The 143,573-nt window shown below is 41.9% G+C and overlaps 3 protein-coding genes and 1 long non-coding RNA gene across 4 annotated transcripts; 3 read left to right on the forward strand and 1 right to left on the reverse strand.

The window, feature by feature from the left end:
* The first annotated feature begins 6,297 nt into the window (after positions 1–6,297).
* Positions 6,298–22,473, forward strand: PDIA6 (protein disulfide isomerase family A member 6). The gene is made up of 13 exons (XM_072858607.1): positions 6,298–6,378; positions 9,231–9,372; positions 10,587–10,644; positions 11,410–11,536; positions 12,591–12,697; positions 14,146–14,279; positions 14,700–14,814; positions 15,761–15,901; positions 17,108–17,192; positions 17,286–17,358; positions 18,445–18,603; positions 20,606–20,702; positions 21,444–22,473. The coding sequence occupies exons 1-13, from the start codon at positions 6,345–6,347 to the stop codon at positions 21,510–21,512; spliced, it is 1,341 nt and encodes a 446-aa protein (XP_072714708.1). The 5' UTR covers positions 6,298–6,344; the 3' UTR covers positions 21,513–22,473.
* Positions 22,474–23,294: 821 nt separating this feature from the next.
* On the reverse strand, positions 23,295–49,681 carry ATP6V1C2 (ATPase H+ transporting V1 subunit C2). The gene is made up of 13 exons (XM_072858609.1): positions 48,900–49,681; positions 42,901–43,059; positions 41,260–41,327; positions 35,908–35,993; positions 31,045–31,139; positions 30,244–30,335; positions 27,856–27,954; positions 26,690–26,758; positions 25,652–25,744; positions 25,128–25,221; positions 24,721–24,818; positions 24,220–24,349; positions 23,295–23,390 (listed from the first exon to the last, which is right to left on the reverse strand). The coding sequence occupies exons 2-13, from the start codon at positions 43,027–43,029 to the stop codon at positions 23,295–23,297; spliced, it is 1,149 nt and encodes a 382-aa protein (XP_072714710.1). The 5' UTR covers positions 43,030–43,059; positions 48,900–49,681.
* Positions 49,682–105,553, forward strand: NOL10 (nucleolar protein 10). Its single transcript, XM_072858608.1, has 21 exons — positions 49,682–49,831; positions 50,366–50,411; positions 51,198–51,296; positions 52,084–52,161; positions 54,016–54,053; positions 57,951–58,087; positions 58,848–58,913; positions 60,358–60,418; positions 60,934–61,019; positions 61,377–61,455; positions 62,723–62,872; positions 65,210–65,276; positions 70,671–70,723; positions 88,284–88,410; positions 90,082–90,161; positions 90,333–90,431; positions 91,088–91,177; positions 92,935–93,108; positions 93,524–93,771; positions 99,067–99,169; positions 102,543–105,553. The coding sequence occupies exons 1-21, from the start codon at positions 49,766–49,768 to the stop codon at positions 102,660–102,662; spliced, it is 2,067 nt and encodes a 688-aa protein (XP_072714709.1). The 5' UTR covers positions 49,682–49,765; the 3' UTR covers positions 102,663–105,553.
* Positions 105,554–110,194: 4,641 nt separating this feature from the next.
* Positions 110,195–114,558, forward strand: LOC140650387 (uncharacterized). The gene is made up of 3 exons (XR_012041963.1): positions 110,195–110,529; positions 111,923–112,093; positions 113,675–114,558. It is a non-coding gene; the product is annotated as an uncharacterized lncRNA (long non-coding RNA).
* The last annotated feature ends 29,015 nt before the right edge of the window (positions 114,559–143,573 follow it).

A 143,573-nucleotide genomic window follows, 5' to 3' on the forward strand; every position in this document is an offset into this window, starting at 1 on the left:
GTGTTTGCAAGTAGCTTGGTCAAGCTGAAGAAAACAGAGAAGAAGTGGACCCAGAAGCACCTCCAATTTTTTTCTGCAAAACAAGAATTCAGTTTTTTCCATTCCTTTCCTACTCCCTGTTTGGAACTGTGGGCACAGGAAGCATTGTCATCATGCACTCTTCTGGACAAATTTTGGAAACTCTCTCTCTTATGTATTAAATAACTGAATTTGAAAATCTTTCATGCCTCTGATATTCCAAACTGGATGCTCATCTTCTATAATCCTCTTCCTCCCATAAGGAGTTTGCGATAGAGAAGGGTTGCACCCTCTCTGGTCTCCCGGTACCTGGTCTGAGAGATCTCCTCCTGCATCATCCGCTCCCTTGCCGCTTACAAATTTCCAATGAGCACCCTCAAGAGGCATCCTCAAGAATCTAGATCCTTATTACCAGTTTTCCTTTAGCTGCTGAAACCTGAGGCTTCAGTCTATAGCATCTTAAGCTACTAAAAGTCAGGACCGTTGGGGTCCTGCCAGACTCTGCCTCTGAATTGGTACCTTCCCTTGTGCAATCCGCTCAGGGAATTGAGATAGATGAAAATGAACACTGCCAGAAGTAAAGCCGTTAGCTTTCAGCTGGGTGTCCCCACATCCCTGTCGTCACTGCTTCCAGAGGCAGCAGAATAAATGGGACCACACCAGTAACTCTGCTTCCATCAGCACTGGCCACACCTCCCAACCTTCTTCATGGGCAATAGTAACGCTGGTCTAGCAGCTATTAAGGGTATAAGTACTAAGAAAATAGAATCTCCTAAACCAGCAAGTTTTTTGTTGTTTTGAAGGGGTGGGTGTGTCCTCAGACATCTGGGTAACAGAGGCTTCACAGCTCACGGGAGGGACCTCTAACACTGCAGCAAACATGAATGTGGAGAAAGCCACTGGAAATCCTTCTGAAGCATATTGCAATCATGCTGCCCCTCACATGGCCCAGTTGAATGGCAGGTGACTTTCTACAGCAGTGTGTGTCATTTGCTATCCAGCTCATCTGTCATCAGGATATAACCTAAGAAAGGAAACATCTGGCACTGGAAAATACGATCCTTTCCGCTGTTATGCATAAAGAATAAACGTTGTATTGGTGCACCACGGGATGTGGTGACAGGAAGCTACATGATCAGGTCAGACTAAGTACATCTAAAACTACTGGTTTTTCAATGCCATTTTGAGAGTCCAGAAGTGATTATAAAATGGCCATGTAACAGGCTAATCCCAAGTAAGCTATGATACAGAAAAGGGGAATGACAGGTCCTGTTGGGGACCTGAATGACCATGACAGTAAAGACTTGGGAGAGAAAGGCCTGGATCTGAATAAGTGAATGCTCCATTTAAATAAAGAGAAGGGGAAAGGTGGCTGATTCCAGCTGTGGTGGGGATAAGGCTAAACCAATCATATCTGTATTAGGATAACCTTGAAGCCTGGTAACTGAGTTCCCATCAAAAAGGTGAGATGCATACTGAAGAGGTTACTCCTTCTTGTGATGGCCTGTCCTGGTTTCGGCTGGGACAGAGTTAATTTTCTTCCTAGCAGCTGGTATAGTGCTGTGGATTTTAGTATGAGAACAATGTTGATAACACACTGATGTTTTAGTTGTTGCTAAGTAGTGCGTACACCAGTCAAGGACTTTTCAGCTTCCCATGCTCTGCCAGGTGCACAAGAAGCTGGGAGGGGGCACAGCCAAACTGGCCAAAGGGCTATTCCATACCATAGGACATCATGCTCAGTATATAAACTGGGGGGAGTTGGCCGGGGGACAGTGATCGCTGCTTGGGGACAGGCTGGGAATCGGTCGGCGGGTGGTGAGCAGTTGTATCACTTGTTTTTTCCTGTGTTCTGTTCCTCTCTCGCTCTCTTGTTGTTTTCCTTCTCATTACAATTTTGTGTGTGTGTGTTCCAATTATTAAACTGTTCTTATCTCAACCCACAAGTTTTCTTACTTTTGCTCTTTTGATTCTCTCTCCCATCCCACCGGGGGGCGGGGGGGGGGGGTGAGCAAGCAGCTGTGTGGTACTTCATTGCCGACTGGGGCTAAAGCACAACATGGCCTCACCTTGATCAAGGCAAATGGGCTCCAAACCTGATGATGTCAATGGAAAGGCTCCTGAGCCACATCTACACCTCTGCTGGGTAGCCTCCAGCAGCCACCCCACAGAGACCACTGGTACTCTGTGCCAGCTGCTGGCACATCCCTGCTGCAGGCTCTTGGCGTGACACAGGGAACGTGGCCTGGAAGCACACTCTGGGGAGATGCCCTGCAAGGGACCCTGAGCCTACAAGACCTGGCTGAAGCCCTGGCAAGGCCTTTGAAGGTCTTGACCCACGTCTTGTTCATTAAACCCAGGAAAGCAACCATGATATGCTGGCCCAATCCACACTGCTCACAGCTGTTTCTGATGTGAACTCAGGTGAGGCCAGCCAGAGTCTGAGCTAGAAACAAGACCTCTGTATGGGTTGTGTGGGGTCACTGCCATCTGCAGGCATCACAGCTCAAAAGGACAGCCAGGCAGGAGAGCTGGGCACAGCAGGCTCTCCAAAGGATGTTTGTATTAGGCTTTTACAAGGTTATGTGCAGGGTTTAGCGCTTGTTCAAAAATCTGACAGATGACTGGGCTCAAGTGGTTATATTGGCTTCATCTTGCTCCTGAGAGACAAGTGGGAGTGTAAGACTCCCCAAGAGGGAGTGGACATGTCCTATAAAATAGATGTGTGTGGCACTTGTCAGGTGTATGTCTTGTGCAATGCGGCCCCCCAGGCCCGCTGTAACCGATCAGCGTTACTGGCTGCCAGGCTGATCTGCGGGTTACTGAAGTCCCCCACCTCAACTCTCAGTCTGTAAGAGCATATCCCAAGTCATTTCTGGAGCTGTTATGGTGGTGTATCCAGGCAGGTCTCCCCACGTCGCTGTGGGAGGTTCTAGTGCTTAGCACCCCTTCCCAAATAAATCTCTGATGGGATTCCCTTCTGGCACAGGGCAGGTTTGTAAGAGCTAGGCAGACTGGCCGAGCCATCCCTCAATTTGTAAGTGACAAAGTGAGCTCATGTCCTGAGTACTTAGTCCTGGGAACTGAGAAAAAGGACTGGGGATGAACCTCCTGTATAATATCCCTCATAACATGATAGGAGGCTTAGGGTGACTAGAGAAACATGCTGTCATGTTAATTACAGTCATTGATAACAATGTCAGTTAGTAAAAGGCACTGAATTTGTCAGTGCTCATCTTTGTCCTGTTGCATCTCTGAACAGCAGATGCTGGAGCCTGCAGTATTTGTAGGGCTACACCTGCCAGTTAGTGAAGGCCTCTCAAAATTTTTGCTGCCTCCATCTTCCTCCTCCTTCTTCATAATTAGTTTTGGTTATGTCTATCAAATTAGCAAGCAAAAGGCTTTCTTACTGCTTCCAAACCTTCACCCCAGTCACATTCTAAACAGTTAATAAGCCTCATTAAACAGAGAATAGTTTGTCTTAAGCTCCATCCATCCATCCTTCTGAGATTGCGCAGCAGCTGGCTCCCCTCTGCTAGAAACAAAGCCCCTTGTTCTGGGGAGCAATCCTTATCCCCATCTCTTTTTGTGAGCTCTAAGCCTTTCCCTGTTTTTTCTGACTCCAGTAAAAGCTTCTGTCCGCTGCCTTCTGGTAATTACAGGCCACTAAGATTAAATGCATGTTAATAACACAAATGAACAATGCTCCTTCAGGCAAAGTTTGCTTTACTGTGAACTGCATTCCAGGAACACTCAACCATGTCTCAGTTTCGGAGTTATAAGTACCCAGACCTTATAAAGCCAGAATCCCTGTATGTTATACTCCTCCTACTCATCTGCCAGGGCAGGAACCAGGCAAGATCCCTGGAATACAAGAATATTCCTCACATTTGTAACATTAATCTTCTTGTTGTCTGTTCTGTACAAGTGTTCTTCAAACACTGTATTTCCTTTCTCCAGTAACTGATTTCAGGTTTTGTATCAGATGGTTCCCCTGCACACATCCATGAGGTCTCACAGACTCGTATATGGAACAATGTTTGCTGTATCAGTGTGCTGACCTTGGAAACCTGCAAAGTCCCTTCTAATCCTGTCCTGCAATCACCTATACATTTTTAAATATAGGCTAAATAACTTGTCTCATGAACCTCTGCAGACAAAGTATCTTTCCATTATTCTCCTTTCTATGTAGCCATGAGTCACATGAGGTTTTTTGCCAGCAATATCACAGAAGTTCATGCTGCAACGGAGAAACAGTATCTAAATCTCTTTCAGAGACTCCATTCAAGTACTGTCTTCACTGAGACAGTAAAGCCCCATGCGAACTCATTAAAATCCTTACTGCATTTTGTCTGAATGCAGCTCATTTATCAAATACCCCGTATCATTGCCCTGTTTTCATCATTATTTATCACTCTACTAATATTTGTGTTGGTGCAGGTTTTATCAGCACTATCTTATGTGTATTTCCAGAACACACATAAAAATGTTGAATAGCTCCCAGTGTAGAATCATTTCCTGTAGAAACTTGCTAGGAATTTACGAGTCAGTAAAGATCTGTGTTAAAAGCTTCTTATTCAGCAATAAGTACTTTAACACATGCTTCTTGGTGTTACAGAAATAGTAAAACAGCCATTCAATTTACTATTGCATGGCACTGATGAAAAATAAAATACACTACCTCTATGCAGTTCCTTCTATTAGCCAACCCTCCCCCCCCAATTATCAATTTTATCTGCCAATTTACTTGCCATAAATCTACCCTTTAATTGTTTCTGGTTTTAAGGATTTCACCTAAAGCTAATGTCATGCTAACTGCTCAACAGTGCTGCAAGATGTCATGTTTACTTTCTTCATCATACTGGTGGACCATAAGAGAAACTTAAGAGAAATACTCGTTCCCTTGGGAAGGATCGTCTGCAAAGCAGCTCCTGTTTGCTTTAGGAGTCAGTAAAATTAGAGGTGAGGTATGTTTTATCTTCAGAAGTAGGAATCACCACAAACTTGAACCTGGCTGCTCAGCAGGCTGCCGTTTTATGGATGGAAATGCCAAGATGTCAATATTTTGTAGCCATTCTGATTAAAACTTTTGTTTCATGCATCCCTGTTCCTCCATTTCTGAAACAACCTGAGTGTGAAAATGGCTGCCTGTTCTCACTACCGTGCTAACCATTTCATACTCTTAAAAAGCAGGACTTAATAGTATTGAAAAGTGCTACTTGTGAGCATGAAGTAATGGGTGTGTGGATGGGGGTAAAATTTAAACCACTTCAGATCCAACTGCTGAAAATCTCTATTTCAATGGTACATCAAGTCCAGCTACTACTACTACACTAAAAATTCACAGCTCACTTAATCATTGAATCCTAGCTCTGCAAAAGCCTGTCTGGATCTATGCCCACCAACAACAGAGCCCCAAGCTCTAGCACCCTCCTGCAACGTGCAGTTGTTGGGGGGGTGGGGAACAATCAGCTTTTTGAATCAGTTGTTTCCAGAGCTTTTGAACTGGGATGCTGATTTTTCATACCAAATAGCCATATACATGTTGTGCTGCTGGACCCAAACTTTCCAAGTCTCTGTTGGATACAAGCAGCCTATCCAGGTTTTAATAGCACTTGTACGAGCATGCACCAGGCCTCCTCTCCCCTACTTTTATTTCCTTGGCCTACAGCTGATCTAGATGCCAGTCCCACTTTTCACAGTGACACCATTTAGACTGTAGATCTTTGAAACTTAGTTTGCACTTCGAATCAGTACAAAAGCTCGGGCACCAAACAGGACAAAATACTGGCCTGCCGCCTTCTCCTTGAAGGCCTGCGTGGGCTTCAGCCCAGGCCCAGGCAGCCCCCAGCGCTGTGAGGCAGGGAGTGGCTGAGGGCACTCCGGTTTCCCTGGGAAGCTGCTAGAAGCAGGCTGAGAGCGTGTTTTCCGGGGGGCAGCCCATTGACAACGCTCACCAGGTACACCTCCGCCACCCTCCTGCCCTCGGCAACTCCAGCTCCAGCCCAGGACACCGCTTCGGCTTCGGCTTCGGCTTCGGCTTCGGCTTCGGCTTCGGCTTCGGCCCCGGCCCCGGCCCCGGCCCCGGCCCCGGCCCGCCGGGCCAGGCCTGGCCCCGCCACCCTCCTCCTTCTCCGCCCCTCAGAGCCTCCTCCGGCCACCCGCGCCCCGCAGCGACTGACGCGGCCGCCCCCCATTGGCTATGCCAGTGCGCGAGCGCCGGCGCCGCCAATGGGCGGCGGCCACGGCGGGGAACGCGCGGCGCGTGGGCAGGGGGCGGGGCGGGCGGGCTGTAGTAGCGGCGGCCGAGGGAGCGGGGCGCAGCCATGGGGGCGCGTGCTGCGGGCCGTCTCTGGTGGGGTAGGCGCCGCGGGCGGCGGGGCGGCCGCGGAGGGGACGGGGGCCCGGGCAGTGCGCGGCCGGCGGGTCACGGCTTCCCCCTTTCCGGGCCCTGCGGGGGTGTGGGTCCGCCGGGGCGGGGGCGGGGGGCTGGGCGCCGGGCTGAGCGAGCGGCCGCTGGGGACGGGCTCGGAGCCGCCGTGCGCCCGTCTCCCGGTCGGGGAGGGGCGAGGGCTCTAGGCCGCGCGGGCTGCTCTCCGGGGTGGCCGGCGGCGGGGAGGGTGGCTCGTGGAGTGGGGGGAGCGCCCGCAGTCGCGTTTCGGCCATTGCCGGTCCGAGCCGCTGTGCCGCCTGGGCGGGGGGGGGACGCCCCCCGCGCCGCCCCCCATTGCTCGGTGCGTTACCGGGGCGCAGGTAGACGGCCTAAAGATCGCAGCAACAAAAAGATTAAAGAAAATGGGGCTGTCTCTCACCCTAATGAAAAAAAAACCACCCGCTTCGGTTTCTAGTAAGCGGTGATATTTTACTTGCCTGGCTCCCTGCCCTGGGATCTAGTGCTGTAAGGGCAGTAAGAAAGTGATGACTGAAGACAAAAGGAGGAGTCCGTGGGGAATTGTACTTCCTCTTCCCCTCCCACTGCTGCTGCGTCTTCTGTGCTGAATAAACGATAAAGCTGCTAAGTAGTCCCGCTCGGACCCCTGTGTAGAGATACCGGGGGCGCAGCTAACGCTGCGAGGCTCTGGCTCCCCGAGCGCACACGTGCAGGGCTGCGTGAGCTTCAGCACACCGAGCTCCGCTGCAGGAGGTGCGGGTGTTTTAAGGAGGAAGTTTACAGAATCATTATCCCGTAGCAAAAGCTTTTCTTCACAGCTCTTCAGAATTACAACTTTGTTTTTTCGATGAGGACTAGTAATACCAGCATGGAGCTGCCTTAGTTGGTTTAACAATGCTCCTGTCTATGTAATACACTTAAGTTAGAAAACAACTTCTGAAATCAGATTATCTGAGATTTTTTTTTTTTCCTTAATATCAAGGACAGATTTGCATTTTCCTGGCTTAGGTGCTTGTAGGAAAATGATCTTTTTATTTGCTAAAGATGAATTAAACCTTGAATATTTCACTATAGAAAGGAAAATTATGCCACCAGTTCATGAGTCATAGTTTAAAAAAAAAAATGCAGTGATATGTGACTAGGTAAATTTCACCATCTGCTTTGTGAGTTTGCTTTAGCAGGTGTTTTTGCATAGGCTAGAACTTCTCTATTTGAAGTGACAGAAATGGCTGAGTGAACTCTGTTCAGCTTCTGAATATATTCTGCCACAGATATCTTTAGGTGATGCCAAAATATGCTGATTTCAATTTAATGGTCTCATTCCATCTAGAGAAGGGTTTCTCTCTTGAGAGTGGCTGTAACATTCAAGTAGCTTTTTGCATCCTTGTTTTCTTACTCTACCCCAGCGGCAGCTGGTACTGTAGGTCACTGTAACATGCTGTGACAGCCACGGATTGCCTTGGAAGTCAGTTGATCAGTGCTGATGAATGTTGCTTGTGTGTGGGCATACTGTAGGGAGAGCACCAATCTAGTGTGTAAATCTGGTGGTGGAAACCAACTAGGATCACCCCAAAAGAAAGGGGTTGGGTCCTAGGGCTAGGAGAAGCCGTTAGGAGGGGGAGTGGTGCGATGGATAGGGTGCTGGGTTGCGGTGTGGCAATTCAGTCCTGACCTCTGGTTGAGTAACCTGGAAGATGTTGTTTCTGTCAGCTTCTCTCACCTGCAGAATAGGTGTAATGAAACTGGCCTTTTTTGAGCGGGACTGATAAAGCGTAGGTGATGCCGTGCAGTCTGTGTACCATGTGCTGTAGAGTTTCTGCATCACTGAACTGTATCTTCCTCTCGCATTCAGTCTTAAGAGAGAATGTGCAGCTTCCTAGTCAAGTTATTAATCACTCGCAGCAAAGCTAACTATTTTTTGCTTAGTTCTGACTTCAGTGTCTGAGCTCTTACTTCCCTCTGTATTTGGTGGATTAAGAAAAGTCTCTTGCTATGTGGATTTTGTTACAGAGATGCTTGTCATCTTTCATCAAGTCATCTCGTAATCTCCTGACTAGGTAGGAGGAGGGATTATGAGGTTTTACGTGCAAAGTCTCAAGCAATAATAACATCCAGAAGTGACCAGAAGCATGATGTCTTTCCTAAGAGAAAGCAATTTCCTTGTACCTTCTAATATTTTTTTTAGCTTTCTAAGAGTGCTTGAGTTGTTAACCAGAGAGATTTAGCTGTTGTTCTTCAGTCTGTTGCTAGAGAGACAAATCAATGGTAGATTAAGATCCTCATGAGCAAGCATGAAGGAGCTCCTTACACTACCAGTGCATCAAGTGCTGGTCCTAAAGGCAGTGTAACTGTACTAAGACTAGTTGGGACAGTCCTGCACTATGTGATTCTGTGAAAGATATGTTTGAGTACCTGCTGTGCAAGAGGTATGGGCAACTGGCTTAGGAGTTCCTATGAGAAAGAACTGAAAGAAAATGTAGCTGATGGTGGGGCTCCCCTGTGGAAGTTCTGCTGGTCTGGTACCAGTTGTAGTTAGGATTGCAGCTTTGACAAAATGCTCTCTGGAGAGCCATAGCATGAGTGGCATAACTCCAGCTAGCTTTAGGCACAGAAAATATATTACATGATCCTGTAGAACCGTGATTTAAGTGGGGAGGGAATACATATATGTTGCCTTAACTTCCTTTTTCTCTCATCAAGCCGGAATCCTTTTCTCTTTTTTCCTGATGATTTGTGGTGGGAAGGGAGATGACTTAGCCATGGCAACAGGAGAGCCATAAATGTTCTGCAGGAGTGCTGATTACTTTGCTTTTTGTTCTAGGCACAGTGAGCTGCACATTATTCCTGGCAGTTAACAGTTTGTATTCAGCCAGTGATGATGTGATAGAGCTAACACCAACTAACTTCAACAAGGAGGTCATTCAGAGTGAGAGCCTGTGGCTTGTGGAGTTCTACGCCCCATGGTAAGAACTACAGCTGTGTACAGGTTTGCTCTTATCTTGCAGGAGCAGCATAGGAATCTGCTACTGATCAGTCCAGGGTTTCATTCAGTTGTTGGCAGTACAGCTGTCAGTTTGATAGCCTCATGACTAGCAAAACAGCTGCAGTTGGGATTCCGATTTTAAATATCCTCACTGGGGAAAAAGGCAGGAATTGCTTTCAAGTTGGCAAATAGGGTCTAACAACAAAACCTTATATACCATTTTACTACTTCAATTTTTCTACTGAAATCAGTATTAAAAATGACTAATCAAAGTACAATAGATAAGTGAGAAGGCCCCTCACTTGTCTTTCAGAACCTGATTCTGATGTGAAAGCATAAATCTGAATTCACACTTAGAATTTCCAGTTTCCATTGAAAAATACTAGCTTTGTGCATCTTAATTTTGCACCTCTATCTCCTGTCCTGCTCATGTCCAGAGCATGGGGTCTATTTCATCTTCCACATAAACTCTGGTGATGTATATTCCATCTTTGCACAAATCCTCTGTGCTGTTGCCATCCAAAGCTCCGTGTTCTGGAGAAGGGGGCCTTTCATTGCAACAGCCTGACTGTCTGGACTGAGAGGTTTAGGGGAAAGCTTGCTATGCCTCTTCTAGTGTTGTTGCAGCTTTACAAGCAACAGGCAGGTTTATTGAACAATGGCAATAAAGTGTAGAACAGGTATAATTGGCAGCTCCTCTTCCCCTACAGACTTGTGATGCTGTGTTTATACACTAGTTGCCACTCAACTGTTGGTTTTCTCCTGCAGACACCTCCAGGAGATGTTGTGCCACAAATTCTTGCTAGCTAAGAAGTTACCTCTAGAACAATTTTTTCAGGCCTCATCACAGGTCCATTTTAGCTTGCAACAAGCAGACTAGTGTGCAAATCTGGGTTTTGGTGCTCATGTTTGCCTCTGTTAGGAAAGCCAGGTAGCTTTTGAGGTGTGTGTGTATATATATGTGTGGGTGTGTGTGCACTTATATAATACATGTGGAGGTTTTTCTTCTGAAGTCTGAGTGATGATGTGATGTTGTGGCATAGCCTCTTCCCCTTTCCATGAGTAGACCTTAAGTCTCACACAGTTTGCTGCAAGCAGCTGTTCTGTAATTGCAAACCCAAAAAGGGCACTCTGTACTTCGAAACAGTTGTTAGATCTGAATGACAGTTACTGTGTTGGTTGTTTTTCTAAAAGGTGTGGTCATTGTCAAAGACTAACCCCTGAGTGGAAGAAAGCAGCAACAGCATTAAAAGTAAGTTTAACCTTTCAAATGTGCTTGTGGTAGTGGATTGAGGACAGTTTGTCATTTGGCTTGGGAACATGGAGGTGGGGTTTGGTCCCCAAAACCATATCACTTTAGTCATATTTGTCCAGCCAGAGAAGTGGCCAGAGACACTTAAAGTCAGGATTTTTGTGGGTTTTTTCTTTTTTTAAAAGAAGTTATTGAATTGTAGAGGAAGCAAGTCAATTCTGTCCCTATGAATTCCCATTACTGTTTTCCAGGGCTGCTTTTAACAGCACCAGAAGACATTAGAATCCAGCCATCCCCCAAAATAGCATGTTTCTCTTTTCTTCCTCACCATCCTGTCACCTGCCTCTGAAGTACAGGAACAGCGTGAACTGAATATATGAACACAGCTTTGTAAGCTGTTGGTGATGAGTATTTCTTTAATTACAGAAAATTTGGTCATGTAGTGATTTGCTGAATTCTTGCCTATGTAAAAGATATTCCCTTTCTTAAGAAAAAAACAAACAAAAAACAAGCTAACAAACAAAAAACTCAACCAAAAAAAACCAACCCCCAAACAATTTAAAACTTAGTTTCTCAGGATGAAGAAAGAAATGGACATATATGGTGTTCTGTAGTTTAATGCTTTTCAGGGGATAACGCCTCTCTTCTGCTGACTGTTTTCTTACCCTCCTAATGACTTCCTCCCCTCCCCCCATATGCACAGAGTATACAATGTGTTAAATCACTGTAGAGGTCTTGTCTTAGTTTTTGTTTTTATTTCCACAGGGTGTAGTGAAAGTAGGTGCAGTAGATGCAGATAAGCATCAGTCCTTGGGTGGACAGTATGGAGTCAGAGGGTTTCCAACTATCAAGATATTTGGAGCCAACAAAAACAAAGCAGAGGATTATCAGGGTAAATGTGATGCTCTTTCACGTGTTGCACATCTAAAAACTTCCCTGAATACAGTAATTATGGTAGCTGTTAATGCTGTCTTGTGTGCTGTTTCCTTCCTATCTAGTGCTTGTAGTAACTGAGACACAGATGCGTGGGACTTGTTTGACCAAATTGTGCATGTCTTAGTGTGGGCTAACAGTCCCACCTGCAGTTTGTAGTTTGTGGAGGTTGATAGGTAGTTCCAAAGAATTGTTCCTTTCTTCCTGTTTACTGGGAGCTTGCCACAGTCACCTCATCAAATAAGGCGGTTAGTTAAAAAGTGAAGTCAATCCTGCTGTTTGTATTTAAGTCAGTGATGTCCCACCACTAGTACCATATCACTCATAGCCCAGCCCTGCTTTTCCTGAAAAATCCTTAGGGTGAGGGAGTATTAAGTTTGTAATTGTTGTGGTTTAGCCCCAGTTGGCAATTAAGTATTACACAGTTGCTTGCTCACCCTCCCCCCCGGTGGGATGGGGGAGAGAATTGGAAGGGCAAAAGTAAGAAAACTCATGGGTTGAGATAAGAACAGTTGAATAATTGGAACACACACACAAAATTGTAATGAGAAGGAAAACAACAAGAGCGAGAGAGGAACAAAACCCAAGGGGGGGAAAATACAGCCGCTCACCACCTGCCGACTGATGCCCAGCCAGTCCCTGAGCAGCAACCTCTACCCCCCGGCCAACTCCCCCCAGTTTATATACTGAGCATGATGTCATACGGTATGGAATAGCCGTTTGGTCAGTTTGGATCAACTGTCCTGGCTGTGCCCCCTCCCAGCTTCTTGTGCACCTGGCAGAGCATGGGAAGCTGAAAAGTCCTTGACCAGTGTAAACACCACTTAGCAACAGCCAAACCATCAGCATATTATGAACATTGTTCTCATACTAAAATCCAAACCACAGCACTATACCAGCTACTAGGAAGAAAATTAACTCTGTCCCAGCCAAAACCAGGACAGTAATTAAGTCAGGGGCCTACCTTAAATTAGCCTTTTGATGCTTTAAACACTCATTTTGCTGCATTGCAGGTGGCAGGACAAGTGATGCCATTGTTGATGCTGCTCTAAGTGCTCTTCGGTCCCTGGTGAAAGACCGTCTTAGTGGCAGAAGTGGAGGATATAGTTCTGGGAAACAGGTATCTGAGGGAACGTGTGGGTTTGTTTTCAACTGGAGACTGTCCTGTACAGGAGATCACAGCTTGTGCTCCTGACTGTTCACAGAATAGTTGAGGTTGTAAGGGACCTCTGGAGGCTGGCTAGTCCAGCCCCCTGCCCAGTGCAGGGTCAACCAGGACAGATTGCTCAGGGCTATGTCCCATCAAGTTGTGAGTATCTCCAAGGACTGAGGCTCCATGCAGACTGTGCTCTTTGGGTAACCTCTTCCAGTGTTTGACCACTCTTACAATAGAAAAGTTTTCTGTTATGTTTAAATGAAATGTATTTCAACTTAGGCCCTTACTTTTTGTCCTGCCACTGGGCATTGCAGAGAAGAGTCTGCCCTTGTTTTCTTTACTCCCCTCCACTCAGGTATTTATATATGTGGATAGGATCCACACTGAGCCTTCTCTTTTTCCAGCTGAGCAATCCCAGCTTTCACAACCTCTCATTGTATGTCAGATGCTCAAAGCCCTTAATTGGCTTTGACCCTTGGCTGGACTTGCTCCAGTGTGTGTGTCTCTTATAGCTGGGGAGCCCAGAACTGGACGCAGCACTCCAGATGTTTCACACAGTGCTGAGCAGAGGGAAAGATCACCTCCCCAGACCTGCTGGCAACGCAGCCTAAAGCAGCTCAGGAGGCTGTTGGCTGCCTTTGCCACAGCGGTGCATTGCTGGCTCATGTTCAACTTGTCCACCAGGACCCTCTCTGAAAAGCTGCTTTCCAGCTCGTCAGTCCCCAACATGTACTGATCCATGGGGTTATTCTTCCTCAGGTGCAAGACTTTGCCTTTCCCTTTGAACTTTGAGGTCCCTGTTAGCCACATTCTCCAACTGGTTGAGGTACCATTTGCCTAGTCCTAGTCTAAGCTAGATGGATGAGGTATTTTTAATTTGGTAGTGTTCTTAAGTTGGCTTGCTGGATTTCTCCCTGAAGGTAAGGGAAAAGCTTCTGGCTCCTACTACTGTTTCTCAATCATGGAGCAAGTACACTCTGACATCCTCAGGTTGGCCAGATAGAAGACCTGGGTGGACTGTACCCTGTAGTGTGTATTGCGCTCACACGTTTGTTTTGCCTGAAAACCAGGGCACAGCAGGGTGGGGGGGTTGGAGAGTGCTTTGTTCTCAGACAGATCAGAGCATGAAGAGCTGGGGAAGTATTTCCACATCTTCTTGTTAGTCAGTTTGACCTGATTTTTCTTTTTCTTCTTTTTTTTAAGAGAAGGTTCACTTGCTGTTTCTTGAAAGTGCTGTGGGAGTAGGCTGTGTGTATTGTCAGTTCTAAAATGGGAAAGTTGTATGACCTAACACTGCCTGTTTTGTATCTCATTCAAATAAAGACCATTTGGTACAACATGACACACAGGCGATGGCTTGTGTGGGAAACCAATTTTGGTTACTTATGCGAGGGTCTGTTTGTTTCTTACAGAGCCGAGAGAGCGGAGGTGGAGATAAGAAGGATGTGATTGAGCTGACTGATGACAGCTTTGATAAGAACGTCATAAATAGTGACGATGTGTGGATGGTGGAGTTTTATGCCCCATGGTGTGGGCACTGCAAAAAGTAAATGAGGCTTTTCTTTGACAATTCAGTTCCTGTTAGTGCTCGTTTTTGTGCAATACCCTTAATCCCCTAAAAGGGACCTTGCATCTCTGGTCTATTAGAAGTGGGGTTTTCCATGAGGTGTTTTAACAAAACTGTGTGGGCTTCTCCTGCTCAGAGGACCTTGGTGCTGCTCTGGCTGCACTCTTCCTTAGCAGTAAAATTCCCAGTTACCAGTGTGAATAAGATCCAGAAGTTATATTAACCTTTCCATTCCTTCAGATGCAGGACTTCAGTCTCATTTGGAATAACCCTTATAGCTGTCATTCTCTGCAGAGACTTTTTTTTTTCCTGAGTGGAGTATGCTACATAATGTTGGAATGTGGTATACTTTTGCTAGCTCTAAGAGAGCTTAGAGCACTCATACTCCTTGTTTTTCAGCCTGGAGCCAGAATGGGCAGCTGCTGCCACTGAGGTGAAGGAACAAACAAAGGGAAAAGTAAAGCTGGCTGCAGTAGATGCAACAGTCAATCAGATGCTGGCAAGCCGATATGGGGTGAGTGTGCTTTGCAGTGGTCACAATTTCCTTTCCATCTATAGTAAGTCAAATTTCCCTTTAATGCTTACTGAACTGTTCCTTAATCTGGTACCGCTTAGATGTTTGTGCTAAAAGTAATGTTAAGTGACCCATACCAGTTTTCCACAAATAATTCATTCCTGAATGTCAGTAACAATATAAATAAATGGGGTGAGAGGAAAGGGATAAATCTGGATGTTGCTGATGAAAACGGATGTTTATTTCCATAAGGTCTTGTATAGCTTTATCATCTGAAGTGAGAGGTCTCTCCTTTCAGACTGTTTGTATGCTGGCTGGGCATCTCCAGAACACACATGTACCTGTACATCTTGGAGCCAGTTATCAGGGATCACTCTGACAATATTAGCTGCCCAGATCAGCTATGCTGTGGGCCCAAAGTGGACTGATATTCTTTAATTTTTAATACAGTACAGGGAACTTAGTGTGCTAGTTTGTTTCCCTGTAAGCGCACATGGCTGGCAGTCAGCAGGAAGACTGAGCTAATTTTACTGGAAGGGTAGCAGAGGAAGCTTAAGATCCATTTGTTGCCATGTAGGCACAGTGCTGTCTCCCCACAGACAAATTGGGAAACTAATGGCTAAGAAATACAAAAAGTTAAGATAGTCCTCCTGGTACTGAAACCTGCAGTGCTTGGTGCATCTAAACTGAGATGAAACTATTGCTGATTCATCAGGCCTAAAACTTGAAACAGTGTTTCAGCATATGTGAGCTTTGTTTTGAATTGTTGCAGGAGTAGGGAGCTACAAAATTGTTCCAGTTCAGTCATAAGGTGCTGTGAGACTTCATTCACGTAGATGTTAAATCTCTTCCCTTTCTCTTAATCTAGAACACATCAGAGTAGCAGGTAACTTCCACCATAAATACTCAGAATTATTTGAGCTGATGGCTTAAACTTGTCTTGCAGATTCGTGGATTTCCCACAATTAAAATCTTCCAGAAAGGAGAAGACCCTGTTGATTATGATGGTGGCAGAACTAGGTCTGATATCGTTGCTCATGCTCTGGATCTGTTTTCTGATAATGCCCCACCACCTGAGCTCCTGGAGGTACTTCTACATAATTTTCTCAAGTTGCTTTTCCATCATATCCTTTGCAGCAGTTTTTACGGGACTATATTAACTGTAAATAAAACAGCTGAAGTGTGCTGCTTGCACACTGTTCTGCAGCAGAATGCCAAGGATGACAAGTCTGATCATTCAGCTTTCTGTTACTTAATTTTTACTGTGAATTTGTTGTTGACTGAAAGATTACCAGAACTGATACAGTGAAGGCACTGACAGGATTGCACCGGGCTGCCTGAATCTTCTTTTGAGGAACTAGTGAAAAGGTTGGGTTCTGTGCCCCATCTTTTTTCTTACAACAAGAGGGCAGGGTTTTGTCATTTGTAAGCCATCCATTAGAAGTTGCATGATGACCAGTCTTGCTTGTAGTCCAAAAAGCCCTCCACTCTGTATGGTGACATCTGGTTTCAGCTTTATGTCCGTAGATTTGAAATGGTGAGCAGTTGTCTCTAAAGTGGAGTGCATGCAAGACAATCCATTGGGGTGCAGGAAGAAAAAAAATTTGTACCATTAATAAATTTAAAAAAGATATTTTAAAATTGTGGTTTTAATGTCATCCTTTTAAAATGTCTATTTTCTGTATGCCTTATAATGTACATAATGTGAGTACAGTAGTACATGTATATAATTAATATACATATATTGGGGCTGTGTACATAGAAATTTTTTTACTGGTAGTGGTGCACAATCAAAGTTTGGAGACCACTCATAGAGAAATGGATTGATTCCTTTTTAAGGTAGATCACACAACTGGTACTGCTCTGTTTAATGTCAATTAAATAGCCTTATCTTCAGCAAATGCTGCACCCTGCTGGCTCTCCTTATGCTAGCAGTAGCATGAATGAAATGTACAGGCATATGCATAGGTCTGGGTGTGCCGTTTCCAGCCCTGGTCCAAGGACGGTGATTTTGACCAAGAAGTGACATCTTACTGTGTGCTCTCTGTAAGCCTTATTTGGTACTGCTTACTTTCCTGTTGCTGCAAGTCCCAACAGAAGACTTTGTGAACTCTTTGTAATTGGTCTTGTGTTGGGGGACCGGTGAAGTAGGAGAGGCTTGTAAGCTTTTGCGTCAAGTTGTTTCAATGCCTGTTACCTTGTAGGATGGAGTTGATAGGCTGCTGGAGGGAAGTGCAGTCATAGCTGGGTAACCAAGTCTTACTCTCATTGACAGTCTGCCACTTTCTTCTAGATAATTAGTGAAGATGTTCTGAAGAGTACCTGTGATGCTCATCAGCTCTGCATCATTTCTGTCCTGCCTCATATTCTTGACACAGGTAGACATGCAAGCAAGCAGACTTCTGTATGAATTTGTCACTTAACGCATGTAGTTGTGTGTTTTAACTTGTCCAATTCTGTCTAACAAACAGGAGCTTCAGGGAGGAATTCTTACCTGGATGTCATGTTAAAAATGGCTGAAAAATACAAAAAGAAAATGTGGGGGTAAGTGTCATTGTAGACTGGTCTTCTTGGAAAAGATGTGAGCGTTTTTGGAGGCAATTGGATAGAATTTGTATGATAGTGATTTATCTGCAGATAAGAGTTGTTCCTTGTTCAAGATAGTATATCTTGGTATTTCACTAACTGTACTGCGGGAGGGCATGCTGTGCCTTTAGAATAAACTGCTGATTTTTTTTGCTCTTCATCCACCTCTCAAATCCTGCATTTACAAGTGATATCCGAGCATTAATGAGATCAGATTAAGCATATCTTACTTTTGTCCTGAATGCTAAAATATTTTAGGGCAGTATTTATCCAGTTTCTTTTAGAGTCTTTTGCTGGTGGGTGAGTCTGCCAGTACGACTATTGAATTCTCAAAAAAACGTAAATTGCAGTTTATTAACAAATTTCCTGTTCTCAAAGAAGCAGGCCAGCTGGCTTTGCCTTTTCTCCTCCTCTCAAGGGGAGGTTAGGATCTCTGGGACTTCTCTGGGAAGTGAGAGTTGTTCTGACACATTGACTGCTGTGAAAAGGGAGCAAAATGGCATGAAAGCTTGGGGGGAAATGCTGAGAATGGCTGATTCCAGAGGTTCCTCAGGGGACTTGCTAAGATCTAGAGGAACCAAGACCTGACTAGTGAGGAACTAATACTGAGTGAAATATTGGTCTTGCAGTCTTTGGCCAGAAATCCTCTACAGCGGGATTTGGGCAGTACTCTGTCATATTTAGATCTGTGACTTGAGCCATTTTAAACCTTGCTTAATATAGGCCGAAGTGCAGCAATTTGTTCGGATTGATAACATAGTTCTTTCCCTGGACTGTCTTTCACAGCTGTTCTTCTGATCCAGCTTTCAGTGGCTGTGAGCATGGGGCTGGCCTAGAGGTGCTGTTCAGGAGGGGCTTTCTTCTGTTACATGGTTCAAGACTGGGCCCCTGCTATTCCCTGCTGACTTCAATAACAGTTGACGCTGTCAAGGGCAGTTCAGAGCCCAGCTTGAACACTCTGCAGGGTTGCAGGATCTGTGTGACTTCAAAATGATTGTAGTGCCTATCCTAATTATTCATTTTCTATTTCACCTTTTCCTCAAGGTGGCTGTGGACAGAAGCAGGTGCTCAGTCAGATCTTGAGAGCTCTTTGGGGATTGGAGGCTTTGGGTATCCAGCAATGGCAGCTGTTAATGCTCGGAAGATGAAATTTGCCCTTCTGAAAGGATCATTCAGTGAGCAAGGGATTAATGAGTTTCTCAGGTATGAAATCTTTAAGTGACTTAAGTCTTTCTGTAACTGGGGCTGTGAGTCTTTAGACCAAAATCAGGCTCTCTGGGATCAGACAAGACTTGCACATTAAGAGAATTAAGACAACGAGCATTCACTGGAGTATGGGAATGATTTTGGTGAGGATTGCAACTAATAAAGCAGTCTCCACCTTTTTGTGGTGGACAGAATTAAGAAATTGGACATTTAGACTTAAATGGTAGTTTTAGCACAACTTTTGAAAATGGTTTGAAAACAGAGGTGAGCTTTGATCTTGAAAAATTCTAGTTCTCTGGTAGCCCAAGAAATTAATGGGATTTGGTAATCAATAGTATTTAATTCAAATGGTGCATTCTGACTGGTAATTGGGAAGTTCTTGGTTTGGGAATCTAAATGGGTGCTGCTGAGGTTCTTGAGGTTCTGTATGTTGCTGTTTATCTTTCTGGTTCGGTCCGGTCCTGTCTTCCCCCTCCCACCCTCCCATTCCCCTGGCATCTGAAACTAATTGGGGGAGCTGAAGCAATCCATCCAAAAAGTCCATAGCGCCCTGCTCAGCTCAGGGTCCCTGAAACTGCCTCTTGCGTAGCTGGGCAAGAGCCAGTGCTGAGAAACTGAATGGGGAACGGAAATGGGGGGAGGACAGAAGGCAGTAGCAGCACTGAAACAGAGCAGCTAAACTTAAACTGTTACTTAAGCATGGTCAAAATGAGGTGAGAACTCTGCTTCTCAGTAAAATGTCAGCTGCCATAAGGTGTGTAAGAGCCTTTGACAGCTTACATTAGTCATGTTATTTCCATGTCCTTGCTTGGAGAATGGCAAAGGACAGTCAGAATTGCAAAAGGAAATAAATAGTCTCTCCCCACCTTGCCATTAATTGAACCCTGTTCCTGCTGGATTAATGGAAACAGTGCTATATTCTCTTACCTGTGTAAGTGATCAGACTTTCTTCTCAATGCCAAAAAGGGAAGGTTCTCACTGCATCAAGTAAAATATAGGATTCAGATACAAGAAGAGTAATAGCAGTCTGTAGTAATGCATGTGAGAGAAATGTCTGCCTTTCTCAAACATGGCAAATTCTCTTAGTCTATAAAATCCATCTTAGTGAAGCCTCTCCTCGTGAGGGTGGATGGTGCTTCTGGGACACAACAGCCAATTTAACAGCTTATATTGCATTAGATAATTGGTTTGGTATTGTCTTACTACAGAGCAATACTTGCTGGAATAATCTCTTACTTGACACTTCAGCTCAGCTGTGCTGCCTAGAGGAAGCAGTACAATCACAGTTGGTGTAGCTGGTTGTTAACTTGGCTCGCTGCGTGCAGCTTTTGTAATCTAATAGGCAGTCTCAACAGTGTTGACCAAAAGTAAGGAAACAAGCACTGAGAAGAGCATAAAAATTGTAGACTCCACCTAGGGAGAAATGCTTATTCAGTCTTATTTGCCTCTGAAAGAATGCAAAGGGATTAGCTCTTCTGGATTTTAATGTTAGGCTTTTTGAGCAAGCTTAACTAGCAAGTGCAAGATGGGGTGTCTCAAAGCCAGAAGCTGGTTACCTTGTACCCATTGCAACCTGTGGAGGCTTAGAGTTCACTGAAAAAAAAGATTGCTAGGGAGTTCAAGTAACAGTTGCAGGTGACTTCCAAAACTAGAATTATAGACTCCTCTTGGAGTTGCCTCAAGTGATACACAACATGCTGTTAAAGGGGCTGTGTTTGTTCATGAGTGTTACAAGGAGCACTGCTGAAATACGAAACAGTGCAGCTCACATAATTTGTCTCTTTCGATCCAATTGTAAATTCACAATGCTGCTTTAAGGGCTCTTTCATTTTCTGCTTCTCAAATTGAAAAGCTTTTGCTTCCAGACAGTTTAGACTTGCTTCAAAAGATGCAAGCAGATTTCAAAGTTAACTTCCTTTTATCTGAAGCAGGCACTGTTCCAGGTGGATGGAGACTAGAGAAATTTCTTAAATTTAACTTTTACTTGGTTTTTTCTCAGGGAACTGTCTGTTGGTCGTGGCTCTACAGCACCAGTGGGTGGTGGAGCTTTCCCTAAAATTCATTCAGTTGAACCTTGGGATGGCAAAGATGGTGAGGTAAGAGGTGCTCCATCTCTAAGAGTACTGGTGATTTGCTAGGTTCAGAAGTGACTGGATAGAGTATCTAAGAACTGGCAATGTGAAAAGTCTTGTTCTTCAAAGATTGTGGCAAGTTGTGTTTGTTTTCCCATTACCTAAATCCTGCTACCAGACCAAACGCCAGATTCATCATCTGACATTGTGGACAGATACTCCTGCCTAGCTGTTAGGATGTAATCTGAAAGCTGAATCCCTTGAGGCTGAAACCTGTTACTACCCATGCTGAGTAAGGGAGGTGGTAGTGTATGCATTCAAGACCTGAACATTTGTGGAGACTTTGGTTCTGCAATAGGCTGACCTCACCATCAAAGTCTTAATGTCAGAAAGTTTGTAAGGTAAAGCCATGTAATAACACAGTGATTGAGTATGTTCTTAAGGTTCAACATTGCTGTAAAAAACAAAGTTACTACAATCCTTTGATCTACTTCAGATGGAATTAAAATATAGAATATGGTAGTAGCTTTGTTACATAGTTTATCTGTATTTGCCTCTATCTGGAGTATTTATTAGTAGAAAACAACCTTCTAGTCTAAACTCTGATCACTTGTCCTGTGCTTAATACACTTTGAGTTTTTATGAATGAAAGAGATGACGGGTGGGAACTTTACTCTCAGGATGAAGTAAGCATCTTTCAAAGTCAGTGATGTCCCAGTGTTAAGCACTTCTAAACATGTGCTCAAAACCTTCCCTTTTTCACAGCTTCCTGTTGAAGATGATATTGATCTCAGTGATGTGGATCTGGATGACTGGGATAAAGATGAGCTGTGAGATCTTCAGGAAACTTCTTTTCTTGGGAGTGTTTGCGCAGCAGTTTGCAACCTGGTTCACAATCAGATGATATTCCAGTGGCCTTTTTATGGAGAAATAGCATGTGACACACTGTGCTATTTGATGCACTGCAGCAGTGAACTGTACGCATCTCAAGAAAACATTGCAGAAATTCTATGAATTGTCATAACCAGTAAACTTGATTGTATTCTGTGTAACAAATATTTTGGGGACAACATGGATATTTCTTTGGAACATCTTGGTTTTTATTTTGATGATAGTGTGCTGTTTGAGTGTTACTGGAGGCTGTTAGTGTAACCAATTTTAAATGTGATTTTTTTTTTCATGGAGGTGGAACCTGGTCAGCTTCTGTTTCAATTAAATAATAAAACAAAATATTTTTGACACACAGTGTTAGTCTTGTGTAGAGTAACAAAGGTGCACATGATAAAAGCTATCCCATTTTGGATGACTCTTGAAGAATGAACTGTAGAATAGAGAGGCTGGTGCAGAGGGGAGTCCTAAACCACCCCCTTGCTGTGAACGATCTTGACAGTTTGGCCTAAAGCCTGATTAGATGGACAATCTTAGTTTAAATGCTCTTCAGTCTTCCTTTTCCTAGTCCTTCTCAGGGGCTTTCTCTTTCTTTGTGCCAGACTTTGTAAGATCATTAATAAAATGGAAGTGAGGTTGCTGCTGCAGTGGGAGACACTAGGAGCTGTTGGTCTTTTCCCCAGGATTAGCAGTGAAGCTAATCCCCATTTTAGGGCATGAGGATTTCCAGGTGCTAACAGAAAAACACCATGGTGCTGTCTCCAGCAAATTGGATCTACTATTTCTTCACTTCCCATCTGGCATTGTTTTGATTTGAAATTGCTATTTCCTTGGAAGGGGAATCAGGAATGGGGATGGTTGCTGCTGCTTTTTTAATAAAAGTACTATTATATTTTGTTGCTCTCCATGTCTTGTGTATCGGTGTCTAGTGAAGTGACCCTCACGTGATCAGCTTGTTTATAAGTAAGGAATGAAAGAATGGAAAGTTTCCCCTCCTTTCAAAGAAATAACTCAATATGGATATTTGTCATCTAGTGTCTGTAAGAAGAGATCGCCTGTAGCTCATCCCTATGACAGGCAGTGTAAGAACACTGGTAGCCAACAGTAACATGACTGCTGATTTGGTGCAGGAAATGTGCTCCAACTCCAAGTCATCCCAGCAGATGAGATCTTATGGAACTGTTCTAACTAAAGTGTCTTGGCAAAACCTAAACTTATGAGTACTTGGGACTGTAAGTCATACTACAATAAGCTCCACAGCAATTTTGAGGCTCTTTCTTACTAAGCTTTTCTTTTTTTAAATTAAAAAAAAAACCCTTGGGTTTTGCTCTGATGCTTTCTACTTTTTCTGGTTTGTTGTTTTTTTTTTTTAAGTTTGCTTTGTTAGAAAAACAGGACTGTGCACACCTAGTAGATCCATTAGCCACCACACTTTTTAAATTGTTTTATTTCAAGTCCAATAGATATTCCATCTTTGTAACTTACCAAAAAAAATAAATACTACTATAGTACCTCCTGCCTCTGAAATATGTTTTTGTAAAACTATGAACAAAAGATATATATATATATATTGAAGTCACTGTAAAAATTACTGGAAGTGGTAGGAAGATCTTAAGCAATTATTCTGCTACAGCATCTGCATTTTAATTTGACTTTTACCAGGTAAAGATTGTTTTACTGTAATATTAGAGTCTTGAAAATGGAAGATGAAGCTTGAGCAATTTTTCTTTAACTGCAGTCAAGAAGACTGAGGTCAATCTTGAAATAGACATAAGGATAGTATTCTTGATTACTCAGTTGTAAACCAGGGATGTCCATGCCAGGCTGCAAAAGGAAACAGTGTGACTTTAGTACCAGTAAACAAACTGTTGCCCAGTTCCAAGCTACAGTGGATTGCTTTTGTGCTCCTCTTCACAGGTGGAATGGGGTTGTGTATTTGCTGTGCTTAAGATGAGGAACTCACCACCAAGAATCTGGTGTTTGCTTGGTCTTTTCAGGCTGCCTAATGCAGTTAGTATTGAGAATTCATGCTTGGTTTCAACTTTATGAATGTGTATTGTAGCATTTTTGTGTGCTTCAGCTCTAGAGCAACTCATTTCTTTCTCCTCCCTTCATGCACTGGGAATCTTATGCTTGCTGGTTTTAGGCTGTTTTAATGCTTATTGGTTTATCCTAAATTGTTTGTGCACTAAAGATATGGGGAGGGAGAAAGTGAGTACTGCTGCTTGCTGAAGTCCTAGGTTGAGGTAGGTAGTCAATGACAGCCTTATACAGGGGACGGAGCTGTCACAGTCCTAGCATTTAGTTCTGAATTCATTTTTCTTGCTTGTGTTGATCTGAATATTTATAGAAGACTTGAAGCTTTTTACCTAGAGGAACTGACATAATTGAGCAGACCTGTTTCAGTCTGGTAGCTGTAAACATCAGATGCTTCAACAGAAAATGTAAGCAATCTCTGCGCATCTCCATCATAATCTGAGCCTACCTGTTACCCTAATCCAATCTGTAACCTCCAGGGATTAGAGCTGCATCCAGCGATCCTAGCATTGCAAGGTGTGAGGAGCTGCTTGCTCTAACCCCTGGGCTGTGAAAGTGTTCATTTGGCTAAACTGAGACAAGCTACAGCATGTGCAGCCATAGTCCAAATACATACATCCATTATACTTGCTGCTGCGACTTCATCCAGGTGTTTGAAGACCACGTTTAGGACATCTCTCAGGCGTTTTACAGACTTCCTATTTGGCTGCAGCAGCATTGCTTGGAAATTCACTGGGAGGCCATACCTTGAAACACATCAACATACACGATCATCTGCTGGGAAGGGGCACAGCTTTCCACTCCTGCCCTTCTCCCTCTTCAGTGTCCTGGCATGCTAGCTGATTGTACCCTGCAGCGCGCGATCTCAGTGGCGGTGCGCTGCCTCCTTATTGGAAAGCATTTTTTTGAAGCAGAAAGTCAACTAAACAGTGTCTTTCTGTTTTTCGTCAACTTTGTACGTTACCTTTTTTGTGGTCATCCATATTGTCTCCTGTGAGCTTCTGGAGCGTGATGCGTAAGGGTTGTTCCCTCCCATGAAGGAACTGCCCCAGGAAGAGAGCTGTACATTTGGGCTTCTACAGGAATCTCTGCTGGCACTGCATGTTTACCCACTCACCTCAGGACAGATTCAACAAAAACTCTCAAGGCTTTCACATGAATCCAAGCCACAAATGCTTCACTGAAGTTCACTTTCAGCCAGCGCAGTAACGGGCCCTATGAGAACAGACACAACAGCATCGTGATCCCCTCGCTGCATGAAGAGGCCCCGTATCTACCACCACTGAAGCCATCATGGGCTGCTGAGATACTTCTCAGGCAGCCTGTTTAGTGGCTCCCAGTTTATCAGAAACTCGAGCGACGTTGGGCAAATTGTGTAATCTATCCTGTGCCTCAGTTTTCTGGCTACATGGAACTCACAGGAGTCTGTTGGAACCATAAAGCCATTTCTGAGTGAGAGGTGCTTAGGCACGCCGGTAGCAAAGGCTGTTATTGTGTGGGCCATCAACTTGATGTGCTACTTACATATTGCTGTTTCTTATCGGAAGCTAATTTCATCAGCTCTTCCTTTTCACATGTCAGTTCCTTCTCATCAAAATAAAATTCTCGAACCATGAACCTACAATTCAATGACATTTGCTCTCACAAGCCGTAGTCCAAGAAGTATGCACACTCATTTCTTTTGCCTCTGGAGAAGCATGTATGGGATGTTTCAAAGTTGCTAGCCATTTAACCAGTTAAAGTTATGCGGAGAGTCGGAGCTGAAGCCACCCCCAGAAAGCAAGCTTCCTGCTGTCAGTAGCGTGACAGCAGGAAGGACAACTCCAGGATCTGTAGTTTGGTGCTTAAATAGGATCACTGTATCTGCTGCCACGGGTCCTTCCCACCCTGCCTTCTCAGTGGCTTTAGGGCCAGCAGCAGCCCGAACAGTAAAGAAGTCCTAAAAACCAGTGATGGATTCAGCTGTACTGCACACAGAACAAGCCTCACCTTATCCTCATCATCTGTTTGCTAGCCTGCCCTGCCTGACACGGTTCAGTGCTTCTTACCTGTTCTCCCTGGCTTTAGCCTTGAAGTCATCCATCACTTTTCTAAATAGGGTCACGGTGAAGAGTCCTCCCTCTGCATCCTCAGCAATCATTCTGTGGGAGGGAATTCACTGCTGTGATTTGACATGGCAAATCCCTCACGCTTTCTTTACCTTCCTCTTTTGCAGTTCTTTTTTTCATTTATGATACTGAACAACACCCTGCTTTTCAAGAACTGCTGTGACTGAAATAGGGAACAAAGGCTTTATCAGCGCCAGCCACACTATCTCCAATGTAAAACTCCCACCAGTTAAGTTCCTGAACCCATCGTAGTACACACACATTCTGCCTGCCTGATTTCTCTGTTTCCTCGTAACGTTCCCCCACTCCCCATGCACTTGTGTTTCTGAGACGGGCAGTAGCACACAGCTTGCTTCTTTCTCTGTGCTTTCCGCTTCTTCCATTTCAGATAGTAGCACTGTCACCTCTCTTGCCCTGGATTGGACCTCATGGTCTGCAGGAGCTGAGCAGTGGAATATTTAATTCATAGGAAGAATTTTTTTTACTCCAGGTGAAAAGATAAGTTAATATGGCATTTACTAATGCAAATGACAGTACACTGAATTATCCTATTCTACAGCAGGAAGCCATTAAAGATGCAAAGACAGTGTTTGATCTTTGTAAAAAGTAGCTTCCATAAAGTTGTATGTGATTGCATGTGTCTGAATTATGCTTGGATTACTGTAACAAATTGTTTGTCTGTTTTACACAAAAAGCAAAGGCCCTGGTTGAAAGTAGAGAGAACTAGATTACTGGAAAAGGGAACAAGCAGCTAATTGTAAAAAAAAAAGTGGTGATTTTTTTTTTCTTTCATCTGCACGTCCCTTCAACAGAGTAATTTCTGATTTCAATTGAGAATGAGATTAGGCAAATCTATAGGTTAACATGGAGCCCATGCGTTAGACAAGTGATTCCTTCCAGGATCCAGCAATTTGAGGGGCTGAAATATGGCAGGGATCTCTGAAACAAACAGGGACCTTAATTTGGAATTTCACTTACTTGGTGGAGCGAGGCACTACCATATCGGAGAGGGATTCATAGGTCTTCTGCCACTGTACGTAGCTTGCCCTTTGAGCAACACAAAACAAAGCACAGTAAATAAATACTATATACTAGAAAGCAAATGTGTTGATAAATATGATTAAGCTAATGGCTTAGGGTAGAAGGGTTGGAGCTCTTTGTGCTGGGTTATGTGATTAAGATACATTAAGCCTCTCCCATCCTTTCCTCTCCTAGTCACCAGCTAGGGAGATGTTTCCCTCAACGCTGCACCCTCAATCCTCACTTTGGGTCTTGGCATGAGGAAGGGCCCAGAGCAGGACGCCGATGGTGGGAAGAACGTGGCTTTTGGCACATCCTTCCAGGCTGCCACGCAGTGTCCCATGCTCCAGGACCCCTGCACAAGCTGCCCCTGATCCATGGGTAGGTGTGGTACATCTGCTACGTGCAATCCCAGAGCTGATCTGGTGCTACACTGCAAACATGGCAAGTGCCAGCACTGTGAGAAAGAGGTCAAGGGGATCATAAGAGTTGGCAAAGCGAGAAGTCTCTTTATAGCGGGAATCTGAAAGAACGTGCAGATAATAAACTCAACAAACTTACCTCAGATGATACCTTTTTGTAACATGGTTTCCACAGAGAGAAAAGTGATGGTACTGTATGTGTGTGTGTTGGGACAGGGCTATCTGGAGAGGAAAAGTTTTGGGTAGGCTTCTGAGAAGGACATCGCATAACCTCACAACTGATGGTGATGGCAGTCATCCTACGTGTGGGCACTTACAAATACACGGCCAGCAGAGGCCTTGTGAGTTTGACAGGTCTAATTCCTTTTATAAACTGGCTAAGCTCCAGTAAGAATCTGTTTTTCTCTTTTTTTTAACCAGTACTATTCCTACCAGAAGGCTGTTTGAGAACCCACTCTGTAACCATTAAAAACCTACATCCCGATTCTGTCCTGCTCCAAGTTCGGAGCAGTCTTTGTCTCTTTCTTGTGCACCAGCACCACCCTTGCAGAAACTGTTCTTTCTCTTTGCTAACAGCTCCACCCGTGCCCCAGCCACGGGGCTGATGAGCTGCCCCAACCTGGCCCAGTATCGCCTGGACCCGCTGCTTAGGCCTGAAGCTCGATGCCGCATCGAGCGCGTGCGCACACGCTATTGCCTTACTTTGGCACCACGACGAGCAGCGTGATAAGATACTCGGAATTCAGAACAAAGTCTTCTTTATGCACAATGTCTGCTAGGGTCCGAGTCAGCAGATTTCCCCTACGGTGAACAAGACAAAGAAAAAAAAATAACATTAGCAGGAACCCAGCAGCAGCACACTGGAGGTATTGTGCTGTGGGTATAGTTGCTAATAGTGTATACTGGGGTAGAAGGTGGCCAGGAAGGAGATGGCTAAAGGACACATCTACACTTCTAAAATGGCCATTTAGTTATTTTTACTGCAACTAAAAAGAATTTAAAAAGCAACTAATACTAATGGCAGAATGTTGGTGACTAGCACTAGGCTAGTTTATGCCCTTTATGTGAAATTACACCATTCTGCTGCTATTGTTTCCACAGTAAGGCTGTAGATGCTCGGGAAGCGCACACCTGAAGTTACCACCCTGTTCCCAGTCCTTGCCGCATCTTGCGGGAGGCTCCTGCCTTCTCAAGGCTGCCAGCTGCGCTGCCTGTGTCACCACGAGCAAGCAATGAGTCAGAGCAAGCGGTGTTGGTGTGGACCTAAGCCATCAAAGCAACGCTGGCATACCTGGACTGCCGTGGACAAGCACACAGAGATACCTCCAGCTGAAGGACAGCGGGAGCAGCAGTCTCGCGTGCAGGTGAGATCTGCAGGAGGGGGTCTCATCACAGCCTAAGCCCACTTGACCACGTTAAGTCCCACCAGTGCTGCACACCTAGGAAGTGTAGATGGCTGGGGCTGGCCAGGCATGGCTGGTAGGCACTAGGTGTGTATGGGAAGAGAGCAGCTGCCCTCTCTGTCACTGGGCAGGAGAAGAAGGACCTAAACCAGTAGGTTTTGGTTTGAGGTTCACTGTGCCAGTTTAAACATTAATTAACTGGCCAGCAACATCTTATTAGATGTTTGTTCAACCCAAGCTAGCTGGCACTGGTAGACACCAGCGATGCCAGCATTTAAAGGTGGACGGGACAGTGAGAGGAAGATAGGCCTGGACCGCAAGGTCTCCGCTCTCCCTCATCACCTTGCTGGAGGCCTGGCACTGCTCATGTTCCCCCCACAGAGCTTCTGCCTCTCTCCAGGTGCCTAAAGCTGATGTGGAAGCTGGAGAGATGCTGCAGGAGTGGGCTGGGAATACGAACGGTGCCAAGAAAAGGGAAACGGGAGCTAATGCCCCCTTGTCCCTCCCACTCATGATTATCCACGTGCACGCAGCCCGAGACAAATGTGTCTAAGGCTGTCTATACCAAGCTGGAAGCACAGGGCAGTGGTGCTGGCTGGCGGTGGTGAGGCATGACACAGGAACCCAGCAGAGAGAGGGGGAGATGTAACTGTGATAGGGCTCTGCTGACCCTCGCGGGCACTGCAGTCCCCATGTTGAGCAGGTCTCCATGGGGGATAGCATTTTTTTGACAAATGCATTCTGAACCACCACCTGGAAGTATTTTTTCTGTGGTTTCTGGTTGGGTTCAGTGGAGTTGGTGCGAGGCATGCTCATTTTAGCTCCACATTCAGAACAAAAGTCCGGCCACCCTGGGGTTTGGTTTGAGCCCCTGTGAGAATCTTCCTTGGGTAAAGGCTGGTTTCTAAGCAGGCTGCCAGCCTGGCTGGCTGCAGTGCCAGGAAGGCGAGGACCTACCTGTGTCCTGTGCCCAGAGCAAGGGGCCCGAGCAGGACAGAGGGGCACATATGAGCATGTGTTGGGCAAGGGCTCGCACAGCATCATCTAAGCTGCTTTAAATTTGCTACTTACTGGAATTTACTATTCTCCCCAGTGATACCCTGGGAAAAAAATCCAGCTATCAGCACTGACATAGGTAAAGACCATAAGCAGTTGAAGACAGAAGAGAGAACATTTGGGAAGCCCTGACAGGGCATTACCTGGACCAACAGAATGAAACAAAGAAAAGAAAAATGTAAGTGGGATGCTGGTGAGGTGCAGGACCAGGCAAGACAGAGCTGTTTCCTATGGGAGCTTGGCAAATGGGTGTTCAGAACATAGGAACCAGCTCTGCCTTGCAGAGGAATCCACCGGTTGATCCAGCTCGTCTAATTTCTGACTCCCTGAAATCTCATCAGAACAATACAGTGCATTTGGTTTTGACTCTTTCCAAAACTGTCTGCTCACACTGCCAATAAAATCCTGTTAGGAACTGCAGTCTCCCCGAGCTGATTTTGAGACATGCTGATCACACCAGCTCCCCCCAGCTTTCGCTGGGCCTGTAGATGCTCAGCATGCCCCAAAGCCAGAAAAATTTGTTCCCACCAGAACACACATGGTCCACAGCACAGCAATGGGTGTGAGCATGCACTGTCCTCAGTTCAGCCATGCAGCGTTCCAGGTGCAAACAGGCATGTCCTATACTTACACAGTTTTTTTCTCCAGGCTTTGCAAATTTCCTTTAATGTTGTTGTACGCAGCTGATCGGGTCTTTAGGTCTGTTTCTATTTGAGTCACTTGCTAAAACAAAGTAAAAAAAGTGAGGCAACTCAGTGCTTGGGGTGCTGTCCTCACCCCGCTCCCGCTACCTCTGCACCTTAACGCAAGGACAGGGCTGCCAGCCCCTCGTACAAGCACCTGGCTATGGCCAGGAGGGAGCCGGTGCCAGAGGTCCCCTGGGACAAGGGCTGCGGCAGAAAGTAGCTAAGAGCTAACGTTCAGTTAGCTGTTGCTGTGTGCATTACAGCAGTACCTCAGGGGCAAGTTCATGCTTTCATTTGTTATCTAGATTGAACAACACATCATGCTTTCCTGAATGGACTGACAGTGTAAATAATTCATCCAGCCTGCAATGCGCTTGATTTAATGTCAGGCCAATGATTTTGCAAAAGAACTCCAAAATGGAGAATAATATGGCAGGATATAAAAACAATAAAATACTACAATGAAGGGGATTAAAGTGCAAAAACTATGTCAATATATTCTAGTATGTCTGGTAAAGTGCCATATATTTACAGACTGGATAGGTTTAAATATATGTGTCATTATTATTACAGTAGAAATTAAAATAATATCCATGTTTCAGTGCAGAGTGTGCGCTTCTGAGCTTGCTCCTGCCCAAACCAAAGGCAAAGCTCTCATTGACTCCCATGAGAGGAGGGACCAAAAACTGTCAGAAAGACACGTTTCCCCATGCTGACATCTTCTTAAAATTTGGAGTACGATTTACCTTTGTTAATGCTTCTGATATATTCTTCAGTGGCTGCTTTATGGGATATTTGGCCATGTCCCACTCAAACCGTGTCAGGTAGCTAATTAGGTCAACTGAAAACGCAAAGAGATGCATTAAAGCAGACAGCTTCCCAGATGGCAGGTCAAGGTGTGGGTAGTAGTCCCAGCTATAGCCTAGGTATAATTTTGATTAACATTAGCGATGGGTGTGAACCAGAAGCTCACCTCATAGAAATCCGCATAGAAATTTGATCCAGATCCAACCCGCACAGATCATATGCCCAATCTAATCACATTTCTAAACATCCCCAAACTTAGAAATTGAACCAGAAATCTTTCCTGCATTACACCTAACAGTATAGAACAAGCATTACTGTAAAATTAGCTGTGTCAGCGGGACGCAGCAATGTGCAGCCATTCTTCTTTACAACAGAAACAGCTTCACGTAACCTCAGTCTTGATTATTGCAATATGCCTGAACTTAATCCCGGCAAGAGCTATCAGAAAAATACTTTATGCCCAGGACCAGCAGTAATAGTCAGGGTTGTATTCATCAGAGAGTCTGATGAAAGGTATTAAGAGCATAGCTGATGTCTCTTCTCTGTGATTCAGTCAAGTGCTCACTAGAAATCAAACAAATTCAGGTGCGACGAGGAATCCCTCATTGAGTTTGCACACAGAGCTCCCCTTCTCACACAAAGCTATACAGTATTTCTCTAAATGGATAAATCCAGTCACAGCATCCAACAACAGAAATTCACAGCAAGGCCCTGTGCATGCAACCCCCCAAAACCAGGCACCCCCACACCACGGGGAGCCATGCCTTCTTCCCAGAATCGAGGGGAGATGACACATATGACACTCAGCTCCTAGAACAGGATCATGCTGTTTCACTCTGAAGACCAAGGCTGCTTAACATCAGAAAACATCAAGGCTTGGTACGTTATGGTACCAAATAAAGAATTCTCCTCTAGCAGCTCATGAAATCAGAGAGCTCTTTGCCTCAGCTGAGTCCTGAGAGCCCTTAGGATACCAAGCACGCCCCTACATCGTGTTCTTCAGCAACTTTATGGGATGGGACAAACTCACAACAAGCAGCGGGGCTGGGACCGTCCCCCTGCAGGTTAGGGAGGCTGGAGGAAGGCAGCAGGCAGGGTCTCCATGTCTAGACAAAGCAGCCAGAGGCACTGTCACCTGCAGGGTGGCCGTTCTTCCAGACAGGAGGGTAAACATGTGAATATCTGGGAAGTTGCTCTGGGGAAATGGGGAGCAAAACAAGCTCAAGGTGCCAAGTAAAAGGAGGGGCATGCTGGGGCTGTTCAGTGCTCTTCGCTATGTTGTCCAGAGAATTAATTAATTCCCACAGCGGGGTTTGAGCACAATTTCTTGTGGGCCGGACTTCCAGGGTGTGGGGGAAACTTTATGAACTGAGATGCATGAGAAGCAATGTGAAAAATTGTATAATTGCCATACTACCAGGCTGAGGGTACTACCCTGTCTCATGTGATACCAAATACCCTTGGCAGGAGAGCACTATCCTTTCCACGGGCTTCTCTCACCCCACAACAGAGTCAGTTTACCCTATTAGATTTCCAAAGCATGGAAAGTCTTATGTTAGGAGGAAGCAGGCTTCTTATCAAGGGATAAAATGCCTTGGAGGCAGAGAGCACTGGCATGACCGTGTTCTCCCCGTCTTTCTTTGAAAACCACAGCTGTGCAAACCTCCCCCGCATCCAATGGACAGGAGTCACGAGGCAAGGATCCAACCCTTCCTGCTAAGGTCTGATAGGGAATCAGCAAATTCTCCTGCACAGGGAGCGTGTGGGAAGGGGGCAAAACTGCAGAAGGCAGGGAGAGCTATCACACAGCTCCTGTGTGCGCAGTTCTCCGGCAATGCTTGCTCATGGTCTCTGGGGGGAAGGCAGGGAGGTCAAAAATACTTGAGCAACAAAGTTCATGGAGCATTTTCGGCATGGGGTACGCCACCCAAGGATTTCATCCTGCTGCCTTTCTTCCAAGCTTTCTTGCTTAGGCTTTGCTTAATTCAGTGAGAATGAAACCTGCAAAGAGTATGGTATTACTGGGCTGTGCGGAGGAACAGTGCTCTTTAGAGATACTGACCTATTTACAGCTGAGGAGATATGGAAGTTCCCTGAAGACCTACACATGCCCTTTCTATCCTCGCATTCCTTGAATCTCAGCAGAATTCAGATGTGAGGCAGTTAAGCACAGCATCAGTTCTCAGCCCATTTTACAAGTTCACTCCCGAGCAGTGCTCTGGCACTGGTGCAGTTTAGTTAAGCTGCCTGATCTTAGGGATAGCACAAACTACTGTGAACATACTAGCAGAACTGAGCTTAAAATGCCAAGCAGCCCGAGCACCCTGACGCTCCTGGAATGGCACCCCTCATTTATGGAACCTGCCGAGTCACTTCTGAAAGACTTCACATAGCTGCCCATCCAGGAGAGATGCTTCCTACCTACCCCAACGGGCCCACAGCTGCCAGGAACCCCATCATAACTTTTATTTCCTTTGAATCTCTCGTAACGTTGATTTACTCACCCAGCTCTAAGAGGTAATGATGTTAAATACTTTCCCTTCAGAACACTTAATTCTTCAAAACTGTTATGCTTCCCATTTTGCTTTGTTTTGAGCTCATTATAAAGAATGGAGTTATTCCACCACTTACCAAATGTTAAAATTCATTTGGATTTAACATTACTACAAATGGAAGAGAATTTATTCCGAATCTTTGAAGAAAAGCTTTACTTACATTTCACATTTTTTATTCTGTCATAAGCAAGAAAGCATTTCCTGCTGTTGTGATATACTAAAATTCCCTTCGCTACACACACATTTTCCTTCTATGAGAGGCATCTCTACATGGCTGCTTCTGCCTGTTGCCCACTGGAAAGTAGTGTGTGTGTTCACTTAACTAAAAGCACTGTATTTTCTAGTACTTTGCATTTTTCTTCACACAAATCTAACCAAACAGTTGTTATACACACAGCCACCATCTTCATCAGTTCGTGGCCTAAACTGCTGTCAGGAATATATACAACTGAGATAAAATCAGAAAACTTGTATAGTGTAACTTAAAACAAAATTTTAGTTGGGACGGTCCAAGTCTGAAACAGGACCATGGAGCAAGAAGTCGTGTCTTATAACTTTGTTTCTGATTTCACAACCCCTAGAAGTCTTCAACTTTAGGGTCATTTTGCTAACCAGAAAGCAGAGGAGGAAAAATTCGTACAGCAAAGTTGCTGCTTCTTATGAAGAATAACACTGGAATATATTAGGGGAATCCTCCTCTACTAAAGCTGACTCAATTTTTTAAGATGCAGTCAATAATCTTGGTTAACTAATGTCTTAGTTTAATGTGATTTGTTTGGATGACCAAATCCAGACAGAGGACAGAAATTAGTAACACATACAAGTAATTTCCACATCCTTCCATTACACCACATGCAGAGCTGATAGGAAAGGAAAATGGTGTAAAAAGAGGAAACAAAGGAAATAAGTGAAACCTGTTGTTTGTCAAGTCATAGGGATATCGTGATCAAGCTACGAGGTTGTTACTTGAGAAATCCATCGTAACCTGATCACTGTATCTCTACAACCAGACCAAGACTTGTCTCTAGCAGTAATACACACAAATGCATGCTTGTAACACTGCAATCATCAATCCTCAACATACTTTTGAGACATTTCATTTTATCCTTTAGCCCTGAAACACAATAAGTGGGATTATTGTAGTTGTCAAGGAGTCGCACTTGTCAATGTCAGTGTTATGTCATGCAAGGAGGACATTTCTGAAAGAACTTCCTCCCCATCCTTTACTCACACAGATCTGAGTACAACATTGCAGACAGTCCAAGGGTGCTGGAGTGTGCACTGTTGGTTTATTTAAAAGTGTCGCTCTACAAGCCTGTAATTAGCATGTGTAACACATCCAATTTTGTTGTACTTTTCCAGGATAGCTGGGGAGGAATTTGCTCTGAAACACACTCAGGGTCTAACTAAACATGCAGAGATCTCGGAGCCACCAGTTTCTAAATGTTAATTTTGTCCTTGACAGAGGCTCCCTTCAGGGCCTTGACTATCATACTAGATAATAAAGGGAGGAAAAATGTTCGTGGTTATAAAAACACCATATTGACTACTTAGAGATGCTGCAGGGGAGCATACAGTAAGGTAGTGGGCTCCCACGGCCCTCTGGCATGTCAGAAGTGCCTCTGCCGTCACTGCCTGCTCTTCTCTGCTACACAGCTGCTGCCAGCCAGGGCAGGACACCACTGAAGGGCATCTCCTCCTGACAGGGGTAGCACGTCCACGTCCTTCTGGCCCCTGGCACAACCTTGTGAGGGCAGCCCCGGCTCCATGTTTTGGAGCTGTTGCCTCACATGTCCACCTGTGATGTCAGAAACCCACCGTTAACAATGTGATCTATCCCAGCACTATAGGAGGGAAGGCAAATCACTAAGAGATCACTGACAGATATCATGCAGCCATGCAGAATGACTGCCTGTAAGAGATCAAGGCCATAGAGGGCACAGAAAGGTGCTAGGTCATTTTAGGAGTGAAGAAGGATGTCTCCTGCTTTCCTCTTCACTCCTCAGCTCTGGTGTTAGAAACTAGTTCAGTACTAGATGCTGAACACTGTCCTGGAAGCAAAGCTGGCGCTAGATAAAGCTTCGGCTAACTTTCAGAAAAATGGGAGCAGGCCAGATGTGTTCTTAAAAATATGTTGCTGATGGTTGTCCTTTCTAATGTGGTAGTGTTTCAATTCTACATGTTCATATTCTGAAGCAAACACAGGCAGCATCAATGCATTAAAATATCCACATTGACAGCACCTACCTCCATTGGCCAGAAGATTTTCCTGGACTTTATCTTTTGAGTCCTCCATAACTTCTCCTATGTACTGAGCTATTTTCTTTATTATGCTGAGGTGTAACAAGAGAAGCTTTGTTAGTGAAGAAACAAAATTAATATAAAACAGTTGCCACAATGATCTGATAAACATGGAGATGCCCAAAAAAACCACTTCTGAAGCAAGGCAGGTTAATTTGCAATTCAAATGATGATAAACAACCTATGACATATTGCAGAACTAAATGCCTTATTTCTAAATACACTCATCTCCACAAACACATAGGTAATATCATCTCCCCAGTGCTCTAGACTTCCAGAAGATCAAGATTCAGTCTTCTGTACACTCATGATACTCATAGCAGAAACCAGAAGGCAAGAAACCCATGTTTAAAACTCTAAAGGTGATGGAGGAACAAAAGGCTACATACAGACTAACACTGGCTGAAAATCTGTTCCATGGGATACTAAATAAACCCTTAGGGCTTGCTGAGATAAGGTTCTTACAAAGTACTCAGGGGAAAACAACAACGTTCTCTTCTTTGACAGGAAGAATTTCCTTCTTATTCCTCTTCTTTAGGGGACTCTTTTTCTCTTCTCTTTAGCATGGTGGACAAGACACTCCTTTAAGGCGTGGGAGAACCAGGTTCAAATCCTCCTTCTGCCCAATTCAGAGCAGTGAATTGAACAGAGCCCCTCCTGGAGAACATTGCCTCCACACAGTTACTTATTTTTTGCTTATTTTAAAAAATGGATTAATCAAGTACCTCCAGCAGTAGATTCCCCTGGCCCTAGTCAAAGTACCTATCGCATACAGGCCAAGAGCCTTTCTGGTTGTCCTAGTATCCTTCTGTACTCAGAAGTATTCACAGTATTTGGCCTTCAGTTCCCTAATCGTTCCAGGCTGACTACACCTTGTAAAAAAAAGCAACAGCTAAAAAGTAACTGCCTGATCGTGAAATTGGCAGAGACATGAAGTGGACATAATCCTTGGCGTGGTGACATGGAGTGGAGCATAACGCCAGGCTTCTTCTCGCTTTCGTTCCTTACAGAGGGGAGACTACTGTAGCTGCAGATGGGCTGGAGACTGAAAGGGCACCTGCAGTGTTTGGACAATGTGTCTTGTGACATCCCATGACTTTCAAGAATTCAGGAACGGGACTTCAGGCCAGGTACAGATACCATGAGAGGATCAGAGAAAAGGATTTTCTTTGATGTGCTGCAAAGCAGATATAAGGGCCATTTCAAAGCAGTAATTCATAGAGGTAAAGACTCCCTCTATCTCCATTCCTGTCAAGAAACTCACAGTCTTTGGAAAGGTTTTCCAGTCCTGTGACGGGGAGGAAAAATCTGAGATTGCTGATGCTGCCAAGAATGCAGCAGTCAGAATTCCTGCTGTTTGGGGTCATTCAGCCTGGAGAAGAGAAGACCTTATTGTGCTCTTTCAATATATAAAGGGGACTTATAAGAAAGATGGAGAGAGACTTTTTACCAGGGCCTGTAGTGACAGGACAAGGGGCAACAGTCTTAAACTGAAAGAGGGTAGGTTTTACATTGGACATAGGGAAGAAATTATTTATGATGAGGGTGGTGAGGCACTGGAACAGGTTGCCCAGAGAAGCTGTGGATGCCCCATCCCTGGAAGTGTTCAAGGTCAGGTTGGACGGGGCTCTGAGCAACCTGATCTAGTGGAAGGTGTCCCTGCCCGTGGCAGGGGGGTCGGACTAGATGATCTTTAAAGGTCCTTTCCAATCCAAACCATTCTTCTCATGACCCTGGACAGGCACAGTTCAGAGTGCCTGTAGGAGAAATCTACACCATTGCACTGTAGTTCACAGCCCCCGCAGGGCTGCGCAGCTTTCCACCATCTGGCTGCAGCCACTTAGGGACCTGGTGCCAGCTGAGCGTTGCTGGAGAACACTGCCTGTTGCCCACACTCGGGCTGCGGGGAGGGTGCAGGGATCCACACAGCGGTTCCCCATCAGCTGCGACCTTGCCAAGTACTTCTGCAATTTTCAGCTTGTAGACGCAGCTGGTTTTCAGCTCCTTCACGATGTCCAGGGAGCCCAAAGGAAGTTGGAACAAGACAGGACTCCAGCCCAGTTGGCAAGAAAAGTATAGCAGGAGGCTAAGGGCATAACGGAGAAAGCAGTCAACAGGAAAGTGTATAAACCAGTAGCTTTTCCAAGGGCCTGAGCTGCTTGCGTTATTGTTGAGTGCAGCTGGGGGCTCACCTGATAGCTGGGAGACAGTTAGCTCTGGTCTCTCTCCATAGGTATAGACGGTGGGAGAGGTATGTGCTCTCGTGCACCCGACAGCCCTAGCTGCCCAGGTGAGGCTCAGCTCCCTTCCAGCCCACACGCCCCAAGGTCCCTGCAGGCAGGATGTATACACTGGGCCAGAGCAATGCTCTCCAGTCCCGGCTTAGTCATACTGTGAAATGCAAGCGGGATTCACTCATCCAATACATTCCCCATGCACAGACAGAACACGCACCCTGCATACCACCGATGTCTGAGGCAAGCGAGAGGAATCAGACCCCCAGAGGAGCCCCATTGACTAGAGTGACATCCAACAGCAAGCAGCTTTCACATCCAACCCTTAAACCTCTGCCTTTAGATGAGATGAATCCTATCTTGAGCAAATTTCTTGCTGAAATGATGCATTATAAAAGGAGAGGGTTTCAGCTAAACTGCCTTGAGAAGTAGTAATAAAAACCTGTAAAGAGAATAACTCCATTTAGCCTATTATTATTTCTTGGAAGGCTCTCACATTCCACTTCTGAAATTGCTGCAATGTCATTACTTTCAAAAAAATTTTTTAAAAAGTCTAACACTCTTTAAATGATACTGTGTTTTAAAGGGTGCTAGGCCTCCAAAATACTGCAGGGAACAGAATCCCTGCAATCTGAGGCCACTGCAGAATGCTCCGCCAACTGAGGACCCCTGGGTAAGAGCGACCAAGGGGATCACCAGCTTGAGAGAGCTCCATGCTACCACACGGTGACATGGAAAAACACTCTGCCTCCCTGCGTAAATAAATAATAAAAGTATGTGGAAACAATAGGTCCTGCAAACTCTTGCCCCTTCTCTGCTGTCCTGGCAGGAGGCAGCGCTGACAGGTTTGTGCTGCCTGGCTTTACTGGCAGTTGTGTTTATCTAGCAACAGTTCAGCAGGTAGCTGTTTCAGAGGAGCAGGAACATAAATGCTCAGGTCATTTGAACAGGCTTGTAACCCTCTGGATACCGTTTACTTCAACGAAGTGCAAGTGCTTGGCATTTTAACCCTTGAATCACAACTTAGACTCAAACCCCTGGGCATTTATTTAACGCAAAATGCTTTTGTACGTCCTTGTGGGACTTGATCTGTGTTGATTATTCACTGCTATTACTCCACTTTAATGCATTTTCCTTATTTTTTAACACATTTTTCTTATTTTTATATCTTGTTGATCCTTCTTGATTACCTAGCTGATAGGCAAACAAGACAAATAGGAAGAGTCCTCACCTCACCTCAGTAGCTTACGGTGGAAGGGCCTCACTGACCCCTTTACTCGGTGCCTATAGCACGTCATACGGTAAGTGTCATTACTGGCATTAAAGGGACAATTAGTAGAGTAAAGTGGCATTCAGCTTGAACAAGGAGCGGTACCACGTGGTCAAGTTAAGAAAGACAAAGGTAACAGAAAGAGACAGTGAGCCTAGGAAGCTCATACTGACATTTCACTTACTTAAAATTATCCTCCACGATCTTATATGGATCCTACAGACAGCTTTTCAGAAGTCCTAATTCTCCACAAACCTGGAAATTAGCTAAGCCCTTCTGAAAATCAGTTCTGCATGATATTTGGCAGTCCTCAAACCCAGATTGCACAGTTGCTTGCCTACCTGCTGCCCTGACTAGAGACACCTTCCATTAGAAGAGATAGCAGCTATTGGCACTGTCTCTCCCCAAATTTGACCCCATCCCCACTTCATGAAGAATCTCTGCAGTATGAACCAGAGACCTGAACATGTTTACAAAGAATTTGGGGCAGGTTTTTTGGCAGGGTCATAATGGAGAAGGTTTTCTTGATTAATTAAGTATTAAGTTGCTCTGTCCTGTTAAAAATCCTGAAAAAAGCAATATGGTTTAGTTTTAGGTAGTCCTGTGAGGAGCAGGGAGTTGGACTCGATGATCCTTATGGGTCCCTTCCAACTCAAGATATTCTATGATTCCATGAATCTAAAAAGATCAACGTTGTGTGCAACCCAGAGTGATCAAATGTAATCATCCTAATACAGCCCTGCTGTAGCACCAGTAAAGTAGGAAAAAAATCCTACGGAGAAATGTATTCTTACTTGTAGACTTACTTTTACCCAAAGTGCCTAGCATAGATGTAAACAGTTTATATCAGTGTTTCTGTAAGCTTTTGCAACTGCCAGACATAATCTATGAAAGTATCAAGCATATTTAGACAAGCAAATCCTTATCAGTCCTGGCTGGGGGAAAAAAGGCAAAAAGCCCCAGAGCTAATGCATGCCTCTGTGACCAGGACCACGACTCTATGTGAGGTATGCTTCCAAAGAAAAAAAAAAACAAACACCACCAAAAACAAACCACAAAAAAAAAAAAAACCAGCAGCTTCTACTTTCATTGCCTCAACAACAAAGTCTACTTTGTGCCATGAAGTATCTTACAACCTGGCATTTTCTCAGCTTGCTATACTTACTCTGCTTTGTACATCCAGGTCAGTTTGGCCCAAAAGGCAATCTGGGCAATGAGCAGCAACGAGATCATGTGAGTCTTTGCATGAGTAGGTTTGATACAATGTGAGTCAATATTCTGATTTTCAAGGAGTTTAAAAGTCTGAGAGGGAGAGCTCCAGATTTCATTCAGAAGAATTTATCCCTTAGAACTCCTATATCTGGTTGAAAAAGGGCAGAAGGCTCAAGAGAAATATTCTGGGAAAATAAGATCAGGGAGGGCTTCATATTCTCCAAATGCTGTTTTTATAAATTTAAGTTTCTGGATGGGGCGGGATGATGTTCTTTAAAAAAAAAAAAGAACTTTTTTTAGTAGTTGCCCTTTGAGAAACAGATTCCCTAGCACTGCCACTCAAACAGATTGCTGGGCAGACAAAACTATCACTGACTTAATTCATCCAAAATTAAAAGGAATGGTCCTTTCTTTGTGATGACTCCATGACAATCAACACAAGGGTTAAACAAAGCCTACCCACTTCAGTCCAGTTGTAGTCCGGGCTGAGCCAAGTCAGACCGAGGTGAACACAAGGACATACCGTCCCATAAAAACAATGTCTGTTTTTCATTTGTAGGTAGTAAATAAGATCTATTTTACCTTTCAGCAAAGCTATCAAGTTTTCCCAACTCATCTGACAGACCAACAAGAGCATCCAGTGTCCCCACCTGTGCAAAAGATGAGAAGTAGGTGAAAGATGCACAAGTCTGTCTAAGGCTTCTGTCGGCAGACCCTTAAGGACACCGACCTGCCTTTAGCACTTGTGAATTCAATAGTTTGGCAGAACTTTACTTACTTAGTGGAAAATAGTAGCAATTCCTTTATCTGAGACCTAGGGCATAAAAAGCCTTTTCCAATAAAGGAAAAAACGTATGTGTAGTCTCAAGATTACACATCAGTGTCTTCCTTCCTGTTTTCATTCCCATATCATCAAGTAGCATAGACTGGTCTTTTACCTGATAAAATAGTGACTAGAAATGCACACAATATACATACAAACATATCTGATGTATTGAGCGAACCAAGGGAAGCAGCACTTATTCAAAAAGGTGTCTCTGTTTGCGTTCTTTGCTATTACCAAAACCTAAGGCTCTCACAAAGCCATTTCCTCCAAGACCAACATCTGCTTTTTGTATGACTCTCTCACAGTCATAATCTTAAGTTTATGGTATTGCAATATATTGCCGAACCTTTTCTTGTAACGTTGCCAGCTCAACATTATGAAGAGTCAAGCTGAAGGAGAAGAAACAAATTTGACATTGAACAACTAGCAGAATATTAATGGGCTGGTTGCATCTTCAGATACTGCAAATGCTTTATTTCCTTTGACATTAGGAGACTCACACCAACACCGGCTGGGTAAGGCCCATAGGTGGTAAAAATCGTAATAATCTCAGGTGCACATGCAAAAAGCAATATTCCCAGTCCGAAACATTCATGTGACAATTCAGTAAGTTATTACTTGAGAATAGGCCATGCTCCCCTTTTATTTGCACCCTTATGTAATTGGGATAGCTCAAGTTATAACTGTTAACAATCTTTTTGGATTAAAGCCAGATCCTGGATGCACTAAGAGTAGCTTCATTAAGTGATGGGTGATGGCAGCTCCCCAAGGAACTGACTTCTACATCTGTGGTAACTCCATTGACTTTAATGCAGCATATTTGGATTTTTTCAAAGCCACAAGTGAAATAAAAATAAGGTGCAGATCTTATAAAATAAGGATTAAACAATGCAAAGATATTAAAAAAAATCACATATTAATACTCTTCCTATCTATATGATGATATGAAGCTGGGTAATGTAGTTGAATATACCCATACATCCATTTCCCAAGGAGTAATGTACATTATAGCATTGTTTTCTCTGTCAGCAGTCTTACTGGCACGGTTCGAGATACTTAGCTACTCCCTTTGCATTAGCGATCCAAGATGTACAATGCTGTATGACTTTCATGACTGGCAGCAAAAGGTACATTGAACGCAATAGATCAGTTATTTAACTGGTCATCTTCACTCCTTATACGTATACCCTTCCAATGTGAAGGTCAGCTTCAAGCACAATGACTTCCTTTCTCTCTGACCAATTTTCAGTTGACTGAACACAACTCATCCCCCGACCGCAATCTTCTTCTACTCTCCGCACATTATCCCAAAAGATAAATCCCACATTTATCCCAAATGTCTTTAGCCCTGGCTAATGCTGCTGTATCACCCATACACAAACCCCTTCCTCATTTACCTTTAAGTCTGGAATATGGAATTTGCTGTTGCTGGACAGGTTGGATTTAGACGTCACCGTGTTCATTCTCTCCCATGCCTGCAGATTTGTTTTATCTCCTGGGGCGGAAATTAGCCAGAACTCCGACATGATCTAATGTTTTCCCTTCGCTCCTGGTCACTGTAGAAACACAAAGCAGGTAAAGTTGCTAAAAGAGCTCCGCACAAAACGGGCTCTTCCCTAGGAACAGAAAAAGTTAGATTAATGCTTTTTCTCAGAAACGCAAGGACAGTGAGCCAGTCCTGTGTCTCAGGCTGAAGTGGAACATGACCTTCTCCAGAACGTCACGGAAGAGTGCGGACGTTCCTCCTTTCTCAGGGTTGTTCCATCCAGTTTCTGAATGAAGAAACGAAGCTTTCTCCTCCCCTTTTCCCTCCCAGCTTGTTCCACTCGCCTTGCACTGTAAGCCCAGTCTCCACTAAGGAGTTTGGGGACTTCACTAAACCATCCAAACGTAATGAAAAATTTCGGTTTGATAAATGTCATCTCTCAAGTTTTTGGACACTTGTCAGCAAGGCTGAAAACAAGATGTAAAAAGACCGCTGCTCAACCTATAGGCTGCAAAAGATGCCACTGGTAAGACGGAATATTACTTTCCCCTGTGTTTTTCTGCGCAGGTCGGTAGGAAGGAGCTGGAGGAAGGCAAGTTGCGGCACACAGAGACGACATCTGCGGAACGACATAGATGTAACAGCCGCGAAAATCCACGGGAGACCACGACACTGTGTTAACGGAACAGATCAGGGCGGGACCAGAAGCAGGAACCGCACAGAGCCCTCCCGTTCCCCTCCGACGGCTCTCCCCGCAGCCTCCCCCGCCCGCCACGCCTTTGCTCTCGGGTGCGTGGGACAGGGAAGAGCGGACACTCGCCTCGCACGCACCCCGCGGCGCGGCCCCGCCGCGCCCGCCCGCCCGCCCGCCCGCTGCCCGCGCCGGCCCTTCCCCCGCCGCGGGCGGCCCGAGCCTCGCGGGGGGCGGCGGTGGTGCGGGCGCTGCCCGCGCCCTCGGTTCGGGCCGGGCTGCGCAGCCCCAGCCCTGCCGGCGGGGGGGGGGGCTGCCGGCGGGGGGTGGGGGCTGCCGGCGGGAGGCCCTGCCCGCGCCCCGCCCGCGCCCCGCCCGCCGCCTCACCTGCGCGAGCTGCCGCTCCCTCCCGCCCCGCCCCGCTGCTGCCAGCCCGGCGGCGGCGGCTCCCGGCGGGGCGGGCGCGGACACGCTCGGAGAGGCGGCCGGGGAAGGGGCCGCGGCAGCGGCAGGGACAGGGACAGGGACAGGGACAGGGACAGGGGCAGGGACAGGGACAGGGGCAGGGACAGGGACAGGGGCAGGGGCAGCGGCAGCGGCAGGGGCAGGGGCAGCGGCAGCGGCAGCGGCAGGGGCGGGGCGGGGCGGAGCGGAGCGGGGCGGGGGGAGGCCAGGCAGCGGCGGGCAGGCGGCAGGGCAGGCGCTGGGCCCACGCCGAAGGGGGGACGCGGGTGGGTGCGAGGGGGTAGAGGCTCCCTCTCGGAGCGGGGAGGGCTGTTGCACTGGATGAGACAAGCCCGTAAAAGCCGGTAGCAGCTCTGACTCTTGCAGCTTTTAATCTTTTTAAAAACTGTCTTTTAAACTCGCAAAAACAATGCAGAGGCCATTTAATTACACGCTGACTGCCTTTAGCAAGTCTGGAGGTTTTGGAATCATTAAAGAAACTTTTAGGAAACTCTTGTTTCTGGGACTTCCCTGGGTGCTTTATTTAACAAGTACTCAAGTGGTGTGGGGATCTCAAGTGGGTACTCAAGTGGTGTGGTGAAGGCAGCGATGCTTCCTCCCCTGGTGATGCTTCTTCTTTGGTACAATATAGCTGTGGCTTTTAGTCCTTGCTAAGTCTTGAGCTTGCCTTACGTTGCCTTAAGTTTGCTTAAGATATTGGGAGTGTTCGTAGCTTGTATGGAGTAATGTTCTGCAGACTCCTCTAAACCAGACATGCTCTGAAGGAAACAAAAGTCTAACCACTTTGTACCTGCCTTTGAGTGGCATCTCTGCAAGTGGGAATTTAACCCCCTCATAGAGAGTACCTGGTGCATCCAGTTCTCATTTTCCTAGCCTGATCACTGTACTATCATACAGCACTTAGGCAATCTCTCCTATTACTGGTACTTTATTTTCTTCAAAAGACAGTGCATTTTTTGCTCATGTTTCTGTGTATCAAATGTAAATGAAGCCCCACAAGAAATTAAACAGAAGGATGCTCTTGGTTTTCCACATGATCTGTCCTAAACTGAGAGGGTTTGTGTTGCTGGGGCCAGGCAGGTCTGGTCGTGTGCAGAGGCAGAGCTCCTGACACCTCCAAGAACCTTAGATGAAGACCCCTAACGGGTTTAAGTACCTCCAGCACCAGGTAGAAGCAGCTGACGGAAGACATAGTCTTGGACTTGGACTGTTCCATCTAAATCATGCTTTAGGTAGCTAACGTACAGGTCAAGGTCTTAGACTCTAAATTTATAGACTCTTTAGATTAACCAAGGAATCATCTTCCTTTGCTTCTCTTTAACATTTTTAGTGATGTATAAAAAGCAATACATGTGTGGAGGAGGAGAGTCTCTACTGAAAGCTTTCCAGAAAAAGACTGGAAAGACTATTTCGTAGCTGAAATAACCACTCTATGGGGTTTTTTGCTTGCTTGTTTTGGTTTATGCATTTTCCTTTCTAGGCTAATTAAACATTCAGTGTTCATAACTGCAATTATTCTAGTTCTTCTCAATCACGGTGTCCCCTAGGGCACAACAAAGGACTTTCCAGAAGTTATGTAAAAAACCTAACATATTGATGTGTGTGATGGCATTCATAGAAATAGTGATTATTGTCTAATCTTCCATTCTTTTGTTTCTTTAGACTATACATTTTAATAATGAAAACAGAATTAGCTGATGTTTGAGTATGTATATCATACATTTCTACCTACAGAGTAGTGGTCTGAAAGGCACAGTAAACCTCATCACCTAGATAAGGCAGTTCTTTCTCAGCTCAAACCAAGTACAGTTTTCACTGGGTCCTTGCTGCAGTCTCAAGCCATGGAAATGCTTTGCATGATTAATTTTAGAAAGGTAATGTTCTCATAAGCTGCTTAAATTTAGAATTGTGTCAGTCGACGCTGGCATTAACAGATGAGAAATGTTATTTGCTGCAGTGGCACTAGCTGTTGGGGATGCTTCTGTATGCATGGATATTATAGTGACTAAGGTAAAATCCAAGCTGAAGGGTTGTCGGATTTCTAGATTCTACAATATGTTATTTCTTTCCTAAATGTTTTTATTGCAGCAATGTCACTTTTCTGTTTCTTATTTTTCCATATAGAATAATCTTATTTTTTCACGTAGAAATCAACCAAACCAATTGCTTTGGTTACTTTTATTAAAGTGGAAAATATTTTGCTACTTAACTTACTGTTTTAATAGAAAATTATCAAGGAAACTTGATGTTAATGCCTAAGCAACATCCTATTGAATGTTTTCTATTATCACATTTTCTGGTTTTACTGTGACTTTTAAATCTTTTTTTTCCCCCATTATACATTTTTTCAGGCTGGATGAAGCAGCAGTGAGGTGGAGGAGGGAAGGAGCATGCAGCACCACATGCCATGGGATATGGAGAGCGTGCTGCACGCTCTGGTGGTAACACAGCTATGACAGCTCATGTCTCCCTTACCATTTCCCTGGCTGGTGCTGCGTGTTGTGCCGTGTGATCTCAAAGCTGTCTAATTCCCTCGTGATCATCATGTGTCTTTCAGCTCCCTTTGATCCATCAATGCAATGAACCTTTCTCTGACTTTGCCTCTCTCTGTGTTTATGAGTACTTCTTCAGATGTCACACCACGGAGCAAAACTCTGCCTCCAAACAGGCATTAAGAGCACCGAAATATCCTACCTGAAGTATCTCCCAAGGCAAATTTCTCTAAGAGATAACCAAAATTCATTACCTAGACAATTATGACATTGATACTAATGGGAAAGCATATGTTTTAAGCTTGCAAAACAGCAACCACAGAGCTGCAGTTCTCTATAAAACAATTTATACATGTATTACGTGCATTACCTGTTTAGTCTTCTAGTAATGTGTGGGGTTTTTTCCCTCTGCTTAAAAAGAATCTTTAAAAATCCTATTTCCTAGTCCCATGATTGTTTTATTATTATTGTAGCAATGTATTTAAAATTATAGTCTAAAATATTTCAGTGAAGGAACTCTTAAATAACTTGATAATAAAATACGATTTAAATGAAAACATTTTTCTGTGTACTTTTAAGATTAGTGTGCAAACTACTTCTTTATCATAATTTCTTAGCTGTGTATATATTTCTTAATTATGTTAAAGAATATTGGTTATTCACTCTCTCTGTACTGTGAAGTGCAGCAGAACCTTCCTGATGAACTTCACCTATTTACTTTTGTACACTGAATGTGAAATGTTGTTTCAATGTGAATATACCAGAAAACTTGTACTTAACATAATTATATGTATGTGCGTACTGAAGGGGCACTGTCTAGTTATCATTAAAATCAGCAAAGGTAACATTCAGTTTGCTTATAACCACATTGTTTCAGAGCACTGCACCACCATGTCTGTCACCAGGTAATGCACACAGCAAATTCTGACACTAGAAAAAGAAAGAAAAAGCAAGCAAAATTATTTGCTCTCGGTTGAAAGCATCCTATATCACGCCTATTTACAATCAGTACACTTGCCAGCTCGTCTATATTCATTTGAATGGAAAATCTAAAAGTATATCATTACTGTATGCAACAAAGATTCATTATACACGGGAAGCAAAATGCTTTGTCAAAGCTCCTCCTGCATCATTCAGATCCTGATTTTTTTAACTCTGTAGTAAGTGTAACAGGCAGATTTGGCTACTCTTAAGTTATCTGGACTGAAATTTTAATAGTCCACATTCTAGTTGATCCTTTCCCCTTTGATTTTCTAATAAGTCTTAAATGTATGACTGGCCAGGCTCAGATTTATCAACTTTGCCTGAGAACTGAATTTGACTGAAAAGAACAAAAAATTAATTTCAAGCAACTTGAAATGAAACCCTGTTTCCCACTGTGCAGCCAGAACCTCTGGGTTCTACCACTCTTCTTTTGCACTGTGGTCAGTTAAATGCATCTGGAGAACAGATGAGAGGGTCAGGAATCATTGGGCAGTCTCACCTAAAGAAAGTCACATAATTCTCCAGTCCGTAAGAATCTCCAGTGTTTTACACCTCTAGGATTTCTTTGTGGGCTCAGTCCTCCTGACCCTGCCTAATGCCTCTTGAGGTGCCCTGGAGCATCCTGTTGGGCCTTCAGCTGCTTTTCCAGGAGGACACTGTTCTTCTGCACATCTTGCATCACACCAGCCAACCCCCTGCAGATGCCTGGGATTCCTTAGGGCATCCCGAATAGCACAAGACCTCTATGTGTGGACAAGTGAATTCAACTTTAAATGTCCATTAACAGCTAGTGGTGGTCCAAATTAATTAGACAGTGGAACCTAGAAACGAGTGAGCTCACCCCAAAGAAGACACCTAGTGGCTACTGCGCTATATTGCTCCTCAGGCTTCATTAACTGCATTTACTAGGGATGAGATTCAGCTGCCTGAGCTTCTAGTGCCACTTGAGATGTCCTTGCGCATCCTGCCTGGCCTCCAGCTCATGCTGCAGAAGGGCATGGGTTTTCCATAGGTCTTGTGTCAGCCCCATCTAGGTGTCCTGGTTACCATACGGCATCTCAAATGCCACTAGACAACCTAGACTTAAGCAAGTGAAGCCTTAGCTCTCTGAAATGGGAGCTTAGACATCTGGCACCCACCTAGACAGCTATGTTTAGGTGCATTAATCTCCCATGAATCTCAGCTATAACGCCCTCTAATATGAACTAGAATAGAGTCCTTTCTAGTCACAATGTTGGTATCATCATAGTTGATGGGAATACCATACGTAAGTCTTACTTGAAACAGCTTCGGTTTGCATCTTGTACCGGACTTATGTATTGTTGTGGTAAGAATCTGGTTTTGGCTTTCATTGTTTCTTGAGGATGCATATAGATCAGATATACATTATTTTGATGCTTGTCATTGCTCTTGTAAGTTCAAGTGGTAATGGTCTGGCTTTTGCATGTCCGCACTTGGTTAAACGGCCATGCTACAAAGCAATAAAAATGTGTCTTTTTACATTTGCCGGCACGGTTCCGATCAACCGAATCCTGCATTCATCGTTCTCCACAGACAAGGGACATGGGTTTGCTGTAGGGTGAGAGAAATAACCGCCTCCGCCGAGTCCGGAAAAGCAGCTCCTGCGGCCCCGATGCGACCGCCGGGCCCGCACCGCCGGCGGCAGGCCGGACGTGGCGCCGCGGGCCCCTGCCCGCCACGGAGCAGAGCCGCAGGCCCTGCGGCGCACGCGGCCGCGCCCGGTACCCCCGGCGCCACGGATTCCAACGCCTGGCAGCCTCTTCCACAGGCGCTTCTGGCACGTTAGAAGCGAACGCCCGGGGAAACCGGCAGCAGCTACGCTGTTTCGCTGCGAGCAGCAGCGCTGGCAAAGCTTGCTTTCCCTTGGATTCGCTTCCTTCCCTGTGACAGGGATTCGCTTCCTCCCTATGCGAAGGAGGGGGCGAGAGCCGCCGTCAGCCGGGCTGCCCCCGGCCCCGCGTACGAGCGCGGCCCGACGGGCCCGGCCCCGCCTCACGCCCCGCGGGCCCGGCCGCCCTCCCGCCGGCCTCGGTCCCCGCCGCCGCGTGGAAGCAGCCGCGGGCCGGAAGCGAGCTGCCTTCCGCTTCCCCTCCGGCCAGGAAGAGGCGGGGAGGGCCGTGGCCATGCAGGTCTCCAGCCTCAACGAGGTGAAGATCTACAGCCTCAGCGCCGGCAGGAGCCTCCCGGAGGTGAGGGAGCGGCGGGGGCGCGGCGGGGGCGCGCCGCCGGCCCGGCCCGGCCTGGCCTGGCCTTTCCCGCAGCCGGGTCGCCGGGCCCCGGGGGGGGAGCTGCCCGCCTGGCCCGGGGGCCGCTCGCCGGTCCCTGCAGCAGGAGGCTTTAAAAGCGTGTTGTGCGGTGCAGGCCTGAGCTCCAGCCCGGGCCAGAGCGGCTCACCGGGCTGCCCCTTCTCTCTGTGCGCTTGTGCTGAGGGTGGGCATCGCCAGCTAAAGCCAGCTAGAAGTATTTTTTAGACTAAAAATGCACTTGGAATGCGTGCATCTCTGACTGTGGGTGTGTTATTCCACAGACCCTTAAAAAACACTGCTTTTTAAGTTTTCTTGATGCGGAATGGTTAAACTTGCCAGTCAACATCTTAAAATAATCAAGTGAAAAATAATTAATGGCCTACGTTTCTTATACTTTCAAACTGGATAAACTTTAAGCAATTCTCTGGTTCCTTTATGTGTAACAAGCTCAAGACTGATGTACGTATTTTCTTACAGTGGCTTTCGGACAGGAAGAAAAGAGCTTTACAGAAGAAAGATGTGGGTGAGTTTTCCTGTCACAAGGTGCTCAGTAATACTCGGCTGCACATATACAATATGCAAGTCCAGAGGGAGATGTTTCACTAACTGATACAAGGAAGTTATGCATAGCTTATATTTTAAAAACTACAAAATTAAAGCTGTAAATAGTTATGGTTAGAAGGCCATACTTCAACTTTCTACACAGCTTTATATAAATACAATATTACCAATATTGCTCTAAATTTCAGTCATTAAATATTGGGGTTGTAGATTGTACAGAAATGTGATGGATTAATTCCATGTATAGCTTATGATAAAGTCCAACTATAAACTCCTCTGTGTGTATTATGCTCACCTTAGAGTGCAGGAACATCATAATTTTAGCCTAAACTTGTTACCCCAAATAAAATATGGCTATTTACATACCATAAGAAGGGTTGCATAAAAACCTCAACCAACCAAAAATACATAGAGTTAACAGGAGGATGGAATATATTATGTAACATCTTGGTTGTGTAAAATGTGTGACAAGTATTTGCTATTACATTATATAATAATTTGTTACATAGTTACCCCCTCAGAATAGGCATTTATTTTTCATGGAGGTAGCCTGCCTCTCAGGGTGAACAGACTGTATTAATCTGCTTAAAATGTGTTAATTATACTTAAAATATCTTTATATTTTAAAAGATATTCCCTATATTCAATTAACTCAACATGCTTCCATAAGAAACCGTTACAGTTTTTTGGGCTGATACAACAATGCTACCTTTAAAAAATAGTTTTATTTTATTTTATTTCTTTATAGATATCCGTAGAAGAATTGAACTTATTCAAGACTTTGAAATGCCCACAGTTAGCACAAAGATTAAGGTGTCAAGAGATGGACAGTATATTATGGCAGTTGGTGAGTTAACAAAGTGTTGCTCTGTAGCAGAGGCCAAAAGTGCTAGACAGTCTTGATTGCAGAATGACGTAGTATTTCAGGTAGAATTGATAAGAGTTCATTTTAAAATGTAGCACTGAACAGAGTTTTGAAGCCTACTCTTAAGGTATGATAGAGTGGCTGTCTTGGTAGTGGTATTGTGAAACACTTCTTTTTATAAAACAGATGTTCTCAGAATCATAGAGTCATAGAATGGTTTGGGTTGGAAGGGACTTTTGAAGATCATCTAGTCCAACCCCCCTGCCACTGGGGGTTTATAATACAATTAAAAACTAAACTGTTTATAATACAGTTAAAAACTAAGTTCTTAATTATTTTTATTGTGTGTACATAAATTTGCTTTAAATAACTTCTGAATATCATTGTTTGAGTATTGTTTTAAAGGATGGAGGATAATGCTACATTTTGTAACTGTCAAAGCAGGATCCAAACATGAATACTTTAGTAGGCATTAATAGCATAAGGAGACTTGGTCTGGAAGGTATTACATTCTGTATAATGTATCTGGTAATCAGAAGAACCTACATACAAGTAGGGTGCTTTCAGGCACCAAAGACAAAACCAGGCCATAAGGTTGTGTTACTAAGAGGCTTGTTTTTCCCGTCACAGAGACTTTGGTAAGATCAGAATACTTACAGTTGAAATGTAGTAAAGCCTGTATCTGTAAGACATTATATTTAAAACAAAAATGCTTTAATGTTACCTTTTGTTTAATTTTTTTTAATTAAAGATCAAATTGTTCTTTCAGGAACTTACAAACCAAGGATCCGCTGTTTCGATACCTATCAGTTATCCCAGAAATTTGAAAGGTGCTTAGATTCTGAAGGTTAGTATAAGCTACGGCTGTTAGTACAAGATAGCTTTCATATATAATTCAGGTTGGACTGAAGTAGAAATTCCCTCCCCTGCGCTGAGGGGACAGAAGGTACTTTGGGGGAATGCAAGAATCTAGAGTAAAACGTCACCTAGTCTTTATCTCTGATCTCTGTATTTTTCCCTTTTCCTCATCCTTCAAAGTTCTTTCCTCTCTTGGAGCGGTGTGAGGAATCTAAGATTTACCTTGAGCCAGTAAGTGCAGGGCTCAGGGAGTGAATGTGGCTGAAGGCTGCACTCTGGCTGGGGAATGCTATGTGGGTGCAATGGCTGGGTAGCGGTCATTTCTCCCTTCTTTCCTCTTCTGTGAAGCAGTAAGGTGGGAGTGGTTGGTGCACCGTGGTTGCACCATTGTTACTGAAATGAGTTCTCACTGTTTTCCCACTGGAGCCCAAGCTCAGTGGGTGAGTTATAGGGTAAAGAGAATTGCCTGAGAGTGGTGTTGGTTGGTTGGTCTGTTTTCTTGGAAGCGAGGTACTTAAGGATAGATGGTAACATGGCCAAGGCCCTAATTACACCTTGTTTGCTACTAATTTGGAGGGAGAACAACTATGGTGAGGAAAGCAAGGAGCCATCTAGACAATGGGAAAGGGAGGATCTGTTGGCAGTTAGACTAGGGGAGGAGGTCAGAGCTGCTGTGGCTCTGAGTTTTAGGATGCATAGATTTGGGGAATGGTGTGCCGGTTTTTTTGTTTTGTTCGTTTTTTGTTAGAAGACTGGGATGTTAGAAGACCGATGGCTGAAAACTGGGGTACAGGGATGACCAAGGCAATGAGGGAATGAGCATAGCGTGGCAGAAGTCCTAAATCATTACAGAAGAATGAAACTGGTCTAACTGTCATGTGTGTGAAAGTGATGTGAAAAATAAAAACTGAGACCTACTGAAACAGGTCAGGAGGAGGGGTTAGAGCATGGTAGTGTTTCTTTACCCTGTGCCTCAGGACTACAAGGAGTCACATAGGGTGAAGGGACAGTGCTACAACATAGTAAGAGGGGAGGTGGTAGGGGTTCAGGGAGGCTGGGGAGAAGGTGGTATGGCAAGAGTGAGACCTGCTTTAAAAGAGTAGGAGTCATTGTAATAGTAAATGTTTGCTGGCAATTAGAGCTTAAAGTAAATTTTTTTGAACTGGCATCTTACTAGACTGCAAAAGTATGTTTAATTTGAAAAGTAGCATAGAGTCACTTCAGGTAACTTTAAATGAGCTACCTCATTTAAATGGAACCAATTTAGCTGAAGCAGCTACTCCCTCATGTTCCCAACCCCGCTCATTTAAAACTAGGCAAAGTTCAATATGTTGCAGTGTTCAACATAGTGGCTTTCAAATTTGTCATTTTTTTGAGCCTTAAAACTTTTTCTGTGGAGGTGCTGATCCCTTAGAAAAGTCACGTGTGCAGGTTTGTGCGTAGCATATCCGAACTCATGTCATTTTTTTATCACCTTTGACGGATTACCAAAGGTCCATGGACCACACACTCACTGAAAACCATTTGATTAGACCTTCCCCGAGCCAATAAATACATGGTTGAGCATTGTGTTGAAGAACATGTCAAGTATACAAGAATGATAAAAAGATTACAAGATGCTTCATACGTTTCTAAAGTTTTAGAAAACTACTTACTATTTTGGAAATAAAGTTACATAATTAAAGATTTTATCACAATGCCTGCATTATGCATTGACACCTGTGGGGAATACTTACATGACTAAAGGTTAGCATGAGTGTAAATGTTTTCAGGATTTATGCCAATATTTGCAAATAAGTTTGCTTGCTTAGTTGACTTAAAATTCTCTTGCTCTCTCCTCTAGTGGTTACGTTTGAGATTTTATCAGATGATTACTCAAAGGTATGTTTAATGTTTTCAATGTATAAATGAAGAAATTGTTTAATATGTATATTAATGCATTTTCATATATAGTAAAGGCAGTCAACACAACTTTTGGAACAGAAAAGTTTTTTTAGAAAAGCGAACAGGATAAACATTTTTTGTACCTTCAAAATGTTGTTTGTTTTCTTTGTGTCTTTGTATTATAATTTGCCTTACCACTTCTAAAGTCTTTTGTCTGTAGTAGAGAAAAACTTCAAATAATGATCTATCCTACAAACAAAATAATGTGAAAAATGAAATTAGTTATTTCTAGGATAACATTTAGTCACAATCCCTTGTGACGAGTGATACACAGATAGACCATTTTTGAGAGGTGGGATAGCTACAGATAAGTTAATAGCCTGATTTGTCAGCATTATTGTAGCCATGATGATTATAAGCATATGAATGAGGCAAAAGTTGTGGAGAGAACTAATGTCGTCTTTTTTTTTTTTTTTTTTTCCCCATGAAGTACCGTACCTGGAGGAAACAGTTGAGTTCTTAGGACGATCAGCCCTTTTTCAGGCCCAATACAGTTACCACTTCTAATTCTGTTTAACACCTAGAAAAGTGTTTATGTGCTTGAAAGCTCATCTGTTTTCTCCATCTGCAGCAGTTGGTGTAATACAAGATGTTACCTCTTTCTGTAGACTTTGCTTTGCTGATTCATCAGGGTGTTACATTCCAAATTAAATATTAAATTTAAGCATATAATTTTGCTGATTTCATTAGGACAAGCCTTTTTTCTTTTTTCTTTTTTTTTTTTTAGTTAAATGTTTATTTTAATACTTTTTTTTTTCTGAGAAGAAACCTTAGCATTTCTGGTACAGGTTTGTTTTAATAAATGTTGCTATTTGATCAGCGACATTATCACCTAGCCTTCTAGCTTTAGTCTTTTCAAAATTTTTCCTCTATGAGATTTCCAAGAATGTGCATGAATTAGCTACTGAAGCTTCTGAAGTAGCAGAAGGTGACTGATACAGTACAGTAGCCTCACACTTGTCTGTCTGTGGGAGAATGTTTCTGGTTGTACAGACCAAACAGTTACTTGGGAGACTGAGGAACACATTGTGTTCGCAAATACATTTCTGACTGGTTATGAACAGTAAGGCTTGTGTGTGTTTTCAGCTGAAATTGGTACTGTATTTCAGACTAAAGCCCTACTTTCACAACTTAATACAACCTTATTTTAAATTTTATTTTCCTAAAACTTACCAAAACATTAGAAAGAAAACTAATTTCAGGTAGCTATCATAATGTTTTGAACATATTAGAAAGAGGGAACAATATTTGAGAAATTACACTTGAAATGCTTAGAATCATAAAAATATTGATTGGAAGGTGACCTTCAGATGTCATTTAATGCTTGAACAGGACTGTCAAAAACTGCAAGCTTGGAGGTTCCACAAATTCACTGAGTAAATTGTTGCAATGCTGCACTACCTCGTTGTAAAGAATTTTCCCTTTCTGTCTGACCTGCCCAGGAAAATCTGAAATTTTCACTGTTGCTACTGTAAAGAGTTTGACTCTTGTCATTTTTGTAACTGCACTTCAGTTGCTGGCTGCTATTACGTTGTCCTACAGGGTGTTCTTTGCCTGACTAAACAAGCGAAGATTCTTCCAACCTTTCTTTGTACGTTTTGTGTCCTGCCCCTTGTCTGTCTTGGTAGCCCTCTTGATGCTGTCAACATCCCTCTTGAATTGGGTGGCCCAACACTAGATGCGCTGACTCATGCTTTAGTAGCACAGGGAAAATAGCTTCTCTCCAGTCTGCTCCTGCTGTCCTTGTAAGGTCACCTTTTGAGGATTATTTGCATTTTCACAGTGAGAGCATGCTGTTGGCTTTCATTTATACTGGTATCCATAAGGCCAGTTACACTTCTGTGTTCTCTTAAGTTTTAGACTTAAGTTTTAGACTTGGACTAAGTTTCAGACTTAGAAGAGAGTGATATCTTTCTTCCCACAGCCTTTTGCAGAAAGACACTTACTTCCACTTAGTATTTTTGCCACACACTGGTGTCTATGCTTTTGCTACCCTGAGGTTGTAGTGACTGAAATTCAGTTAGTATGAAGGAAAGACAAACATGATTTACAGTGAGTTGTATCCACTGCTAATGAAAGAGGACACAAATATCTTCAAGTCCAATATTGTAAAAATTTATCTTAAAATAGAAAGTTATTAGAGGTAAGGCAATCATTAGTAGAATATTTGGTTGCTTTTGGCAGCTATCAAAAACTTTCTAAAATCTTTTTGGAGTTAGACTGGGTGAGAAGAAAATTCACTTTTCTCATTGAAAGCAAACTGGATCTTCTCTCTTCCTGGTAACAGGTTTTTGATGGCTTACTGGTAGTGAACTAAGAGAATGTGATACTGATTTTTAAATTAATTACGGTTTAATTTTGTGTTCTTCTCATAGTTTATTTAGCTTCTGTACTGCATGAAGATGCAGTCATTTCTTCCTTTACAGTGATGACAGATAAAAGATTTGATCTGGGCATTGTTTCAAACAGATAAGTAGAGAGCTTTGCTTGTAAACCACCAGTTAAAAGCATAAAGTCGTTAGGCACACAAAGGATTGATTGGGATGTATATGAACAACATCATTGTATAACATCAACTGTGCAGCTGCATCTGTAATCTCATATGAAATCGTAGTTACACTTCTGAAAGATGATACTCTACTTGGTCTTGGACCAAGATGAGCGAGTCCATGAATAAAAGTTGAAACACTAGGGTTTCTGATATCAGAAAAAGCATAAGTAAGGGGGGGACTAAGTGATAAACAGGCATGAAGTACTAGCCCAGGTCAGTACTATCTCCATGTCTCGTAAGGGAAGAATACACAGATATATAAATAAAGATGACAGATTCAAAATAACTTTTGTACATCGCTTTTCCTGAGCTTGTCATCCTTATGCATTGCTAACAATGTAGTCCAGCAGTAGGAAATTTAAAATCTTCATTATCTACTACTTTTAGAAGATGCATGGACTATACATATTCTAAACTAAGCTAGCACTTTCCTAATCCAAGCTAAATAGGGATGAGGCTCAGAGTCGAGAGTTAGCCTGTGATTATCCATATAATTTAATTGTTTGCATGCATCGTGGCATGAGTTTGGGCCAGGCCAACTGTTCCTCCATCACATGGTGCCTGGGCATGGTTTGAGGTACAGCATGAGTGTAACGGATGGTGTGGATGATACTGTCTCTGTTTGGAGTGGGAAGAATTCCTTCATACGGACATGAATTGTGCCATGTTAACTTGCCACCAGGACTATAGGGGCAGGTTCTGGACTATTTTATTTACTAGTATAGATCTAGCCTTCTAGTAATGCCTCCCTGTGGGCTCTTCCAGGACCGGGATGTTTGTCTAAGTTTCAGAAAGGAACAATGTGCTTTTTCAGTTGGCAAACAACAAAAAATGCACAAACGTTGTTGGTGTCATTTATTGGAGTGTTGCTGTGCATCAGGGTGTGTAGTACACGTGCTTAGTGCCTATGAACATTTTGGTGTCTGCATGGCATTGTACCTGGAAGAACTTATTAACTCTGGTGTCTGAAAGAAGTACAGGTGTTACTTTTGGTGCAGTGTAACACCAAGATGACTATACTGCTTCGGGTTGCAGAGTCGCTTTCAGGGTATTGCATGTACTCTTGTGAATATTCATTTAATCTTTATTAATAAAGTGCTTTGCTGTGGCTAGTGAAAATGATGAAGCACTAGTCGATTCTATCATTTTAGTAGAAATGGTTTAAATGGGTTGTGATAAACCTGTGTGAGCTTGAAAAAATCACTGGAGTTTATGCTGTAAGACAAGTTGAGGAGATTGTTGTCTGCTTCTGTATGTTTCAGTTCTTTCTATTTTATTTTCAGATTGTCTTCTTGCAGTGTGACAGATTTGTAGAGTTTCATTCACAACACGGCCATTACTACAGGACGAGAATACCAAAATTTGGTAGAGATTTCTCCTACCACTATCCATCGTGTGACCTGTATTTTGTAGGAGCAAGGTATTGATTAAGTGGATTATTTTGTTTCACTCTTGTTAGCAATGTTTTCCAAGAAAAAAATTAATATTAATATACCAGAAAAGTTAAAAATTAGAATAAGTGGCAATTCCTTCCAAATTAATAATGGATACAGTTTGTGAAGAGTGGAAAATGTGGGAAGACTAAGATTAATTCAGTTTCCTGTACTGTTTTAAGACTTTTTTTTCTTTGCTTCTTAAACCAGGTACATCATGTATTTGCAAATTTGTTACAGAAATTGAAATTCAGTCTACTGTTTTCAAAAGTGATTAGCATCTAAGTAAGGAAAATTAAATAACTTTTTCTGTCCTGTTTGGTGTTTCGTTGCTGTTAAAGTGTGAGTCAAATCACATAAAATAATTAATTAGAGTTTGTGAGAAGACATAGTAAAAATAAAATGAGGTCTTTAGGGTTTCAAACAAAACAAGTAGCAATTCAAGACGTAACGTAAATCATAGGGAATTAAAAGATCTTAAGAAAGGAATTAATGCATCTTTTCCCTGGAAAAAGAGTAATTGGTAGGATATTGCAGTGTAATAAGTATCTTTGGTGAACATGCACGTTCTTCTCTGTATTTTTAACACTGAAGGATAGATGTGTCTTACATTTTAGAATATGAAGTCTGAAAACTGAGTGGTAAAACTAAGCTGTCAGCAAGAAACTTTATAACTCCTCCTAACTTATAACAGCATTTTTCAGTATTTGTAGGAGAAAGGAGTAATTCTGGATTTTTCCTTTGTAGTTCTGAAGTATACAGGCTAAACCTGGAACAAGGAAGATTTCTCAACTCCCTGCAAACTGATGCTTCGTAAGTTATCTGTAACGTATGACGGCTATCTGTCTTCTTTCCACCAGGTGGAAGCAAACTACTAGCATGCTCACCATCAGTACTGTATCTGAATACTGCCCAAATGCATTGTAGAGTTGAAAAGGAACATATGCTGAGTCTGAGCCTCATTTTATTTTATGTTCTGTAATTCTTTGTTCTAGTTTTTATGTTTTAATTGAGTTTTCTTTGTGGATATTTTAAAATTGCTTAATATAGACTTGTAGTAGGCATTATATAACTTGATCTTAAGAGCATTTCATTAAAACTTTGCCATTATTGCTCAATTTAGCCATCATATAGAGATCTACCCACAGGGTATGTACTTTCCCAGGCATGTCTTTGTCCTTCTGCTCTTGGAGTAGCCCAAAGAGAATTTTTACATCCCCAGCATGTGTCTGATTCTTTTGAAAACCCTACCAGAGCAGGAGCTGGGCTTCTTTTATGTGGGGAGAGGCAGATGAGAAGAGCAGACTTGACTAGGTAAAGCAGCTAGTTGGTGGGCAACAGCTGGTGCTCAGTGGGTAGGATAGTTTAATGGACGAAGGAATATTTGGGCAGGTATAATTACAGAAACTGAGCAGTAGCAAAAAAAAACCTGGGAAAATCCTGGAGTGGGAATGCTAAGGGTCTTGTGTAAAATCTGAATTAGGGAGATGAGACTTGAAGTGGTGAGAAGGTTGTGAGGGCAGGGGAACTGGATGAGTTATAGAATTAGAGGTGGAGGGCTTCGAATGGAAGAAGTTGGAAGCTGCCAGGATGAGTGGTGTAAAGTGAAATATTTGTACTTTGGAAGAATTGTTGGAGAAATACAGGGCTCCTGGGTGCCCTGTTGAGAAACAGGATGCTTGGGGGAGGGAAAGGAAGACAGGCCATTCATCAGAATATGTTGGAGATATAAGCTTCAGAATGTAAGTAATCAGGAACACTTTTTGACATAATTGAGTTGTTTAAGAATATAGTAGAGCAGAGTGATAAGGAAAGGCGTGGTGGGTATGGGCAGAGAAACAGAATCATTCAGGTTGGAAAGAACCTCAGGGCCCAGCCTCCTGCTCAAGGCATGGTCACACTGAATTTGGATTAATTTTCCCAGGGGGTCTTGAAAACTCTAAGGATGGAAATTCCACGGCCTCTATGGGCAACCCGTTCCAGTGCTTAATTATCTGCACAGCATAAAAATATTATCCTTACGTCTGTTACTTGAACCTTACCTGTTTCAAGTAATCAGCGCTGTCTCCGATGGCTCCAAATTCTTGATAAGCTCCTCTTAAGAATGGGAAGCTGCTATTAGGTGGCCGTCCGTCCCTCCCTCCAGCTTTTGCTTTTCCAGGCTGAGCAATAGTGTACATGATTACAGAAATGTTTTTAGTTGTTCATGTGTTAAATTATTCTGAGGTCATTAAACTTGTTCCTTTTTCTGTTTTAGAGAAAGTAATGTCTGTGACATAAATCCTGTACACTTCTTGTTTGCTATGGGGACAGCTGAGGTAAATGTTTGCATTCCTTTTATAAAAAGGGCAGTAGTGTTTGTTTATTTTTATATTAGTTTGCATGAGGATAAGAAGAAATGACAGGAACCTAACTAATTCATTTGATTTCATTTGCTATGTTAAATATAGATCTATTAAACAAGATGACTTTTTAGAGCATAGTGTAGATATAATTTCTGAGCTACCTTGGTTGCTGAAACACTTGAGATTTTGCAGATGGGAGAGAAAATAATGTTATCTTGCTTTACAGTATAGCCATCTGTAGAAATCAGCTAGCATGTATACCCTATTAATCTTTGGAAATGTAGTGTTAATGATTTTCATTCAGATTACATTTTTTAAAAGTATGAATGAAATGTGTGGAGCTTGTATCTCATTATTAGAACAACTCACGTCAACCTAGGAAATTTTATTAATTATTCATAGATGAAATAATTAATAATTTTATTTAAACATTTTCAGAATACCAGACGTGTTGCATAAGCTTGAAATGTATTTTCTAAACTGTTTAGGGTAAAGTGGAATGCTGGGATCCTAGAACTAGAAATCGAGTTGGGCTGTTGGACTGTGCTTTAAGCAGTGTGACAGCAGACACAGAGTGAGTAAAAACTACCTTTTCGAAGTGTGTTCTTCTGTTTTTTCAGAAGTTTTGGTTTTAGAAACAAATCCAACTTTGCATTAAAATAACCTGCCTGTGGTCTTCTCATTGCTAGTGTGAATAAAGGGTTTTCTCAGTCATAGAGGAGTCTCTTAGTTATTGATCTTGAGTAGTAGTGGCTAATTTTCTATACAACCGCAAGTTGTGAATGTAAACATACAGCTTTTTGAAGTAGTATTTCTGAGTGGTATCTGTAAATTAATTTACATTAATTATCTTAGCTATTTTTTAGCACTGAAAAAATTATTTGCAGCCTTTATTGAAAGAATGTCTGACTATAAGCATTGTGCTTTGCAGGATAGATGGTTTACCATCCATTTCAGCACTGAAATTTGATGGAGCTTTGAATATGGCTGTTGGAACATCTACTGGGCAGGTAGACTTAACTTCATCTACATCAGTTCTTAGGAGATCCTGTTCTTGCAATTGCCAGTCCAGGTCTATCATACATTGAGTGCACTTATTGTAATGTAAATATATATTAATAAATGTATTTATAAGAGCATAAATTACATGCATAGATAGCAATAGTCATTCTTAAACTGCAGATTAATTTTGTCAAATAGTCTGGCTCTTCAGAATACTGTCAAGACCACTTAAAATCATCACAACCTACGTACTATATAACTTCTAATTCTGCAGTTTTCTTATGACTTAAGAGTCAAGTATGCGGGGAAGTTGCTGCTTTTTGAGACTATCAGTACTATCTCAGTGCAATATATATGCTGTCCCTTATCTCGATGGTGGCTAATGAAGCAGAAGTGATTGTCTTTCAACTATTGTTTTTACTGCCTTATCTTTCTGTAAGGGATCATTTAGATTCATTTATTCATTGTTACCATCATATTTGTAAAGTGGAGCATGGGGATTTTTTTCTGCCTTCATCAGGATTTTGGTGGGTTTAGAAAACGGTAGCTTGTTCAAGAGCAGATATGTATATAGGAGTTGTATTTGTGATAATGTTAGTACACGTCAGGCAAGTTTTATTGGAGATTATATTTTTCATTAAACAAACTGATAATATTTTTTCCCCAAAATTATTAGTAGTCACACTTTGCGCGTGAAAGATTTAAGGTCCTTCTCAAGTTCCATAGGAAACTTTGGAGATAAAAATGCAGGTTTCTGGGAGACAGGGCCTGTACTCTCCACTTTCATTAAAATAAAAAATTACATTCTGTGGTGTTTCACTTAGTGAAAGTGATACTTACTGAATGTGGAAGGGAGTCTGAAAATTTAACTCTTGTAAGAACAGCACAAGAATCTGAAAGTGAAATATTAGTAATTAAGAAATACTAAGAGCCTTGAAAATGGCTTATTTTCTCAATAGAAATTTAAAAGACTTTAGAAAGATGGTGAACTCTTAAATTTTCTCTTAATTTTTCTAGACTGAAGCATTCTGAGGTTAAAAAAAAATAAATAAATATAATTGTCAGATATGTATAAATAAATATAATTGTCAGAGTAAACTGGGCTCACTTAATAAGCTGTTTTCAGAATTTAAAATAATTTATTTTACGTAAATCCTGTCCATGTATTTAGTAAAAAATCTCAAGTTTAGTTAAATCTTTAGTGAAGATCCGGTGTGCATGACTTCCTCTTGATCTTACAATATTGTAAGTTTAATCTGTCTCTTATTCTTCAAGGTTTTATTATATGATCTCCGGTCTAGTAATCCATTAATAGTCAAAGATCACCACTATGGCCTGCCTATTAAGTCAATTCAGTTTCAGCGTCAGTTGGATTTAATTATCTCTGCGGATTCTCGAATCATAAAAATGTGGAACAAAGATACAGTAAGTGTTTTTATGTTGCTGCATTCAGATTTTTTAATTTTTACTTTCTTTTTTTTTTTTCATGCAGCTTGAATAATAAAGCTGAAATTCAGTGCAGGAAGTTGGGCTTTTAGTGTGTCCTAATTTATATAGTGTTTTGTCCTGTCTGATTAAATAAACCAACACCTGGGAAGGTATTCAACATCCTGTCAGGTTTAAAGATATCGTCTTAGGTATTTTTCTAGCTGTTTGTACATGTCTGCCTAAAATGCTTCTTTCAGTAGAAGGATTTAAACATAAAAAGTAGTATCTTAGCCGTTGCCCTGGTTTGTGTATTTCTCACAGTGTGCTTGAACACATGCAGTTAGGTTTTTCATCAGACAAAACATGGTCATTCCAGTTCCCTACTCAAAGAAGGGCTAACTTCAAAGGTAGATCAGTTAGTTTATGACCTATTAAAATCAGGTACTGCTTATTTTCACAGAAACCTATTTGGATATTGAAGCAGATACTATGCCTAGATCCAAATAACAATGTGTACTATGCTGTGTTAATAGATGATGTTGCAATAGGCAGCATCTCTATCGCTGCCTTTTGCACCTCTAAGTGAAGTTAGAAGTTAGTTTTGAATCTCTTAAGTTTCGTAAGACTTTCTTTCATTATATTATGCTGTTGTTTTTCTTATCTTTCCATCAGTGCAGCTTGCACAAAATATATTACCCCATAGATTCATAGTAATACTACCATAGCTTGGTTCAGTTTGAGGGGCTATCTTTATTCATTGTATTCCTTCTTAAAAACATGCTCCATCTATGCTTTTCTAGCTTTATAATGAAACATATCAAGAGCAGTTATAGTAGTTTAGAGGCACTTTTTTCTGACTATTTCAGGCAGTCATTTCTCTATTGTGCTTCTTCATGAACTTTCAGCAGCCTCTTTTATTTTTTTCTGTGATCGCAAGCAGTTTTTTGTAAGCTCCTCTGCAGTTACTTTTTATTGTTTAAAAGAGCAAATAAATTATTGCTTATTATTTAAAACATCTGCAGTGGCCTTTCTCCATTTTTCCTAGGTATATATATTTCCCTTATTGAGAATGAAACACTGTAAGGTTTGTCAGGTGGCCTCTGCAGTGTGAAAAGGGAGGGTTTCTTAGTGCTGGAAGGCAAAGGTAGCTTTGGACTCTGTCCTAGAGTATGTTCCCGCTGGCTCCACCTCTCCCAGATGTTGGTTCCTGACTATCTCTGGCTGGGAACCAGCTGCAGAGGCAGACTTCGGGGTGGAGAGCATATGGCTTTGATACCAGAATAGCCCCATGCTGAGACGTGCCTTGGGGTGGGGAGCATGAGGCTTTTGTCTGCTAGGGCCGGGGTGGGGGAGGACTCTTATTAATCATCCGGGAGAGACCAGAGGTGGGTGGGGTAACAGCATGTAACTGGGAGGGAAAGGAAGGGCCCAGAAAGGTAGGTGGGATTGCTGCAGGGAAAGAAAAAAGAGGAATAGGATCAAAATTTGCTCTGTTCCTGTCCTTCATTTAGAACCGTGTAGGCATGTACTCTCATGCTTCAGATTCTGTGGCCCAGTTCTTAGAGGCTCTTCCTTTACTGGCTGTCTTGTGTGTTGGCTTATAAGAGCACCTGTATTTTGTCTGGGTTTTTCAGACTCTGTTCCAATTCTTTTTTTTTTTTTTTTGAGAATGTTGTTTCCTCCTTTTACCTTTTTCTTAAATAACCTGTATAACTTCAATTCTGATCTAAGCTAGATATCACTGGATGCTTTTACTACTTTTATGTTTAGACCTCTTTAATACTGAGTTTATAAATTACAGATAAAGTGCTGAGCTATATTTCATTTTATGTAGACATGAGCAAGGTGGAGGAACCAAGCTCTGGAATCAAATTCCACTCCCAATCCATCATTTCAGCTAATGATGCTTACCAAAATAAAATTCTTTAAAACTACCACATTCAGACTTGAACAAAAGGAGGGTTACAGTGGTAATGTGCCAGGAACTTATGGACCTCAGCCCCCTTTTGCATAAAATAAAGCAGATCTGACACACTTTCAACACAGAAGTGTGAGCTGAGAAATCACAAGTGCCACTGTACATTGCTGTGTCTTCAATAACCAGTAGGCTACAATTCCTTATAAGAGATCAGATCGGAGACAAAATACAATATTGAGTTCCTTGTGTTATGTTCAAATACTTTAATAACATTTTATTGTTCTGCAAAATCTGTTCCATCTTTATTCCATTGTATTTCTTAGCTTCTGTAATGGCTATTCTTAATGTTTAGATTTACTAAATTTAATTATATTGTTTGGAGTTCTTTATAATATATTTTATTCCTACAATTTCAGGGGAAGATATTTACTTCAATGGAGCCAGAATTTGAAATCAATGATGTCTGCCTGTATCCAAATTCAGGTATGTTAGATATATTAATGTCTTAGTAAGTTCAAAAGTGAAAGCTTGTTTTAACCCAAGCTGTGGTCTTTTTTTTTCTGTTTAGGTGATATGAATTAGGTCCACTTTCTTCCTTATGACAGAGCTAGGAAAAAATGGTTACTTGTCAGTTAGTGTCATTGTTTCCTCTGCATCTGTATTAAATCGGAGCCTCTTTGCAGTTAGGAGCTGCTGTGCTGTCTATTGAGTGATTGACCTCTTTTGCCCTTTCAAATATCTGAAGTCTTTAATTTCATAAGAATAGGAATTTTGGCCTTTTGTCTTGGCTAAGTCCCAGATGAATTAGAGCTTGCTTTCTAGAGCTAAGAAAAATCTCTTTACAGCAAGTTTACAAATTTTTACAAGTGTTTACAACTATTCGATCTTTCCTCATTTTAGATATAGCACTTACTGTGCCCTATCTGAGATTGAATGCTTTGATTTTAAGTGTAGATTCCCAAGTGCACAGATTTGCACGCTTTTCGTGACTGTTTTCAGGTTTGCTGTGTCTCATAACGTTACGTTTAGAGGTCAAAACTGAGAGTCACTTTTAACCAAAGTTTCCAGATCCTACCTTAGGAGTAAAAATACTTCACAAAATGGTGCTTGTATGTGCACATGTGCTTTGGTTGTACCTCAGATTGCAACTGGCCTTAATTTTTCCTGCTTGATCTAGTTAAGAACTAAGCAACTCAGTATGTGACACCGATGTCCTTTTTAGAAAGCAGTACTGAAAAAGGTGAAATAAAAATTAGGGCCACTAGGATGGCACAGGATGGCACTTGATCCAGAGAATGCCTATGTTGCAAACTCTGCTATTATCTTCATTTTAGAGAGAGGTCGCAGTGAAGACAGAGCGACTTGGACTTTGATTCATCCTAGCAGCTCAAATTCATGACTGTAGATAAGTGAGTTTGAGATTTCTAATGAGTTAAAACTTATCTTGTCTTTTCTACCAACTTCAGTTAAGAATGTGTCCTTTTTTTTTTTTTTTTTTTTTTGGTAAGATGAGCACTTAAATACTGATCCCTACTGAAACAGTGGGCATTTTTGACCTTGTGCAGACCATTACAATTTTGCTGCTGCATGACCTTGCTGATGAAAATATTAGCTCACTTCCATGCTGCTCAGGTTTAGTCCCCTCTGAAACAGACTGGTGTTTCACTACTTAGGAATTGGGCTAGGTTTTTTCTGAGCCCTCAAAAAGGCATCAATAGAATTTTTATTTGTGTTCCGTATATTTGATTTTCCTAGATCAAAGTGCCAGAAATAATGTAAGCAAAGAATTGAAGCCTGCCAAAACAGGGGCTTTATGGCATGGTGCTGAGGGTACATCTCGTGTGCCCTGGTTGTATGTGTGAGTTCCTTTTGGGATGTTTGAGAATATCTGTGTGGTAAAAGCGTGGACTGTACAACGTGGAAGTAGACAAACCTAGTCTTCTCTCATCCATAGTGGCTACAGAGAGATGTTGTTGGAGTGAACTATCTTTAGCATTTCATCCTGGTTTCACCTTTGAGCTTATTGATTTTATCCAAAAGAACTCAGGAGTGAATTAACATCCATCCAGCATTGATAAGGAAGGGCTTATGACAGGGAGTGAAACAAAAGTTATTTGACAATGTTGAATCTTAGCGTAATTTAGGTTGTAAGGGATCTCTGGGCATTGTATGTTTCTTGCTCAAGGCAGGGCCAAACTTGAAGTTAGATCCAACTTTAAAGTCTGATCAGGTAGCTCAGGTCATAACCAGTCACGTTTGAATATCTACACGGATGGACACTACTCAACTATGGACGCTCTATAGCCTCTGTGGTATGTAGACATGCCTCAAGTGCTTTTGCAGAAATCATTTTCATGAGACTCTGCAGGAAGAATGTTGTAGCACGAAGAATTGAATGCACATATCTCCCTAATGTTGCTTATTGGACATTACTTTTTCATGTGTCTGGGATCAAGATTGTGCATTCCAGTCCTGTGTCCCACGTCTCCTCCTTAAGTCAGTTCTGCTTTGCTTATTGTTCTTTCTTCGACCATGTCTGTTAGGGGAGCAGGTTGATGTCTTTTGGTGACAACTGTTGTGAGATGAAAACTAGGTTCTATTTTATAATCATATGGAAGACAGGTAAAACTAGAACATGTTGCAGTGAAAATTAAGAGACTTAAGGTAAGAGGTGGTGCATTGCATGTTTGTCATAAATACTGTCGCTGGAGAATGTAAGATGCCTAGCACCACCTCATGCTCATTCAGAATTTCAAGAATAATTATGTTTGAACATCTGAAAATAAGGAAATAATTCCAGTGATAGGAACTTGCAGTTGTTGAGAGCTGGAAATAAAATATATTTTAAGTACCAGTATGGCTATGGCTCAGTGCTGTCACTGGTGCCCCAGCATTCTCAGAGCACCCCTGGATGTTTGTGAACCCAGCATGGCATGGGACACCCAAGAGATACTTGCCTAGCTTGTGCTCTTAACGGTTCGTGTGACACTGCTGCTCAGAAAGCCCATATCCTACTCTTTCCCTTACGCTCTTATATTTGCTTGAAACAGCTTTGCAGTTCGTCATTGCATGGAAGGAAACACTTTCATATTTTATTTCACTGATGGGGGTCAAAATTCAGAATTTGTTTCATACACTTACATGTTTTCTTCCAAATTGAAGAGAAAAATTTCAGAAATGTTATGAACCAGAAGTCATTGAATCTACATTTAGAATGCTTTTATTTGGGGAAAATTGTTGTCTAGTATGTTTAGACATTTTACTTTTCCATTTTATATTTATAATTTTATTACAATAGTTGTAATAATCAAGTTTTGTTTTAAAACCACAAAAGGTAGCTGATACTTTGTATTAGTTGCAGTGCTGTTTTACATCAAAATATCTGCTGCATGTGGAGTAATGAAATAATTTTAACACTGCATTGTCACAATTGTAAAAAAAAAAAAAAAAAACATTCTGAAATATTTATGGTAAACTGTGGATCAGTATAATGTGAATTATTCTTTTTCAGTAGTTTTGTGGGAGTTTTGTTGTAGTTGGGGGTTTTTTAAATTAAATTATTTTACCAACCAGCTTTGGTACTACTACCTTTCATGGGAAGCAAACCCTTGTGTATCTTTGACCAAACTACATGGTGACAAACTTTAGTGGATCTCTTAAACTAGTTATGAATCTCTTTTCTCTGATCACACATGCACAGAAATGGGGCTGGGGGAAAAAGGTTTACCACTTGCTGAGTAGCTTTGGCTCAGCTTCAGTTAAGTTGTACAATATAAATGAAACTTAACAGCATCTTCAGTGTATAGAAATTTGTGCCTCATTTGTTTCAATTATTGTAAAATATTTTTTTAAAGTGAAAAATTCTTTTTTCTGAAACTGCTTCTCCCATTTACTACCGCTTCATACTCGTGTTTTCATTCCTTTAGATTGTTGATATTGTATTGTAGACCACTTTCCAAAGATGGTCTTATTAAAACCTTTTCTATGAAAAAAGAGTTCTCATTTATTTCCCTTGTAAAGTGATCAGACTAGGCTGCTGTGTAGTTCGTTAGGGTGTGGTCTCTCTTCCCATAAAAATTGGTTAAAACTAACAAGCTGAAACAATGAAAATGCGTGGAGTAGATTTCTCCTTTCACAGACTTGTTCCTTTTTTTAAAAAATTCTTTTATTTCCCCTGTAGTATACGCCCATGTACTGTTCCAAAGTCTGTTTTTCCCTCCTTTAATTATTAGTGGAAGATTCTCAAAGAGGAGGTTTTCCCTTTACTGTCATCTTTGAAGCACCTGCAGAATTCATTTCTATCCTTTTATCTCTAGTGATTCATATTCAATCAATGGAGAAATGCTTTGTCTCCTGAAATAGTAGTGAGCATGCTGATATGTTAAGGGAGCATGTAATCTATATACTATAGTATATACATATAGTACATTGTGTGTGTGTGTGTATATATATGTGTATATACTATTAATTCTTGCTTTTTCCTTGATTTGCGTGCAAACCTTTCCAGGTATGGTTTTTAGCCTCAGTTTGCTGACTAAGCTTTCACAAATTCCTTGCTTTGCCAGGAAAGCAAGCCCCCTTTTTTCTGACATTTTAAGTCCAGCTGCATTGTGTATTTTTAATGAAAGGATTAGGTAGGAAGGATTACTCCACCCATGTTAATTGCGTTCCTCTAGTTGGGTGTAAATTATATTTCTACCCTCTGGGTGTGTAGTAATTGACCCAATTATTCATAGTCTCAGTGGCATATGTTACAGTACTCTTAGATCAGAATGTTATCTAACTTGATTGCTCTTTTCTTCTTCATATTCCATTGCTTGTATTACCTGGTGATCAGCTACATTGGAAAGACAAAATTGAGATAAACTTAAAGTATATGCCAACTGTCCTTATTACTGTCTTATGTAGAAGGAAATTGAGAGTATTTCTCATTTTGAATAAAGGAAGTCTTTTGGCAGTTGGAGATTTTCCATGGATTTTAATACTTCTACAGTAGTTTTTTATATTCAGAGTATTTGCAACCCTTATTCACAGTGTTTCTTAGGTATATTCATAGGTATTTCAAATTTTACATTTGCCCCAGTTGGCTAATACCACTAATATTACTGCATTTGAAGCCACGATATCCTGTCTCTCATTTTGTGTTGACAAGCTGCTGTTGTGCTGATTTCCCAAGATGAAATAGGAATAGAGGTGTAAACCATGTTATGATTGATGTCTTTGTTTAGACTGTGGGTGTGTGTTTAAAAACAAAGCAAAACAAAAACCCCAAACCCTCTTGTATTAATATTACGATTTTATGCCCAAGGTAGGTTTTAAGTGCAATACTAACTGGATTTGTTCTAAATAGCATTATGGGATGAACTATTTAAATTTGTTATGAAAACTGTCGGTCTGGAGTTGTCAGGACTTAAGCGTTGCTTGAAGCGGTGCTGAACAGTTGTTAAGACAGAGGACAAAAGGGGATGAATATGTAGGAAGTGAAGCTTCATTAATAGTGCTGCTATCATACCTTTCTTTCCATAGCATTTAATGCAACAATTTATTATGGGTCCCAATTAGCTGTTCCATTGCAGGCCAAGAATATGTACTGTATGAGCTATGGGTAATGTGCTTTCACCCCTCCTCCTCTAACTCATGAAGGTTTCTCTCCCGACAAATACTCAGGTTGTCATTCTAATTCTTTTTTCTTTTTTTTTTTTTTGTGCCAGCAAATTTTCCATTTTTTTCCATTTCTTTTCCTGGAAAGATATTTTAAGCCCTATGTGCAAATCTACTTCATGTGAATTAAATGCCTCAAGAATATATATATTTTTTTTAAAAAGTGGTGTTACACTCTTGTGACCAATATTTTTAAATGTGGAAATCTCTTTTTAGGAATGCTAATGACTGCCAATGAAGCCCCAAAAATGAATATCTATTATATACCAGTAAGTAATACAAATTGTTGCTGATATTGCTCTTTTAAAACTCAGTAGTTTGGTGCCATTCAGGTATTCATGTTGGAAAACTACTTCTGCAAGTTCATGTCCACATTCTCTGACTTTTCATGATGAAGTAAATTTAAGCTAACCATAATTTATTAATGTAATATTGAATTACTAAAAAAGCAACCTGTAATTTGCCTTTTGCTACCAGTTCCAAAACTGGCTAGTGGCAATAGGAAATTCAAGTGGAGCTTTGTTGGAAAAAGTAGTTTTTGATAGTTGATCAGAGAAGAACTCCAAAATAGTGACTATATAGCTTACTTTCAAGATAATAATTTTGCTTTGTTGTGAAATATTTCATTACTGTCTTTAATATGTGGTATATAGTGACATAGTTATGGCAGTAAATATTCATCTCTGTTCTGACAAATAAATGTTATTCTGTGGCTTCAAGTATGGCTCTTGGCAGCAGCTTCTGCTCAATGCCCTACTTGAATTGCAGCTTTTCTCTTGAGAAGCTCTTCACTTGAAAGGCTTAACTGTAGGTTAACTGTATGTTACATCTCTGCAGGTTGGTTTTAGGGAGGCTTAACAGCAAGCCTTCTGGTGTTAGGGAATGGTACAGAAAAATACACCTGCATTTCACTCTTGATTTGTTTTTGATTCTACAGTGTATTCATTAGGGATTTTCTGGCCTGGTAGGAGATAAAATAGTAGGATATATAGGTTAATGTTACATGCAGAATAGCTGACCAGACTCTAAAAATGTGTACATTTCTTCTTAAGTAATTTTATTCACATTCTGGACAAACTATAAAATTTGTTAATTTTGAAATATATTTTTAACATTTTAGATCAGCCAATAAGTCTTCATTCAGATAATAAATTTTAATTTAATTTTCCTTAGTTTATTTCTGGGTTCATCTACCCCTGTATGATCTTGATTACATTTAAGATGGAGATTCATCAGTTCAGTTTTCTTTGTGGACTAGACACTATAACTGTTGTACGTGCATGTCTAAACATAACAGTATACCCCTCTAAACGATTCTGTAGTGTCGTTATATTTACTTGTGTTATTAGATTTTTGCATTTAAAGAAAGGTAAAATTTTATACATTAGTTCTTTGTGTGTCATTTATGTTGGTGGTTCTTCGGATGTAAATTACCTATTTCTCTAATTCAGCTCTAACCAACTTATATTTTGTTAACTGGAGCTGTTTCATGCTTTGGATAACAAAGGGTGGGGGGACAACAAATTTTTGTATTTAAGACAAAATATTAGCTGTAGTTAGAAGCTGAACACTTCATTTCTGTTACCTTGTCCTTTGTAAGGTTTAGAGAGTAGCTCTCCAAGCATTTTTTTTTTTTTAATCTGTCGTCTTTTTAATTAATGGACCGGGGAAGACAAACTCCTGTATTTTCAAAGTCTGAGTTTTTAAAACTTGAATGGACTAGTTACTCAATTTAAGTAATTCAGATGGAAAAAGCATTCCTTCTGTCACTAAGGGTAAGGTTCAGCTTCTCTCTGAAAATTGTGCACTGAGATTTTTTTTTTAATCCAGGTGTGCATGATATATGAACTTTACAGCTATAGTACATTGGAGGTGCATATCCAACATTGCCACTTAGTCAAAAAATTATTTCATTGTCTTGATTGTCACCAGCAATGAATGTTTGTTAGAACTTGTTCTAGCCAGTATTGAGTATTCTTGCACATATTGTAAATCAAAATGAAAAATACTTTTTTTTACTTTCTCAAAAATCTCACTCTTGTAGAAACCTCTGTGAATACTGAATTTATGTTTCTGAAGCCAGATAAGTAATTTTTAGCTAAGAAATATAAGCACTGTAATTATGATCTGAGATCTATTGTAACAGACATTAACTGCAAACCTAAATATTGACTAATACTATCTAGTATTTTTGCAGCATGCAGGCTATTCCAGTGGAAATTAACACAAATCTTTCCTTAAACCATCTTTCTTTGTCACCTTTCTCTGATTATTGGTACCTGAGGCTGCCTGAACTTGTTTGGATCATACCTTTTTATGGGTTTTACATTCACAGTGACGTATGAGTATACAAATGTACCCAGATGACGAATGTTAAAGCATAAATCCAAATATGAGTTCTATTTTTGAAATACTGTTGTGTATAAGAAAATTTAAAATTTTATTCAAAGGCTACTGCCCAGACTATATTTGCTTTTTGAATAAGCTAAACTTCTCCAGTTCCTGTCAAAGGCTTTGAGTTTGAAGGCTGCTGAAGATAGCATGATTTTTTTTTTTTTTAGTCAACAATCTATAGTTCATTTCAAAACATGGAATGCTTATTTTAGACAATAGAAAAGTTAAAGGTAGTGAGAAGAAGTTACTCTGAAATAGAGACAGAAGTCTCACACTCTAATAACCGGCTTTTTTACCCTGTCTGCCTTTTCATGGGCAAGACTGAAAGGGCTGGCACAGACAATACTGTGTTTCTTAGAAGGGTTTCTTACTGCATTTCCTAAAAATCAAGTATATAGCTCACTAAATCTGTTTTGTTTGGCTGTTTTGTTTTTTTTTTTTTTTAATCTCATTTTTAAATGAAGAAAATATAAAATGGAGAAGTCATGTCAGCCTTAAGCTGCTCCAGGGCATTTGTTATTAAGGAAAACTCAAAGTTATTAACGTGTTCATGTAACAGTTTTATTCCTTGATCTTTTGGGCTAGTTATTTGAGCTCAGAGATGCACACCTGTCCTTTGGTTTCTGTGTCAGTAGATTATTAAGGCATGGGTTTTTACCATCCTTAGAACACTGAGTAATTTCCTTGCACAGGCAAGGATGAGTTTAGTTGCATGTATCTTTGGAGCAAAACTTTAAAGAACTTGTGATTTGCTGTATTACCTGGTCTCTTTTCATAGTCTAGTTTTCTGGCTTTTTCTAAGAATTAGGATTCACAATTTTTTCCAATCAATAGCTTAAGTTTCTATTTGTTTGTTTACTTTGAGGTAGACATGAATACTACTTAAAATGTGTCCTCTGTTTTTGAGATGTTGACAAGAACTGAATTATAATTCTTGAATTCCACAACAGAATAAATGCCTGGGGGAAATGCTACTACTATAAAGGACAGTTGTGTTTCAGAGCTCTTGGAAGTACTTTTGTGTAAGTAGAATCCATGCGATTGCCCTAGCCTCTCATTGCCCTGTAGTGCTAGTAATTATTCTTTTTTAAGTCTTCATTGGAACAGCTACAAGGAATTACCGTGGTTATGGTCAAGGAGGATATTTAAAATCTCAAATGTATGGTGCTGTGCTCTAGCGCTTCTCGGTTACAAAATAAGAAAAAAAGATCTCTTCAGTCTTCAGAAGAAGAGATGCACAGAAGTCAAAGTCTTGCAGAGCAGGACTGCATATGTATGCAGATGGGTGCAGACAGCCCCAGCATCCTCTGTCGTTGATTGAAGTTGGCCAGACAGTGTAGGACTGTGTCCAGCCTAATATACCCTGCTTCTCAGCAGGTTTTATTAGTGTGGGCACAGTGCTGTGCTAACACAGCTACATGAGTTGTGAACTAGAGCTGGCTCATGTCCGGCCAGCTTGGAGTACGGTCTGACTGAGCTCATGTCTGACTGAATTATCTGTGTACATGTGCCCATTCTCTCCATTGTTAATGCCAAAGCTAAATTTCCATCGCAAAACCAAAAAATGACTGTCTCTTGAACTTCAGGATTATAAAAGAGTTGACAGTGGGTATCATAATATTGTCCGTGAATGAAATGGCATGCTTCAGCTTTTCCTGCAGAATTTTCAACAAGATGGGTATGACATTTGAGACTAGGAATGTCTGAGAGAACTATGCTTTTCTTTAAAAAAAAAAAAAAAATCACCACAGTTATTTCTTTTCTGTGCAAAGCTGTTAGGAGAGGGAAAAGAAGGTGATTTTTGGTTTACTAGAAAGGACAGGCAGATTTGGTTTTAAATAGCAAGAAGATGCCTTATGCAGGTCCACAGTGCAGGGAGCGAGTAAAAACCAAATTGAATCTGACCGTTAAAATGAAATGTTTATTTTACATAGGTAACATCTTGAGTGGCTTAGCTTAGAGACTTTGTTTTTGTTTTATTTTGTTGGGCTTTAATGAGCGCAAGTGCCTCTGACTGGAATTGGGCTGTTTGCCAATAGTTTAATAGTTAACTTGCAGTTTATGCAAACATTTGGAACCTACTTCTTGCCAGCTGGCTTCCTGGTATATCACTTTGATGTGTGCCTCGGGAAGGTTGAAATGAAAGTTGTGTGTGCCTTGGGATACTTTTCAGACTACTGACTCAGAAACGTAAGTTGAGTCAATAGTGCAACCAGGTCCTGGCCAAAGAAGTGAAGAGAGGAAGAAGCTCCACCGACACATGGTGGTCCACTGGTCTGTGATCTAAGATGAGCCAGATTCTCTTAAGTTTAATTGAGGCTGTCAGCTTCCATGACATATAATGTTCTCTTTTCAGGTTGTACAGAAAACCCCCTACATGTTAGCTCCTGGATGCTCTGGGTGGAAAGCAGGGGGCATAGACATTATTTATTCTGAGTGTTTACTACTGGTTACATGAACATGTCTGATCTTAGCACAGACATTTCAAATCCGTCCTGTCTCCTTTATTGGACTTGAAACTTTGGGCTACATACTGAAACTGAAACTTGCTCTATTCATTAGGCTGTTAAAAGAAGAGAGCAATTAAGTGTGTAATTAATTGAGTGTAATATTCTGTGTTCTGGATTTTTTTACTTTCCTGCAGTCTTGGCAGAAAACTCCCTGTTGAGGCTAGAAGCAATGTACTTTTGGTGTAGAGTAGATATTAAGCTCTTCAAGAAAAAAAATAAACCCTGGAGCGTCTCTGGCTTATTTTCAGGTGGTTTTGGAAAATCATTTGATATCCTAGCGCTCTCCTAGTTCGGGGTTGTTGGAGTTATAAACTGGAAATGTGTCAAGGGCAAGTATTTCTTGCCTACTCAATGACTCAGTTTCTCCAAGAATATCGTTATAATGGGTCTGGTTTCTAATATGATACCCGCTTTGGATATGTGGATCTCTTTATTGCTAGAAATATTTATTAATTTTGTCCTCTTCAAATTGGATGGCTTTTCTACTAAACCAGCCATTCCTGGTGGTACTTTCCTTTCATACATGCTATTTTAATTATTTCATTTCTCCTTTTTTTAGGTCTTCTACTTGCCTGTTTTAATTACTCTTCATCACCATCTTTGTGTTTAATATGCCTCAAAAATGCTCATTCTTGAAGTGTTTTTTCCTTAGATTTAGAAAAAATGTTTTAGAAAAACTGTAGAAAAAGCTAGTTTTTCCTTATTAGTTAACCCTGAAATAACGTAATCATAGATTAAGGCACCAAATTCTACTAGTTTATATGTTTTCATTTAGTGCACTGGATATTTGATGAAGCAAATCTGTAGAGGGAACTTGTACTAAGGAAATACAAGTGGAGGCTGTTTTTTAATACCTTAGTTCACCCCCTTTGTTTCTCTCTTGATACTAGTTTGGAACAGTTCTGGATTTTAAATTAAGGATGAACATGCTTTGGTTAGATTGAGGCTTCCAGGTTAGCTGCTTCTAAACCTACATGTGATTGAATTGACTGAAAAGTTGTGTTCAGTTCACTCACAGACAGAAAATTCATTTATCTGAAATAGGTTAGTATTTTCTGTCAGTCTGGTGACAGAGTGCTCTCACTAGTTCTGTACAAGGGGTTGTAATAATCAGATATCTATCCTTACAGTCTGTCATGTGTCACTTTGAAGGATGTGGGAGGTTTCTCATGTGTAGCACGCTCCACACTTACCTCTATGGTCATAGCCTTTCAGAGAAATTTTATCAATCTAAGACTTACTTTCTTGTCCTTTTATAGTTTTTGGATCTACTAATTGTCTTTTTTTCTCTCTTGGGTCTTTGTATGATGGGGATACAATTAGAGAAAAGCGCCTATCCACACCTTGTACTTCATGCCCTTAAGACCCATGTTCTGTATAGTCAGGTGTCGTTCAAATGGTTTACGGGTGCTGTTGGAGTTAGAGCAAGATCTTCTGAACTGATTTTTGGCTTCTGCATGGTAAAAGCTGTGAAGCAAATGATGCAATTCTTTTGATATTTGTGGCTGGCATTTTGACACTAATAGAACAGATTAGGACTAGGATGTGAGATTTTGATTTCTTCTAGGATGTTTTCCTGTCTTCTGTTTGGCAGTATTAGGTCATTCTGGATTAATGCTGCCTCAACTGTCTTCTTGAAGATCATATGTGAGGCTGAATTTTTTAGAAGACAGTTGTTCATCTCCTTCAATACAGCCCTTACCTAAGAAGTTTTAGGTAAAGTGGAAAGCAACCGTGAAACTGAATTGTGCTAAGAGATTTTTTTTTTTTTCCTATCCTGAAACAATATATAGTATAGAAAAATGTTTCATTCCCTGGGAAAAAATGTTGTAAAATAAAAATACAGTAGTTATGACATAGAATAGGAAACGTTGGTCTTAACCATATTTTGCTTGTTTTGAGAACTGTGAAATGACTGGAAAGCAGGGTTGTTATGAAGTAGCATATTACAGTTGTGCTTTGGGACTGCCAAGTGTTAAAAGAAAAAACTTTCCATTAATAAAAAGACAGTTAAGCGCATCTTTGGCCTTTAAGCTAATTCTGAGCTTTGGTATATCATTCTTTTAGAACTGTGTTTTCCATCCAGAACAGTCTAATCTTTTACACAGAAAATTGTGCAAACAGTCTAAAAAGAATGTCTGGTGAATGATACATTACCTATCTCACAATATTAACAAGCATAGGAAAAAAGTTGTTTATCTTCACAAACAGAAATGTGAGCTTCCTACTTTTAACCTAAACACTTTCAAACCGAAAAATAACACTCTGGGCTTACTCCCAACAAAGGATATCCTCCATTTCCCATGCACTGGCTGAGAGACACTGTACCACTTACCACACGTATATAGAAGGAAAACACCAACGTGCGATAATCAGGAAACAATTTCTGGTCTTCCTGTGAAACTTGTTTTAGATGTTTTTTGGTACTAATGATGTAGTAGTTCAACATCATGTGTAGATTATGAAAGTGCTGCTATTGTGCATGATAGTATGATAGGCAGTGCTGCTTCTTTATTATTTTTTTAGTAGGTAGCAGCATGCTGACTGTGAAGACCATACTTATAGTTTGCATCATACCCTTCATAGAGCAAAGGAGAAAACTCTTAAAAGCAGAAGTTTTACTGAATTATACCAGGTGATTGCTCTGCCAGTTGGTAGACTCACATGTTTTTTAGTGTTGTGATTGTTCCTTAAGCAATTGGTAGTATGGGACCCTCTGTTCTTGGGTTCCTGTTTTAAGAAAACAGGTTTTGGGGGGAGGGGAGGTGCTCCCCTTTTTAAGTGGTAGAATATTTAAGCCTTGAGTATCTGAAAGATATTTCTTATTTCTGAGGTTGCACTTGTTCCTTCCTGTGGGCCATCTATTCTTCACCTGGTTTCTGAAAATTTAGAGGTGCAGTTGCTCAGCTTCAGTCAGTAAAGAGAAAAGCAGTCACAGATAGTGAACAGATGTAATTGCTGAAAGGATGTTTTGTACTATACTGTAGTCTATCAGCATGTGATAAGAATTAGTGTCTTTTTAGCTTTTGGATCAGAAAAGACAAAGCATGTGAGAATTTTCTTTGATAATTTCAACTAAGTCTTTATTTCATTATGTTCGAAAGCAGAGGCAAGTGACTATTGTGGCTTACCTGTATTGTCATCTTCTGTGCTGCACTCAGTAGTGAACCAAATGTGTTGTGAGTTAATGACTTATACAAAAATAGTAACAATGTTGTCAGGATTTAAGATCTCTATCACATAAACCTGAGAGAGAAATAAAACCATCAAATATGTGAAAGCTTTCAAATATGTATTTGAAAGACGTTTCCTAGTCAAAATTATTTCATAAGTTATATAAAATTTCTTCTCACTAGCATTATGCTCCATAAAGAGTAGGTTCGTTTATGCTGAGGTTATCGTCATTATCTGTCTGGAGGAGTTGCACGTTCCCAACAGGTAGTTGCCTTTCCTTCCCTTTGTGTTGTCTGGCAGTAGTTGTATAAACTCATAGAGCAGTCCTCCTCCCAGGTTTGCAAAGAGCAATTAAGCTGCCATGGTAGGGAGTTATTAGAAGCTCACATGTTCCTAGATTTCCAGTAGTTTGTCAGTTATGTAGGGTAGACGTACAGCTGGATTTGCCATTACCTTTGTATCTGTAGCATCCCTCAAATTTCCCTAAAATGCAGGTCATGCTCTGAACTCCAGTACAGTAAGTTTTGTTTTCATGACTGTAAAGATACTTTATGCTGTAACATTCCTTGGCATCTGGCTTGTAATGCGACAGTCCTGTTGTTCCCAGTCACTTAAAAGCACAAGAGGCAGGTCCCCACACAGCATGATGGTTGGGAAGTTTCCTGTCGGATCAGAGACATGGAGAGGGGGACTTGCTGGGATTTTGCATTTCTGACTTATTCTCAGTTCTTCTTACTTGTTAATTTAGATTGCAATCAGAGGCTATTATATACATACCAGAATCAATGCACATATTACTCTTATCTCTATTAATAGTGGAAGTTTTGTCCATTGATGGCTCATGCCCTTAGTACTGCAAGAAATGCTATTATATTTTTGAGAAACAGATTTCTGACTGTGTTGGAACAGGTAGAAGCTGTGTAAAAGTTCTCTCCTTGTGTAAGAAAAAGGCCAAGGCAGTTATGAAGTCTCCCACTTGGCATTGCCTTGTCTATGTCCCCTGTAGTAACAATTGTAAAAGCAGGGGGAGAGCTTTGGGAGAGATTTATTCTTTGAAGAGTATCGTGATAGGGTGGGGTTTTTTTTGTTAGACTTCATATAAAATGTGGAGGTGTTGTGTTTGTGAGGGGGGTTGTGCTGGCTCAGTGGCATTGAGTCACTGAACAGTAAATTAGCTTCGTGAAGGGTCTAATGAATACCAGAACCTAAGCAAAGGAATTGGTAAGGGCACGTAGTCAGATGTGGTAGGGAATGGGGGGTGTGGATGGCCAAAGTAAAATGTGGTTTCAGCTGATCATACCTGATCTGCACCTTCCCCCCCCCCCCCCCCCCTCCGGATAAAGAAACAGACCATCAGCAGATGTTCACAGGTAAAAAAATCCTGTGAAGTGAGTCTCAGCTGAACTCATTGCACAGTATTTAAGTAACTTACCTAAGTGCCTCTATTATCTCTATTATTACAGCAGATATGCTATAGAAGCTGGTATATTCGAATAAGAACAGACTTCCCGGAACTTTTAATTCATTTCCAGCTGATATTTATGGGAAAGTGCTTGAAGCAGGTCATGCTTGTAATGCATGCTTTGAGAAGCCAGTCTCTTCTTACCTCTTGAGCTTCACTTGATTAGTTGACTTCATGTGAAAATAGTGGGTTCTTGTACTTCAAGTTTCTATCTATTTTTCTGACCTCAAATTGTCTCGGCTCCAATTGTCTAAAGACCTAAAATGTGTAGGGAGTCTAATAAAAAGATCCATAGCAATAGTGATGAGTGTTTATCTTTTATGTACGTCAGCATGTCAGAACATGATAAGGATATCAGTGAGAGCATCAGACTCCTTACTCTTAATGCCACTGCTGGTAAGTTACAGATGACTTGTGAGAATTGTCCCTTTTTCTTCCTGTCTTGTGAGGAAGGGAACTATTCTGCTGATCTTATTTACAGTTTTAAGGAGTAACTTTCTTTGCTGAAAAATATTTTGCTGTTTCTATCTTGGAGGGCAATTTTTTCCCAACATTATGAGCAGCCGGACCGTTGCCTCCTTCGAAAGAAGGTGGCTTCACCAAGAAGACACTCACAGGGAGAGCAGACCTGTGACTGGTTAACTGACTGTAATACCTGTCAGATCAGAGAATATGAGATTTAAAAAAAAAAAACCAACCCCCACAAAAAAACCCCCACTATACCACTATAAAGCCAAACTGCTTAGGATTAGAAAAAGAAGTACTTACTATCTGATAACTACCAGGGCAGAAAGATTTAGTATCTCATTCCTAGAAGATGTGTGCAAGTTCCTGCAGTAGTTTTTGTTTAACATTGGGAAGATCTTAAAAGCAACATTTCCTTTAACATGCTCTCTAAGGAGTAAAACCTCCAAATTGTTGATTTGGCAGCTTCCATAGCATAGTGAAAGGTAGGAAAACCAACCTCTCTGATTAATGAATCTGCCAAAAATGTCTGGATATGCTGGAGTTAGGATGAAAGAAAGAGCCAATTCGTTGTATAGTTCAGCGAAATTTATGAGTGTGTGGGCTTAAAACCAAACGCAATGCTTTTGTCGGTAGTATGCTGAAAAGGAAAAATGTGCTATTCAGTCTCTCTTGGTCATAGCTGTACTCCAGTGAGCTACTTGATGGCTGTAAAAGCGTCAAACTCACACCATATAATGCAGGGTGAATGAAAGCATGAAATGATGAAAAATTAAAATGTATGGGAGATTCGTTTGGAGTTTATTCCCCAAACCCATTTAATTTAGAGAAAGAATTTTATTCAGTACATTGAATGGGTTTACTCATGAGATTAACAGGACACAATTGGAGTTGGTTGTAGAGCATTCATAGGGAGAGAGTAGATTAGAAAGGAATGGCAGAATAACATTCACCATCACAAATTGTTCGGAGCATGTTGGTTGCTAAGGGAAATGCACTGTATATGGAAACGTAGTAGATGGAAACATAACAAGGTAACGTGTTCCCAAGGCTCCTTTCTAACCAGCTAATCTCCTGGGCTCTCCGGAGTTCTTGGGCTGGGTATGACTGAAGTCCAAAAGCACAGAAAGAAGAATGGAGAGCCACAGCTTTTCATGTCTACAAGCTAGAAATAATCCGTCTGATTTTTGAGAGTTACCAATTGCAATTGATGTAACCTTGACTGTCAACAAGGTATAATAACAAGGTATTCCTTCTTCTCTTGCCTTTTCAATGCATATAGATGGAAACTTTTCAAAGTTTTTAGAATTAGTTTGAGATCTAATTCTTAAAATTAGAGAACAAAACATTGAAAACAGTACTCTTAAAATGAATAGTAATTAATTACTCATGTAATTGCATTAATTAAACTTGGCTATGCAATTAGGGAGCTAATTATGTTTAAAATGCAATTGCACATTTCAATCACTGCCCACAGCCTGGGGATCACCCATTTTTTTCCTCCTCCCTCATTAGTCCTTCTGTTAAATGGCATTATTGAAGCTGAGAATATGCATACATAGCTGTGCATTTGCTTTCTCCAGAAAATGTGTCCTGTTAAAGTTTAAAATGCTTTTTATTGTGCCATTTTATTAAAAAAACCCACCAAAAGTAAGATATTATTATTCTTATTCTTTCTCTCCTCCAAAGAATTATTTTTGTCTCCTACAGATAAATATGTATGTGAAGTCATTGAGTCATATGTATAAAACATACTTAATTTAAATAAATTATAATCTAGAAAAGAATCTCTATGTGAAAGTGCTTTAAGTTTGGGTTGGTGGTGTGTTTTTTTGGTGTTTTTTTTTTTTTTTTTTAAATGGGAACAGAGGAATGGAAGCGCTTCCTTGGATCCCCATCTTATCACAAGCAATCAGATTGTATAATCTTTTACATTAATATATTGGATTTTATCTGAAAATAGTTTTCTTCCTCATTAACTCCATTAAAGGGCTGTTCAAGAGTCACATTCCTCTGATGCTTAGCTAACTTTTCTAGTTTACAGTGTCTCTGTGATATCTTTGCATGTGCTTATTCTTGTGCAAGCATTACTGTTTCAGAAATCATCCTATCAGCCTTTCACTGTACTTGCTACAGTTTGCATTCACATATCCTGAACACTATTGCCTGGAGTTGTACAAGATGTACACTGGGTCATTATTCCTATCCTATACTAATACAATGGCCTTATATGACTATTTTATTGTCTTGTGATCAGATAGTATCATTTTTTCTTATTCTGTTCCTTACAGCTCATAGTGATTTGCTATACATTTCATCCTATTTCCAGCATTTTAGTTTTCAAGGTAGCTTTTTTTCCCCCTGAGAGATTTTGACCCTTCTTTTGTGACAGTTTGTCATCAGCAGATTTTATTGGCGTTTTCCTACTATGTGTGGCAGTCATTAATGAAAATATTTAATAGGACAGTCCTTGAGCTTCAGATGTAACCTCCTTTCTGTGCAGTAATTCCCCTTTCAGCATAAACTGATTCTTAGCCAGTTTGTATCTTGCCTTACAGTTATTAAAATTCTCACCCTGACTAGTAAGTTTACACAATACACTGTACCCAGAGCTCTGTTGAAATCATTAAAGATACGCTATTTTCATTGTAGTTGACATTGTTCAAATAGGATGGCAGTGGATGATTTAACTATAATTGTACATTTTTGCTACCTGGTAAAGGCCTTACAGTCTAACTAAAATCCATAGAAGATACCACAACAAACAATTTGAAGTTTTTTTGAAAGAAAGTTTTGCTTTTAAAATACATTATGAAAGAACAGTGATATGATGTATTTTTATACTTAATTGTTATTAACTGTATTATTTTGGTATGGCATGATACAGCATTGCAGTGTTAATTTTTGTGGAACTGTCAAGTTTCTGTGAAACTGCATGTTGCTGTCTTGTACAGCTGCGGAAGCTAATACTTCCGCTTTCCAAAGCCTCTAGAAGTGTTTTATTGAATGATGTCCACATACACTGTTAGTCTTCTAGATGGATTTCAGGCAGTTTAAACTTTGCAAGTTCTAGTTTAATTGTTTTCAAATCTGATTTATGCTGTCTGTGGACATTTTGCATGTTTTTGATTGCTAAAATACATCAGTGAAGGTTGGGAGGAGTTTCTTCTGCTTGAATCTTAATATGTTTTGACATCTTTCTTACAGCTGAATTTATCACTGCCTCGTATGAAATCTTCCAGGGACTTATTATTTAACATCCTGAAAAATAGATTTTGGAACCTGTTTTGACTCCCTGAGAAGAAAAGAGCAACTGTTCGGTTCACTCGTGTAGAATTGGTCCCTGAAACCTTTGAACAGATACTTAACAATACTCGTCTGTATGTGCATTCAAAGTCATTTAATTTAAATCTTGTGACATCTGACTCTGGAAGCTTCTACACATCCTGGGCTTCTTTTAAGTTGTTGAGCATATTTAGTACTAGTTAGGGTTAGACCCAGTTTTTCTGTGGCTCTAAGGGCTCTGTGGAGCTGGCTGTCAAATTGTTGAATGGCATTTAAAAGTGTACAAGTGCTGTCTGGTGTTCCAGATTGAAGATAAGGAACATCTGTTGTGGTTTGGGAATAATACCTACTCTGTCCTAGGGTTCATTAATTTCAGGGGAATTACAGACTGATGACAGGATGGTATTTTCTACAGAAGTGCTCAGGAATTAGGCATGGCCATAAGTACAGGACATTGCAGAGCTGTACCACGCGAGATTTGCGGTGCTACAAGACTATTAAGTTGAACATCTTGTAAAATAGAATACAAAGAACTGTGGGTTTTGAAGTTATTTTACAATATTTTAAAAATATTTTTCTGTCAACATTTTTCTCTTCCTTTTCTTGAACAGTTTGGCCTTGCACTTGTCACCTCCACTCGGTTGCATGCTAGATTACTTATAGGATTTTGTTTTCTGTGTCTAAAGCTAAAAAAAAAAAAGACGTTCTAATGTGTACTAACAAAAATTTGGCATTAGATGGCACGATACTAATAATTATAAAGTCCACATCTTTACTTCTCGTAGCTTGGTATTGGACGCGAAAGGCAATGGCAAGATGTCTGTTACCTGTGTATCGCAGTGGGAAGCCTCCTGCGTAAGCCCCGCCGCGTGTCTCACCCGCAGGGAGTAGAGGGCCCTGCTCTCCGGCTGCTCCTCGTCCCCTGCCCGCTGCCACCCAGCCGCCGCTCTCTGGCAGTGTGGTGGTGGGACACCTCGCCACGCAGTGGGGGATTATCTGCGTTGTGGTCACCTCGTGGGTGCTACTTCCAGTCGGTTAAGGAGGAGAGCAGGGAGCAGCCCACCCAGCTTGCTGCCAGTGGGGCCCAGCCCGCAGGTGAGGTTCCTCTGTTGGTAGGCAAAAATATTTTCAAAGACAAGCTTCTTGACTTTCGCCAGCAACTGGTGGAAATTGTCTCAAGGAGGAAGTGGTTATCCTACTGAAAATAGAATAATAATGAAAGTAGCAAAAATAATGGTTCAATTGCTGTTGGTGATGATGTCTGTTTTTCCTATCCTAAGAAATATTTGAGTAAAAGCCAAATGTAGATGTGCACTCATTTCATAATGATTTTCCCATTAGCTGTGTGCAACTTTTCTAAAACTTGCAGAGAAACCTATTGATATATCATAAATATTGTAAAAATGAGATCTGTCAGTTTAGTTGCATGCGATTACCTCCCTCGATAACATTTTCTTATTCTTGCTGTGAACTCCAGTGTGTTTTTCTCCCTTAGCGATGGTAGAATTGTACGTTCCCAATCTAAACTGACAAGTATATTAATTAGCCTACCCAACCTCCACAGCTTTGTGTCTGTTTTTCTGGTTTTGGCGGGGACTGTGCACCAGGCTGAGGTGGTGCCAGTGCTGCGTGGCCAGAGCTCCGAGAGGTCCCGAGGGGCCCCACCTGTGCTGCTGCACGCCCACTGTATGGAAACCCGTGGCCTGGGGGGGACAGACAGGTTTCACCTGTCCGCCTCGTCCTTGGTGGCCCAGTGCAGACCAACTCTTTGAACTGTGGCATTTGTACCTGGGCACAGGACCAGCTGAGCCTGCCATTTCAGAGTGCTCTCGGCACCATCCTGGGATGCCTGTTGGTTGGCAGCGGATGACAGAGGAGCATTAAACTCTGCAGTTAAAATGCAGTGGCAATTAAATTCTGTGAAGAATTACTATTGCAAGAGAAGGACATTTCTTGTTTATGTTTTTGTCATTGTGACTGCTATTGCTTGCCTTTTTTAAATTTCTTCCTAAGCTTTAAAAAAATGTTCCATTTCAATATACAAAGCAAAGCTCCTAAGGTGTCCTAGAATAGATAGGCAAGCTGTTTCAGTAGGGTGGGAGAGAGGGAAACAAGGCAATAAAACTTGCACAAACTTCTCTGTAGGGTTTTCTTTTTTGTCAGTTTACATGTGAAATTTGAATAATGGTTGGACTTCCTATTTTTTCCTGGTATTCTGCCACTGCTTTTTTCCATTAATTATCTCATTTTCCCGCCCTTGTTTTCTATGATCTGATCATCCAGCTCGCTCCACAGATTATAATGAGTAATCAGGTCTTTTGGCTTTGTGTTTCATGGCACAGATTAGGTGCAATGAAAGGTTTTACCTCAATATCAGGTTTTGAGTACAGGGATACTTGGAACAGTGAGTGGAGCTACAGCTGAAGAGTAGATAAACTGTTTTCCCTTATTTGTGAGACTTCTGTTTTAGTTATTCATTCAAAGATTTTCACCAGTCAAGATCCCATTGGGGAATTACTCTAACTGGTTGGAGTGGCCTGAGTTCTAATGAGTAATGTGCACTTTCTAAGGCTGGAGCAGATAGTGTTGTAGACATGGAAGTGATGAAAAAGGTTTACTGAAGTGATAGAGATCTTTACATGGTGAGTCAGCAAGATGGAATGAAGGGGAACTTTTTATTTAATGAGAATGGACATGAGTCAAGGATTCTCTAATCACATTTTAATAATCTTCAGCAGAGAAACTTGTACTTAAATTTTATTACAAGAGAAGTTTGTTTAGTTAGTAAGCAACTTGTTTTTTATAAGAAGGACAAACCGTTTCATCCAAAACAAAAATATAGGTAAACTTTAGAGAAGATTCCTCCACCCAGTCATGTTTTGATGATCTGGTAATGAAGCACTGATAACTGCTTTCTTGAATGAAATGAAAACCAGTACTACATTTAATATATCTAGACTGCTTTCTCATTAATATAACAGTTTGGTGTTTAGATTTGAAGAAGTAGTTTGGGGGGAAATAACTGAAAAATTTAAAACCTAGATGGAGACAAGATGGAGACAAAAGCATCTACAATGTTGACAGGAAATCAGTCTGAATGTTATATAGTGTTCAGGCTGAGTATTACTGGAGCACATATGGGATTTTGGTTAATTCATTAAGTAGGTAACGTCTTTCCTGTTAGGGACATCTTAGGTCTTTCCTTGGAAGCTCTTACTAGTAGGAATAAAATACGCAGCACTAAAAATAGTGCAGTTTTTCATTTGGCATCTTATGGTTCTCAGCTAGGGCTGAGATCTTATGAAGATAAATTGTAGTTGATACAGAGACAATAGTGGTCTAGAATACAATATTATAGTCTGAAGCATTACAGTCTAGAATATTAATAGAATATTATGGCCTAGAATACGATTTTACAATTTTTTGTGTATATTTGTCTTCAAAAGAAGACTTTTCAATGAGTAGTAACACATTTCTTTCTAAATGAACAGCATTATTTCATACTGTTACCACACTATCATGTTAAAACAAACTATGTGTATTTTATATATATATTGCTTCTATATTGCATTATATTGCTTCTACTTCTTTCCATAATCAAATAGGATCTTAAAATGTTGTTTTTGAATCGCAACCATTCCTATGGTCCTGTTGACTGGGGAGTTTTTAACATGAATTTTTAGCAAACAAATCGGAAGCCTTATTAAAAGTCCCAGTCTAGGAGTTAACTGGCCACTTTATGTTCTAAAATGTCAGCTGATTTGCTCTAGAGACAAAAATGTAGTGTTGGATTTTTCCATTCAGTTAACTCACCTACTAAAATAATAATACCGGAACAGTTGAGTATGGCTGCATGCATCAGGATAGAGAGGAATTTCAATCAGAACAGCGGGAGGGAAAAGTGAAGGGAGCTAATTTTTAACTTGGGAAATTGGAGGAAGCTTATATGGAAAAGTACATTGATAGTGCAACATAATATTGTTCAAATAAATCCTTTGCCTCACAGTGGAAATATGCAACTTTTTTAGTATTTCCCATTGTCTGTTTATACAGCCTGGGTTTGTCCTTGAATAAAAATACATTAAATATACCTGTGGTGTTTTAATTAAAATAAGTGGGGCAGAATAGGGTTTAACATGATTGTGTAGTGAACCTAATGAGTTCAAGATCCAACAGTGCTTTACAGATTAGTTGCTATCTAGTGCCACTAGTTCATAATTTTATCTATGATGTTTGGCTCTGAGCTTTTAATAAATTAATCAATCAGACTGGCACCACTTGAAACAGTTACTTGAAACCTCTAGATTGTTGGTCTCAAATAAATGACCTAAATTAAAATAACACCTACATAATCTATAGTACTCCTTATTGGTAATGCAAGCAATAGGTTTAATTGTGTTCTCTAACTGCTCTTGCTCTTAAGGTCTGTTTGATTTCAGAGGGATTCATTTGTTATTCCATTACAGCACAGTAGCTGAGAGCCAAACTGTAGGTTTTTTCTGTAAGAATACACATTATAACTTTCTATAATATCCACAGGTTTTAGGACCTGCCCCAAAATGGTGTTCCTTCTTGGACAACTTGACTGAAGAACTGGAAGAGAATCCAGAGAGCACAATTTATGATGATTACAAATTCGTTACCAGAAAAGACCTTGAAAATTTAGGTAAAACAGTCGAATCTCCTCTTTAGCTGACTTCTTTGTTCAGTTTTTGATCATTTACACATGTAAATTTTGTAATTCGGATGTTATGTATGAGGACTATTCACTCACAGTAGTTTCATCCAGTCTTCTTGGTTATTAATATACCAGACTGATGGCTTCTGTTCTTTGGTCCCCAACCAGCGCAACAGTATGTATTTGTGTTTCTCAGTTTTTTATCCCAAGAACATTGATATTTGCTGATTTAATATGTCTAGGAATCTGTTGTGTGTGCTTTCAGACAGTAAGTGGAAGGCATAGGAAGAGAAGTTGGTGTAGCTTTCAAAATATTTTTGAGGTCCTAAAATAGTATGTTGGAACTCACAGCAAAGTTAGGAAAAGATTCACCTGCCAAAGGCTACCCTAATTGAATGTAGTAATTTCCAGAAAATACAAGTCATTCTAGGGCTAATAGAAACACAGTTTTGAGCAACTGGAATGCTGAAAATTATACAGCAGAGAAGGTAAGCGTGCTTCTTCTGAGGTAGTTAGTCCTTTTCTGTCCGTTATGTGTTTTGATTGCAATGTTTTGCTCCAGTTTCATTTAATTAATTTACGTCTGAATATGGGAATTGGGTTTGGCCTGGCAGGAGGCCATACAAGGAGGAGGTCATCCAAAGCACCTGCATCTTCAGCATTAGTGTTCTAGAGCAGGTGATCTGAATGCAGCCTGCAGACCCCTATCCCAATCATAAGGGAATAAGGCAATGTACAATTATCTACACAGAGACTTGACTGGGAATACTTATTCTGGTTTAAATTCACTACAACTTGGTCAAATTTATTTCCCCATAAATGCAAGCTTTCAAATGAAGAACCAGCTTAAGGGATATTTTGTATTTCATATGTCAGGGTTTCTCTGTATTACTAACCATTAGCTGGAGTAGTCTCATTTTGGAATATGCAGGAATATTGTTTCCTGTAAACAGTTAAAAAAATTTTTAGAGACAACTTTGCTTTCTGAGATGCACAGTGATTTCTCACTTTTATTTTGCCATTTAGTTCTAGAAGTTGTTTGTTAATTCTTGATTTCTTAAGATTTCGGGGCTGTAGAGGATATTTTGGTATAAAAAGCTTTTCCTTTTCTCAGTCTTGGAATTTTCTGAAAATACATGGAAGGAAAATCACAGAACTCTTAAGTATTTTAATTCTTACTTAGGTTAGGGCCTAGGGTGACAGTTTTATGACCTGATGTGGTACTGTATTTTTTTCAACATGTTGATTCTTCAAAGATAGTGACCCAAGGCAAAACTCTTTAATTAAAAACATCTCTCTACCACATTAAAAAAGTGATTGTCAAACATCTATGGACTTTCAAAAAAGTCCTCTTGAATTTTTCTTTGTAAACTTTTATGGAGCGTAGTAGATGTGGGCATTTTTAAAAAGTGCACAGTAACATATATTATGACAAGAAAAATGGATTTTATTGCTCTGAAGAAGCTAAAATTTCTTGCTGGCCAAACTGATTTTTTTTTTTTTTGTGGTTTTACTTAGTCTTGATGTAATTGATGTGACTGTTAGATTGATGTTTTGCATTGGCAGTGCTTGTTAGTCTTGAATTGGTGAGGTGGCTAGCTTGGAATAGGAGTTCTTTATATACGAAAGCTCTCTGAATTCCTCTAACTTTTTTCCCAGGCCTTGCTCATCTCATTGGCTCATCATTGCTCAGAGCATATATGCATGGCTTTTTCATGGACATAAGACTTTATCATAAGGTAAATAAGCCTGATCCGTGTCAGTTTTTACTCTTAACAATAAAATGTGTGTTGGGTTTTTGTTGGGGGGGGGGGGTTGTGTGTGTTTTTGTTGGGTTTTTTTTCTCCAAATAATGGGCTGTGTCCTGTATTAATGGTATTTTCTTTTTACTTCCTCCTCCTTGTTCAAAGGCAAAAATGATGGCCAACCCCTTTGCCTATGAAGAATACAGAAGAGAGAAAATAAGGCAGAAGATAGAAGAAACACGTGCACAAAGAGTTCAACTAAAGGTAAATCCTGTAAACAACGAGTATACTTCTGGGAAAACTATTCATAAAGAGTAATATATTCTTAAGTGTATCTCAGAGGTGTAATGACTTAGGCTTTGATTCTGTTTCTCATCAGAGACACAAAGTAATTTATAGAACTTTTTTGAATGGAACCATAAAATTCCCATGCGTGTGATTCCCACAGATGAGAGAGACTGATACCAAACTGTAAAAGAGCAGCTCTCATCACATTTGCCACTGTGAGCAGATAACCCACTGGTAAAACTTGCAGTTTCTACTTCTGTCATTAAACTAAATGACTTAAGCCATTAAACCATAATACTCTGGAAAGAGGTATATAAAAATAGTATTGTGTTTATAACTAGTAGCTTTCTAGATTGAATTTGCTCAACATACAAGGAGAAATAATAGCTTTCAAAGTACTAAAGCTGATGCATTACAAGGAAAAAATGATACAGAAGTTCTGCTTAAATTTTCTCCAAGCGCTATTGGTTTAGTAGTACCTAGAAATATTTAGAACCAGTCAAGGAGCTTTTCAGCAAGAGCTGTAAGAATGAGTAAGAATTCTCTTTTCACCACACTTACGAATGTAAAGCATGTAGGTTTTTGCATGTGTAAAAGAGTAATTTACTGATTAGTTGCTTTCCTCTCTTTAGAAACTTCCAAAAGTCAATAAAGAGCTTGCACTCAAACTGATTGAAGAAGAAGGAGAAGAGCAACAGGTTACTAGAAAAAGGAAACAGAAGGTGAGCTTTTGTTTTAGAGACTTCTCTAACTGGGAGAACAGAAACAGTAATGCTTACAGTATTGATTTTTTTGTTGTTGTTGTTGGGGGGTTTGTTATCTGACCAAACAGATTCAGAATTCCATTGTTTCTGTTTCTCATAAATAACTTTAGTAGGTGGCTTTAAGGTGGACTTCACTGTAGGTGCAGCACCAAAAAGGCCATGTAGTAACTTAAAGCTTAAAATGATTAAATACTCACTGTGAAGATGATATGGACTTTGTAGGACTCTAGAAGCTAGCTAAATACAGTGTCAATACCGAAGTTGTTCTAAAAAGACCTGTTGTTTGCATTTGTTGGTATTTTGGTGGTGACCGTGATAAGATAGATGTCTGTAAAACTGAAGATAAAACTGCCTTTCTTTGGCTATTTTATAAGATGTAGTTAACTATGTACACAAAGTGGTTTGCTTTTATGCAACAGGAATTCTTCCTGATGTTGAAAATAATCCAGCTTTTATCCTAAGTGAAGTCTAAAGGAAAAAATGAGTTAATGTTTAATATCTGGTGTGGGGGTGCTTTCTATAGGTAGCACTTCATAGGTGCTCATTCTCACAGGAATATAGCATTCATGAAAGGCAGGCATTAGCTTCATGTGGTATCTAATGAAATCCTGTGTGTTACAGTTAGTAGGAAGCATGAACTACTGAAAAAGTAGGTGGTGGTAAAACCTTAAATGCAGACTGTCTAAGCCAGTGTTACGATGGAAATATGAGTTCAATAAATAGGGGCTGATTTGTCTAGGAGTACCTATGGATTGTGTTATGTGGACTAAAAAGAGTATACATAAAAATGCATGTCCTGGTTATTTTCCTGAAATGGTATGAGACTCTTATGAAGAGCAATTTATTTTAGGCTTTGGGATTTAATTTTTGTCTATGTGACTGCAAGTCACACATTTGCAACAGTTTCTGTGTTTGAAATTTACACTTCTTGTTTCCTGTATCTTTCGTCTCCCCCCCCTCCCCCCCTTGGGTAACAATGAAAATGTAATACTAGGGTGGGATGAATGTGCTAATAGAAGTTTGGCAATGTTGAAATATCAGCTTTTTATAATAAAAAGCTATGTATTCAATGATTTTAAAACGACAACAACAGGTATTCACATAAGCTGAAATTGTAGCTTGAACTGTTCCTAATTCAACAGTAGCATAATTTACACTGAATTCATTTTACCTTGACATGAATGAAACTGCCTTTTCCATTCTGTATGTGAGGGCAGTGAAGAAAAAGTGTTTCTATACATCTTATAACACTTACTCTTACGTATTTACAGTAAAACAGTAGTAGCGTTGCATAAAGACTTGTTTACCCTGATAATTTGTTGTACATGTTGTAGAATCATCCCCTTCAGGCAGGGTATTTGCCTTGGAGGTACTGCTGATTAGTCAATAGATATCAACACGTCTCCAGACAAGCTGGCTGAATGTATGAGAAACAATAATTCAAAAATACTAGTAATTGTGTATTTAAGGTGTCTATAGTGTGCATAAAAAAAACTTGTCTTGCTTACAGGTAGCTTAGAATGATATTTATTTGATCTTTGTGAAAGTAATAAAATATAATAAGCATAAATCTTGATTGTATATGACCTGGAAGGATAAAGCAACTGGCATTTCACGTGCTGCTTTTGATTTTGTTTAATTAAAAAGGTGTTACTTGCTTTACCAATGTCTGTTTCAGAATTTTATAACTTGCTCATGCTTTGCTTCTTTTCCAGAATCTGCCTAGCCTTCTCAAAGATGATCGTTTTAAGGTCATGTTTGAGAATCCAGATTTCCAGGTGGATGAGCAGAGTGAAGAATTTAGGCTACTTAACCCACTTGTTTCTAAAATAAGTGAGAAAAGAAAGAGGAAACTAAAGCTCTTAGAGGAACTGGAAGCACAAGAACAGGTAAAATATTTTCCATTTGGATTGGGAAAAATCCACAGGTTTGTTTTGGTTTTTTTTTTTTCTCCTTTGTTTCAAGCATTCAGATTTTTCACCCTAGAAAGAAAGAAAGAAAGAAAGATGGAGGCAATGCAAGAATGTCTTATCAGATACAGTAATTAAGTGTAATTTGTAATGTTATCCTAGTTTTTAGATGTGAACAATATTGTGTCTACATGAATATAGGTTTGAAAAACATAAAATATGTAGGTGGAAACAATTTTATAATATATCTTCTGCTTCATTTGCTGTTACTTTGTTCGAATTTTAGTTCTCTTCAGCTGTATCTGTGTAAAATCTGTCACGTACTCTAATTGCAGGAATGGTTTGAAAAGAAAATTAGTTGATGATTTCTTATTTTATCTATTTTTGTCTGCAGGAAGAGGAGGAAGAACCAGAAGGAAAAACAAGTGATGCAGAAAGTTCTGAGAGTTCAGATGATGAAAAAGGCTGGGTTGAAGAGGTCAGGAAACAGCGCAAGCTTCTACGCCAAGAGGAAAAAGTAAAGCGGCAGGAAAGGTTCAAGGAGGATCAGCAAACATTACTGAAACCTCAGTTTTTTGAGATTAAAGAAGGAGAGGAATTCAGAAGCTTCAAAGACTCTGCCAAAAAACAAAAATTAATGAAGTAAGACTAATGTTCCTATTTTAATAGCTGGGGGTGGACGATTCTCAAGTATTTCTCTACAGTGCAGGCCAGTGGCATTTTGGCTTGGAAGCACTTACTAGTAAAGCCACATCTGGTGATTCAGGGATATAACTTAAAGCGACATAATTGTTGAAAGCTTTGTTTTGTAGTTAAACAAATATCATGTTTAAAGTATGGCAGAGAGACAACACGCATGAGATGAGTAAGAGATTAATATCCTGAGCCAGATTTGAGGATCCATTACTGTGTTGGTGAACAGCTGCTCTCACAAATAACAATGCTGATGCCTGTGAGACTGGTTATATTTTTCCACCAGTGTCAGTATGAGGTTGACAGCCTGGATGTTTTTCATCTGACCCTCTAAAAGGATGTAGAATGCTTCATGACTAGTCACTATTTTGGGGATAGGATCAAGGCGGTAAAAGAAAAATTGTTTTGTCTGGGTATTTTTATGGCATCCAGAAACTTTCAAAAAGCTATGCTGTCCTTATATTGTCAGGTCTCAGTATTTCTGTTTTTCTTTTTGCAATACAAAAAAATCAAAACTTTTTTTTTTAATTTGGATTTCCTTAAATTGATGATTAACTGAAGTAATTTGGAACTGTATAAAGAGTACGTCAAACTAAAGGACTTGGCTTTGAGGTGCTTAATTAATGCCTGCAAATCTTACTGATTTTTTTTTTTCAGAGGTGAGTTGAGCCCTTCAGCAGATGAGATTTAATAGCCTTTTATTATTTGGAGCGCAGACACTAGTATTAAAACCTTGAAAAACAATAGCTTCAAAGTTCTTGCAGTGCACTGGATGCAAAGCAGAATTTTGACTAATGTTGGAAACAAGTTGCTGGGCTAGATGGATCTCGTAATAGCCATTATGTTTTTACTTAGAATGAAATGATACAGTCAAAGAAAAGGAAGTGAATAATACATATAATGGGGCTATTTCTTTGTGTCACTAATGACTGACTCTACAACCTAGTTGTTTCATGATGGAAATTTTCTGGAGATATGTAAAGAAACATCTGATAAAATTCAGCCTGTCCCTTAAATGTGCAAGTTTTTAACTGGAATTATCATGTAAAGTGGTCTTTAAGTATTACTGAGACAGTATTTCTACAGTAGTCTAGCAGTCTATGATTTCCATGTTGTACCTGTAAGGCCTCTTTAAATAGAAGTAGTAGTTTTTATAAATTGGGATTTATAGCAGTTCTGCAGAACTGATTCCCATGTTTTCCTTAGCTGTTTTTTACCAGCATTTTCACACAGGAATATTTTTGTTCTTTATGTTGAATATACCCACTCATTCTGGACTCTTAATGTTCTTAGATTTCTCCATCAACTTTCTTCTGATTATTTTTCTTTCATTCTTCCAGAAGATGAAGCAACTTTTTACTTTTGTCAGTTTTTCTTCTTTGTCAGGAGGAAATCCACTCTGGACGCTCTGACAGAGTATTGTAGGTTACGGATATTTTTTACATTGTACTTGGATTTATAGTCATGTTAGCAAGTGACTTGAAGGGAGCCTGAGACAGTGGTCAAATGGCACTGTATTCTCATTGCCATTGAAATACTTCCCTAAAAGGCAGTATGGCTACAGCCTACTCACATACAGTTCTTTTACATAAATTCAGCTGCTGACCTCTAAAGGAAATTCTCAAGGACACTCAATTTGAAGTATTAAGATTTAATTTTGTTCAAAACACGGAAGCCTTAAATGTGAACAAGGATACTGAAAGTTAAGTAAATAAGCCAAGACAGGTGTAAGGAAGAGAAACATTTGGAAAAAATTAGTACAGTGTGACACAGGACAAAGTAAATTCTTTCATCTTGTATATAGAGGGAGAAAAATAATTGCTTCAGCTTGGGAAAAATGAAACCAAGTATCACAGACCTGTCCAGTGGATGGAGGAATATCAGTGATGACATAAACCATGGAAAGACTTTTAAAAGACTGCTTTTAGGGAAGAGAAAGTCTGTCTTAAGATTCTCTGCTGATTCTCTGCAAATATTTTGCAAGGTGTGATGCATAATTAGGGTGGCTTAAGTTAGATGCCCTCTGTGTGGTAGGTGCACAAATGGGATGTAATGTAAAATGTTAAAAAAAAATAAATAGAAAATTGAGGATAGAGTAGGATAATTAAAAAAAATAGATGTGACAGTATTACATCCTTTATGTTTTTCTGAGTTGCTGTCATTGAATTGTCTTTTCATTATTTTTTTTTAATTTTTGTCTAAGCAATTAGCTCTATACTGACTGATCCTATTTGTGCTCATCCAAGCATTGTTCTTAGTATGGAGTTTGATATTCCTCAAATTTTTAGAAGAATTTAAAAATTAACAGCTGGTAGCTGTTTCTTATAACATATAGCTGATACAATTCTGTAATCATGACTTAGTCTGTGTTGTGAGCTAACTTGTTTGGTGAATAAGCATTTTTACATACTAGAATTTTATGAAGAAAATATCTAAATATGTTTTCTGCTGGCCTTATTCAGTGATAAGTAGTCAGCATAAAAATAATGAATTCAAGTAATGTACTGAAAATTGGAAAGACTGTAGTGGCATGTACAATCTGGTGAGGCTGGCATGTTTGTCTTTGATTTGATTTATCCAAGTTACGGAATGATGGTCTGTGACCAATATAATTAAGTACCTTAATACCTTCACTATGCACTTAATGGCTAGGTGTTCTTTTTTTCTCTAATCATATAATGTTCTACCTGAGGAAACAGTTTATGACTTATATAAAACTGGGTGTTTCTTTTGACATGTTCCTGACTCAGCACGGCTTCAAGCCCAACTTCTAAAGCAGTGGTGCGTACTATAAATTTCTTCATAGACCAACAGTCTACGCATTTCTTTGCGCAGGAAAGCTGCAAAATTTACTCATGGTTGTAAAAAACGCCTTGTCTCAAATCTGTCTGCATTTCATTTTCCCCTTTTGCACTCTTCTTCTTACGCATGAAGGCCTGCAAAACTTTGCTTTGTTTGCTTACTGCGAAGTTCCTTACATACTAACTTAAAAGGAATCCATAAAAAGGGTTTTTATCAGTGTGCTAAGAGGTCTTCTGATTTTCTTGATGTCCCTTTAAAAGGTTTGTTATTGAAGTTAGAGCATGTCAAAATTAAAAACTACAGTAGTCATACTTTATAAACTATGACAGTCAATGTGTATGTCTTCAGAAGTGGCCAAGAAAGTCAACAAAAGCCAACAAAAGCATAACTGACATTCCTAGGTATTGCTAAAGTAAAACAGCAGGAAAAGTCCTGAAAAAACTGTTCTCTTTATAATGAGGAAAAAAGAAGTGCCTGGGCAATTTTTTTGTTTGTTTGTTTTTTACTGTAGGGCAGGGGAAGTTGCTTTTAATAACACTGTTAATGTATCCCTTGAATCAATTTGTTGAGGATGATTTAAAAAAAACCCCAAACAGCCCAGCTGTTGTAAGTGTTTGTGTATCAGTGCATGCAATTCACTATTATTTGAGGTCTGTGCATTTTCAGATAAATATAGGCATACCTACAATTATTCAGTAAAATCACAACCCCACAGCGTTTTGCTAATATCTCCTCACTTTAATTTTCCTCCTGACAGAAGCAGTATCTAAGCAGTCATGCTAAATAATTGCTGGGTAGTAGCCATATTTCTCTAGTTCACTTTCAAAGGGGAAAAAAATGGGACTTCACTTGAATGTAGAAATCCCACCACAGTGTCGGTGACTGATCTTCTGCCATAGTTAGCTCTAAGGCTTAGCTTGTCTTCCCGATTCACACAGATGGAACAAGTTTTTACATGTACTCAATGAAAAATATACTACAGAAAAAAATACAATCAAAGTACCTAGTCATGAGAAATAAAGTAATTCTTGACAGTAATTTTTCATTGTTAATCTGAAAAGTCTTTGCTACATAAAATGGCTCATTAACCAAAATTCAGCGGACTTCAGTCTTCATGCACAGGCCACAATCCATGAGCCCTTCATCCACAGAAATGCCACTGATTTTGGTGGCTGCCAATTGTCTGTATTTTTATGATGACTTATTTTCCACTTTAAAACTTGTACAAACAATGTCTCTTAGACCTCTTCAGAGAGATCTAATAGGACACTAATAGCAGTATCTCACATTGCAGAAACTGATTTCACTTGCAGTTAGGCGAATGTTTTCTAAGCGCATCACAGAGTGAGTTTGTCTGATCGTACCAGCCGTGTCATATTCTCAGGTGGCACTGCCTTCTCGTAGGGCCCGCATTACAGAAGGACGAGCCATGTTAGGACTCACAGGTGCCTTTAGGGAGGCTGGCTGAAGCCAGCACCGTCTCTGCCTGCCTGCTTCACCCCTGTGCTGGAGGCTGTGCAGGAACAAGGTGTATTTCCACTCCTCAGCTGTTCCAGTTTACAGCCCAGCTTACTGAAGTCAGCAAGGGTGATATTAAATATCAGCTCACAGCCTGCAGCAACTGGGACACATCCATGTGTCTTGGTTTTGTAGGGTGATTAACTTCCAGTGGGGGAGAGCTGAAGCAGTATCAGTTTTGGCCACAACAGCTACCTCCTCCATAGAAATGCTAGAGTTCAGTGCCCAAGGGAGAGGCTCTATACCAGCTTGCTTACAGAAAACACTGACGAGCACCATGAAGGCGTATGCTCATGTGGAGCTTCTCTCTGGGGTCAGGGTCTGTCTTATCACATTCACTTGTCTGCATTGTTCTTTTATTTAGAAAACTATTTGCATTAGACTGTGATGGGCGCAGTGTCCAGTCATTTGTATTTGGACTAAGTAGTTTGTCTCTGTTGGTAAAGTGATTCATTTGGTGATGAATTCATTCTGATGTACAGTCAAGATTATTTTCTTCCCTCAAAAGTGTTTCCAATTCAGAAATGATAAGATTTCAAGAAAACTGGATATATCTAGCCTTAAGGTTTTTTTATTTGTGTATGTATCTATTACTGCAGCTGAATATTCCTGACTTTTTCTAACATTTCATAGAAAACTATAGCAATAGAAGGGTGTGGTTTCTTTCTCAACTAGTCTCCTGTTGCTTTTTAGCAGGAAAAACAATGAACTTTACATAAATTTAAAAAGTGTTTCTACTGAAAGCAGTATCTGGAGAGAATGATTTGAACTCGTGTTTCTTCTCTGTTTACTGAATGTTTATTTTTTAGAGTTATGGCATTTCAAGGTTTCAGAGAAATTAAGATTAGTTTTGACTGCATTATCAGCCTTTGTTATAGTAAAAAGATGGCAAGAATAGGGACTAATGTTAATTATTCTCTGCAGGAAAACTCTTGGAGATCGTTTAAAGCTTGAAGAAAAACTTGGCACCCTCGACGTGTCTGATACCACAGTAGGCAGCAAACAGGCAACATTCAAATTAAAGAAGGTGAGCTATATATGTAATTTTTTAAGATAATATACAAGTAACTTTAGTTTTTGCATGAAAGAACAGGAACTTTAAAACCGTCAAACAAATGTCCCTCTTCATTTCTTTATAAGCTGCCAACTCTTCTGCTTCTTGCCAAGAGAATGAAAGCCTCCGGTAGTACTCTGTGTGTTTATACCCTTATAATGCAGGCAGCACTCATAAAATCTTGTGTTCCGGTGGAAAATACTGGCTTCCATCTTTTAATAGTTTATTTGCAGACATACAATCAGAAGCTTGTGACCTTACCTGACTTCTGTGCCAGGACTAATCAGATCTTGGTCTGCAGGTCCAAATGCAATCAGGATGCTGTAGGTGACAGGCTTTCTCTTGGTTGATAATGTTGCTAGGTCTCAGCGTGAAAAAACCAGAGCTCCTAACCACTTTTGTCATTGAACTTGTGTAATGCAGATTACCAGAATGAGCTCTGGTCCTGTTCTACTTGCCAAATTCCATTTGAAGTGTGTAGTTGACTGCTGCCTATCTACCTTTCCCAAAGGGTTTTTATTTCTTATCCTAAGGAATTTTGTAGATTGCAGACAGGTGATTACTTTATAGTGTGGGCAGAGTTAAATGCATGTGTGCATCTGCTACTGCTATAGAACACTTAGGGATTTTTTTTTTGCTAGAAAATTGCATTAGAATTGAGGAAAGGACACCATTATAAAAGCTGAAGACCCATATTAATTGATACTTGAGCTAACAAAATGTACTTCAGTTAAAACTGGTTTTCCTCAGGTAAGCCTCTTTGCTATAATACATTTCTCCTTACCAGAGGTCAAATATTATTCTCTCTGGTAAAACTATTGTCATAAGAATGGCTAAGTAGTTATTTGATTGTCATATTGGATATGCGCGAACAAAATTTTAAATAACCAAATTTATTGGACTATTTGTACCTTACTTGTTTTACCTGATTATCACCTGTTTGCAAATGTCCTTTTTCATCTGTTTTTGATTCCTGTATTGCTGGAATTTAAAATGTGTTGACTGTGGAATAAGTCACAGATTCCTCTGCAGTGCTGTGTAGGATAAGCATTTTGGCGATTTTACCAGCTGCTGTAACTGATATGTTAGTGTCTTGCAGCTAATAAAACAGGCTTTGCAAGGCTTTGAAAGCACAGGGGTTTTTATAGTAGCTTTAACTTAGAAAGCACAAAGCCACAAGGTTTCTTGCAATTGGTAGTGAACAATGAACGGTCACCTTTTGCTAACAGTTTTGTGAAGATTTGGGAGTAAGGTGGAAGAAGACAGGTACGGCAGTGGTTCAGAATGCCATTTTTACTTGATTCCATTTACTATAGCTATATGCTATAGCTTTGAGGTTTTTTTAATTATGTTGCTAACTTATATGGATTTTTTTTCTGACTGTTAACTGATGTTCCTTTATTGAAATACGTATGTCGTGCTCATTTGCATTAAAAAGATTTTTTAAAGTCTAATTAAAAGAAAAATAATGCATCTACAGTGGAGATCTTTTCTCCTATCAACAGAATAGCAAAATAAGACTTAGAAGTCTGCTCTCAAATAAACAGACCCAGAATATATATGTATATATTCTGAAGTCCAGGGAATGGAGCAGGGAGAGCTAGGAAGAAGTCACAGTATGCAGATGAAGTTAGCAAGCCGAAAAAAGGGATTTTAGTGTTACTCTCATCATCAGCTTCTGCTTTGTGATACCCTTTCCTTAACGTGCAGGTGTATTTAGGAGTAGGTAGAAAGATTTAGTGGGGGAAACAATTGTGCTTCCATGGGATTGGTATCACTTGACCTTATAAGTCAGTGGAATTGAGACTGAACTTGGCTGCTACAGTTGTGTTACGGTAGCAGCCTCCCAAATGCCCAGCAACTGCTGACAGATCCAGTGATGAAATTGTTTGTCATGGATATTTCACAGTTTAGTTTTCAGGGGATTTTGGTATGGTTCCTACAGTGTGGCATCCTGTTTTTCAATTTCAGCATGCTTTATCACAGCAAATAGATACAACAAAATAGTAGGGTTTTGAAAATACGTAAGTACTTGCACTACTAGGGAGGTATAGGGGACATTTAAAAAAAAAACAAAAACAAAAAACCCCAAAACAACCATCAACAACAAAAAACAGACGACGCTTCAAATGTAAATCAAGATCATTCAATTTCAGTATACTAGCGGTAGCAGTCAACATTATATTAAGTAAAATTTCTCAAGACTGTTTCAGATGAAGTCTGGAGACAGAGAGAAGCTGCTTACATTTTCACATAGTGGGTTTCTTGTTTCCCTGCTTGCAGTGGAAACAGGAGTCAATACATTTCAACAACGTCTAAAGAACACTACCTTTTATTACCATGATACCGGTATGGGCTTATTGCTACATTTGGTAAATTGGATCATATCTCACCTCAGTCAAAATGTTGTCTATGCATGCAAATCTCTAGCTCAAGTTTAAATGGGAGATTCAGGAAGAGATGGACTGATGTATGAATGCTGCTGATTACAGAATTAGATGCAGTGGGGATACAGCTGCATATCCCGTAATTCTGACACACTGTTAATGCACTTACCCTGTGCTGCCGTTTAAATTGCTCTAATTGCTGGAGTATTTTATAGCATGGACTGTTGCCTGAGTTTAGCTAGTTCAAGTTTGCTAGTTCCAGTTTATGCTTAGTTGAAGACAAGCCTTAGTCTTCCAAAGAAAATAGTAGTTTATGGCTGTAAGAGCCATTTCATCTGTGGTATGTAAATGGAACCCTTTCAGCGTGTTTTTGATGAAGAGGAAAAACATTAATAGAGCATGTGCCACAGGAACAGAGATTTTATATTACTTTCATGTGGAAAGTCTTTCTAGAATTGCATACAGCATATCAAACACTTTCAAGAACCTCTAAGAACACTTTTTAGAAAACCTGTATGTTTCAGCAAATTTAACTGATTGTTCTGTCTTTTAAAAATACATTTGTGCAAATAATACATGTGGTAATACTAGTTAACCAAAGTAGATACTAAATAGCCTCAAATTGTGCTCTGCCTTCTTAAGGGCATTAAAACATAAATTCTGGAGTGTAATTTTACAATCTGTTATTAGACATTGGGTTTCATCTGAAATATGTTATTTTATTCACTGTTTTTTGATATCTTTGTCTTAAATGTTTGCTCTGAATTACTTGGATTGATAATGCCTAGGGATACCCAGAATCAACAGGTAGGGTATAAGACAAGATAGCATGGGACCATTTACAGTAGCATTTCCAGATTTCCCTAATGGAATTTTGACTTGATATATAGACACTTGAACAATGAAGTAATATGTAAGTTTTAAAAGAACCTGAAGCTATTTTTGTTTTAATATTCCAGTCAGAGCAGCAAAAGAAACAGCAGGAAGCTGAAAAACAACATCGTCAAGAGAGGAAAACTCTTAGGCGTTCTGCTAGTCATCTCAAGAGCAAACGTGGAAGAGGACGACTGTTTCATTGATTTATTTTATGTCATTTTTTTAAGAAAATTCTTTTATTTCATTTTTCATTTGAAAAAGGGGCTTTTCAAATTGGGACACAGTACCAATGTATTTGTATTTTGATTCATTGATGAACACAAAACCCAGAACTCGCTAAACCCTGTGTTAATTATTGAAAAGTTTATGGAAGTAGAAGTATTGACCAAAGGACACTACAAGTACAGTGTGTTTATAAACTCCAGTGTGAACTGTATTTGTGCAGAAATCACGAGCAACTGGTTATTGTGCAACCCTGGATTTTTTCTGTATAAGAATTTGTGTATACAACAAGGCTGCTTGTCTTTTATTTAACTTCAGAGCTGTGGGTTTTTGCTTTCTGAAATCTTTATTTGTGACTGCTTAGATAGAAGATCAAGGGTAAGTTATTTTGTCTAAGAACTTTACAAGGGCACAACAATTTTTTTCTTTTATGGTTCTTGAAGGATGACACACCATTGTGTTTTTCAAAAACTGGCTTTGGCTTTATATTCTTGGGTTGCCTTAGTAGCCAGGAGGAGGTACAAATGGTCATCGTGAGGGCAATTGAGAATGCCTGACTTAGGTTCCTCTAAGTCACTCTATAAGGAAACCTCTCTTGCCACACAGATGTACAAAGGGGAATCTCGGAAGGATAGTCTTATTAAGTTAAATTTTGTGAATATTGCCTTTACTCAGAAACCTTAGGACAAGGTTTAATATGTTTTGGTAAGCCAGCTATGGTTCAACGTAGATAAAGTAGTATATGTTCACATAACAAGCACATTAAGGCCATGCCAGTAGCCTCCTATTCTTCAAAAAGTTAGTTTAGTTAAATAACTTAAGAAACTAGAACCTACATTAAGGAAATGATTGATTCTTGTCTATGTCGTCTTTTTGATTCCCAACGGAATGCTTGTGGCTAACCAGGATACAGCATCTCTTCTTGATTTTCTTTTTTTTTTTTTTTTTAATCTTGCAAACCCATCATTTACATAAGTAGTTCACTGCTTAAGCACAGAAATTAATTTTTACCTTTCATCCTAGAGGAGCTTTGTTTTGTTGCTTTCTAAAAGGCTTTATAAATTGTCTTTTTGCTAAATCCAAGAAACTGTGAACTTTGGATCCAACAAGAATCAGTGTATCTCCCCATCACTGTAAATCTTTTTAAGAGACTTGGAGGTTCTTAAGTGTTTTGCTTTATAAACCAGAGAGGTTATTAATCCTTTCAGGTCTCCTGGACGGTATTTACCATAGAATTTTTGCAGTTATTTCAGTAAAAACCTTGGTTTCTTATAGCCTGATTTTTAGGGTTTTTTTGGTGTGGGGTGGGTTGTTGTTTTTTTTAGGTGGTAAAATAATCAGTCACATGGTTAAATTTATCTTCTTCTCCCTGATTTAATTTTACCTGTTTTAATTCTTTGTTTCTGTTTTTAATTATATTGTTTCCTTTAATTTAAAAATGCCTTTTGCACCTGGTATTTTCATCTTTTAAACATACATTGTAATCATCACCTCTCTGTCCTTGCATTCGACTAAAGGATGAATCTCAATACCTGTATTTTATCTCTAGCTGTCAAATTTCTGCGTTGTCCATAAGCTTCTCATGGTTTCTATTTAACACAGAACTATCCAGTATTCCAATGTCAGTCTCACCCATGCTGTATATCAAGAAGTATCATTATTACTTCTCTTTAGCCACTGAGAAAATGTAATGCAGTTGTGGTTGCTCCAGGGTATGTCCCTCTTTTTGGAATCTTGTCTTTTGATAACATTCAAGCCTTTGAAATCCAAGTGCAATGACAAGTTAAAGCTCGTACTAGTGCAACATCTTTCCCTTGGAGCATTGTGTTACCTCTTAGAAATTATCTGCATGCAGTTCAGGTGTCTTTGCTGCTTCATATACGTGGCTATACTGAATGTGGAAAGATTAATGGTGGAAACTTGCCACCATTCTGGTTGATGTAGGGAGAATTGGGGATTAGGTGGACAGAACTGGCACTGTAAGAACAGGAATTCAGAGGAGTTTGCTCCTTCTCATGATAGGCCTAAATCCTGTTACGTTTGATCAGGAGCTAGAGGTACATTTATGTTTTAAGGCATCCTTATTTCAGCAATGATTTTGTTGGCTGTCAAGAGCAGTAAAAAAAAAATCTGGTTCATATGTGGGATAGTAGTGAACTGGCTTTGAAATGCTTAGTTTTCAGCTTAAAAAAAAGTGTGTTTCTTCTGGTTGAGATTCTCCTGACTGACACTGGTTTAGGTCAGCATATGTTTTGTTTTTCATGCCCTTACGGAGTACCTCATTATGACAATACTGATCATGTATTTAGGTTGGAGCCTGTATGATTAAAGGAATATACTTTGTACTGTTAGAGAGAAGGCATATGCAAACTTGTCCTTAGCACACCATTTATTTCACATAAAAGATATTTGGGATGCACTTTAAATATATACCAGGCATGACCAGTGAGATGCCTGGAAAGATAGGACAGTGACTGTGATCTGGATATTACAGGAAGCAAATGTGGAAACTGGAAGAAAGGTTTGATGTACTTTTAGTGGCTTATGTTGTTTAGAAGATACTCTACAATAGTCCCTACTGTTTGGGGTTTCCAAAGCACTGCAGGCTTTGCCTGTAAGTGTGCTGTATTTTTATGTGCAATGTATATAAACTCTCTGTATATAATCTTGCTAGAATAAGGCTGATTAGAGATAGAAATGTGAGTAGTAGATACCAGCTGTTACGGAGAAGAATCCTAGAAAATCAGAGGTCACAGATAGCATTTGTGAATGAGAGCATTAGAGTTGCCTCAAGAATCTGAATATTCATGAATGGCATACATAACTTGACTGGTTGTGATGTGCCCCTTCAAGGAGGGAGACTGTACTGTGTTGTAAATGTGTCTGCTTGTCTTTGCCCAGGAACGCCTGCCTTGTGGACGGTTCTTCATTCAACAGTTTCTTCATTTGTGCACTGGATTGCTGAGGGCTTGCAGGAGATCATGGTGGAATAGGGCATTTGTGTAAGGTGAAGAAGAGGCAAAGCTCTATGCAGTCTCCATCTTGGCTATAACTGACTTCGTGCTCTACTAGATAACCAGTGGCTAATGCAGATTTTGAAAGACCAGAGAAAATCAACCAGAAACAGGTCTGCAGTGCTAAAGGTGTTTTCCTGCTGTGGCTATATTCCTGAAGGAAGCACACATCATTCTAATACAGGCGGATGGATACCCATCACGTCTCTAAAACAGAAAGATAGTATATAATTTTAAAATTTATAAATTAGTTAAACTAATATTTAATCTCATGCTACTTTTTCCCATGAACTAGCAGCTGGCTAGAATCAGTGGTACGCAGACAAGTGGATTTCCTAGCCTTAATCTGACTGTTAAATGTTTGAAAGAGGGCGGTGTTCTTTGTATGTTGCTCACTTTGGTCAGGAGAAGTGTTAGATGTTTGCATTTTGCTAACAGTGAGGCATGGCTCTTCAGGGCTGGAACTCTGGAACACAGGCGAGCTATAGTTGGTGGGCTCTGCCGAGCTGCCTGGCACACATTCGAGCCTGAGAGCACTTTGGTGAAAAAGGGATGAAGATTCCTTGCAAACCTTGCTTTTGAGGTATGGGGGAGCAGCAAGAGCGGGCAGCTCTCTGAGGGAAGGTAGGCTGGGAGCTCAGGGTGACAAGGCAGGCAGGGGCAGTGACCTCCCTGACAGGAGGTGCAGTCCTGCAGTTATCAAACAAGAAGAGCAGTAGGGTGACAGCAATGAGGTTAAACCAACAGACCAGACAGACAAGTCCGTAATGACATGGCAGGTCCACGGTCAAGTGAGCAGGTCAGGATCCATCAGGTACTTGGGCAGGCATGGGCACACCTGCAGCACTTCCAGGTGTTTGGCCATACTGTGACCAGAGCTGGCTTTCAGCACAGACAGCCTAGCCCTTGGCAAGGTGGGGGAGAGGTAGCAGAGCCCTAAGGTCCCACGTAGGGACCTGGCATGAATTATGTTTAGGTTCTTGAGATTGATAAAGCAGGTTAATGTCCTTGAACATTGAATCTGGGGGAAGATTTGAGAGTTTCAGTAGAAGCTGACCTATTAATGCAACATCATTGCAACCAATTAACTATATAATGCAACCAAAGCAGGCATTTTTTAGGTATCAGCCTGATTACATCAGCCTTTTTTTCAGTCAACAGTACTTCATTTTCCGTACTGCAGGAATCAGTATGGATCCAGTATTGCCATTCCTAGAAACTGAGCAGCTGCTGGGATCCTTTTTGACATTTAAGGTTCATACTCTAAGATGCCTAAGAGTGATCAGATGCTGTAGCCTCACGGAATCCCTGATGGTTTCATATGTGTGAGAATTTCCTCTTGAGAATTAGTTTAAAAACTCCCTATAAATAAATTTACATATAGTGGTTAAATGTGAGTGAAATACTAGTGAGATAAAGAAAAGACTTGGATCTGATGCGTCACCTGTACTTCAGTATTTTCTTACTCCACAAGTAATACAGTTTACTTCAGATAGGCTGTTAGTCATTGAACAAACATTGAGCCAAAACTATTTGTGTAATGTTCTTTCCAAAATGCTATTACCAAGCCAAGAAGCATGCTGTGTTCCTGTGGCTGGTATAATTGTCTGAAATGGCGAGCATCCATCAGCTTATACAAAACAATGAAATAATTTACTGTACCACACTGCTGGGTTTTAATATCGGAACAAAATAGTGAAATATGATTTAAAATATTCCCCTGCATAAATAGCAAGTGTGTGTAAAATGTATATACACATTTTTTATACTCATGGGGTTCATTTATGTATGGAGCCTAAAGTAGGTATGATTTGAGATTACCAGCTTCAGGAAGAGTTGTGAGGGAGGGCGTAACAGTTTTCAAATGACTCCATCTTGCTTTGCAGCAGCCTTTTATATTTGTGTTCTCCATGTTTCCAGATGGGAAAATGAGTAATGGACTTGAATTCCAGGAAGACAGGACCAACTTTCAGATGCAGAAGGACAGCGAAGCAGTACAACAGCTTACCTGGGGAGGTTGCGCAATGTCCGCTGAAAGCCTTGCCATGTCAGATTAAAGATCTGCAGGAACCCCACAGGTACAGTGGAGCCTGCCTTGAGGAGGAGGAATGGATTAATGAACCCTAGAGGCCCCCTCCAGCCTGGTGACTCTATGACTGGTTGTAGGGCATAAGGAAGAGGCATGCAGCATTAATTGACCGGAGTCAGTTTCCCCCTTTGTCCCTTCCTTCAACTGAATCACTCATTGGCTTTGGGTTTTTTTTTTAATCTCTTTTATAAGGATTAAATACTTTTTTTGTCTTTTTTTCCAAACTAATATATTTTGTCTGATCTTGGGAAGTATGGGGGTTTTTAAGCTGAATGAAAGCACATAAATCTACTAATAAACTTTAGCTATTAATCGTTATCTCTGTGTTTCAAAGCTCGTTTTACACAGCAACTGACTCTTTGTGATGAACGTGAAGAAGTAGTCCTATCACCAAAACAATTTATAGTAGAAGATAATCAGATTTAGCAGAGCTTGTAGTTTACACAACCAGAGGAAAAAGGATTCCCGCATTTTAAAGACTCTGTAGATGGATAACTGTAAAACTTGCAACGTGGTTCATAAGTCATTCTGTCTATAAAACTGGGTATTGCTAATTTCCACACCCATTCCCCCACCTATACTTTAGGCATTCTCTCTCTGCCCCATTCCTCTCTCTGATGACTCTGCTTGTGTTAACTGCGTTTTAGTATTGCTTCCTTCCTTCTTTGCTTTTTAACTTGGCCCAGATCCTTGATCCACATGGGGCCTAGTGGCAAATTTCTATAGATAATATGTCCCACGTTATCCTGCATTTGTACGGTAAGTGGCATTTCCGTACAAAATACTTGTGAGCATTCCGTGGTACAGACTAGTTTGCACATTCACACATCAGCAGAAGTAAACTAAGCTGATTTCTGTACAAGGGAATGAAAACTGCAATGACTGTAAATAATCCATACTAGTATAAATTTAGAAATGTATCTGTCTGCTGACTGTGTTTTTCAGGATCCCATCTTCTGTCCTTTGTTTGCTAAGTGTTTTAGACTGCGGTACATGTGCTAGGAGTGAAGATCAACCCTGAGCATGTTCAGAAAGGAGTAATTTTTCTCCTACTGTTTGAAAGAAATAATTGCAGAGGTAGGTGCTGCATTTCCTTTGACGGTTACATTCAGTTAGAGTTTAAGTACAATAATTTTACAGCAAGATCAGGTATGAGTTTAAAACACTACCATTTCCAGTGTGGTCGTGCTTTACAAGTGACATTTGGGTCAGCTTACCTATGAAGGCAAGTCCTTGTTCCCATTTCATTGAGTGGGGCAAAAGTTAAAATCCCATTTCCTCTTTAAAGAGAGAACTAGGCAGTTGAAGTGGGAAATACCAGCCCAGCCCTAATCAAAATTTATACTCCCAATTCCTGGAACCACCCTTCCCTTCCCTACAGCGGTTTCTGCCAAAGCTGTTCTCTCTCCTACTTATTATCTCTTGTTTTAACATCTGACTCTTTCTTGTGGGGGGCCTATATTTACACTCCAGTTTTTCTGTTGGTATCAGGATCTATACTACAAATTTGTACAGATATAGCACAGATTTGAGAATAAGCACTAAAATGATAATAGTAGACAGGTTGTGTATAGGCACATCTTGAGCAGAATGGATTTGTATGAACTTGGAGGTGTGAAGAGCTGTGACATCAAAGTGCACGGTGGGGTTTCGGAGAGCTGGCACGCGCTCCTGTGCATGTCGTTGGGCAGGGGGGAATACTGCTTTAACCCCCAAAAATTCCACTCTTACTGCTCTTACTGCTCTGTGTACATCTATACCGCTGCACTACCTCTACTTCAGTAAGGGTCTGGATGTTTTGGGTGAGGTTGGCTGTTTTATAATTTTTTCAAGAATTTTACTACGGCATTAGTACAAGTGCAATGTACAATTAAATACATGCACAATTACATTACGTTACGCACAATTACACAAAAGGTTCAATATTCAAAAGCATTCAAATCATATATCATCTGACTTCAGTAATTAATATTATGTCCATTCTATTTACCAAATTTCTTCTGTAAATATATTTTCTTATGTGTTTTAACCTTTGCAAAATTGCAACTTTATATCACGAGTGAAGTGTATACAGTAGGGATCATAAAAGACCACATGCTTGCCTGTAAGGATTTAATCATCTTATGCAAAGGAGAATGTTGTTAAAAGTAATTATCTTGTCTATTAGGATTTTGGTGATATTCTTGTAAACTGAATCAAAAGGGAAGTTTGCAACACTCCTGTCATAGCTACTGTGTTTTTCTCCTTTCCCAGATGTAAACTGGAGATTGCCCAACGGGACTATGACGCTGTTGCACTGAAAATATGAGGCAATATTTTAAACAGATCTCCACAGCAAATAAATATCCTCTATCTGAGATATTTTAGACAGGTTACAACAAATCACTTTTGCACAGTGCCATGGTAACTACATTGCTGCAATTTAAATACTACTAGAAGCAGAGCATAGACGATCATGCTCCAGTGCTTAGGATGGGGCTTGACGCTGTTCAGTTTACGAGTATAGACACAGGCAAGAACATTGTCTGTAATATCCCACATGTGCATCACTAAATTAACTGTAGTTTAGCCAGTTAAGGGAAGAAATGAGAAGTATTGTTAAGTTTAGAGAAAGTTATTTTGGGAGAATTCGAAGATGATCCTTTATTTCCATGGTCAGTCTCTCAAACTATGACAGGTTCCAGTCAAAACTGGAAGAAGATGGAAGCTTCTCCAGAGCAGAGATGAGGCACGAGGCTATTTCAGGTATTCAATAAATGCTTGACCTCCCTGGAGTGGTGGGAATGAACGCTGACTTCAGTGGTGGCATTTTGGATAGATGTGAGGGCAGGGCTGCTAGTATATGGTGGATATTTAATGTGACCAAAGCAAGGGAGATTTTACACCCAAGTGGAGAGAACACTGCGCCTCAGGCTACCAGAGGATGAAATAACCAAAAAGTCAAGGCAGGCAGCTCCTTCCCTCCACCATTTTTCCAGAGGATCTCTGTCAGCTTCCCTTGTTACATGATGTGTATGTGATGTCTACTGAAGCAGTTTCTGGAGAGTAATGCCCAACGGTGGATGTCTGTCTTGGTCTTTAGTGATACTTACATGCTTCCTCTTGATCACAGAAAAGTAATTGGCCTTTTGTGTCAGTTAAGACGTACTATTTCCCCTTCCTCTGAAGATCTGGGGAAGCAGAGCTCTTTCCTTCAAACAGCCCACTGCTCCCCATGAAATTAGAGGAATTTCTCATAGAAAGAGATAACTTGGAAAAAGAGTAACTGTCTAGTAAGGCAGTCAGTAAAGCAGCTGGGAAGGAAGGGAGAGAAGAGAGGTGGAAAATCATTTGAGATCTGGCCAAATGTTTCTCTTAAAACACTTTCCAACAGAAAAGAGCTTATCAATGTAAATGTCAAATTTTCAAGAGCTGAAACTAATCTGTTCTGGTTTGGGGTTTTCAGTGAAGACTTTCTAGCTTTTAATTTTACCACCATTTTCTCCTAGAGGGTACAGTCCTGTCCTGACCTGCTCTGGTTTCTTGCACTTCAGTGTCTTTTGAAAACTGGATTCCTCCAGCCAGCATGACAAGGTTACTAGGGCTGGTCAGGTAGAAATAGTAATGCAAACTTTTTCAAACTTTTTTTTTCTGGTTCCCCACCCCCCAACATCTGGATCTGTTGGAGGTTAGATAATTGGGCACTATCTAACCACAAGGCCTAAGTCAGTGAGTGCCCATGTGGAGCAGCAGTCTGAAGTGCCTGCAGCTTGCGACCGCTGAAGTGCTGAGCTGTCTGAACCCTTTCTATCTTCCCTTCCTTCTGGGTAGGCACGTTTTGACACTGACAGCATCAAGAAAGTGACCAACAGCTGCTGTCAGCAACAGGTTTCCCAGCCTCCTTTCAGCTGATGGAAAATGGTTTTAGTGAATACTATTCAGAGGACAAAACAGTTATAGGAAGTTTGATAGAAAACCTCTTCATTTCTTTAAGCTGTCTTTAGCTGTTAAGTCCTAACAGCAAACCAGTTTCTGCACTAAGTAGGAATAGTGGGAATGAAAATTATTATCAGTGCTGATGGTTTTTTTTCCTAGTGTAGTTGGGATTTGGTGACAACTAACTGATAGGAGCTAAGTGGAAATTATTTCTTAATCACAGGAACCTTTGGAGCTTCTGATGTTGAGACAACCCTACTTCTGGCTTACTTCATGCATCGCTTCATCTATCTCACTACACTGAGTAACGCATTTTAGGGCATCTAAACTAATACATCAAGATACAAACCAGGCTGAAGAACCAGATGGGCTTAAGACTCTGTCACTGCCTAAGGTACTCATACGGCCAATGAACTTCTACTGTATTAGACTGTGTAATTCCTGTAGGTCAAAATTCTGCCTCTTGGCTAAGGCAAGAATTTGGACTGGCCTCCAGGCTTGCTCAGTGTTCAAAGGTGCTCGAATCTAAGAACATAGGCCTATCCCTGCTTTGACCACAACTCAGAAATCTTCAGCGCAAGGCTGTCCCTAGAGCTTGGCAACAGCCATGCTGCTAGCCTTCTCTCCACCATGTGTTCTCTGAGTAATCTTCCTGCTCTTTCTTGAAAGCCTTCAGTATATCAGTGCATTTTGAGGCCAATGTATCTAGAAATATCTTCAGTGTTTCAGAAAGGTACCACAAGCTTCCTGTGGGGCCTAGGCAATATTCCTCACCACCAAGCTGAAAAGCAATAGAACCAAAACTGTCCATAGTAGATTTTATTTTCTTCCATAAATATTAAGGGTCTCTGAAAGTAAAGCAAAGCTGGCCACTGGGTTCAGAGAAAGAAGGACTAAGCCCTAAGGCAGAAGGGCATAAATAAACAAGGGACAGTAATGATTCTGAGGCATTTTGGTGTTGGTCTCTCAAAGCATCTGAGGCAAATGCCTCAAAATAAAGCAAGAAATTTGAAAGCTACTCAAACTGTTTTCTTTGAACACCCTTTTGCATGTGGATTTCAAGCACTGAAAGAGGTAAATTCTGTTGTATCAATGGGATCTCTTGCGTTTTTACCACAGAAGCAATGATACTGTGAGACCTAGCTATGGTGACCATGCTCCAAATCTATCAACAACAGATCTGTAGCTTGGGTTGACTAGTATGTGATTGTTGAGAAAGACTTACTTTTCTCTCAATTAAAAGTTCTTACTTAAGTTCATAACTAAAGCAGCCCAAAGGCAGAGAGTTAATTTAAATGACCCGTACTTCATAGAATCATAGAATGGTTTGAGTTGGAAGGGACCTTAAAGATCACCTAGTTCCAACCCTCCTGCCAAGGGCAGGGACACCTTCCACTAGACCAGGTTGCTCAAAGCTCCATCCAACCTGACCTTGAACACTTGCAGGGATGGGGCATCCACAGCTTCTCTGGACAACCTGTTCCAGTGTCTCACCACCCTCATAGTGAATGATTTCTTCCTTATATCTCAGCTAAATCTACCCTCTTTCAGTTTAAAGCCATTACCCCTTGTCCTGTCACTACATATCCTTGTAAAAAGCTTTCTGGTAGGCCCCCTTCAGGTACTGGAAGGCTGCTATAAGGTCTCCCCAAAACCTTCTCTTCTCCAGGCTGAACAACCCCAACTCTCTCAGCCTGTCTTCATAGGAGAGGTGCTCCAGCCCTTGGATCATCTTTGTTGCCCTCCTCTGGACTTGCTCCAACAGGTCCATGTCCTGCTTGTACTTAATTTATATTGGGTCTCATGGATGATGCTTACATGAATTACAGGGAACTCATTGCACAGGATGAACTATTACTGAATAATTTATTAGATTTATTAAGCATAAGCTGGCTATCATCCCACATGCAGGGCTTTGAACTATTACTGAATAACTTCTCAATTAATTTTCTTCGGGTTTTTATCCCACCTGCAGGTCTTGTCTTTTCCACCTACGCAGCCTCCAAAACAACAGGGTCAATCCTGCTGCTTTGACGCAAGCCACGCTCTCACTGACATCAAAGGAGTTTTGCCTGTGTTGAGATGATGTTGGCCATATGTTTACTGTGAGAGCTGCAAGGTACTGTCTGGCTTACTGGTTGCCTGTTGGTTTGGGTTGTTCTGGTGGGTGGAGTTGAGGGGAAGGAGTATATTGTACTGGGGTAAGGGAGAACTGCTGTGTAGGTGTGGTGAGTTCACTAGCTCTAATGGCTGCTGCCCTGACCCCTAACAATGGCCGTGCAGAGTAGCCTGTGATTCCCACTCTGCGGCAGAGGCCAAGGGTGAGGCATGCGTAAGTCTAGCAAGGTGCCCTCCTCGGGGAGTCAGATCTGCTGTATGCTTTGCATAGACCCAGTTCCTGGTTGCCAAATAATTTCCCAAAATGGAAGGAGGATGCAGGAAAACACTGAAAGCTCTGCTGCTCCCTCACTTCAGACCCATTCCCAATGTATGTGCTATGATGAGTTCCAAAATGGGAAAGGATGAGATGACAACGTGTCTCAGAAGAGCAAGGTGAAAGTGTCTGAATCCACTGAGTGGTTCTGTCAGAGCATTGTCTTAACTGGCGTGGGAAGGAGCTGAAGTTTCGGTCTGCTCTGATGATCAAGAGCTTTTACATCTTTGCTTTGATCTCCTGACAGTATGGCACATCGTACACCAGGAAGGTGGTTAAATGTAAATGGATTCTGCCTTACACAGAAGGCAGGGAAAAAAAGGTGCATTCCCTGCTCTGAAATTGGTGATTTAATTAGAGACAGTATTTGTCAAAACATCTCTGTGCTTCAGTTGCTGTTGCTAAGGATTTAAACCAAATACACTCTTTTCTCTGAGAAGATACAATTTGAGAGGAAAAAAAGAAAATCTTTAAAAAATATTTATAAATAAACAAAACAATTCACTGATTTTTTTTTTCTTCTTCTGTTTTATTTCTGATGAGCTAAGGGAGACCAGCAGAGTCTACTTTTGTGTGGTTTGTGCCCTTGAAAATCTATGGATCCTGCTCACAAAGATATCTGCAGCCACAATCAGGAACACTTCAGGTCTTAAATGCTATTGTCAGTTGGGTTTTATATGTAGAAGGCTTTGAAGTTTCCCCTGGAGAACAGGGTCAGTATCTGTAGGTGACTGCACAGGTTTCTTACGTGATTATAGGATTAGACAAGGGCAATGGAACTGCAAACTGTCAGAGTGCTTGGGGAGAGATGAAAACGCCGTGAATATCTGCAGCTTCAGATGAGTTGGTACTTCTCTCACAAAACTTTTCTTTGAGCAGTGCATAGTTACAGTGTAGCCCATGTCTACTTGGAGATGTGACACTTGTTTCTACAGCAGCAGCTTCTGCCTAATAGTCACCCAGCTATCAGCACTATTTAGCGTGGGGACAGCCTTAGCTGGATATGGTTTCTGTGTCCTTGGTACCTCAGCTTCCCCTTGAAGCCTGCAGACTTTTAGCATCCACATCTACTACCACTGCGTGCTGAGACACTTCCTATTGCTAGTGCTGTGCCTGGCTCCGTGGCTTCACTTGAGCTTCATTCCAGTTCTTGGCTTTGAGGAAACAGTGAGACAGCTGTTCCCTTTTCATCCTCTTTGTGACAACAATCTTGATGTTGTAGACTTCTTTCATGACCCTTTTAAGTGGTCTCTTTTCCAGGCTAAAGTCCTGAACTATTCAGTCATTCCTTGTACTGAAGCTGTCCCATATTGGGGATATCAGTAAACACGCAAATAATTCAGCGCACTTGGCTTTCTGAAAAGCTATCAATAATATATTTTCCCTTTTGCTTGGAAACTAGGCTTGGTTTCTTTCAGTTGTCATGGGGGTAAGAGGAGAGGTCCTCCTGTGGGTTAATAAGTTGTTATAGGTAGGAAAGAAAGGGTGACAGTAAATGAGCAGTTTCCCTGGCAGAAGGAGGGTAGCAGTGGGATTTCCCAGGGACCTGCATGGAGCCCTGTGCTCTTCCACATATTTATACGTGATTTGGAAAGATAAGTCATCGCCCAGGACAGTAAAAAATAAAGAAGGCTGCAAAGAGCTGTAGGAGAATTCAGTAAACCTGGGTGGAAAACAAAGTGACAGCTGTCACTGTGGCATGCTGCGACATGGCAGTGGCACATCAGCCCTGCAAAGTTATAGAGACAGGCAGGAAAATCCAGTCAGCTGCAGGGACACAACAGTGAGCTCTCAACTGGTTGTTGATTTTTCTGGATTTTTCTCAGGAAAGATCTTGTCACTGGAAAAAGGTCTCTGAAAACATTGATTCAGTGTTCAGCAATATCAAATGTTATTGGAAATGAGAGGAGAGGAAGAGGAAAAAAAAAATAAATATCTGTGCTATACATAAACCCCCAGAGCTCCTGTACCTTGGGTGTTATGTTTAGTTCTGATCACCACATTTTAAGAAAGGGTGTGGTATAACTATGCACTGAAGAGAAATGGCATTTTTTATAAGAGACATGAAAAGCTTCCTTGCAAATAAAGATTAAATAGTGTGGGACTTTTCAGCTTGGAAACAAAGACAGCTGAGCAGCCATATGATAGAAGCCTATAAAATAGTTGGAATGGCATGTAGAGGAAGGTTACAAAACTACTATTAAATATTCTTCATAATGTAAAATCCAGGTGCCATCAAATGAAATTATCAGGTCGCAGGTTTAAGGCAAACATATGGAGTATTTTTGTGTATGATATATAGGTACATTGTGAAGCTAGTCATCTTAGGCTATTATGGAGACCAAATGTACGTACTGGTCCTGGAAGGGGTGAGATATGCTCACAAGTGATAAATCTACTGAGATTTACTGTACCTGAGAACCTGGATGCCATTTCCAGCTCAAGAAATCCTTAAGCTGGTGATTGCCTGAAGCTGGAAGCACATACTGAGGAAAAGATCACTCTATACTTGTCCTGTTCCTTATGCCCTTCCTTACGTATCCACAATGGAGCAGGTAACTTTGGTCTGCCTATATTTGTATGTTGCTGTGAGCATGCTGAAGGGTGTGAGATTTCCATCAGAAGACCTTAGGAGCAGATTAGTTAAACGTGTCTCTGATGTGGGGTAGGTAGAGCTTATCCTGCTTCAGAAGGGAAGCTAGACTCAGGGACCTCTGAACATCACTTTGATCCCATTTCCTGTGATACTGTGGAAACTGTGAGTGAAAGTGCCTATTTCTCCTCTTCCCACTTCTGGGCTGTCATCAGCACCTGACAGAAAGGGGTCCTGGGTGCTAAAGGGAAGGAAAGGCTGAAACAAGGGCAGAGCCTGCAGCCATCATGTAATCTTCCCACCATTGCAATCACCGTGGAGGCTGAGGGTGAGTTACACCTCTGAAGAGCACCAGAGCAGACACGCCAGGATGTGACTCAAACACCAGGCGAAGCCATAAGCCAGGTCTGTAGGCGCTGGAGCCAACATCGTGTCAGTCTGCTGTGTTACTGGCAGCTTGCCTATGGAGGAGTGCAAGTGGCAGAACAAGGTTGCTTCAAGCCCTGGGAGAAAGGAGTTGCAACCACTGAGCCTGTATGTACGAGCTGTTATAACATCACAGCAGAAGTGGTAAAGATCCAAATGAAGCATTTAAGGAGCAGTTTCACAACACATCTGGCCCATGAGCTTTCCATGGGAAAAAGGACAAAACAGGAATGGGCTTACAAGACAGATAGCAGTCTCATCACTACGTACTGCTCTTAGTTTATCCTTTTGGTATGATTGTGTTTTTGGACTTTAAACTAACCTGCAGGACCTTGTGGCCAGATGCAAAGCAATGTCAATGGTAGGAAGGGCAGCTACAGTAGATGCTGATGCTCGTGCATTTCAGAGAGCACGTTCTTCAAGGCAATGCCATGGGGAAGTTACCATTGACTGAGTCTCCCTCCCGCTCCCTGTCCCCCAGCAAAACCAATCCCTGTAGATAGCATTGAAAATGGACAGCAATAGCCTTGAAGAGATAACAGACTATGCTGGGAGAAAAAGATGAAAAAAAATCCCCGTAACTTGCAGTTAAAGAGACAAATTGAGCTCCCAAGTAACTGAAAGAACATAGGAAGAACTGGCATTTGAAAATCACTACATGCAAGAAAAGGTATAAGCAAACAGTGAATTAGTGCATATTCCCCTATGTCTTCTTTAAAAATGTCTGAAGATTTATGTGACCTATAGCCTTTTTTTCGAGGGACTTACTTTGAGGTCCTCTGTTATTAACAGACAAGTAGTATTGCCAGGAAGATAGCTTAACCTCTAACTTTCAGTCCAGCTCATTGGCCCTCAGTCTAGGACACTGGAGCTGTGTCTAACCACAAATACCCAAGCCTGGAAATCCCTCCTCAGGGGCAAAACAGCTTCCAGGCTCTGACTAGCTATTGTGAAGAAACCTGAAGATGCTTTCCATGGCCATATCATGCATGTTATGAGGCTGAGCAGTCAGAAGTGTTTGATGGCTCCTGCCCAAGTCAACCTCATAGTGTCTACCACATATAAAGTATGAGTAACACCCAGTCTTTGAACCACAAGTAAACCACTTCAGTGTAGTTCTGTTAAGGTATGTTCTACAAATAATAATTGCAAACAGCTCCCTGCAGTCCATACATGTGTTCCACCTCCACAAGCCCCCTCCTTTTCCTATGGAGCAAGATCTTTCCCTAGTGCTTTTGAAACCAGAGCAACAAATGAAAATATTTCCAGCTTGTTTTTAACTGTTGCTGACAACCTCTGAAGTGATTAGAGAGCGTGTTCCTTTCATTTGTTTATTTTTTGTTATGTTATTTGCATTCATTAAATGCAGGCAAAGCACAAAAAATTAGAGCATAAGGGATGTGTTTGTGGGATAAAACCTGGGTGGAAGAATGCCAGTCTGACTGCTGGTAGTGGCAGTCAGACTGGCATTCTTGAAGGTGGCATTTCTGTAATCCTGCTGGAAAACAGAACCTGACAGGACATCACACACCTCTGCTGTTCCAAAAGTACTTCTGTATTTAATGTAGATAGACCAAAGGAATCGCATCTATTTTAGCTAGGCGCATCCTGGAGCCATTGCATGACAGTTGCAGGAGGGAGATGATGTGGTATCAGCCTGTTATTGTTTGTGTGTCCTTATTAGCTCCCAGCATTAGGGAAATCAAAGATTACATTGCAACATCCTAACCAGGATCCTAATGAGTGTTTATAGGGAGCATTCATTTCGTTAAAAAGTGCAGTTTTGGCCTGTTTAAACTGATCTGAATTCCCCAGATTTTTTAGGCAGGACTCTTGGAGTACTTGGGCACCACTCACAACAGGGGCAAGAAGACTGGGGTCTCTTACACAAGCTGACTAGAGAAGTCTTCATCTCTTCACCTCTGAGGAACATTTTAAATTAATATTTAAATATTTTGCAGATCCCAGGATAGTTTCATCAGGTGAGGCTGGGGCACCTCCACTCAGAATGGTGTATGAAAGTGATTAGCAGACACTGCTCAGAGGGAGGTCTCCGTCCACATGCCTGCTCTCACATAGCAGAGGAGACCTCCAAAACCAATTCTCCATCGTGTCTCTTCTCCCTCTCGGTACTAGCTCTGACAAACCTTTTGGATAGGTTTGTCACCTGCAGCTGTGAACTCAGCCATTGGCTTTCACTGCAGACAGAGCAGGTCAAAACTGTTTTCCATTTTCTTGAAATGAATTAAAATCAAGCATTTTCAGTTTCTGGCCCACCTGAAATAATTTTTATTCATTTTTCTGTTCAACACTGCAAGCCCCTCCTCTGTTCCCTTCCCCAGTAAAATTTGCATGTCCCTAATCCTAGGATTTACTTAAGCAACTCCAGGGAATCCTGAAATGACTTCTCCTCCAACTGCTTTGTCTCCAGCTGGAGACAATTACCGATTTGTCCAATTCTCACCACATATATTATTAAGATCAAAGGCAGACCTCAAAACATTAGCAACTAATTCCAGTGTTATAGTTCTAATAAAATAAAAGCTGGCCACTATTAGGCAACAAGTCTTTTGTATGTGGTAACTTCTTCATTGAATTCTGAGGTTTTCTTCCTTCCCAGATAGAATTAATCATAGTTGCAAGGATCTATGGATTACAGCTGCTTTTAAATTTGCAGCAGGGGGGCAGATGGGAGTAATTTGGCTATGTCCCTGGTAGGAGCATGGAGAGAGGCAAAATAGTGTTAATAATTTGTTTTTTCTTATTCTAATAAAATTCTGCATTCAGTGTTAGAGACTCTTTTTGCAAGGGTCTCCTTTTATCACATGGCTTGGTAGCAGATGCTCATTTGTTCTGTGTCATGGCAAGCAAGAGGAGAAGAAAGTGCCACAGTTCAGTCTTCTGGATGGCAGATTTGGATGAGCCCAGGGAAGAGTTGCCAGGTTTCAGAACTGAGGAGTGCTGAAGGTGGAAGGTGGAAAGAATTAACGGGATAGCGAATAATGCGTCTCACTAATGTAGGAGAAAAGGCACCCGTAAATCATTTGCCCTCACTGAACTAGAAGATAAGAGTGACTGCTTTCTTTTAAAGTATTTCTATGTTTAGGCCCTGCTTCCCAGAGAAAACATCTACCCTTTGAGCTCCCAGCTCTGGCAAAGAAACTCGATGGCCTTCAAATCTGGACTGAGCAACCGTCTATAAGGCACAATGGTGTGATCAGCCCTGAGGCCTCCACCCTGACCCTCTGCGAGCTTGGAGGCTCTGATGAGGATGGAGGCTCTGAAGGAGAGCCCACCAGCCCAGCCGTGCCTCAGCCCACCCAGGAGCTCAGCCAGGGCAGGGGCATGGGGAGCTGCCAGCACGCGGCTGATGGATCCCTGGTCCTACCAGCCTGTCTTGGGACACCCCACCTCCTGCTCATACCCCTTGTAACTGGAAACAAGCGTGAAAGGAGACAGAAGCTGGATTTACTGTGGGGCTGTGCTGTGGGGACCCAGAAGTCCAAAGCATGGGCTGCAAAAAATGTCTCAAGAGGAAAAGGTGAGCATTAATTCCCAATATGGTGCAGGTCACATAAGCCTGAGATTTGCCACCAGTTAGCACAAGCACAAATCAGTGATGATGAGAGGACTATGTCTGAAACCACCTCCTTTGACTCGTATCCTAGTGCTCAGGTCAAGGCTGGAGGAGGACCCCTCTTGCCAGCAAGATTCACAGCCTAAGAGGAGCCTGTTTCTGGGGCTGTTGGATAGGGCTACCCAGAAATGAGAGGTGTTAAAGATAAGGCACAAGTGTGGGAGCAAAGCCTAGAAGCTGCGAGAGCCTAGGATCCATCTTTCCATCTCTTCTGAGGTGTGAACTAGCCTCTGGGCTGCGGCACAGAAGATGCTCACTGGCATTTCCTCTGGATGCTTCTCTTCTTTTGTAATGAACGTCGCTGCTGCTTTTTGGGCTGTCAGTGACCTCTGTTGTGAGTAACCCTTCCTGAGTGGGACTTTCCAGGAGCTGTGGGTACTAACAACACCGTGTTAGCAAACCTCAAACAGCAAGAAGAGTGCGCCGTAGCTCTTGGCTTGGCAGGGGTGATTTTGTTACTGAATCGCTTTGCAGTGCCATCCTCCCCGCCGTCACCCCCCGAACTGCCATGCTGTCCCAGGTGATGGATGAGGCGACATGGCAGCAGAGCAGTGTGGGTGCCTTCAGCTGGCCTTGGTGCCTGTGTGGTGGACAGGCTGATTCCCTGTGCCACGAACTGGGTAGCTGGGGTGCAGTTGTGAGCCCCGTCTGGATGTGCTGCAAGATAAAGGGGATGTCTTAAACCACTGTGGCAAAATTTCTTAGAGCTGCTCTGCCAGAGCCCGGAGTTAAAAGGGGCCTTTTCCTATGTAGTCATGCCAGAAGAGATGATCACAAACAACTGGCTGTCACTGATCTGCTCTGAAGTCCCAGTTTTTGCAACACCCTGATTTAAACAGTTCCATCCCCCAGTGACTCCACGGGTACCAATCAACTGGGCAAAGTGTCCTGCTTGCAGGGAAAGCTTTGCAGGAGGGACTTGCATCTCAGAGCCGCAGCTGCTCTGTCAGGGCAGCACAGAACAGTGCAGCCGCTGCCGAAGTCTGTCTGCATCTGCATCACCTGGGGTGGCCCTTCCGTCACTTTGTGGTCGGCAATGGTGCAAACTGATGTCTTGTGATTTTTATTTGGAGGTGAGCTTGACATCACCTTCATGTGGCCTTTAATCTTCAAACAACATATTTTTTTAAAGCTGAAATAATACATGGACTAATAATGTTGTAAAAAGGTATGGGTCTGGATTTTCCCCCTGCTTCATGTCTGCAACGTTATAGATTTGATATGACCTACTGCAACTGTGTTGTGTACACTGCATAATATGTCATTACAACTTCAGAGGGCCTCTCAAAGGCTAATCTGAAAGCTGATTTATGGCAACCCACCTCAACCTCTAACAGCCATTAGCTTACTTCTGACACTTAACTAGGTTTTGTGACTTTCTGCCTGGTGTATTTCAGAAGCAGAAGGAAAAGATGGGATTTCTGTCGGATACAGGCCAGCTCTTCAGCCGGTCACTGGAGCTTTGCCAGTTCTTGCCAGATGGGGATTGGGCACTGGCTTTGTCAGATGAAATATTACCTAGCCAAGATTTAATGGCATCTGGCTAGACATTCTTTGCTTTCTAAGAGATTTGTTGTCACTCATCCCAAATACTTTGGTCTTGGATCTGGTATTATCTGTCTATAGCTTTTCCTCCAGCTACTTGCAGTGAGGTATTTACATACGCACAACCACAGCAGATAAATCTCTTATAAAGAGATAATTGTAATCTCTTTAATCAGCACACTGTAGTAATCCCCCATAAAGACAGGCTGCAGCAAACCTTTTACTAGGTCAGTGTCACCAGCAATATTTTCTCTCTTCTCTGTTGTCCTGTGTCAGTGGTGTGGCAGGAGGTGTTTCAGAGAGATCGGGAATTTAAACAATCATGTGTACGTACAGGAGCTGATAATACGCATCTTGCATGCATATGCTATTTGGTGATAACAAATCTGAGAATAGCATGCAAAGATGAGTAAGAAGAATGCAAACACGTCTTCACTGTGATTTAGTACATGGCAAGTTCCAGTGACTCCTATTTTGGGGCATTCCCTACTAAACCAGCATTTACAATGTGCTTTTGTTTGCTCTTAGTTCCCAGAAGCTAACGATGCTGCTGACACTGCAGAAGTTACAGTTATGTTTCTTGTCACACACAGTGCACATACATTATTGTAAATGTACTTGTATGAATGAGTTCTTGAAATCCAGGGAACCTGAATTGCACACCTGCCTCTAGCAAACTCTCCTTGTCTGGGTTTATTCAGTTGCTGTAGGATCAGTAAAAACATTTCTGAAGGAAAAATGATTCATCCAAGGAGCTCTAGCAAGAGGTCAGCTCTGTTCAGACCAACTCCAGAAAATGGAGAGGAATGTCTGACCAGAGGAAAGCCAGTTTGTTACCTGCCCACAGCCCCTGCTCCAGCCTTTCTCACCATGCAGGTGTTAACACTTTTGCATGAATTTTTTAAAGATTTTTTCTAAGTACATGCTAGGGGGTTTAGCATGTTGACTACTGCACTGGGGGGACTCCAGGTAAAGCAAGGAGAGCAAATGAGGTTTGGGAAATTGGTGGGGCTCATCTAAATTGTCAGATGATGTCCTCATTTCAGGCAAGGGTGCTGTAACTCCAAGTTTGGGTCTGTCTGGAGAGACCAAGGAAGTACGATGGGAAAGAAGAGTGCCTCAGGCATCCCGGGGTTTGCCTTAGAAGAGAGGATAGTGTAACCTTTAATGTTTGCTTCCTTTCCCGATTTGCAGGTCAGCTTTAGCAGGCCTGCACGCACTTGAAAAAAAATGACAAGCTGCGTCCAGTCCCATGGGTCTTACTCATGGGACTAGTCCTTACTCATCGGATCGGCCCCCACAAGGTTGATGAGACTGCTTGTATGATTGAGCCTTTTGGCAGAAAGGCCTGTTTGTTCAGATGGGGATCTGTTTGTTTTGCACGCTGTAAAAATCCAACCATCTCTGGAAGGCAGCAGGAATTTTACCCGTGCGAGCTCAAATGTGCAAATGGTCACAAGCCCACCTGGGACAGTCCTGGAGTCCAGGACAGTCCTGGCACCCCAGTGACGGTCTTCAAGAAGCCACCGTGAACGTGCATGCAGGCACAGGGTATTTTTTCTGTTTCTGCATCTCATCCTGGAGTCCCCAGAGCTTCCCTGTTCCCAGGGCTGTGGCAGCAGATAGGGCCCTCATGTCTTTTTAGTTGCTATAGGATTTATGTTGTTTGTCAATTGAGGAAGGTGGGAATGGAGGCAGAGTGTTCCCATTCATGTGACGTGCTGCAAAGGACATTCCTCTGTGTCCCTGTTTTTCCCCACACAAGCAAGAATGTTGTCACCCTCAACTACAGAGCAACCATGAGCCAGGAAAGGGGGCAAGCTCTGATCTGGGCAGCTGAAGACTGTAAAACTCTGTGTTGGAATTGGTCCAGGTGCGGAGACCCCCCCAACCCTGATGATCACAAACATCCCAGACATCCGTTTCAACGTGGCATCTTAATTAGCAGTGTCCTTGGCTGTGGCTGCTGATACTGGCTGTATTTTCACTGCAGAGATGGATGTGTGGGGATTGCCCAGCTCAGAATAACAATGGTGCTTCCTGCCCTGCAGAGCAGGCAGCAGTGGGGCACAGCAGCACTGGAAACCTCTTTTTTATCTTGGCTTCCTGTTAAAGCTGAGTGTCTGGAAGAAAGGATGGTCCTACAGTTAGGACACTGGGCTGGTAGGACTGAACTGCAGTTCTAGTTTCTACCTGCACTTTCCCATGTGATTTTGAGAAAGCCACTTAAACTCTGCTTCATTTTGTTGCATTTTAAGAACAGGAGCAATTCCCTGTTTCGGAGGAGAAAAGGTCACAAAAGTTTGTTGCTTAACTGGAGAACATGGTCATGAGAGCCTGACAAGTAACAAGTGTGAGAGAGGAGGAAAAGCTGGTGGTCTGTGGCACTCGGGGATCCTGTTTGATGTTGGTAAAGGTATCACAGTGGCAGGAGTCCTCAGAGTTTGGTGGGGTTTCTTGTTTTTCCTGAGGTGTCCCCTACAGACACCTGAAGTTCAGCTTTTTGTAGTTAGGGAGATCTTTGGAGCATGCAGCCTAATAGCAAGAAGAGACTTTACCCTGCTGTGTATAACTTTCAAGGATCTGTGTGTAGGCAAATTTGCCCACAAAGAAGAGTCCTTCCTCACAGTTAGCACGAGGCTGCTATGACCGTACGTTCCTGCAATGTTGCCATCACCAACAGGCAGGCCCAGCACTTGCTAATCTGTTTAAAAACACCTATTTTGGGTGAAACTGCTCTCAGGGACTGGCCACCAGAACTGCAGCATGATCAGGATGGAGACTGATTAGCTGATTTGTCTCTGCTGCCCTCACTCTGCTGCTGAGGACGTGGTGAGAAGACAAGGACGCTCCTTGGTGAATTGCCCAGCAGCCTTGGATGGCATTTGAATTGCACGATTAGTGGTTTTGATTGGGCTTTTCTCATCTGTGTTTTTCGCTCAGTGAAAGGTGTTTTTAAGCGGGGACCTCTGTCCCATTCAATAAAACGGTGCTGACCAAATCAGGGTGGGGAAGGGCTTTGCTGCAGAGACAGAGCTGGAGCCCAGAACGAAGAGTCAGAAGGGAAGGTGCGTAAGTGACTTTGGCTGGGGGATCACAAGGCCCTTGGGAACAGCAGTGGGCTGCTACAAAGCCATACTCTCAGCCGGTTGAAGTTGTTGGTGCTCTTTTCAAGTCAGCTGTCCTGCAGACTGCAAGTGTCTCTCTCCAAGGAGAGGGAGCCAACAACTTAAAAACTTGATTTTCTTCTGAAGCTTGCGAGGGAAAAAGAAAGCTAAATTCTCTTTCTTTTTCATTAGAGGGGGCACCTTAAGTATAAGCAATAAGGTCAAAAGAAGCTAGACTTGAGGATGCTTCGGTGTGACTTACGAAGGTGGCCCTCCCATTTGAATGAGCTGGCAACTGTATTCTAATTAATCTTGACTGAGCAATTCAAGGTGCTTTTGCTCCCCAAGCATCAGTTCCATCCAGCATTACAGGGTACACTCCTTAGCTGCTGCAGCAGGCAGTTCGATATCCTAGCTAGGACTCCCTCTGCAAGCAGACCAAGCCGCAGCAGCCTTGTCTGTGCTTTGAGGAACACAAACGTGCTGAATTTGCCAGCGCGGTTACTGCCAGAGCAGTAACCTCTCGCAGAGAGGCGGCCAGCTGCGAGGGGCAGCCACTTCTCAAACTGCTCCTCTTGTTTCCAAAGGGAACACGTGTTTTTGCAGTTAACAGTTAAAATTAGGTAGCTGCTCTATTTTAGCTGTTGACAGTTCTGCTTTGGCTTTGCTTAAGCCCATGTTTTCAAGGGCTCTTCTACATGCACTACTGGCAAGAACCTGCTGATAAACCAGGGAAGTTTTCTGTAGAAGCTTTGAAGCATCTTCCACAGGCAGTTTAGCACTGATTTAACAACTACAGTTTAAAGCCTGTTAATTAATATTGTCAGGTTGGTCAGGTTGCTGAAATCCGTTTGAACATGGTTTTGCTTAAGCCATTTTCTAAAGCAGTCCTTCAAGCACGTCACTACATTGGTGCAGAAATCTGAGCATAGATATGTTTTTTTGTTTCTTTGCAGTACGTTAGACCAGCTTTTACTTGTACAATAGTGGCAGTTCAAATCAGAAGACAAAATACTGCTTTGATACTTTGAAAACGAATTTGGTAAAATCTCAGATTTTGTCCTTTCTATTTAAGAATGTTCCAAATAAAACTGGGGAAGACAAGCTTTAGAAAAGACAGGAAGTAAAACCGAAAAAGTATCCACCCTTCTTTATATGCTATAAAGCAGCAGAAAGACCTCATGAGTTAAAAATACTTTCACAACACCATTACATCTATTTATCTTTTCAAGGTCCAATTTTTCCTTTTTGTCAGTGTGCTTTGGTTATGCTCCTTTATGATCTCTTTTCCACTTCCAGCCCACAAGAGTAAACATGCTTTATTTTTTTCATTGTACATTTCCCCCTTCCTGTTCTTGCCTCCTCACACTTACCCCCAGAGATCTGGGATGGTCTGAAGACAAGACAGAGCTCCTGGTGTGTCTAAAGATAGCTTCTGGGCTGGATGGAGAATGTGATATCAGCCTTTCACTGTCTGGGTTGCTAATTTGGCTATGAATCGGATCGATTATGACTGAAATAAGCTGTTCTTCAGTAGCTTTCTAGTGGTCTGTTTGATATGATTTATTCATGTTCATATCAATCCAATCCCATTTGTCACAAATCACCACCACAACTGAGCTTAACCTGCTCTCAGCCTGATCCCCACCAAGATGATGTGAGCCTTTGGATGCATCTGTCCTGTCTGGATTTTCTCCTCATGTTGTTGTTGCCTGTGTTATAGCTGCAACAGTTCTTTTTACAGAAAAAGTGGCCCAGTGCTTTTCATCAACTGGAAAAGACAAGTCAGTTCCCCGGCAGTAAGGGCACAAGCAAACCCTCCCTTTGCTGTCAGCTATGCCATGTGAAGATGTTACTGCCTCTTCAGGGTGCAGGTTACCGTCCCGTTGCTGGAGGTGACCATTTCCAAACCTCTGATGCTGGACAAGACCATACACACAACCTCTGATCAGCTTCAGTCAGCTACATGGGTTTGAACAGTCAGCACTGGTACGTTAAAATAACCTGGATTATTTTGACAACAGCAAACTGGGGAGTCCTGCTGTAGAGGGTCCTTTGCGCTGGTGGATCACAGGGGTGGCCGCTGTGAGTAAGAAGGTGCTGTTGTGCTCCTGGCAATGAAAATGCCTTTTGCTGGCAGAGATAACCCTAAAAGTCTGTTCACAGCCTGTGTGGGCACTCAGAGCTGGACTGGGCACCCTCTCCAAAGATGGAGGAGGTTTGCTGCTGCAGCTCTTGTGGTGTCTGCGGAGTCCTGTTGACCTGCCGCTGCTGTGCCTAGCATGGTTTGGACCTGAATCAGCTTGGACCTTCAGGCAATGTCCAGCCCATGGCTTGGGCATCGGCTTGGACCCGGTCTCACTAAGCGGTTCGGATGTGGCCACACTGCTGCAGAAAGCTAAGCTGGACAGATGTGATCTGGTGGGCCATGGACCTCAGAATCAGAGAATGGGTCTGGGAGCATTTTATTTGCTGGTATTACTGTCCCCTCTGTGCCTCACTGTTTGTCCAGTGTCTGCACTCCAGTTTTTCTAAATCCTAAAGATGTCACTGTAATACAAAGGCATGACCTGAAATAAGAGTGGTCATTTAATACCCAGGGAGACATCTCTTAGGGTTTTCTGCACCTCAGAGATCACCCTGTCATTCCAGTGCTCTCAAGGGACATAGGAGATGGACTTCATTGTACAGGCAGGACAGGAGCGATGTGGTCTCTGGTCATATTTACAAGTAGCTTCACTGAAGTCCCTGGTTTTGGTGCACCAAGAGATAGCAAGACCAAAGGAGCTGAAACATGAATAGGAGCTGAAAGTTTGGAGTTCTTTTCTGGCATGGCAGATTTGCTCTGTGGCTTTCGCCAAATTTCTCTAAGCTTCAGTCTCTTGGCATTGAAAATGGAGAAAATACTTTACTCCCATGGTGGCTGCAAAACTCATTGAGGAGCCATCAGCAGATGGGAGGATTTGTGTGGTATTCGTTATTTGCATCACAGACCTCCCTTTTTGTCCGATCAGGAGGTTTTTTTGCCTGATTGTCTTGTTGGAACTGCCACCGGCATCCTAGTTCTGGGCATGCACTGCACAATTTACCTGCTCTCTGAACACTGATCAAAGCTTCTGGGAGGAGAAGCCAGCAACATACTAAATACATGTCAGTTCAATCGTTTTCACATGCAGAGCTTTGCTCAGCCTGCTAAAGCTCATTGTCTCCAAGCCAAGTAATTGAAGGAGTAGAGGCCCTATTTAACCTTTTGGGAAGAGCTGATGCTTTGACATCCACAAAGAACTTCTTTGTTTGAGGAGCTAAAGGATCTTTGCAAGGTTAGGCTCAGGTATTACAGCCCAGAACATGGTTGCTAGCTGTAATGAGTAAGGTAGGTGGTTGGGGCTGGGATGTGGGAGACCTAGGGCTTGACTGATTCCTCTGCCTGAGGGAATTTGAAACTGCACCTCCCACCTGCGAGGACATTGCCCTAGCCACCAGGTGTGAATTAGTGTACACCTGAGGGACGGGAGAAAGATATTGCAAGCACTCTCAATCCCTCATGTTAGATCTTCTGCTTTCTATAAGGCAACTTAAATAATGATTAATCTGCGGGAATAAAAAACTATCTTCTAGCCCTTGAACAACTAATTTCAGGCTCTGGTTCCTGCTCCTGTGAACAGTGGGGACTGCAGGTTACCCACACCAGGGTACCTTAGAGTTTGTTTTGTGATGGCAGACCCTCAGTTTGAAGCCTTGTCCTGAATGAGGCAAAGCGTGGATTTGAACCAGGAATGTCTTATTTGCTGAGAAGATGTCCTAAACCCTGAGTTAAAGAGAGAACAGTGGTCTTCCTCAGTTTTTGAACCTGGGCTGTCTGTTGAATGTGGTGAAAAATTCAGGGTAGAGCAAACCAACATTTTCCAGGAAATATTCTGCCTGAGATCCCACGGTCACCACCCTGCAGGCAGTCTGCCTGTGTAAGGTGGACTCCTTCACAAGAGTCAAGGCAATATGAATTTTACTCCACCACTGTCCAATATTCAGTATGGCTGTTGATTTATATGTCGTGCTGCATCCTGCTATGAAAACGTCTATGATGAATAAACCTGTAATGCCTTTTTTCATTATTCAGACTATATTCATACAGCAGACATTTTGTCTCAATTTTTTTTCTCTCTGTTGTCCCTGGTGCCATTTTCTGTGCTTCTGCCTGTGTTGGAAGTGCATTTGGACCAACACACTGGAGAACTGTTGTTGCTTATCTTGTGGCAATCGTATTCAGCAACTCTGTGTTCAAAGTGATGTAGTTAATGGGAGGAGAATCTAATTGCACCACCTTTATTCCATTGTCTTTGTTTCCTTTGTCCCCTTTGTTACCTTGGCATGTGCAGTTGCAGACTTGCCCTCTTTTAACCCAAGTCACCCTCTAATTGATCACCACCACTCTGCAGCCTGGAAAACCATGGATCTGCCTTGCTGCAAGCTGAAACAGGCACCACGTGAGGCATTTCTCCAGTGTCATGCCTGGTATTAGCCAGGTACTCTACAAGCTACTTTGGCATCTTCACCCCTATAAACCTGTCCAGTATAATGAGGCTCATGGGTTATTTAAGGTGGAGGGCTGTCGGCTGGAGTGCTAAAGACCTGTCTTTCACCCACATCCTTGTGTAAGCAATTCCACGTTTGCTGTCCATATGGACATTGCAAGAACAGAGGAATCTTGCAAGAGCACTTAATTACCTTATGTTACCTCAGAAACCCATTTGACTTGCTAAGTTCTGCAATAATCACATTTTGTAGTTGATTTAAAATGAACAACAGAATCATCCAGGTCCCACACAGTGTAATGAATACATTGACTGTAGTTAATTAATAATATGCTCCTTTTTATTGCAGAACATGGCCAGAAAGCCGAGTGTATCATTAGCACCTACTGAGGGAGTAACAATTAATTGGGTTTACTATTTATGTCCACAAGAAAGCCAATAACTGTTTGGCATGTTTGGGCTGTGGAGAGGCTCTAATATATATCCTCACACTCTTACAGCTTATTTTATGTTGCACACAGAGGGGTGATTCTTGCTGTCCAAACCCTGGCATAAGCCGTACAAATCTACAAACAGCTGGGCCAGTGCTTTTCAGTTACACTTAACTCATCCCCTGTTCATGCCTTGGCAATGAGCCTAGCGTAATGTGAGGCACTGCCTCGTGACCCTGAACCCATAGATTAAGAATACTTAAAGGATTCTGGTCCACAACCGTAGAAATGTTTTTCAGGAACAGACTTCCTTAAATATCGGTTACTAGAAGTTAAATAATTCGATGAGCTGAAATGACTGCAGGATGGATGCTGCTGCATTGCTGCATTTCCCGAGGCAGCTGCAATGCTGCCAGCACGCGGGCAGCTCTGAATACACTGCGATGGATGAGCCAGGCAGTCTCTGTGTCACCTAGTCTCAGCTCACCTGTTTTCCAGCAGGTTCTTGAAGCCGTTTACAATTCATTTTGGTGGCCGTAAGTCTGCTTCTTGTCTAGCTCTTTCCTGGAAGGTCTTATGCACTCAGGCTAGCACATAGGCAAGCTAAAAAAATGCTGGTGCCTCTGCCTAGTGACCAGCACACAGCCAGTCATATGCTTGGAGTGTACCTATGCCTTGAGACACAGGACAGAGGTTCTGGTGTCCCATCCTGGGAGTTGGCACACAAACGTTGCTTCTTGGGGAACACCTGTATTTTGGCCACATGGCGGATGTGCACCCAACTGTGTGAAGAAGATGGAGCTAGACAACTGTCTTTTCTTGTCTCTATAAGCAGTTACAGAAACCTTCCTAGCAAAAAAAAAAAGTGAGTCAATGAGAAAAGCAAAAAAACCGCCTCCTACCTCCTCCAAAAAGGTACTGGAATGTGGGGCAAAAGCATACTTTTGCCTTTCAGGTACTAAGCAGGGCTTTGTGGTTCACCACTGCCAATTGCTGGTGCACAAAGCCAGGACTCTTGAGGCTCAAGAGCAGTGTGGTGCTGGGAAGCCTCTGCCCCACCAACCACCTACTGTTTGGCCTTGGGGTAGTCATGTCATCTCTCTCTGCATCTCTGCTTCCTTCTCAGAATATGCCTTGTCTATGTACACTGGGTTCTCTGGGGTAAGGACCAGCCCATGACATTAATTAATGTAGTGCTTGGCATGCTGGAGCATGAGTCCACTGAGGTCTCCAGTTGCTACCAAAGTGCAAAATAATTAAAAGAGTATGTTAAGGCTTCTTTTATGTAATGCTGTCATCCAGACAGTTGATGCTTGTTAGCTTCTAGGTAGAGTTTGACTTGGACCTCAAAACTGTGTGTCTCACTTACAAGATTATTTGCTTGCAGTATCTACTGCCACGGTTACAACCACTGGAGAACCCCTCTGTATGTGGAAGAATAGCTGAGCATTTTTCCTGCAGAGCCCTTAGACTGGAACTTGTCCCTGCTTGTCCCAAAAGAGCACTCAGTGGAAGAGTACCTTCACAAGCATTTTAGAAAGCAGTCTCTGATTTTGGGGACCCACAAAGAGACAACTTGGTCTGCCTCAGAGGTCTGAACAGCCACAAACCAAAGTGCTCAGCACATCAGAAGACCCTCCACTGGGCACATAAGCCTGGCTCTCTGAGGATCTGAGTGCAAGGGAGTATCAGTCTTTTGCAGATTGACATGATATGGAGAAGCTCTCCTGCCACCAGCCAAGCTAACTCCTAACTAGAAGTTGAGTCACTGCAGTTACAGTGTACTTGAGCTTTCTGCAGCTGCATAGCCCCGGCTGCACCTGCTTTGCTCTGGCCCCGCTCAGAGAAGGAACAGACGTCACCCGTGACTGGTGTGAAAGGCTGGATGAAAATACCCGATGTTGTCGGACGTAAAACCAAGTCAGCAGCACCGATAACAGGAGAGCCCAGAAATGCATTCCCTTCCTGAAAGGGCCAGATGAAATAACCTTTGAATGGGAGCGCTCCCTTTGAGACTGTTGAACAAACCATTGACAAGTGCTGGGATATCTACTAAGAGCAAGCTTTTAGCTCTTGTGCCACATTATTTCCGGACCTTTTACCCTCCTCAGCAAGTTGCAGTCTTTTACATGGTGCCATTTGGCTGTGGAGTCCCCTGGTGTGACCCAGAAGAGGGGATGCAGGACAGTTGTGGCTCCAGGCAGCATTAAACTCACAAACTATCAGTAAGCTCAACTTTGAACTTCCACCTTCACTACGCCTGGCAACTTGCCTCTTTGGTGCAGATGAAGTAGCCCTGAAAAACATGCTCTGTCACATCACACAGACACAGGCAAGCAATGCAAACTGTGGCAATGAGATGATAATCCCCTGTGAAGGAGCACAAATTAGAGAGGAAATGCTCATTTTCAGTAAATGGCTTTCAAATAAAACAGCCCTGACAGGACAGCTTAAAAAGCCTTTTAATTAGTCAATTTTCCTTCCGCCGTTTAGTGCCTTATGACTGCTAAGCTTTTTATTGCTTTACATTTCTGTGCCAGCTTGCATGGTAACCCAGTAGCCTACATCAGGCTCTAGCAGCAGCAAAATCTGTTGTACCAAAAGCAGCTGACAGCTTGAAAGTCACCTTAGGTTTTATGAAACAAAAGTGCAGTAACTTCTGACAAAGGGATGGTCAGGTACAGTGTCATTCTTTTCCTGTACTTCAGTTTTACCCGACATAGTAAGAGGTAAGCTTCATTTGAAGAAGACAACACTGGAAGAGCACTATGTTAAAGCCCAGTCCTACACAACTGCTGGCATTACCTCAGGCACCTGTCAGAAATGCAGTGAATTAGCAAGATTTATGCCTTAGATTTGGGTGGTATTAAGGTAACAGGCAAGCAAATCGCTTGAGGGTGGGATGCGGTGCCCTGGAGATCACGTATCTGTCTGGAAACAACGGAGTTCCCTGAAACAATGAAGAACGGGTTGATGGTAACTTGCCTGATAAATGACTCCACTGAGCTGATCCTGCGTTGCTGACAGGAATGACCTTGCTTTGTTCTGCATTATGCAAGTTAAGCAGAGATCACTTCCAATGCCAGGTCTGTGCTGTGCTTTGTGACTCCAGGGCTGGCGTATGGTGGCTGATGCTGCCCATTTCCCCGATGTGAGGTAGGCTGCTTGTGGCCTACTCCTGCTGAGCATTTTTTGGTTGGATTATTTCCTCCTGGGGCCAGAAAACTGGAGCAAACCCAAAAGAGGGGTGGGATGGATCAGGCAGGTATCTGGACCATGTCCCTCTGCTGCCACAGCCTTGCAAAGGCAGCCTGTGCAGGTAGCCAGCCCCACACAGTGCATAGCGAGGGGTCAGTACTGCTGGAGGGAGATGCAGAAAGCCGCCAGGCTATGCTGGAGGCTCTCCAGGGCCAGCCAAAACAAAATGCTGGGCACGGGGCCATCCGAGCTACTGCCTCTGTCCTGAGGACGGGCACCTACCGAAGGTCCCCTGCCTGGGACCGAGTGCCAGCACTTCATCTCCCCGTGTTTCTGGAATATGGGCCTGGAAAAGCTCTTTTGGGCAGATGGGCTTTGGACCCTTGGATTCGCTGTGCTGGACCTTTCTTCTCTGCTGTTTCCCTTGTTCTGAGGAGGCTGCAAGAAAATCTTTTTCTTTACCCACTTCAGCACTGGAACTAAACACTGGATTTCCTACTTGCTACAACCCTTTCCTAAAAAAGGGCCCAGCTGCCGCAGACTTATAACAGCCCCAGACCTGGGTTTGGATTTCACATGTTCAGGGACACGTGACAGAGCCATAACAGGCATTGTAAAGACTGTAGGCAGACAATCAGTGTTTACTGAGCTATCATGAAAAATGCATGGTTAGACAGAACATATATTTATATATGGGTGTGTGTATGTGTACGTCCATATGTAGTTCCATGTTCAGTTTCCCCTTGGGTATTCACTGAGCTAAGGGTAGTGTCCCCTGACTCATGAAATCTTTCTTCTGGGAGAGGCTCCAGTGATGTGGCTGATCCTCTGCTACGCTGTCGTGCCCTTCTCCTGCTGGGACTTGTGACTCCTTCTGAGGTCTCCTAGAGCTGCTTGAGAACTACAGTTTTCAAGAAGCAGAACTAATCCTGTTGCTTTGTTCTTCTGTGTTGGAATTACTTGCCACTGCCCATTCTTCTGTGGCAACATCAGGAAAATAAAACATTTGATCTACCATGTAGATATGTTTCAGTCCAAAGTGAAGATCTAGGAGACATGGGTGACACAGCCTTGGCAGTGCAATGGATGCTAAGGCACTGCGATTTGATCCGATGAGCCTGAGTCACTCGATGATCTTAAAGGTCTTTTCCAACCTATATAATTCTGTGATTCTGTGAGTTCATGAGCTGTGCGTGGAGAGATTCCCTGGGTAACCACAGGCAGTCCATCAGGTCACAACTTAAAATGTTGGGCCCATTTATAGGTACCACTCTCAGATAAATATGTGCTTCTGTTTTGTCCAAAGCCCATTTTCAGTTCAGTGGCCTCTCATAAAAATGGTACAGTAGACAAAATATTCTGGACAGAAATCTGCTGAGCAGGAGAAATCTTTAGTTGGAAAGTACCCTTTCTGCAATCTCACCCAACCCAAAACACTGGCTTACAAGTTTGAAATTGTATCACTTTTTAATTAAGTACTGACTGATGTTACCTTAAGAAGCACAGGCTGGAGACACAGGATGCTAATGATTAAATATCTTGATCTCTATCCCATAATCCTAATGTTCTGCCAGTTGGCTATCAAAGTATGTCCGGAGCAGAGCAAGCGTTTGGCAACTTCACAGCCTTCAGTGATTTAAGAAAAACCCCAAATGACTCTTTAGTTTATGTTCCTATTTTAATCTATAAGCAGTATCTTCAGCTGCTGATGTTCAGCATTTTCTGGATTTCACAAGCTTGGAGGAACAGTCATGATGAAGTCTTTTTCCCAACTACAGAGTGCTTGGTAGTGTAATACCAGGCTTTGGACAGGAAGACCAAATGCTTCTCCAGGGAGTGACAGTAGGATTTAGTGCAATAAAAAGGCCTTAGTCACGGTTGTGTAAGCACGGCTGCAAAGGCACACTCACAATAGCATGGCCTTTGAGGGCGTTCGTGCGGTGGACACAGCTGGAAAATCCTTTGCCATGGTCCGTCTCCTTCAATGACAGATAGCTTACTGTTTTGTCCTGAACTGTGTCCTGTAGTTTCTTGAGCTTGTTTGCTTATGTGGTATTTGAATGCATTCAGAAGTCTATAGAGTATCTGGATTAAAAACTGAGCTGTATTTCTCAAAGACACTTACCTGGTACTGCCACAGTGCCAAGTCTGGCCAAAGGGTGGCCAAGTAGCCAGCAAATGACCTAAAGACAGTCCCTCCTCTGACAGACAAGTTTTAATGGTGTCATATTCAGCAAAACAAAACTGGGCAGGGGTAGGTATTCCTTCCGAGCAGGAGCTCGCCCATCTGAGGTTGCACATGCTGGGAGCTGGGGCAAAATGGAGACGGGAATCTGTCTGCAGGGGTGGCTTTGGCTTTTGTGCTGAACCCTTCTTTTGTAGCTTTTCCAGAGGTGGATAACCCCTCCATTTGCTTCAGTGGTTGCTGTTCCTACCCCTTTCCTTTGGTTTGATTTAAGGAGGCTTAAAACCCGTGATGCAGCTATTCTCATTATTTTTTGTTGGTTTAACCACAGATTACTTAACTCTAAGCATTGCTCTTACCAACTACAGACTGCTTGACAGGAAAGACTTTGTTTTCCTGAATATCCTACAGTGGGACAGCCAAGGTTTCCAAAAAGGATTCATTAACTGCCCAGATTTAGCTCACTTTTCCAGCAGATGTGAATCCAGGTCTTTCTGAAAAGGGAGCCTCTTTGAAATGCCACAAACAGTATACAGGAAAAAGAGGCTGCTCAAACAGCTGGTGTCTGTTGGAGGACTTGTCCTAATGCCCTGTTACAGGTATGCTGTACCGTGTATTTATTTCATTCACTCCTACCCGCTTCATGCATTTCCCTGGTGCTATTTCCTCCTGAGGATTTCTGAGCTGAGGGCAAAGTCAAAGCGTGAGATCTCTCTACCGTGGCAGTTTCCATTTGGTGGTTGAAGGGACTCTCCTGCAATGATGCCACATCCTCTCCTCCTCTTCCGTGCTCTGGTTTTCAGGGCCCTTTGGGTTCTCCTTGAATCTCTTGTGGGGGGTGAGGAAAGCTAAATAACATCGAGGAGTGCAAGTCAGTAATTTTCACCATGCTGAAAAACAAAAACTGTTTCATGCTGAAAACAGTGTGAAAAACAAGTTTTTCACACAATTTCATTTCACTCATTTTCCAAAATATAAAAAATTGTGAGAAAATATCCATTTCACCTTGGAGCTCCATGTGTCTTATTGCTGTTAGCACACTGAGGCTGGCACTGGGAATCACACCCCAGCTGTTAATGAGGTATTTAAAGGTACTTAACATGCATTTCATTACTAAACCAACATCTCTGCTGTTGCTGCTCTGGTGTTTCCCAGGCACCATTATATCTGATCTTCTAATTATCACAATTTTATTCTTGCGTGGGTAATTAACAGGGTGTATCAGGGTTCTCTGTGTGAAATGCTGCATTCACTTTTTAAGTTCAGAGCTTATTTAAGACCACTTCGACAAGGTCCTGTAGCAGTGATCACGTCCCAGTTTTGATGGCGGCTGAGGCAGTGACAGGCACAATCTGTGGGGTACTTTGAGAGGCTACTGCCCTCAGTTGGCCATTGGCCAGAGGTCACCATCCTGAGCCATTTTTTCTGGAACAGGGATTGATGCAAGTTTAAATTTAAGGTACCTGGCTGCAAACTCTGTCAGCTGAAGAGTCAAGGTGCTTTGGCTAGAGTGGCAAGGGACAGCAACATCTGCTAGAAGATAGTAAATGGCAGAAATTTCTTATATCAGCCCATCATGAATTTGTCTATAGGAGTACCTGTCCTCATTTATTCCACGTTTTCTTTCACCCAGCTCAGTGCCACTGAGACAGAATTAAACGCTCCTGAGAAGAGGTGACCTTCTCCATCCACCTTGGAGAGGGCAGCATGAGGTACCCATACACCCCCCAGGCAGAGGGGAGGGAGGACAGCTGGAATAGAAATCTTGGATTTTTTCTCAAATTCAGCAGCCCTTTTGGCTGGATTTTTAGGGCCAAAGCATCAGAAGGTGTAAATTTGCCACATCACTGCACAGCTTTGCACTGGGAGAGAACATGACTCCGCAGAAGCCAAATGTGCAGCAGAAATGTAGTATCAGGGAAGGGAGCATATGTCTAAAGCGCAAGACAGACTTTGAAGAGGACAGCAAAGTGCTCTGATAGCATCACGGCAAATTGGGGTGAGTGCAGGAGGGACCTAACGAGATGGGATAAAGGGAGAAAGCTGTAAACCAAAGCAGAAAGACCAAGGCCTTGCACAGCCTGTGCTCTGTTCTGTGTGTGATATGGGCTTGAACTGTGGTGCTGGGTACAAAGCACCCCTTGTACAGCAGTTGCAGGGAACATCAAGAGCAAGGATCTCTCGTCGTCCCCTGCCCATGGGTCTCCTTGGTGCAGAAGGCCTCAATGGCCTTTGCCTCTCTGGGAAACAGTGGGAAATATCCTTTGCCTCCCAGCCTGCAGGCAGCTGGATGCTTTGCTCTTCACCACTGCCCTGTGAGGGCACAGGGGTTTTCCTGCCGCCTTCATTTGCTCCCATCCCCCTCGAAGGAGTCACCAGTGCAGGATGATGGTTCCAGCAGTGCTTCTCTTGCTCCCTGGAAAACAGCTACGAGGGCCTAGGGAAACCTGGTTTTCTGTGTGGAAAACAGGACCGTTACAGAGGGGAAGGTAGGTTGGGCAGCACAGCAACGTCCTGCTGCCTGGCCCTTCTGTGCCTGCAGTTTTGGAGCCTCATCACCAGTCATTTAACACGCTGCTCTGATAACCTTCAGCACTGATTCATTTTCCCATCCCTTGCCCCTGCTTGGCTTGACTGAGATTTATTCACCTGAGGAAGATGATGACAAGGATGAAAAAGTAGTAGTTCAGAAGGGGTAGGAGGAATTCTCCTGCAAGAGGATGCACATTGAGCTGTCAGCCTCATGGGAAAAGCAGGTGAGACCTTTCTGTTTCCAAAAATCAGCCTCTGAAAAGCCTTCACTCAGTGGTCCTGTCCCCATGTCTCCATCCTCCACACCACAGATACTGTCCCTGTGCACTTTTTGTAAGTCCCTGCATGCATTCATTCCCCCCTCAGTTACATTAATTCCTACGGGAAAAATGACATCCCTGTACATTGAGTCACTAACCATCAAGTTTTCCAGCACCCTGGGTGGTGGGTAGGTCATGACACTTATTTCCCCCCTCCCGTGCTGTTGATATCCACTCCCCCTTTTTCCATTCGCAAGCCCCGGCTTTGCTGTTGCTGGTCCTGGAGCCGCTGCTGCCCGACTTCTCCCCTCCGGCCCCCACGCAGCTCCTCTCCTGTGCTTTGTCCTTGTGCCTCGCATTTCCCCTGGCAGGGAGGTGCGAAGCCTTTTCCAAACCCAGAGCTGGGCCACGGCAACGCCTTGTGAGCAGGAGGAAACTACCAAACGTGCCTACTCACTCATCAGAGATCTTCCAGAGTTTTCCAAGCTTAATTCCCCACCTGCATGGGATGGAAAGTGAGCTAGGGAGGGTTTGCCTGCCCTGCTCACACAGCATGAACTCGGCGTGGAGCTGTGGCCCACCCAGCCTACATCAGGCTGCGTCACTCCTCCGCTGAATGCTTCCCCACGCGGGCTGTGGCTGGTGGCGACACTGGAAAGCAGATGTTTATTTCCTGAAAAAAGCTGTAGCTGAATCCTGGATTGTGTTTACATTCCCAGCAGATACGCAACGTGGAAATGTCTTGAAATAGGACTAGTGTCCCAGCTGAATGAGTAACAGGCATGAGATTAAAAAAAAATCACTATCATAATTTCCGAGAGACTTGCCAAATTCCTCGTTTCTGTGCTGATTTGCACATCCTGCAGATGTGTCTGCTCAAATTTCCCTTCTGGTATTTTCCTTTTACACGGTATGTCAAGCACAGACACACATTCACCTGAGTGAAGAGCTAGTCCAGTTAACGATAAGTGAAATACCTCCTGCCAGCAAGAGCGCGTGAGGAAGGGGATGTGACCGGGTGCACACACGCGTGCCCGCAGACGGCACGGTGGCAGATGAGCACTCCGCGTGGTGTTCTTACTTTTCTAGGCGACTGCCAATGGTTCGCTGTTGGGGAGAGCAGAGGTTTTGCAAGTGAGAAACAGTATATGCACAGTCCTGAGTGCTGCCACGCGTCCCCTGTGAGATGTTAAGAGCCGCCTCTATTAATGCAAAGTTGTACATTTGTGCCTTATATTGGAACGGGGCCTGGTGAGATTTGGGGGCTGGCCTGTAGAAATTTTCCAAGCTGATTTCCTAATCTTATTTAAATGGAAAACATCCTTCCTCCTTGTCTCTCAGATGGTATCAGCTGCAGCTTTAGTTGCAGGTACTGTCGGGAAACATTGCAAGGGAACTGAGACAGGCTAGGAAAGCAAGGGGTTTGCATAAATATAGACTGGATTTAAGATTATGGTTCTGATTATTACTTTTTTGTAATAACTTAGGCCCAGAAGACCTGGTCATGAACCTCCATGACAGCAGATATAAAATGCAACTTCTGCCTCCCACCAGGCCAGATTCTGACCCCAGACAGATGCTGACTCCCACTTGCTGTCTCCTCTGGTTTATCTGGGTTGAGGTCAGAGCAGGGGAGAGCTAGGCAGTCACCTAGACTGACACCTCTAACAGGACCCTGACCTCATTTTGATACAGTCAGAGTCATCTGCTCAAGCAAAAAGGACCAGTCAACAGGCTTGGGAGCATAGGACCTTGAGCCAGGGCAACCAAATACCATCTTCCCCTTGTAGGAGCAATATTCCCCAATCAGGCAGATGACAACAGAAGATTAGGGCTCCCAAAACACTGCTTCCAGACTCCAGTTTCTTGCGGGGTCTGTTCTTTTCTCATTTCCCTGTGCTATGTTTTATTTGGAGGGGCAACAGTGCTGTGAGGAGCAGCAGAGGTACCAGGTGAAGGCTGGGTTGGAGTGGGAGCTCCCTGGTTTGCAGGGGACGGTGAGGACCTGGCTGGAGTGAGCAGCTGTAGGGAAGAAGGAGAAACTAACACAGTCCTTGCTTGGCATGGCACAATATCATGTGCACAAACAGTTGTGGTGGGATTACCGTGAAGGCCAGAGCTGCCCAGCGCAGCAGATCCGGGTGGGAGCCACACAGATGTCCTCAGCAGCAAATGTGCAGTGCCGGGCAGGTGGTGCAGTGTCGGTGACTCTGTAACAGACCTGGTGATAGGATGGGATTCCCCACATTTCTCTAAAAAATGTGGTTGCAAAGGCAGGAGATGCAATCTGACAGACCAGTGGTGTGATGTGGCGTACCGATCCCATCATGCCTGCTGGAGAAGGGCTGGAGAAGGGCGATCTTTGTCAAAACTGCCGTGGTTATCATGACAAAGAAATCACCAAGGAGCACGGGGAAGATCGTATCAAGGGAAGGAGATAAATTAAGGAGATGCATTTTGAATGTTAAATTTGAGTCTTACAGGCTGGAAACGTCGAAACTAATATTGCCTCAGGGAGCTGGAGCGCAAGTCCAATGCCAGCCACAAGTGGAAATTAATTCGCGGGGTAGCTCTCTGCTCGTCCCGAGGAAGCGTGCACCTCGCTGCGATTAGTGCTCTGGGCTGCCGAGAGGCCCGGGCCAGGAGGAACAATGGCAAGAAGAGATTAAGTGGAGAGATTAAGGTCTTGTCTATACAAGAAAAGTTGTATCGGTTTATCTAGGTGGATTTGGAGTGATGTAGTTAAACTGGAGAAAACCCCAAGCGTAAGGGCGCTTAAGCTCCGGCTGCGGGCGGTTTAACTCAAGCTGCAGTGCGGCACTGCCTCGGCACCTTTGAAGATCTGGGGCCAGATGCCTATCTAGACGTCTGAACGCTCCTGAAAATGCCTTACCCTCGTTGTTGTGAAATGGGGCAATACCCCACAGAGGTGGGGTGAGGACAGACACATCGGCGACCGCGAGACACCGAGGTGCTGCGGTGGCTGGGGCACGCTGTGCCAGGGCTCGGCAGCACCGTCCCCTGCGTGCTCCGGCGGCAGGCGCTGGGGGTGAGGACCTCCGGGGTGCTCCAGGACATCTCCTGCCCTCCCAGCCAGGCGCGAGGACGGTGGGTAAGGCGGTGGAGCAGAGCATGGGCGGCTGTGCTGGTGCACGGGGAATTTCTGTGGCAAGTGCTTTCATGCCATCTGGCTCAGGTGCTAGAGGGGTTTTTTCTCCCGTGTCGACAGAGGAAAACGCTGTCAGAGCAGCAGAGGATCAGACCTTCCTTGGGATGTTGTCTGAGGTGACATTGCCCTGTTTGGTGAAGTTTCCTCGCATCTGTGCAGGCCTTGTTTCTCACCCTGTGTGGCTAATCCACTGAAGGTGATTAGGACTTTATTTTGCTTTTCAGGCTACCTACTTAATGAGTTATCCTCTCAGATTCTGCCAAAAAGGGCAGTAATTTGTCCTTTAAAAGTCCTGCACCAGCCATTAATTTCCAGCAGCTGAGCCCTGACGTGCTGTTACAATTATGTTATCTAATTGCAGTGTGAAATCTGCAGCAGACAAAGGGGACGGCATAAGTCACCAAGGCCTCACTGACAGCTCTGCATCACTCTGAGAAAACAAATTGCTATTTTTCTCAGCCTGTTGCAAAAAAAAAAAGACTATTTTTGATGGGCTTGATCCTGTCAGATGCTGAACACACATTTGCATGCATGGTGCTGAGTGCCTGCACCTCACTGACATTAATATGAAACTAATATTGATGAGCACGTTGGTTTGTTGGTAAATCACCAAGCGGCACTTGGCTCTGGGCAGAGGCCAGCACCCTCTCCACTTGCAAGCACATACAGAGCTTGTATAACTCCTTCACAGTGAAAGCAAATGCTATTATTAGTTTATAAAGCAAGTTTTGTTGAATTTGGCAGACAATGTGCATGTGTAAATTCCCCCAAATTAATTAAAAAGTTTAGAGCGATGGTGGAGATAGCAGTGCTGCTCATCTAATAGATAGTTTTAACAGGTTCACAAATGCTTTTATGTAATTAATTAATGCTTGGCTACCTCAGGTGAAATAATCTGGGCATGCATATTTCCTTAAATCAGAGCAAAGGTAGAGGGGCAAATTCATGCTCTGTTTAAGCAGCTTCCATCAAAGTTGGTCTGAAGCCCATTGCGGGCTCTAATGTATCTCTGGAAGACAAAATGTGATCTGAACTGACTGCATGAGCAGAAGAAAGAAAACGCATGAAATAATAAATAAGGCCATCGTGCTTGCCAGGACTGAGTGCCAGAATTTTCTTCTTGCCCGGTTTAGCTCCTCTTCTTTCGTAGTCACAGAGTGAAGCCAGGCTCAGACCTGGCCTACAGGGACTTTGCCGACCCGTCGCTGGCACGGTGGCATCGCGGTGACACTCAGCAGCGCGGGGGAGGAGGCACGGTGCGACACGAGCTGCGTAGCGTTGGTCGCTTCCCGCAAGAGAAAGCGTGGGATGTTTGGGTGCATGAGCCACCACAGTCAACTTGGTGAATGAGCCACCTGAATTTAACAGGATATATCAAAAGTGCTCCAGTCAAACAAGGATACCTCGTAACGTTAATGTGAACATGCTCGGGAACACTGCAAAAAAGAAGATGGCTGGCTATAGATGCCGCGGCTCAAATGTAGCTCCTTTGCCTCCTACCCAAATTCCTGGGACTTTAGATGTGGACTCAGTCCTCCGCCTGCCTTGTCGTGGGGACACAGGCACGTGCAAAGCTTGAAACGCTGCAAGGAGACGAACAAAGACTTACCAGAGGAGAAAACCCACAGCTTAATCTGAAGAAGATTTTCTGAAATGACTGTGTAATTGTAGTGTGCCTGTGAACGTGGCTGAGGAAAATAACATTTTTTCATCAGATCCCATATATGTTGAGAGTGCTATCTGCTGACCGTTGTACCATATAAGTATACACTTACTCACTTTTTGTTAACACTCACCATGGAGGATTGCCCCTGCTCTAATAGGT

The sequence above is a fragment of the Ciconia boyciana genome, chromosome 3 (assembly GCF_034638445.1).
Source record: "Ciconia boyciana chromosome 3, ASM3463844v1, whole genome shotgun sequence".
In the NCBI taxonomy this organism is placed as follows: Eukaryota; Metazoa; Chordata; class Aves; order Ciconiiformes; family Ciconiidae; genus Ciconia; species Ciconia boyciana.

What these genes read in the sequence shown, in the direction of transcription:
- PDIA6 (XM_072858607.1), top strand. Translation starts at nt 6,345, where the DNA reads ATGGGGGCGCGTGCTGCGGGCCGTCTCTGGTGGG. An exon ending in TGCGGGCCGTCTCTGGTGGG is followed by an intron (nt 6,379 to 9,230) that starts GTAGGCGCCGCG and finishes TTTTTGTTCTAG; the next exon opens with GCACAGTGAGCTGCACATTA. An exon ending in TGCTGGCAAGCCGATATGGG is followed by an intron (nt 14,815 to 15,760) that starts GTGAGTGTGCTT and finishes CTTGTCTTGCAG; the next exon opens with ATTCGTGGATTTCCCACAAT.
- ATP6V1C2 (XM_072858609.1), bottom strand. Translation starts at nt 43,029, where the DNA reads ATGTCGGAGTTCTGGCTAATTTCCGCCCCAGGAGATAAAACAAATCTG. An exon ending in TCCATATTCCAGACTTAAAG is followed by an intron (nt 41,328 to 42,900) that starts GTAAATGAGGAA and finishes TCTTTTGCACAG; the next exon opens with GTGGGGACACTGGATGCTCT. An exon ending in CAGCAGCAAGTATAATGGAT is followed by an intron (nt 23,391 to 24,219) that starts GTATGTATTTGG and finishes TTCCTTTTGCAG; the next exon opens with CCTGGCATGGACATCCCTGG.
- NOL10 (XM_072858608.1), top strand. Translation starts at nt 49,766, where the DNA reads ATGCAGGTCTCCAGCCTCAACGAGGTGAAGATCTACAGCCTCAGCGCC. An exon ending in CTGTATTTTGTAGGAGCAAG is followed by an intron (nt 58,088 to 58,847) that starts GTATTGATTAAG and finishes TTTCCTTTGTAG; the next exon opens with TTCTGAAGTATACAGGCTAA. An exon ending in TCCCTGCAAACTGATGCTTC is followed by an intron (nt 58,914 to 60,357) that starts GTAAGTTATCTG and finishes TTTCTGTTTTAG; the next exon opens with AGAAAGTAATGTCTGTGACA.